At 45.2% G+C, this 132,655-nt stretch overlaps 11 protein-coding genes across 14 annotated transcripts in view; 6 read left to right on the top strand and 5 right to left on the bottom strand.

The window, feature by feature from the left end:
* shank3a (SH3 and multiple ankyrin repeat domains 3a) overlaps window positions 1-22,521 on the bottom strand; it is a 66,697-nt gene extending 44,176 nt beyond the window's left edge. Inside the window, 3 exon segments of the mRNA XM_067234178.1 lie at window positions 5,003-5,074; window positions 7,406-7,609; window positions 22,222-22,521. Coding sequence (XP_067090279.1) covers window positions 5,003-5,074; window positions 7,406-7,609; window positions 22,222-22,521 — 576 coding nt within the window.
* Window positions 22,522-63,446: 40,925 nt separating this feature from the next.
* arsa (arylsulfatase A) lies at window positions 63,447-67,208 on the top strand. The gene is made up of 8 exons (XM_067235080.1): window positions 63,447-63,667; window positions 63,870-64,110; window positions 64,395-64,613; window positions 64,924-65,093; window positions 65,428-65,552; window positions 65,749-65,876; window positions 65,972-66,074; window positions 66,236-67,208. Exons 1-8 carry the CDS (start codon window positions 63,447-63,449, stop codon window positions 66,532-66,534), a joined length of 1,506 nt encoding a protein of 501 aa, XP_067091181.1. The 3' UTR covers window positions 66,535-67,208.
* Window positions 67,209-68,141: 933 nt separating this feature from the next.
* On the bottom strand, window positions 68,142-92,056 carry mapk8ip2 (mitogen-activated protein kinase 8 interacting protein 2). Its single transcript, XM_067235081.1, has 14 exons — window positions 91,682-92,056; window positions 81,239-81,344; window positions 76,098-76,334; window positions 75,899-75,977; window positions 75,565-75,768; window positions 72,899-75,140; window positions 72,551-72,756; window positions 71,802-71,877; window positions 70,845-71,017; window positions 70,629-70,738; window positions 70,386-70,508; window positions 70,203-70,273; window positions 70,012-70,110; window positions 68,142-69,636 (listed from the first exon to the last, which is right to left on the bottom strand). Exons 1-14 carry the CDS (start codon window positions 91,744-91,746, stop codon window positions 69,564-69,566), a joined length of 3,864 nt encoding a protein of 1,287 aa, XP_067091182.1. The 5' UTR covers window positions 91,747-92,056; the 3' UTR covers window positions 68,142-69,563.
* LOC136942043 (gastricsin-like) lies at window positions 83,066-86,363 on the top strand. The gene is made up of 9 exons (XM_067234785.1): window positions 83,066-83,121; window positions 83,298-83,442; window positions 83,565-83,682; window positions 83,992-84,110; window positions 84,526-84,725; window positions 84,978-85,094; window positions 85,326-85,473; window positions 85,688-85,786; window positions 85,930-86,363. Exons 1-9 carry the CDS (start codon window positions 83,066-83,068, stop codon window positions 86,080-86,082), a joined length of 1,155 nt encoding a protein of 384 aa, XP_067090886.1. The 3' UTR covers window positions 86,083-86,363.
* Window positions 92,057-93,055: 999 nt separating the features above from the next.
* LOC136941905 (zona pellucida sperm-binding protein 3-like) lies at window positions 93,056-95,141 on the bottom strand. The gene is made up of 8 exons (XM_067234559.1): window positions 94,755-95,141; window positions 94,500-94,618; window positions 94,310-94,413; window positions 94,034-94,211; window positions 93,660-93,831; window positions 93,479-93,564; window positions 93,306-93,397; window positions 93,056-93,184 (listed from the first exon to the last, which is right to left on the bottom strand). Exons 1-8 carry the CDS (start codon window positions 95,139-95,141, stop codon window positions 93,123-93,125), a joined length of 1,200 nt encoding a protein of 399 aa, XP_067090660.1. The 3' UTR covers window positions 93,056-93,122.
* Window positions 95,142-97,477: 2,336 nt separating this feature from the next.
* chkb (choline kinase beta) lies at window positions 97,478-102,989 on the top strand. Of its 2 annotated transcripts, none has more exons than XM_067234635.1 (11): window positions 97,478-98,017; window positions 98,184-98,292; window positions 98,486-98,599; window positions 98,747-98,880; window positions 99,015-99,119; window positions 99,865-99,923; window positions 100,532-100,619; window positions 100,720-100,828; window positions 101,414-101,517; window positions 101,606-101,687; window positions 101,772-102,989. In XM_067234635.1, exons 1-11 carry the CDS (start codon window positions 97,560-97,562, stop codon window positions 101,826-101,828), a joined length of 1,419 nt encoding a protein of 472 aa, XP_067090736.1. In that variant the 5' UTR covers window positions 97,478-97,559; the 3' UTR covers window positions 101,829-102,989. The 2 variants fall into 2 exon arrangements, with proteins under 2 accessions (XP_067090736.1, XP_067090737.1); XM_067234636.1 differs by having other exon boundaries at window positions 97,554-98,017; window positions 98,217-98,292.
* Window positions 102,990-103,332: 343 nt separating this feature from the next.
* On the top strand, window positions 103,333-107,023 carry LOC136942183 (kelch-like protein 42). Of its 2 annotated transcripts, none has more exons than XM_067235009.1 (8): window positions 103,333-104,055; window positions 104,155-104,343; window positions 104,405-104,589; window positions 104,675-105,026; window positions 105,158-105,303; window positions 105,727-105,806; window positions 106,170-106,327; window positions 106,501-107,023. In XM_067235009.1, the coding sequence occupies exons 1-8, from the start codon at window positions 103,798-103,800 to the stop codon at window positions 106,681-106,683; spliced, it is 1,551 nt and encodes a 516-aa protein (XP_067091110.1). In that variant the 5' UTR covers window positions 103,333-103,797; the 3' UTR covers window positions 106,684-107,023. The 2 variants fall into 2 exon arrangements, with proteins under 2 accessions (XP_067091110.1, XP_067091109.1); XM_067235008.1 differs by having other exon boundaries at window positions 105,652-105,806.
* A 188-nt stretch (window positions 107,024-107,211) lies between these two features.
* On the top strand, window positions 107,212-113,721 carry cpt1b (carnitine palmitoyltransferase 1B (muscle)). Its single transcript, XM_067235505.1, has 19 exons — window positions 107,212-107,349; window positions 108,224-108,384; window positions 108,630-108,769; window positions 108,873-109,044; window positions 109,169-109,270; window positions 109,374-109,511; window positions 109,613-109,690; window positions 109,799-109,906; window positions 110,047-110,131; window positions 110,425-110,620; window positions 110,707-110,892; window positions 110,980-111,085; window positions 111,187-111,303; window positions 111,464-111,628; window positions 111,986-112,120; window positions 112,390-112,542; window positions 112,644-112,757; window positions 112,855-112,947; window positions 113,086-113,721. The coding sequence occupies exons 2-19, from the start codon at window positions 108,244-108,246 to the stop codon at window positions 113,182-113,184; spliced, it is 2,328 nt and encodes a 775-aa protein (XP_067091606.1). The 5' UTR covers window positions 107,212-107,349; window positions 108,224-108,243; the 3' UTR covers window positions 113,185-113,721.
* A 166-nt stretch (window positions 113,722-113,887) lies between these two features.
* On the bottom strand, window positions 113,888-118,340 carry sephs1 (selenophosphate synthetase 1). Its single transcript, XM_067235507.1, has 9 exons — window positions 117,520-118,340; window positions 117,284-117,380; window positions 117,061-117,164; window positions 116,711-116,818; window positions 116,225-116,379; window positions 116,032-116,122; window positions 115,835-115,934; window positions 115,460-115,672; window positions 113,888-115,307 (listed from the first exon to the last, which is right to left on the bottom strand). Exons 1-9 carry the CDS (start codon window positions 117,613-117,615, stop codon window positions 115,093-115,095), a joined length of 1,179 nt encoding a protein of 392 aa, XP_067091608.1. The 5' UTR covers window positions 117,616-118,340; the 3' UTR covers window positions 113,888-115,092.
* Window positions 118,341-119,909: 1,569 nt separating this feature from the next.
* On the bottom strand, window positions 119,910-123,785 carry bend7 (BEN domain containing 7). Its single transcript, XM_067234110.1, has 11 exons — window positions 123,722-123,785; window positions 123,047-123,124; window positions 122,580-122,921; window positions 122,011-122,124; window positions 121,734-121,924; window positions 121,373-121,480; window positions 121,095-121,212; window positions 120,881-120,994; window positions 120,553-120,597; window positions 120,083-120,130; window positions 119,910-119,990 (listed from the first exon to the last, which is right to left on the bottom strand). The coding sequence occupies exons 1-11, from the start codon at window positions 123,783-123,785 to the stop codon at window positions 119,932-119,934; spliced, it is 1,281 nt and encodes a 426-aa protein (XP_067090211.1). The 3' UTR covers window positions 119,910-119,931.
* Window positions 123,786-124,547: 762 nt separating this feature from the next.
* prpf18 (PRP18 pre-mRNA processing factor 18 homolog (yeast)) lies at window positions 124,548-129,157 on the top strand. Of its 2 annotated transcripts, XM_067234390.1 has the most exons (11): window positions 124,548-124,696; window positions 124,956-125,033; window positions 125,345-125,371; window positions 126,433-126,537; window positions 126,659-126,772; window positions 127,105-127,251; window positions 127,399-127,467; window positions 127,725-127,865; window positions 127,964-128,035; window positions 128,131-128,286; window positions 128,680-129,157. In XM_067234390.1, exons 1-11 carry the CDS (start codon window positions 124,631-124,633, stop codon window positions 128,758-128,760), a joined length of 1,056 nt encoding a protein of 351 aa, XP_067090491.1. In that variant the 5' UTR covers window positions 124,548-124,630; the 3' UTR covers window positions 128,761-129,157. The 2 variants fall into 2 exon arrangements, with proteins under 2 accessions (XP_067090491.1, XP_067090492.1); XM_067234391.1 differs by lacking the exon at window positions 125,345-125,371.
* Window positions 129,158-132,655: the final 3,498 nt, after the last annotated feature.

The following is a 132,655-nucleotide window of genomic DNA, read 5'->3' as shown; positions in this document are numbered from 1 at the left end:
AGTAAGTGTGGAGCAGGACCAGGAGAGTGGTCCAGGACAGTGGCTGCCCTCAGGCAGGCTCTGAGACAGCGTGACACCTGCTCGGTGCTGGGAGACAGCTGGATGAGTGACAGCTCTCCACACAGTCCTCCCCTGAGACTGGAACAAACTGGTCTGAAACGGTGGCATCAGGGGCCCGCACCCCTGCGTACCGCTCTATCAAGCACTGGTGACCGAGAGGTTTGTACAGGAGGACGGAAGATATCCTGTGTGGCCCTCACACCTCCAGGAAGTCTCCTTGGTCGAGAAGCTTGACAAGCCAGAGTTTCTCTTCACAAGTGTACAAGCACACCACAAATATACACCCCACACACACCAATAACACAGAGATAGTGGATAAGCCAACATTGTCAGAGCAGTGCCCAGGCCTGGCCGCCAGCCCCCAGCCCTAGGCATCAATACTGGGGTTGTGACAGGAATGTGGCAGGAGCAAAGAATTATGATAATAGACACAAGCACCACAAGGCTGTTATTGTCCTGGGAGCACCCACTGACAGATCGTCACACACACACACACACTCTGACACAGACACACACACTCTGTCTATCTCACGTACACATTGACATGGAAAACAAGACAGGCAGAGTGCAGAGAGAAACATTAGCATGCTGGAGGAGTAGGGAGACAGGACTGCACCAGCCTTCACACAACTAACATGCAGCAGAGCAGAACGACAAGACAGAGAGAGAGAGAGAGAGAGAGAGAGAGAGAGAGAGAGAGAGAGAGAGAGAGAGAGAGAGAGAGAGAGGAGAGAGAGAGGAGAGAGAGAGAGAGAGAGAGAGAAAGACAGGCGCATCAGAGGAAAGAAGAGAGAGAGAGAGAGGTAGAGAGAAGAGCCGAGCGCCGGTAAATAGGATGAGAAAGGGGGAGAGGGGGATAGAGCGAAAGAAAGGCAGAAAGGAAGAGATCAAACACTGATAGACAGGCAGGGATGAAGATAATGTTAGAGCGAGTGGGATACCTTACTATTGAGTTTGGACTTCCTGGCTTCTTTAGCCTTCTGCTCTTTTCTCTCCATGGCCTCTCTTCTTCCAAAGCGGACCCCATCTCACACACACACACACACACACTCACTCACACACACACGCTCGCACCCTCACAAACCACCCCTGCCAAAGATCAGCTACAGTCCCGGCGTCAAAACATCCACATGGCCTCATCCAGTCCCCCTCCCTCTCTCCTCTTCTCCTCTCCTCTCCGTGCCGTTCTTCTGTCTATCCTCACTCTCCCCGGCTTGCTCACGTCTTGCCAGGCAGCACATGCACACTCGCTCGCACACACTCGTTGACACGCACTCCCTCGCACACGTTCAGTCAAGCTCACTCGCGCATGCACAGACAGACGGAGAGATGGAGGGGGTGATTTTTGCAGGATTCAGACGAGAACAGGGAGAGGGAAAAGAGAGAGGGAGAGGAGGGAGAGAGCGAGAGAGCGAGAGAGAAAGAGGGAGGGAGAGAGAGAGAGAGAGAGAGAGAGAGAGAGAGAGGGGGGGGGAGGGAGAGAGAGAGCGAGGGAGGAAATTGAAAACGGGGAGAGAGAAAAGATAGAGGGAGAGAAGGAGGGAGGGAGGGAACGAGAACAGGGGGAGGGAAGAGGGGAGAGAGATGAGATGAGAGAGGGAGGTAGAGGATGGGCAGGGGAAAAGACAGAGAGGGGAGGGGGCAACATAAATGGTTCTCACAGGGTTGTGTGACTTCAACTTTCCCCGAATTTGAAAACAGAAATTCCTACAGCAGCATTGTAAGCCCACTTATGTCGGTGTGTGTGTTCATGTGTGTGTGCACGTGTGTGTGGGGCGTGTACAAATGTGTAGGGGGGGGGGGGGGGGGGGGGGGAGTCCCCACTGGCAATGTCCTCTCATCCACTGCCATACAAATGTGTGTGTGTGTGTGTGTGTACGCATGTATCTGTGTTTGTGTGAGTTTGTGATACCTATTTCATATTCCATCCAAAGCATCATGTGAGGCGCAGTGTTCCAGTCGATCCGACCTATAATGGCTTTCCTGCTCAATTGAAACCAATGTGCATGCAGCATTTTTCATTCACACACCTACTGTGAAAACCGGCTGCTGCTTTACACTCTGTGGAGTGGAGGGTGAGATCCTCAGCTCATAATGAAGCGTGGAGCCGGGTCTCTCTCCTCTGTGATGTCAGTGACCACATTACCAAACTAGTGCGTTACTAAGTACCCTCTCTCCTGCCTGCCTGCCTCTGTGCCCTGCCTCTCCTGTGACAGAGCGCCCCTGGGGGGTGGAGGGGCCTACAATGGTGCGCGCACGTGCACACAAGCGTGCGTTTGTGGTTCACGTGAGTGTTTGAGAGAAAAAGGCAGAGGCAGAGACATGACCTGTCCAGAAGCCACTCTCGTCTCCCTGTCCCTGTGTCCTTTCCCCAGGGGGAGTCCCCAGTGGCCCAGCTGAGCCACAGGAGCGGGACTGACGCTTCCCCTTCAGCTGATGTGCCCTGCGGTGGCAGTCAGGCCAGGTCACAGGCCACACAGAGAGAGAGGCGCGGGGCTGAGCTCCCGCACAGCGGGGGGCCGGTAACCAGGGTCACGGTAGGCCTGAGTGGTATCATAAGATGGGCTGGCCCTGTCCCTATAAACCCGCTGTCATCCCTCCTCACACAGACTGCTGTGTGTGGCTCTTAATTACATTCAGAGAGTCCCATACAGCAGTCTCTGTGGACCTACTGTGGAGGACGAGCTGGTGGAAAGACCGGGAGAGGACCAGGCTGCGTGGAGGGAGCACCCTGCAGGATTGAAGGCCAGCCCAGGGTTGGGGCGCCGTCCATCGGCCGCGAGTCAGGACTTCAGACGGCTCTCGCACAGGGCCGTCTTTGTCCCACTGGAAGAAAGGAGGCTTTCTACGTGCCCGTCCATCACATGGTAAACCCTCCTACACACACACGTAAGCGCATGCATATGCACACATCACTTTTGTTCGTGGCAATCTGGGAAGGTCTCTAGGCTGATTCCTTAAATACATTGGCAGCGAGGAAGAGGTCAAAGAGAGAGGACGAGCAGAGGGAGAGAGAGAGAGAGAGAAGGAGGGAGGGAGGGAGAGAGAGAGAGAGAGAGAGAGAGAGAGAGGAGAGGAGAGAGAGGAGAGAGAGAGAGAGAGAGAGAGAGAGAGAGAGAGAGAGGAGAGAGAGAGAGAGAGAGAGAGAGAGAGAGAGAGAGAGAGAGAGAGAGAGAGAGAGAGAGAGAGAGAGAGAGAGAGAGAAAGAAAGAAAAGAAAGAAAGAAAGAAAGAAAAGTCAATTGTCCCTGCGGCGTTTAACAAGCAAGTTTAAGCCTGTTAAGTAGGCTAATGCTTGTCTACTGCCAGCCAGCTGGCCAGGCAGAGTAAAACAGAATATGCTTTAGGCTAGGCATGCTACAGAACAAAATAAAGACAAGCCGCCCAGTCAGTAGGGAGGACACCTATAGCTTCGAATCATCTACAGGACCAGGAAGGCAAGACCAGAAGGAGAGCAGCCAATCAGGGCAGGGTATATTCGAATACTATGTGGAGGCACTAGCTTGTGAAGAGTAGTCTGCTTGTCTACAGCAGGTTGGTCCACACAGTCTCTCCATCCCCCCACCAGACACAGACAGACACGTTGTGGAAGCTGGAGGCGTTCACAACTCGTTCACACCCTCGGTTGACATGGTTCAGTGAGACAAGGTGATTGTGAAGCATGTGTGATTGGGCTAGCTTTGCTTGGCAGATGTCACCACACCTGCTGTAGGGGGGAACTGGGAAAAATTCCTTGAATACAACTTGAATAAAACGGTTTTGGCAGCAGCACTGAGGCATGCTCTAGTCCAACTTGTGAGCTGAACCCAAACAAGTGCTGCCCACACCTGTGAGAGAGAAGTGGCCATTAGGAGCTCACAGTGGACTCTGAGAGCCATATCAGGAAACACCATCCAGACTGAGTAGGCTAGCGTTAGTCTGTGAGGATAGGACTCATGCTTACTCAACTTTCTCTATCGAGCCATCTCTCCCTCCACTGACTCTCCCTCCCACTGACTCTCCCTCCCACTGCCTCTCCCTCCCACTGCCTCTCCCTCCCTCCCTCCTCTCCCTCTCTCCCCTCTCTCTCTCTCTCTCTCCCTCTCTCTCTCTCCCTCCCTCTCTACCATTGTGTCTGCCTCTCTGCTTCTCTCTCTCCCTCTGTGAACAGGACTCCACCCTCTGTCAGCGTTGCCTATTTAGCTATCTTTCTCTCTTTCCCTTCCTCTCTGAATTTTTCTCTCTCTCCCTCCCTCTCTTGTCACACTCCCTCTCAGTCTGATTCTCTCTCTCTCTCACACTCCCTCTCAGTCTGATTTTCTCCCTCCCTCTCTCTCTCAGTCTTATTCTCTCCCTCCCTCCCTTCCCTCTCTCTCTCTCTCTCTCTCTCTCTCTCTCTCTCTCTCTCTCTCTCTCTCTCTCTCTCACACACACACACACACTCCTCTCAGTCTGATTCTCTCCCTCTCTCCCTCTCAGTCGGAGTCACTCACTCATCATCGCAGTGTTTCACTGCCTCTCTCTCTCCCACATGGTGGATTTTACACCACTGATGTATTTATAGGACAGGAATCTGCCATTTTTACTTGGCTGTGTCATTGATAAGTCAGTCATGCAGCAGGAATTCATGACCTTGGAACATTTAAATAAACACAACAGAAAACAGCCCAGGAATCATGGTCATATCTCAGGAATCACACACACACACACACACACACACACACAGGGAAATGTGTAAATACTCCACAGATCCTGCCCCGCACTGGGAATTATGCAAATGCATGTGGTTCCCCCTGGTGTCGGTTCCCCTGCCTAGCACACACAAGCCTCCCGCTCGACCACAGAGCCTGGAGCCCACAACTCAGCCTTCCTCTTCTCTTCAGGTATAAACCAGGTGCCATTCTTTGGAACCACACTGTGCCAGAGACACGTGTTGGTGGGGGATTGCGAAGGCGTGGACTTACCTTGGTGTGGAGTTTAGACAGCTGCTTGTCATCCAGGTGGCTCTGTGTGTAGATACGCCTCTTATAGCGGAACTGAAACACAACCAGGAGACACAACACTGAGTGAGCTGCTGGTCCACACATGACTAGACACACAGCCAGCTGATGACAGATTAAGATCGGGAATGTTTTGTCTTTGAGAAATCCGTTCATACTAATATTGTGTAGAGTCACTGTCCTGGTGTTCAATTGTGTCAGGAAGTCAATCAGGGATTGGTCAGATCTGGTCAGTCATAGAGTCAATCTCCATTTCTATCAATGTCAAAATTCCACTGGCTTTATTAACTCAAACCACTGGTTTGATGGACAGGTCTGACCGAACACTGTTATAGAAGCAGTAAGCCACCAAGCCACAAAGTCTCTCTTTCTCTCTGTTTCTCTGTGAAATTGAGCTGAGTGACCCTAATCGAACCATAATAAAAAACATGTCACTCATATCCACATACAGGTCCTGAGGGAGAGGAGTGTGTGTGTGTGTGTGTGGGGGGGGGGGGGGGCTGGTGGTGTTGAGGGTGGATGACAACAGACAACAGTGCACACATAAGAATAATGTGCAAACACAGATAGACATACACACCCGCACACACATTTTCTATCATGGTAATGATAGCATCTGACAAAGTGTCCAAACAGCAGGCTTGCTGTCCTAGAAAGCTTCCGGAACAGCACACAGAAGCAACCCTTCCCTCAACGCTAACCACAGTACATTCAGAGTACACAGCACGTTAGTTCCATTAGCCCTCCAGCCATTCCCAAACTCACCACAGAGGTTGAGGTAGTTGTGGAGCATTCAGGATATGGAGATTGTCCCAGAGACACACGCCAGCGAGATGAGATTCGTAAGCGCAGCACCACACGAACCCACACCCTCATCCACCTGTTGACCATTTTACCTCCGAGTCTCCGGCCTCGGCCTCAGTCTCCGCTGGGGCCTGTGAGGCTAGCCTCCCCCTACAGCGGCAAACACCTGCAGTTTGTTTGTGTCTCTACTTTAATGTGTACAGTACAGCGTGGAAATATCCCCTCACAGTGAAAACGAGAGAAAACGTCCATACGGCTCGTTGTGAGAGCTGAAATAGCACAACAGAGCGTAGCCCTTGGCTTACACATTCAGTTAGCTTGGCTGGGAATGTGCAGAACCGCACACGTGGCTTCAACACATAGGAGGTACAAAAGGGATATTTGATCCAATATTAACTGACATGAAGCTACCCCCCCCCTCAACCCCCTCCCCTCCCCCCCCCCCCTCCCCCGGGTTGTGGCAGTAGAGGTCTATGGACTATTCCACTACAATTAACCAGCAGTTTCTTTGGCCAGTCTGTGCATGGACCACTATGATCCTCATCAAGGTCACAGTCTCCATGTGATTGAACGGGGGGCTCTTTTGTGCTACGATCTCCATCACAGTGACAGCATGGAAAGTGGACTGATAAAACATAAACCCTTTGCATAAAATCCCGTCATAAAAGCCGGCTAAATGGAGGGGACGAGCCGGCGAGCCCAGCTGGTTCCATCTGCCTCTGACTTTCCCTGCCTCTGCTACGAGCTCCACTCATAATAGGAACAGTAAATCAAGCCAGGTAATAACAATCAGGGAGAGGGGGCTCCCATAGGAATACAACGACTCCCCTATTAATGATCACCACAGTGCGTCGACGTGCATCAAGGCCACAGGACAACCCTGTAGCTGTATTGTGATGAACATGCTTTTGCTCGTAGAAATGAGCTCTTAATCTCCCCGCGGGTCTGGAGAGTACAAGCCCGATCGGGAGAGAGCTCCTGAGAAACATCAGAAGATGTTGATCCAGTCACTCGGAGAGCTTGTGTGTGTGTGTGTGTGTGTGTGTGTGTGTGTGTGTGTGTGTGAAAGACAAGTTCTGCAATTAACTTTGAAGGCAGACAGCTGCTGTTGACAACACTGTCACCGGTGTGTTATTGTTCCTGCTGCTGGGTTTGAGTGACACTCCAGCCCAGCGGAAGCCCAGATAGATAAGCACGCGTGCACACGCACCCTTTTTGAAGATGGAGGCGAAGGAGTTGAATCGCGGACTGGAGTAGACGTGAGTAAATGAAGATTGACAGGTGACAATAGGCTCCCCTGGTGAGCTCCCTCCGGGAGGTGGGAGAGTGTGTGTTGAGAGTGTGTCGAGTCGCACGCTGTACACACCATCCAACACAGTCTCCACATTCAACACGCTGTACACACACTCACGCAAGGTACACACTCTCACACACGGTACACACTCTCGTATGAAACTTGTGGGCTCTCAGTGTTGCATAATGTGGACCTTACTTTGTGTGCACACCACACACACACACACACAAAGACACAAACATCTCCAGCCTCCTTCCTCGGGTGCTTACCTCCAGGTAGGGTACAGGGGTGATGGAGGGGAGGGGGTAGTCTCTCAGCTGACGCTCTTCATCCAGGAATTTGCCGGCCTTGCCGTTGTGGGCTGGCTGGAACAGGCCGTAGTTCAGGACGTCCTTCAGGCTCTGGTTGAGAGTGCAGAGGATCCTCTGCTTGGACAGCCAGATAGGAGCGTCCGCGTCGAACTTCATACATTTCTGTGGAGACGAGAGGAGGCTTCTTTAAACGCTGTTTTCTATTTGTTCAGCGACAAACGGATGAAACTACCATTTCATATTTATCAGGAATGAAGCCAGAAAGAATGGCATTTTTATTTTCCATTGATTTCCTTAATACGGTGTGAGGATTCAGTCCTCTAATGCAGCGAAATATTCATGACCGTGCGAGTATGGTCAGAAGAAAAGAGACAGAGAGAGAGGTCTACTAATTCACTCCATCAGTTACAGTACAAACTCATTTAATCCTCAATCAATTATTACCTACAGAGTTCTAAATGGTCATTATCAAATAAGTTCCACTCAACGTCCAGGGGCCATAGATTAAGCTCTGTATCTCAAACAGTGGCCTTCATCCCTAAGGCCAAATGTCTGATCAGGGTCAGATGGCTGAGCGGTTAGGGAGTCGGGGCTATTAATCACAAGGTTGTTGGTTCGATTCTGGCCGTGCTATGACGTGGTGTCCTTGAGCAAGGCACTTCACCCTACTTGCCTCGGGAGAATGTCCCTGTACTTACTGTAAGTCGCTCTGGATAAAGAGCGTCTGCTAAACGACTAAACGTAAATGTAAATGTAAGTAGACTTCCCTCTCCATGTGTATCCTCCCTGCAGTGGATGGTACAGTACCAGTAGAGAAGAGAGCTGGACTGCACTGGAGATGAACAGGTTACCCAGGGGCTGTTCAAGCTCCAAGGAGATCTTGATCACATAATGTAGTAAAGTGGTTCCCAACCCTGGTCCTCAGGAAATACTTGTACTGCATGTTTTAGATGATTCCCTGCTCCAACACACCTCATTCAAATGAATGGTCATAAGCACGCTTCTGCAGAGCTGGATAACGACCCATTCATTTGAATCCGGTGTGTTGGAGCAGGGAAACATCTAAAACATGCAGGACAGGTGTTCCCTGAGGAGCAGGGTTGGGAACCACTGATGTAGTATATGCTTTCAAGAACAAAGATTACACCCATACCACTATTGTGACTCATCATGACTGTGGCCCTCAGTGTATCTAGGCCGGGGGAGGGGGGGTGGGGTCTACTTTATTATCCTAGATACCACGGCCATTCGATACCTGAACAGTTCTGCTCTATCGCTGGTGGTGTGCATTAAGCACTTCAACTGAACAGATACATTATGGGATTTGAGCTGCAAATAGAGGCAGAGAGCAGTCAAAGACAGAGAGAGTTACTGGTGATGGAATGACAGAGAGAGAGAGAGAGAGAGAGGGGGGGGGGGGGGGGAGAGGGGGTAGAGAGAGAGTGGGGGGGGAGAGAGGGGTGGGGAGAGAGAGAGAGAAAGAGAGAGAGAGAGAGAGAAGGGGGGGGGGAGAGGAGGGTGGGAGTGGGGGAAGTGATATGTTCAGTCCACCAGCATTAAATCAATTCAACACCCGTTCTGCAACATCAATTCACAAACGCATAAACAAAACATCTCACACCCAAACCCTTTCCTATCGCCACCCCTGTGCCATCTGCAACAAACAGCTGTCCCCTGTCACAGGCCACAGAGCCCACAAGCCACAGCTGAGGAAACACCCGTGATGACAAGAGAAGGATCCAGTCTGATTATCCAACTGACACTTTGTTGAAAGTGCACACTGGGTAATGGAAGTCCCTCTGCAGGGAGCCTCAGTGGGCCTTGCTGGCCTCATCTGGCTACACACTGATACTGCAGGGCGTTTGTTTTCTCCAAACTGAACAAAACTCACATCAAGCATGGCTTTGAAAGTTCTCCCTTCACTTGAGACTGAGAAGGATTCTTGTCATTAAAGAGGAGACATACAGGGAACCACAGAGGGAGAAAGGGAGATCTGTGGGATGGGGAGCCCTCGAAGGATGCTGTTGGAGAAAAGCAAACTTTGTTGTCAATACTCAACAACAAAAAAAGGCGCACAAACACATGGCAAACTTTTTTTGTCAAACGGTCTATTACTTTTGACTTTCATGCCAAATAAACAGTGGATTGCATTTTTGTCGAGCCAGTTTATTTACTCATAATTCAATTTTAAATATGATAAATGGTTTTTCTCTTCATCTTCTCTCCTACCGACATCCGAAGTGGAACGAATCCTGATATACCACGGCACAGAAAAGTGATAACATAGCATGTCCAAGAGATAGCAGCTTTTCAGGAGCCTGTGTTTGTGCCTGTGTGTTTGTGAAGGGCACAGAACTGTACTATACTGTACTGTGTGTGTGTGTGTGTGTGTGTGTGTGTGTGTGTGTGTGTGTGTGTGTGTGTGTGTGTGTGTGTGCGGTTTGTGTGCACGTGCGTCGGTGCAAGAGAAAGCCCGGAGGAGCTGCTCTATCGCTCACGGCCCTCTGGCTAACCTCTCACCCCTCCATTCATCCAACTAATGAAACTGCCCCGCATTGGAACAGACGACAGACAAGCGTGTCCTTGTAGGACAGTGCTATCATAAATGATTACAACAATAGAACCATGCTATGGCCGTTTGCTTCAGTTGCTTCAATTGGAAGCCCGACCAAAGTGAATGTAAAGTCATTAGGTAATTGGTGACTGGGGAGGCATGGACTGATGCTATAAGGGGAAGAATGGAGAGTGAGGTTTGAGTTGAGACGATAAGATGTGCTTCAGTAAATTCATCAGTCTAGAAGACAGAGGCAGGGACTAACCCTGGTTACCCATACAGTACAGCATTAACACGGTGTTTCAGGCAGAGATACTGTGAGCCACTACAGAATACAACACAATACAATACAACAGAATATAATTAACAATGTCACACAGCCCAGCTGAGAGTAATTAAAGAAAAATCGAAAATGATTCATTACACCCTTTAAGCTCATTTAAGGAGCCACCAGGCCAGATGCGTGGAAAAAAAACCTTATTGGAGTGTGCAGGTCTGTAAAGTATAAAGTGTGTATTTGTGTGTGTATTGTGGGAACATGTGTTCAAGAAACGGAAGAGGTTGTCTTTCATCAGCCACCAAATCTGTTTGTTCACTGAAATTACCGTAGTTTTGGTTTTCCGGGTTATTGCACAGATGTGTGTGTGTGTGTGTATATGTGTGTGGATGCGTGTGAATGTGTGTGTGTGTGTGTTCATTCTTCCCTGGTATCCAGTCAGTTTGCTCAGTAATGAAGCTTCCTCACTGAAGCGTACTGTTCCCTCCCACCGCTCTCCACTATCATCTCTCTCTTCCTCCTCATTCCTCCCTCTCTCCCTGTCTCGCTCTCCAGTATCTCCCTCCTGTCTCTCTCTGTCTTCCTGCTTCAGTATCTCCCTCTGTAATGCCCTGGACTTTCTCCAACACCGTTTTTATTGAACCCCATACATCTGTGATAGTCTTATAGCTACTGTTTAAGTCTGTCTCCCCTTGGTTAGAGCTGTTTCCTCCCCCTTTCCCCGTCTGTCTCTCTGCTCTTGTCTTCTTTTAAATCACGTCTATGAATGTAAGTGGAATATAATCCTACTGGTCCGTGGAAAGGCTGTGCAATTTACTGCATAGTTGCGAGTCAGTTGTAAAGAGAGCTGCTGTTGAGCTGAATAACGGCACTGCTCCTGAACACGTCTCCCCTTTTCATACTTCATTATTCATCAAGGTTGTAATTACAACCATGATAGCGACTGCCCGCCTCTCCGCCCTGTTCTGTCTCGCTTTTAAACGTTGCAACAACGCTGACTTCACCAGCAGTATGGCATGTACCATGCAGGGCAGACAGGGAGAGAGATAAAGAGAGAGAAGGGTGGGAGGGAGGGGGGGGTTGAGGGGTTCTGGAGGATGTAATGAAAAGTTAGAGGTCAGACAGGTAAGAGCAGAGTGGGGTAATGTTTGAGCTGCGGGTAAGTGATCTTGTTTGCGTCCGCCTCGCACACTCGAGCCAGTGTGTAAATGTGTGCGTAAGGGAATGAGCGTGTTAGCGGGTGAGCGTGACCTCAGAGGGATGCCCAATAGTGCGCGGCCGTCCACTCGGGTCTGGTGCTCAGTCATGTGTGAGCACCAGAGTCCGATGCCAAGCCAGCGTTATGTAGAGCACGTCATTCCCACCACACACATCCTACGCACGGCACACTTCCGTGACACGAGCACCAACGCGGCCTATGCGTGTAATCATGCCTTCCAAGTTGGGAGACGAATGTGCCGCCCTGCGACGGCGCGCCTTGAAAAAAAAAAAACGCCGAAAAAACGTCTCAAAGTGCACGTGTGGTTCCGAAAGTTTGTTTCGAAGGATTGCGGGTCGTTTGTCTGCGTTCAGATGTGGCGTTCGGCCGCGAGGAGGAGGAGGATGATTGAGGAAGGCTGGGGGGTGGAGACCGAAGCACCTTTCTAAAGGTTCCTCCATGCATCAGCTGTCCACAGCAGGCCCAGACGAGTCACGCTGGTTATCTCTATGGGCCCACATGGCCTCCAGCTCCACCAGACACAATGGAGCACACGTCATCCGGGCTGATGTCTTTACACAGAGGAGATGGAGTGTTGGGGAGGAGTGCAGGAAGAGGGATGGCCGAGGGAGGAGACCGAGGAAAAAAACAATAGAGGAAAGAGAAAAGAAGAGTGGAGAGATGATGGAGAGCAGTTATTTCTTGCAGCCCGTCTTGATCTCCGAGGACCTCTGGCAGTCCGGCTCAGATGACTTATACACTAATTAACAACTCTGGCTGCTTCCATATTAGATATTTAATGAGTTAACCCTGTGTTTGTGTGTGTCTGTGTTTGAGTGTTTGTATGAGTATGTTGTCCCATACTGATCAAGGAATTAAGACGATGAAAGCAAAATCAATAACAAACCTCAACCCACTCTTTCCGTGTGTCATTGTCTCTTCCTCTCTCCTCCCTTCCTTCTGCTCTCTCTCTCTCTCTCTCTCTCTCTCTCTCTCTCTCTCTCTCTCTCTCTCTCTCTCTCTCTCTCTCTCTCTCTCTCTCTCTCTCTCTCACTCTCTCTCTTTGTGTCTCTATCTCTCTGTGTCTGTCTGTCTGTCTCTCTCGCTCTCTCTCTCTCTCTCTGTGTGTGTGTCCTCTCTCTCTCTCTCTCTCTCTCTCTCTCTGTGTCTCTCTCTCTCTCTGTGTGTGTGTGTCTCCCTCTCTCTCTCTCTCTCTCTCTCTGTGTCTTGCCAGCTTCCTTGGTGATAACAGTTGAGTCTCTGTCTTAATCAGAGGGTCCTGCCGGAGCACATGCCGCCACAGGGAGATACTCTACAGTCTGGTCTAGTAGCCGTCCATATTTCATAGCACAGTTAAAGCAGCCATTCATAATGAATGAGCAAGAATGAATAGGAACGAAAAGCAGTATGTGTTTGTGTCAGATTTATACAAGACTACCTTACAGTGTTCGTGTGTGGGTTTTGGCGTGCCTGTGTCTGCATCTGTTTCACATGCCTGGTTGACCTCAACTGCTTGACCTCGATGGGAGTAAACAGGAGTGTGCGGTCTGGGAGTCCTCAGGGCCAGTACTGAAGCAGGACCAGGGTTGAGGAACAGTAGGCCAGCCTCCACAGCTCCAGAGGGGCCGTTTTGTGGTCCTGAAGGGACCCACTCTAAATCCTGCCCAGCTCTGACACCAATGGCTCTCCGGGATACCAAAGACTTTAGACCCAGCATCGATCACTGTGACGGGCCTCCAAACTTTTAACCAAGGAGATGATGCAGCCTCCTTGACACGGGACTGCCAAGCGTAGCAGGAGACAAACCCTCAGTGATATTCAAGCTGACATCAGTGGCGTCACACTGCACGCTGGAGTTACTGGAGCATCAGAGCCTGACATGCAATTTCACCCTACTGGAAGGATGCTCCAATCTACATTTTATTAACTAGTGTATCACAAAAACACATCATCAAACACTCACACAAACATGATTTTTCCATCACATAAGTCAAGCAACTCATCCTCAAGATATCATTCTGCTACAAGACGTCTAAATTGCAGTACTTATCCATCTAGCCTAGTTGCCCATTGTGACCCAAATTCAAGCCTTATTTAATAGTCAATTACTTTCTTGTTCAATTCAAGTGAACAAAAGTCCCTAATTCAGAGTTAGTAAAAGACACTTATGTGGCAGAGACCATTATCCCTGCGAGGACCCTCTCCAGTGCACTAATGATTACCACCAGTCTGGAATGAGGTCACATTGCTGTGGCAACCATTACTGTTACCTACGTGACCTACCCTTAATAAGTACACTGTCAAAAAGCACAAACATGGTTTAAAGCCCCTGGCCATTATGACATACAAAACTTTTCAAGAAAATGCTCCTTGTGATGTTAGTTGTTTAAGGAAATCAACTTTCCTGAACCATACACATGGTTGTGGAGTCCTTTTCTCAGCCTATTTATCTCAATATACCTCCACTTAGTGGATATACCTCAATCTACCTTCAGTAGGTGTATCTACCTCAATGTACTTTCACTTAGGGTATTTACCTCAATGTCATCAATGAAAAGGTTGTTCTGTTTAGCGATGAAGCATGCAAGCTCTGACGAAACTTTGACAGGATGCTAATGACATTTTAATGACAAGTATGTGGAAGGAGAAAACAATAACTGTCTCTCTAAGTAAGTTAGAGTGAGAAGACAAATTAGAATCAGGAATCAGTCACAGTGCAGTGCAGTGTAATTAAAAGTTACACAGAGGGGAAAGCTTGTTAGGCGTTTACGGGGGTGTGGAGAGCACGCACGCTTGGACTAGGGTGTGTTGATTGCTTACTAAACCTTTTCCTTTATCCAAGTGACATCATACCAACGAGAATGGTTTGTGGAGTGGAACCAAACTGTGCCTTTAAAACGAGATCTTCTTTCTTGTCGTCCTTCTCCGCTCCTCCCGGTCTCTCCATTGTCCCGTTTCTTTGCTCCTTCCCATTCAGACACATCTGGTGCTATCCAACCTTTTGGCCTCCAGGCCTTTTCCTCCTGACGTCTCTGACTACGCTCCGTATCTCATGTTCCCCCGGAGGGGCCTTGGGGTTCTGAGCGGACCCATCTGGCTGAGACCCTGGTGTCACACAGACACAGCTCCTCTCCGCTCTTGCCCGTGTTCCAGTCATTATCCAGGTCCACCTGGGCCCCACAGAGAGGAGGCCGGGACAGCGGGAGACAGCCTGTCCAAACGGAACGAACGACACCGCGCAACACAGATGGGGAGCTTTTAACCTCCAACTCTGCGACAGGGAAAAATGTAAATATGTGCCCACAGTGGGGTATTTTAGGGGGGTTTGTGGTAAAAGCCTTCCGTAACGAGGACATTATTTACATTTACATTTAGTCATTTAGCAGACGCTCTTATCCAGAGCGACTTACAGTAAGTACAGGGACATTCCCCCGAGGCAAGTAGGGTGAAGTGCCTTGCCTAAGGACACAACGTCAGTTGGCATGACCGGGAATCGAACTGGCAACCTTCGGATTACTAGCCCAATTCCCTAACCACTCAGCCATCTGACTCCCATATTATTTGAGTGGTGACCCATTCGATCCGGAGGGGGAGTGCACAGGGTGGCAGTGCTGCTGGCTCAGCCTGTTCCTTGGTCCTAGCACACCCAGGAGGCCGACCACACTCTGTTAAACAGGCTCGCCTCTCGAGACACAGACACAGAAAAAGACCCACTGATTCAATTAACTCAGGTTAATGGGCTACAATCAAGACTCGGATAGCTTGAAAAACCCACACAGCACTGACGCTCACTCTGCCAGACACACTCACACAGAAAATGCTGGGCCTGGACTTTCCCCGGGTATGAACAATGATGCGTGATTTATGCTGCCAATTTGACACAACTAGTTGGTTTCATCAGTGTTCGAATGGCATGGAAGCAAGGTAGGCCAAAAATCTGATTAAACTCACAGGGAGAGGGGTGGCTTGCCAGTCTCATTGGGCCCTATTTAGGTAGAATGTGATAAACAACATGAATTGTTTTAGAAATGAATTGTTGAACATGAATTGTTCCCCAAATAACAGATCATTTCCATCATCATAAGATCATAAGGGGTTCACACCCACACACACTCATACTTTCCAGCAAAACACTGTCTTGTTGTTCTTGCTGTATACTGTAGATGATGGGTCGCAAAAAAGTTATCATCTATTAATGTCTCAGTCCATTGATTTCGGGAAACAGACCCAGCAGCATCCTAAATGTTGGAAACATCTCGCTCACTGCAAGGACCCCTGGGCCTGCATCCTTAAATACCCTCCACACACACTCACACACATACATACAGTATATACAGCATATATATGAACAGTCCACACATACACGCTCATACGATGACATGCACGTATACACACACACAAACACAGACGCGCACACACAAGTGCACACAACTCCCCTGCATTGTGAAGCAGCCTCTTATCTCTACCTGAGGCCCAGGCAGACTGCACAGTGGACGACCTCCGAATATTAAAGGCTACAGTAGGCTGGCAAAGCGCAAAGACATGGTCTGTATTTCTAAACACACTCCAAACGTTACAATAGAGGAAGCTCTGTCTTCCAGCCTCTATGCCTCACGTCACCTCAGCACGCCCCAGAGTTCTGCACACTGCCTCAGCGCTGGTCGATAAAAATATAAGACAAAAAAGTGAAGACATGCTTTTATTTTTAACTGATTACACCTCACTGGGAACTGAAAAGCAGGGATGAGTAAACGTTTTGGGTAAAAGGGTTGAGAAAACACTTTCTTTTTTGATGGTAACTCATGCATCACACATGAACAGACCAGTTTAAACACCCTCCCACCATTGATTTAAACAGTTCAACCATGTGGCAAAGCAATCACACGGCGTCTCCAACAACTTCACTCACAAACCCTCGCACACACAATCACACCACACACAGACACACACACACACACACACAGGCATTAGACACAGTAATTAAACAATACTGAACAGAACATGTTGCACACATTCAACGTTAGTTTGGATGAAATGGATTAAAGAGGTGTGAGAGCTTAGGGAGGTTCTGTCATTCCCTCCCTAAAACTGCCACCACATCCTAATGCCCAACTATACTGACAGTGTAAACACACACAAACACATGCACACACACCTTTCAAACATCAATTCAACTCCTCTTCTTTATTGCTGCTGACAGGCACGACAGCACATGCCACCCAAACCTACACTTACCATTAGACAGCTGGGAGACATAAACCCATATCAACAAACAGACATCCTCAAACAGACCCCTTATGTTTTTCACACACACACAACTTACAACAAAAACTAATCAATTTAAGAGATGTCTCAACGATCCAAAGATCTCAATAGTAGCACCAAACAACCGAGCATGTTAAAGGTGGCTCTAACTCCGCACCAAGGGGGATCAGCGACCTTTGAAACACTGTGATGGAAAGGCAGAACGATGGGGGAAAATTGACAACGTAAAACGGGGGGGGGGGGGGGGGGTCAAAGAGCTCGAGGGAGGGAGATGAGGAAGGAGAGTACGACTGTGGAAGAGGACGGGAGAGAGGCTGAGGACGTGAGAGGCCTGCGAGGCAGGGAGAGAGAGACAGCATGAGAGAGCCTGGCACTGCAGATGTAGCTGAGGAAGGCTGCTAGCACGCCTGCTCCCCGAACCCCTGCCGCTTGGCGGGCTGCAGTCTGGTTTTGGCTGCAGCGCTGCTCATCGACAAAGGAGATAGTACAAATTGCCTGGAGAGCTCTCGTCCCATTGGCAACAAGGTGGAGAATTACTTTATTGACTGCGAGGCGATGGTGAGCAAAGCATCTTAGGAGGGGATGAACTATTCGAGACTGATACAAAGCTATTCCATACACGCTTCACTTTCTCTCTCTATGTGAGAGCGCCTTCCCATGTGAGCGCAGCAATCCCTATTACAGCCTCTGTTCTACAGTGTCACCTATACCACAGATCACTCCATTACTGTATCTGATAGAACAGTACAATGCCTGTATCCGACTGGTGCGTCAAATGATAATGGCGTGCAGCCAGGCTTCCTTTCTGTGCAGGAGTGGTCCAGTTTGATCCGAGTGGGTTCAGTGCTGCTGACTACGAGGCAGCTTAGGCCACCTGCACCAGACCTAGAACAAAAGCTGAAATCGGATTGGTTCTAATGCCTGCATCAATCCCCGGCTTCATTAAGACCAGGCTAAGCTAATTTACCTCCTGCTCTGTAAAATGTCCCTGTGGCTCACTCACTCACCTTTCCTTTTCTTTCTCTCTCTCGCTCTCTCGCTCTTTGTGTCTGTATGTTGTTTTGTTCTTTTTCATTGCTGCCTCTATCTTGTTGACCTTAGACTCACACACACAGCTAGCTATGCCAAGTCAACCTAATGCCTGGTTCTGGTGAACCTGGTAATGGCAGGAGACTGAGTAATCCCAAAGGTGCATGGAGGTGATCAATGCAGTAATCAGTAAGAATGTTTTTCAGCCTGTATATCACTGTGGTCTCTTCAATATTGTGTGGGTGATCAATGTCATATCACACCGATAGCAATTGGCTCCTGTGTACATTATCACTCAAAATGTGGCACATAATTATAATTACATTTTGCAACTTCATTACTTTGAGAGGATTATTACGACCATCATCATTTTTGATGTTTGGCTTGTGCAGACTTATCATTCATTCATTCATTCTGTAACTCACACCTCAGTCTGAGACTTGGGCTTGGCCAGTGAAGAGAGCGACGATGGTCCTGTCTCTCTGTCTTGATGGGTCACTGCTCTAAACTTGGCTCTCTGCCTACCCGGCTGTCTCACTGGGTCAACACTATCTCTTTGGACTGGACTGGGATTGCCAGGACAGACAATGGACAATTGTTCAGACCACTCTGTCTGTCTCTCTGTCTCTTTCTCTGTCTCTCTCTCTCTCTCTCCCTCAACCCATCCACCTCTCTGTCTCTCTCTCTCCCTCAATCCATCCACCTCTCTGTCTCTCTCTCTCCCTCAATCCATCCACCTCTCTGTCTCTCTCTCTCCCTCAATCCATCCACCTCTCTGTCTCTCTCTCTCCCTCTGTCTCTCTCTCTCCCTCAATCCATCTCCCTCTTTCTGGGTGGCTGATGGAGGGTGAGCCTGGGAGGGGGGTTATGGGGAAATGGATGCTGGGCCAGGGGGTGCTCTGGACAGATGGTGAGGGAGATGGGTAGCCGCTAGTCCTGTCTCGTGCCATTGCTGCTGTGAATGAACTAAAAATAGCAAGCGGCGGACGTGAGGTGCTTTCCAGAGAGACGGGACGCAGCGCATGTGTGGGTGTGTGATACGTGAGTAGCCTGGGGAGGAGGCGAGACAGACCGTCAGAAGAAGCGATCCTTGACGAGGGGAAACTGAGGCATGGAAGAGACTTCCGAGCCAGAAGAGGGGACAAGACGGGCTCATAAACAGCCAGAATTGGATAAAAGACTTGAATAGCGAGAGGGGTAACGGTGAAAGAGTGTCAGAAGGAGAATGAGAGCAGAAGAACAAAGAACAGGATAAAGTGTGTGAATGGTGGTGTTACACTGAGCCTGGTGTGACATTCATCCATCATATCCACTATTATCACTGAAGACTAAGAGAGGAAGAGAGAGGCAGACTGAGATCTATTGGAGGCTGAGTAAAGAAGTAAATAATAGTTTTGAAAACAAAGTAAATGTGTCGGGAAGACATCAATAACCTGGAATTCATAGAGAGGAAAATATCTTGTTTGCCTTTTCTTGTTACCTGATCATCCACACAGGTTGTATACAACAGGTGAGCAGGCTGGCTCATAGAGTAGGTGTGTGGATGTACATACAGTAGGCCTACCCACACTGTACAACATGCCTGCCTATCTTTATCGTCACACAGTGTAGCATAGAAACAGATATGGACGATGCTGTTATGATCTCCAATGCAAAGCCCTGGGAATGCAATGACATCACCTACTTGCTTTGTTATTCTCAAGCCTCTGGGAGAAATGGTCTAAGAAACGGGGTGATGTAATTTCTCTCTAGATTCAGTCTTTAAACACAGCAGGGGATGTGTAATCTCCCAGCACACTAGGCTGGTGGCTAATTGGCTCAGTCTGTCTATCTTTCACAGTGTCAAGTTTAGGTACGAGTTGAGTCTTGGGTTTCTCCTGATTCTACATCTGTCTGTTCCTCCTCTATGTATAATTGGTGTTTCTGTAAGTGTGTTGTTTCTCCTCTTTACCCTGTGTAAGCACATTAAGAGGTGTCCCTTGGCATACTGTGTGATGGGATTAAGGTTTTAAGTTTGTGTGTGTGTGTGCGTGCGTGCGTGCGTGTAGAATAAAGCTTTGTTCACAGCCAGAGATTCTGCAGCGTCCGTTGGGAATTTCCTCCTTTCATCTCAATGCTCTCCTCTTCTTTTCCTTTCGACTTCTCTTTTCCCTCACGATTCTGACCACACAGCACGAAATGCTTGTCCTTGGATACATCACACCACACAAACTAGGAATGCTGCAGTTAGAGGTACTAAATAACCCACAAATGACAGGAATACCGTGAGAGGTGAGAATGTAGGAGAAGGTAACTCGGTGGTTGATGTGGGACTACCCAAATGACACTCTGTTTATGGGAATTCTCAAGGCCAACTTTGCAGAGAGGACACAGTCCTACAGACAGTTGAAATAGCAGCTTGATGTTGTTGCTATGCAAACTCCTTCAACGGTGCTCTACTGCCTGCACGTGAGGGTATGTGTTCGTGAGAGAGGGGGTTTATCTGGGATTACATGTTTTGGAGCTGGACATGGCCTTGCAACTCCATCGATCACTCAATACTCAAGCCTTCATTCTCTCTGGACACAGTGCTTTCTCCTTATTACTGTAAGCAAGACAAAGGTCCCTCTTTGTACATAACCTGCATGGAATCAACGGACAGAGGTCCTGTTGGGAGAAGTATAGGTAAGTGCTTCTGGCCATTAGCCCTGAAGCTGCACCTCAGGACCAATCCTCTCCTGTTTCACTTCTAATATCCGGACGTTCCTGGGAACCATCCTGCTGCTCAGATCCTCAGCTCGTCATTCAGTCTCCTGCCCCCCAGCCTTGGACTTCTGTTTGGGGTTCGAGGCCACCACCCCTGGTTCTGTCACACAATCCATCACGGTGGTTTGACTACATGTGCCAAGGGAGTGAGATTTGTCAGACAGTCACATGTGCAATACCGTCATCGGTGTGTTAAATATGAATGAGAGCCAGTGCATAGTACTGTACAAATCAAAGTACGGGGTACTTTGATTTGTCAAATTTGATTTGACAGGGTAGACAAATTTGATTTGACAGGGTACACTGCAAGAAACCCAAGACTTTATCGCCACAGGATAGAGATGAGAACTTTGTGGTTAATTTAACATCAGTTTTAATGCAAGAGCTGACCATGAGGGAATGCCCCCTCACTTTTTTCATTTTTTTCCCTTTATCTCTCTCTCTCTCTCTCTTTCTGTATTTCTGCCTCTCTTTAACCTTTATCTCACTCTTTCACTCATTAGTCTGTAACTCTGGTACGGGGTCTATGCCACAGAATCCGTCTGTCATGGGGGGGGGGGGGTGGGGGGGGGGGGACTTGAATGAGTCTTGGTATGATCTAGACATCTGCTCTGTCCCCTGCCACCTTCTGCCATGCACACACGCAAACACAAGAAACCCATGACACACACACACAGTATGTCCAGATATATTCATAACTGAGAGAGAAAGAGAAAAAAGAGAGAGAGAGAGACAGAGAGAAACAGAGACAGAGAGAGAAAGAGAGAAAGAAAGAGAGACAGAGACAGTGACAGACAGAGAGAGGAAGAGAGAGACAGAGAGAGAAACAGAGAGAGACAGAGAAAAAGTGAGGGAGAGGCAAAGAGGAAGAAGGTAAGAGCCTGACTAACATTTGCAGTGGTTGACCACTGGCTCAGCTGACCCAGCAGGTGCAAGGTATTGCTACAGTTCCCAGCTGCCAGGATACACAGCAGCAGACCCAAAACGCCAACACACACAACACCGCACATTCCTGTACGCACACTGGGAGAAAGACTGGGGGTAAGGGTAGGGAAAGACAGACTGACTGACTGGCGTAAAAAGAGGATGTTTGACAGTTCAGAGAGAACTCCCCTTCAGCCTTCCTGTGAATGAACCAAGGGATCTCGGAGTGCCTTTGCGTCATCTCCTCTCTTTTGTTCTACCTTTTTGCTCCCCATCCTTCTTCACCTCTACCTCTCCCTCCTCTCTCCCACTCCAAATGGTCACTTGTCAAAGTCAGCTGCAGCCGGGTTAATGAAGAGATTTATGAGGCAGACAGAGGGAGAGAGAGGGGAGAGAGATTTTTTTTTTAAACGAGGGAGTGAGTGAGTCAGTGATCAAACAGAGCCGGCAAGTGTGCATACCGGAGAGAGAGAGAAAGTGAGGGAGGGAGAAAAGGGCAGAAAGACAAGAGAGAAAGTGGCAAGGAGAAAGATGACAACGAATCCAACAATTGACAACAGCAAATCCATTGAATTCCAAATGGAGGGTAAGAGAGCGAACGCTCCGGTCCCTTTCCCTCCCCCCTCCTGCTCCCCATCTCTTTCCCTCTTTCTTTCCCTCTCTCTCTCTCTCTCTCTCTCTCTCTCTCTCTCTCTCTCTCTCTCTCACTCTCTCTCTCTCTCTCTCTCTCTCTCTCTCTCTCTCTCTCTCTCTCTCTCTCTCTCTCTCTCTCTCTCACTCACCGTCTGTTGCAGGTCTGGGATTCCTATGCGGACGACCAGCGTGTGTCCCTGCGGTTCCTCCATGGGTCCTCCTGAACTAGAGCTCCGCTCCGGAGCCGGTCGGAAAGCCGGAACGTAAACGGAAGCGGGAACACCGCTGCCCTCTTCCTGGGAGCTGCCGCTGTCAGACCTGGCCCCCTGGCTGCCGTTGGCTGTGTGTGTGTAGGGGTGTGCGTGTGAGTGTGTGTGTGTGTGCTGCTGCTGGTCCTGCCGTGGAGGGCTGGGTGGCTCATGTTTGCCGGCTGCCGGACGCAGAGGCATGCTCCGTTTGAGGGGCTCTGTCTGTGTCTCTCTCTCTCTCTCTCTCTCTCTCTCTCTCTCTCTCTGCACACACACACACACACCGTTTTCTCTCTCACTCTTGCTGCACACACACACACGCTTGCAGCATGCATCACTCGCCTGGGAAAGGAAAAGAGAGTGAGAGGGAGGGAGGGAGGGAGGAGGGAGGGAGGGAGGAGGGAGGGAGGGAGGGAGGGAGGGAGGGAGGGAGGGAGGGAGGGAGGGAGGGAGGGAGGGAGGGGAGCAGGGGAAGAGAGGGGGGGGGCAACAGGAGGGGGGAAGGAAAGATGAGAGGATTATTAGAGTCACAAGGAAATGTATACCCCAGACTGAGAAAAGATGAGAGGGATTACCACATAGAGGGGGAGATTACAATCAGTGCATGGCATAAAATCATTTAACTCTAATATGTGATTTATGAGAAGATAATCAAACTTAACAAAAAAGGCACACACTGTAATTCAGACCTATAAATGAATAGTTAAAGCGGGATATATGGAAGAGAATTAATTATTATTTGACGAATGAAGTGAGGGTTATTATTCGGAATGAGGCTGGTCTGTCGCAAACCGCCAGACCAGCCTCCCTGTCCCGTTGTCTGCTCATCTGCTGCAGCATGTGAACTCCTCTCAGAGGACCTGGTGTTACAGGACCACGCTGTCTAACAGCCCCTCACAGCCAGCATGGAGCGGGTGCCCTGTGATGTGCAGCTATGATGATGATGATGATGTCAGAGCACGGCGAGAGCAGCTCAGGGTCAGACCGCTGGCCCCGCCCACTGGGTATAAACCTGCTCCTGTCGGATTGGCTGGGCAGCTGCTGCTGCTGGAAGAACGAGTCCCACACACGTCCTGCAGCCTGACCAAGACACCTGGGGGCTCGTCATCCAAGCTAACTGTGATCCCAACAGTATAACACAGTAGATCGTGTGTGACGCTAGGGATGCATATACTTTACGAAGGAGGTGTTATGATCACGGCGAGCCATGTTAGCGTTTACTACTCTACATTTACATTTAGTCATTTAGCAGACGCTCTTATCCAGAGCGACTTACAGTAAGTACAGGGACATTCCCCCCGAGGCAAGTAGGGTGAAGTGCCTTGCCCAAGGACACAACGTCAGTTGGCATGACCGGGAATCGAACTGGCAACCTTCGGATTACTAGCCCAACTCCCTCACCGCTCAACCAACTGACTCCCCTACTCTGAACGTGGCTGTTCACCAGAACGTTTGTATTGACTTTACATCGAAACTGTTCCCGCCCCAGGAGGGTTGGTGGTAATCACACAACAACACGCCCCCCCCCTTGCGCCCACTCTTCAGGGGGCTGATGAGGACCAGGCAGGCCTCCCATGGCTCCATCAAGGGGCCTCCGCACCCCCCCCCCAGCAGTCCTGCACTATGCTAATCACACCTCCATCCACAGCCCTGTTATCAGAGCTCTGCACAAGGGTGCACGATTTCAGTGCCTTGCCTGAAGATGGGAGGAGGCATGTGGTAGGAGAAAAACTGCACATTTAAGTTGAAGAAAATAAAAGGAAACGTGGCCGAAGTCTAATGGGGTGGAGGACTTTTTCTGTCGACCCCGCTCACTCTTGCCAGGGAGTTTTGCTAAGTAGTATTAGTATTAAATGATCAAAGAAGATATGTGCGCCTGTCGTTTCATCTCGTGCAGAGTTCTCTTTGCGTGGAAACGTGCGTTGGCAAGTGTGTGTGTGTGTGTGGGACTGGCGTGCGCGTGTGTGTGTGTGTGTGTGTGCCTGCTTGAGTGTGTGTGAAAGTTCTCAGTGAATCCCTCCCTTTGGATAGATGTCTGAGGGAATCACAGTGTGTCTCCTGAGATTCAAACATTGCAGGAAAAATCACCTCATTATTTCACATAAGCGTTTGAATCCTACAGAGTACCTCGGAGGGACAGGTTTAAAGGTGACCCTGCTGTGATTATACACGTAATGTATGGCTTCCCATTAAGTTTCGAGTTGATTTTAAGATCCTTATGTTTGTTTATAAGGCGTTGTCTGGCTATGCACCAAGGTATATTTGTACATTTAATACATTTAGTAATTTAGCAGATGCTCTTATCGAGATCGACTTACAGTAAGTACAGGGACATTCTCCCCGATGCAAGTACGGTGGAGTGCCTTGCCCAAGGACATCATTTTGCACGGCCGGGAATCGAACCAACAACCTTCTGATTAATAGCCCGACTCCCTAACCGCTCAGCCACCTGACCCCCATTTGTGATCTCATTGTGCCATACTGTCCTACTAGGGCACTCAGATCTTAAATTACTTGCTTTTAAATGTGTCACGATGTTGCTACAAATTAAAGGGGGATCAGACTTTTTCTGTGGCCGGGCCAAAGCTTTGGAATGCTCTCCCTTATCATGTGAGGTCTGCTCCTTCATTGGATTCTTTTTAAATCTACTCTAAAAACAAATTTTTATTCTTTAGCTTTTGGAAACTTCTAATTGTTGTTTTATAGCGTAGTTCTGCTATGCACTATGTACAGCACTTTGGATCAATTTGTATTATGTTAAATATGCTTTATAAATAAAGGTTGTTGCTGTTGTATGGTACGCTACAGTATGTAGCCCTATAGCTAGGTGTATTAGACATGGCAGCTACAGAAAAAAAAACTTTAACTGGGTTGGAAGAACTGCTTATACATAAAGAAAATATTTAACAAATAACTGTTTAGAACACTTAATAACAACATGTGACCAAACCATGAAAATCTGCATGGTTGAACACTGACGTCACAACCTGACTGCATGACAGCATGCTGTGTTTATGATTTTATCAAGAGGCCTCTTGACATTTCTCAATTCACTAGGCACCCAGATGGATTTCAAAAGTGTTTCTTCCCAAAAGTTCTCAGAGTTCTCACAACAAACCTTTCCTATCTTAAGAGGTTTAGTGTGGTTGAGTGGTCTCTACAGGAGCAGCAAAGTGACTCTGTCCTGGATTCCCTAACCAGGAGTCTCTGTAATCCAGTAAATGTTGGAGGTGTGGGTATTACACCAGGGAAAATGTCTCCTCACACACTATCATCCTCCATCCACACAGCAGACTTGCACAACACATTTACATTTAGTCATTTAGCAGACGCTCTTATCTAGAGCGACTTACAGTGAGTACAGGGACATTCCCCCCGAGGCAAGTAGGGTGAAGTGCCTTGCCCAAGGACACAACGTCATTTGGAATGGCCGGGAATCGAACTGGCAACCATCAGATTACTAGCCCGATTCCCTAACCGCTCAGCCACCTGACTCCCCTTACAACACGGACATCATAGACCGCCTCTCCCACGTACTGTATGTCCAACACCATGCCATGAAATGGTTCCCATTCAAGAGCTTCCTACAGTTCACATTCTATGTCCAACAAATGTGTTAAACCTCTACGGTTCTCCCTGGAGAACGCTTTCCAGCGTTCTGGGTGAAGAAGAGTAGGATATCCTGGAAGTTGAAACCAGAATATAATTCTATATTATGGATAGCTGGGAAAACTTGAATTTCACCCATCTTGCATCATACTAGCTTCCCATCACCCTGGGAATAAAGTAGTCAATGTTGCGAGGTATCGTACTCTACAAAGAGTTGGTGGGTTGAATGAGACCTAAGCAGAGGTAAGCACTGTAGTAGACACGTCTTACTGTCTGTAAAAATCAAATTTTGACATTATCTAGCATGTTTGCCAAAATACTTCGACCCTCAATGGTTCCAGGATTTGATGAGATTGGATTAGAATTGCGAGCAGACCAACTCCCTCGACGCAACTAAGAACCACTGCCTTGCCTTCAACTTGCCTTTTCTTCAGAGCTCTCTCTCTCTCCCCACCTCACTCCCCTCAGACCCTCACTCTTTCGCCAGCACTATGAAAACAAAGTGAATTATTCATAACCTTATAGGGCCGTGTAAGGAACCAGTGCAATGTATGCGCATTTCTAAAATGGCCGTTTGGCTTTGGAGGTTCTCTCCACAGAGATGTACACGGAGAGTCAAAGACCCTACAACTGTCACTGCGCTGCCAACAGCAGGTACCCACCCACCCTTCCCTGACACACTCAGAATAATGAGTGTCCCGTGTGTGTAAAGGTCCATGAGGAGACCAACAGAACACCAAGTTGTGTGCCTACATTATAGACACGTAATGAGAAATATATCAAGAAAGAGATCATTGATTACTGTCGAGTGGATATAAAAAAAAAACGGACAAAGAGAGAGAAAGGAACTGGAGGAGGAAGCATGAGAGACATTGGAGAAAGGTCGTCAGGTTAGCCTGTGGAGCTCTGATGAATGTGATCATGGCTCCCACAAGAGATTGGCTGCAACTTACACAACCCTGCCTCCTGTTCAACATGTGCATCAGCCCATCAGACAGGGGCAGGTCAGGGAGGCGCCATCACCCACCCCATCTTCCCTTGACCTCAGGACCTCTGGATCATGTTCATCTCGCCCCGGGGCCACCAGAGCAGGCCACGTGACACAGCTCTCGGAGCATGTCTACAGCAGCACACTGCATTTGCTACTGTATGTCCAGATGGGGATGATGAGAATCTTCGCACTCGATCAAATTCCAGAAGCCTGCTTTCTTGAACGGGAACGTTTCATTGGTGAATGTGTTTCATAGGTGTTTGTGCGAGGACAGGCTGAATTATTTCCTAAACGGACCCTCATATGCGTGTGTGTGCTGCCCGTGTGACCTTGCTTTGCTGAATAAACGTAGCCAGGGGAAGGGCATTCTTGGTGGAAAGCTGAGTGGTATAGCTATGGAGGTGGAGTCAGGTGGCTGAGTGGTGAGGGAATCGGGCTAGTAATCAGAAGGTTGCTAGTTCGATTCCCGGCTATGCCAACCAAATGACGTTGTGTCCTTGGGCAAGGCACTTCACCCTACTTGCCTCGGGGGAATGTCCCTGGAAGTATCGCAGGGAAGTATCGCTCTGGATAAGAGCGTCTGCTAAATGACTAAATGTAAATGTAGCTATGGTATAAACTACAACACTGCCCCCTATCAAGATACACCTTCAGAATGACCATTATGGAAATGTGGATAATGGCTATCCTTGACAGGGTAGACGTAACAAGTGGAATATAGAGTGGCTACAGTCCTTCGAATTATTGTTTCATGGCACAGACACACACCCCCCACAGGCGCACAAACAAAGATCACACAGTGTGTGCTTGATGCTATGCTGATGAAGCTCAGGCTATCCCGTTAGATCCCGTTGAGGACCCCAGTTTGATGTTAAGCCCGGCCAATTGACTTAACGATCTCTCCCTAAGACATGGCACTGGAGAACAATAAGCTAGCTCACCAACACACACCCCCGCGAGCAAACACACTGGTACTGTACACTGCAACCTGCACACGCTTCACTCGCTTTCCCTTTCTCTCTCTCGGTCTCTCTCTCTCTCTCTCTCGGTCTCTCTCTCTCTCTCTCTCTCTCTCTCTCTCTCTCTCGGTCTCTCTCTCTCACTCTCGGTCTCTCTCTCTCGGTCTCTCTCTCACTCTCTCTCTGTCTCTCTGTCTCCCTCTCCGTTCCCCTCTCCTGGCCATACTTACGCACATGTTCACTAAACTAGCTCATCGGGATTAGCCTTTCTGTCTTAACAAAAGGCTGGTGAGCCCATCCCCAACCCTGGGGCCACACACTGAGGCCCCATATGGAAAATTAGCCATGCGCTAAAAGCCTGCATAATCAATACACTACAGTAGCTGCACAGCATCCCAATGCTGGAGCCCTCACCCCAGCCGTCTCTCTCTCTCTTTCTATTTATGTCTCTCTCTCTCTCTCTCTCTTCTCTCTCTCTTTCTCTCTCTCTCTCTCTCTCTCTCTTTCTCTCTCTATCTCTCTCTTTTAAAAATACTCACAACATCACAAATGTAAAGTGAAACACGCACAATCAACACACCATACTCTCCAAACCAACGAGAGATTCCTCACAGTGTCATCATAAAGTCACAATGTTGAATGGTTAGGATATTAATACCCTGGCAGGCTGGATCCCACTGATCCAGGTTAAAGGGAAAGTCTGCTTGGCGAGCACATTTTCAGGAATTTACACTGGAGGGAAACTTTAAAGGTTTGAAACGCATTCTAACAAGTCAAAGGGTAATTCATTGTCTGATGTAATCAGAAACCTATGGCGTTATATTCTAGTGGTGTGCCTTGGTGTGGAGGGGATTGTTTTTGAAGGATGGGCAGTTTCAATGATGTGTCAGGGAGATTTTACCCTGGCAAGCTAGACTGGACTGAACTAATGACATGACATATTCTCAACGCAGATATCTGGTACCATATTGCCCCACAGGCAAATCCATAGTCGATGCTAAAACACACACACACACAAACACACAAAGACAAGCAAAATGAGAGGACTGAGTAACAGCACTGAAGGTTTTTTTTTTTGACAGCCCACATCAATCTGGTATTAAGTACACAGTTGACTAGGCTACTTAATAGGAATGTTTCCTGGCTATCTATATTCTCAGAGATGACCATGCTACTTGACATTATTGAAAATGGTACATGACCTTTTATGGGTAAACTTCTATAGTTTAATCATTAATGGCTTCCATAAAGTTTTCAATTAGCTGTAGCAAGTAGTAAAAATTAAGATATTTCTGGTTTGTGTATGTATCTCTCACTCTCTCTCTCTCTCTCTCTCTCTCTCTCTCTCTCTCTCTCTCTCTTCTGCTTGTTAATTTTCTCCGTCTGTTTGTCTGTCTCTCTCTCTGAGATACATGATTTCTCCCTCTCCCCCTTTTCCATACCTTGTGGTGTGTCTAGATGTGTTGGGCTGGAACTGGTATAGAAGAGGGCTCTTTGATGGAGCCAGCTATTAATAATCAATGGTCCTCCCATGGGAGTCCACCATAAATCCAGCCAGCCAATTTAGACCTGTTTCACACAACAGAGCACACCATCGCTAAACCATACTCTAGCTCTTAATGCTGAGAGGATCAGCCTCTCTACTATACAGCAAGCCCCAGTCTGCCTCAATCACCTCCCACCACATTGGGAAAGCCTTCTCAGCAGGGGCCACTGTGCTCCACCACCACTTGTAACAGCACAACAGAGAAATCAGTAAGGCCTCAATTTAACTGAAGAAATGACTGTGGATTGGCTAAAACAATAAATCAGCGAATGGAGGGTATAATTTCTTAATAAGACATGAGGTCCACAGTGGACGTTCTCTGTAAATGGCTTAATCAGTGGAAGCCGAAGAAACGCACAGGCGGACACACAAACAAATGTGAACACGTGAAGCATACATACACACACACACACACTCATACAGCACATAATCAAGTACATAATCAAAAAGGAGGCATGGTTCAATTAGTCATAAGCTAAGGAGCAGCTGATCCTTGGAGGAAACACACTGTGTATCGCCTGCGGGTCAGAAAAAAAAGTGAGGGGGGGGAGAAAGTGGGAGATAGCAAGTGAGAGGGAGAGAGATAGAGGAGAGAGAGTGAGGGAGAATATCAATAAGGTAAAAGTGAATATAAATGAAAGAGGCTAGCTATTGTATCAATCAACATACTGAGGAAATATTCCAAGTCAAGATAAACTGTGCTGCACAAGTGTTAAGAGTTGCAGCTGGGTGAACTTGGGAGTGGTTTCAACATGTGGATGTCGTGATCACAGCATAGAAAACAAGCACACACACACACCACAATGCTCCCACACGCCATCTGGACAGCATGCGGATTCAGGAGCATGTGCTTCAAGGAGCATGCTGTGCAGCCAGGCACCAGACCATTATCTTGTAATCAGAATCAGAATCAGAATGGGATTTATTCTGATTCTGATTACAAGATACCCACAATCTTCCAGACATGCAGGAGCCCTCCCCACCGTCAAAATGGTTCATGAATGGTTACGTTCTGTCCTTTTGTTGCCGTACCCTGTCTTTATGTGCTGTTATTAAATGACCAACAGGTTGACAGAGAGATGATTATGTAGTCAGGATACTAACGTTCTATATGAATTACATTATAGTCACTCACTGCATTCCTGAGGCTCAGATGGGATCCCATAACCATGCCATTATTACATTTAACCAAAATCCAATACTGTCTGTAGAACACTGAGGAAGGGAGTCAGGTGGCTGAGCGGTGAGGGAATTGGGCTAGTAAGCCGAAGGTTGCCAGTTCGATTCCCGGTCATGCAAAATGACGTTGTGTCCTTGGGCAAGGCACTTCACCCTACTTGCCTCGGGGAGAATGTCCCTGTACTTACTGTAAGTCGCTCTGGATAAGAGCGTCTGCTAAATGACTAAATGTAATGTAAATGTAAGGAACAGTGCAGTGTGAGTTGGAATAATATTCTTAAAGGCTTAAAACGAGAAGGGAAGGCTAACCGCTGGCTTACAGCTAAGTGATGCATTACAGATTCTCCAATTGCTTATCACAGGTTAGAGGAGGATAAGGGGACTTTGAGGGGTTAATATGAAAAATGTCTTTTACAGCTGTTAATATCCATGTCCAATTACCGAGTGGAGCTGTGGCCCTGCTGTTCTCTCTGTAGAGACATCAATATTTCACACTGTTTACTCCACTGCTGCCCTTAAACCCTCACCACACTATGAGCTCAGCAGAGTGTGTGTATGTGTGTGTGTGTGTGTGTGTGTGTGTGTGTGTGTGTGTGTGTGTGTGAGAGAGAGAGAGACACGGGCTGCGAGAGAGAGGGAGGAAGAGAGAGAGGGGGGGGCGAGAGAAAGAGAAAGAAAGAGGGGCAGAGAGACTGAGAGAGAGCAAGAGAGATGGGGGCAGAGAAAGAGAAAAAGAGAGAGGGTGGGGGAGAGAGAAAGAGGGGTAGGGAGAGTAAGAGAAAGACAGGGGGCATAGAGAGAAGGACTGAGAGAGAAATACAACAAAAAAAGCTAAGTGGATGAAGAAACGATGTGGCAAATTAATGTGCGTCGACCCACTTTTTGCATTTCAGTTGGGGAAATAAAAGCATGCACTAGGCAGTAGCAAGGCCTGACTATTGATCTCCATCAGGAGTTCTAGAACCATATCTGGGTCAGCCCCAGTCCCTTTCATCTGCTGCTGGATGTGTCAGCATGCAGCTCTGACACTAGCCTACACGCTGGGAAACACACACACACACAACCACACGCACACACATACGACGGATAAAGCCAGTCAGATTAACTAATTTATAAGGTGAAAGAGGGGCCCCATTGTAATTCAAGGTGATCTAAGAATCTCAAAGGAATCCAAGAAATCTTAGAAGACTTCCTCTCCTGGCCTCATCTAGTTTCCCGTGCTTGGTGTGCAGTGGCAGGCATGGTGCCAGCAGCGAGGAGGAGCAGGACCTGAAACTCGATCGAAAGGCTCGATCGGACTTTTCAGATAGGCTGGCTGTTCTCTAGGCATCAACCACCCGCTTGTATGTATGTTTGTGTATATGTGAGTGTACATGTCAGAAGTATTCAGAGGACCTTACACATGTGATTGGGCATGGAACAGTTGTGAAGAACACCTCCATCTCGGCTGAGTATCCCCCCACCTCCTCTTTCTTTGACTGTTTTCTTCTGCGCTCCTTTTTCCTGTCAGGTTGTCTTTTATCGATGCAGCATGTTTGTTGCATGTTCTCTGGCTCAAAGACACACTTACGTACCTGAACACGGAAACACGCGATACACCCTCTAGACACTCTGTGCTTCTCATTCAGACGAATACATACACACACATACACACAAACAGAGACAAGCACAGACAGGTACATACCTTGATGTATTGCCTATTACATTGCAGTGACAGGTTTGGCAGTGGGCCTAGAGCAGGGGATAGTTTATGATGGGAATAATATCAGCGGTTAAAAATAACTTTATTAGGAAATGAGCCTCTGAGACAGACTAGCCTATAGCTTCACTGACAGCAGACAGAGATAGGAACTGGCCAATGACAATCACTACACAACAATGTGCGTCTACAGAGGTAGCACCTGTAGCTAATGGGCTGTAGTGAACACGACAGGTCACATGCTTATGACCTGTTGAATGTAATGTAAATTCAAGTAGTATAGCTGGTTATTGATTCAAATATGATGGTTGGTGCATACAATTCGTGCATGGCCCCATTAATAAAATGTAGCTTACACATTGCCTGACATCTTTGTTTAAGTTTATGTTTGTCAGTTTATGTTTGTCAGTGCTCATAGAATTTTATTAGGTTCCCATAATTTGGAATCCTCACCTCCACAACCACACAAACATACAGGAACACACACACACACCTCAGCCATGCAGCTTAACCAATCAATAACCCCAGGAGACTGTTAGAGATGAAATGTCCATTTCTCGAAAGCTGCTATAATGACCTCATAAGTCTGCCTCTGGTCCTACTGTGAGTGTGTGTGGTGCGTGTGTGTATATGGCCCTGTGTGGACCTTTTATATGTGGGTTAAAAGGCTGTCTCTGTCACCTGGGTAACAAAAGAAAAAGACAATTTCCCCTTTCCAGTTCTTTTCAAGTATTGTAAATGCCATGACTCTTCCATGACACTTCTCCAAGACACAACAAAAATAACACAGATGTGTGTAATTTAGCAAAACAAGGCAATTCTCAATGCAATTTCAACCCCTGGGTTGATGGTTATACTTGCTTAGATATGTAACATATTTATAGGTGATGACAAACAGCAGCATCTTCAGCATTTTTCCCTGTGTCTTTTCACGAGTGGTCCTGGGAAACATCTCATTACATGAATTAAACCAAGTCTCTCACAACTACAGTACCAGTATCTCTTCATACTGGCACCTAACCACTGTACAGATGGTGTTTTATGTACAGTATAGGCTTATATTATATTGATATATTCACACAGTATATTGTACGGTGTTCTGTACTGTAAGATGAGGCAGCCAGCAGTAATTCTTATTCTAGAAATGCCAGATGTTAACAGAACAATGTGCATCTCTCCTCATACCCTGCACCTATACTCTCACATGTTACATTACAGTGAATAGGAATCACATAAGAGTCTCTTTCATCCTGCTTACATGCTATTGTGTGATGCAGTATAAAACAGACATGCACTACAAACATGAGGAGGGTTTGTCTGTCTGTGTGTGTGTGTGTGTGTGTGTGTGTGTGTGTGTGTGTGTGTGTGTGTGTGTGTGTGTGTGTGTGTGTGTGTGTACGCTTGATAGAAGTGCTATATGAAGTTGGTGCAGTATGAGGTGAGTTGTTAGTATGTATTTGAAATCTCTCATCGGGATAAATTCACTACAAATAACACGTTACACACACATTTACCCAACCCATGGCTCAGTAAACCAAAGGAATTGTGTGTATTGTAAGGAGATATCTAAATTTTCACTGTGAGAAGCAGCTGCAGTACTCCTATCTGTGGCAGAGCTCAACACACACATACACACACACGCACACACAGTTCCCATAGGTGTACGGGCAGATAGTAATTAGGGGGAATAATTCAATAGTGCCTTTTCTCTCTTTCCCTCAGTGATGTCATTAACCCTACCCAATGATAATGACTTGCTTCTCCCAGGGACTAAGGAAGATAAAATGTAAATGTGCGTGAATATTAGTGTGTGTGTGTGTGTGTGCACATATACATGTCTGTGTTTGTAGGTGTTGGTGTACATAGTGACACAGGGAGCACTGGGCTCCCGTTCCCTGTCCTTTCAGATCTACAGCCTTTCGCTGACACTTTAAGTTGATGCTCCTCCATTAAGTGGTCTGCTCAGTACAGTGGAAGCAGCCAATGTGTATTGATATAGAAAAGAAGTCCAGATCCATCTCCTAGCGATCCAGACTCCTCTGACCACAACACCATGTAGCTGCACTATACTGTAACAACCACTATTGGTAACCAATCAATTTGCAGCATGGAATAATGTGAACAATATAACTACATGTAGCCAGTTTGTCATTTTTGCGTGTGAACATGATCTTTATGTGCCAATATTTATTTGTGGTAATAAAAAGGCCCAGATTGAGCAGTTTGAGTTGGATGTGTTTGTGGAATTTGGGCAGTGATGCATCAGCAGGAGGAGAGAGAGAGAGAAAAAAAGAGAGAGAGAGAGATCGAGAGAGAGAGAGATCGAGAGAAAGAGAAAGAGAGACAGAGAGAGAGAGAGAGAGAGAGAGAGAGAGAGAGAGAGAGAGAGAGAGAGAGAGAGAAAGAAAGAAAGAGGGAGAGGGAAAGAAAGAGGGAGAGAAGGGGGGGAGGGTTCGGCTAAGTCAAGCTTCATTTCATAAAGCCAGGCTCTCTAGACTTAGAGACCAATAGAATGTGATTAAAAAGGAGATAAAAACACGTAACGAATGAAGATGGCTGCTTCATCAGAAGTCTTCTAGAAAGTTGTCACACATGACATCTGTAGATTTCTTGCCAATTTTTCTAGTTGTGAATCCCACTAAAGTGTGACTCAGGGCAGGTAGTGTGTAAAAAACATTGAAATACTAGGTTTATGTTTGTAAGACTAGACCACTGTCTCCATTGTACCATCAAACATAAATCCAACAGAGATATCTGTCCCATTTTAGTCCCAGAACTGAAATTAGAATTCACCTTTAAATTCTTGCATTCAGTCAGTCAAATTCAAATCGAATCAAATTTATTTGTATAGCCCTTTTTGCACGCAAGCATGTCACAGAGGGCTTCACATACGCCCATAGAACTGCCCCTCAACCAACCTAAACCCTCAAGGAAGACAAGGAAAAACTCCCAAAAACTCCCCCAGTCCTGGTTAAATGGAAATCTTCCATAGCAATGCACTGGAGGTGAATTTTGTTATTAAATCCTCCATAGCAATGTACTAAAGGTGAATTTTGTAATTAAATTTCTAGTTCTCCAGCTCCGACCTGTGAGACAGAAACATAAGGTCACCTTGATTCAGATCAAGGTACTGTGTGTGACATTGCTAAAATAATTCCTCAGAAAGAATCTACTGTTACAAGTTATCCTTACAGAACCTTGGGAAACTTATAAAATCAACAAACATGGATGTAACTTCTTCCTTAACATGCACACAAGCCTACTCCCAACTGGCATCCAAGATGTGCTAAGTGCTAAGGCATTTAGTTAATCATGTAAACATCTTTTCAGCCATATCTCATTAGTTGAAACCCAGAGGACAGAAGAAGGATGGAGAGCGGAAGGAAAATAAAGAGGGGAAAAAGAGAGAAAATGGAGATGGTGTTCTGTGTAGTCCAAAAGTTTCTTCACTAGTACTGTATGCTAGAATGGTCAATTCCCTGAAGAATAAAATTAGCATCTCAAAAGACCTGGAGATCTCAATGTCAAAGCCACAAAGATTTCCAGAGCTAATAACTGCAGTGTAATGCAGTGTGGTATGATATTATTGCTCAGCATGTGAGTGGTTATACAGCAACATGCTATGGTTTCATGTCCATGTTTGAGTGCTTCCAACTCTTTTATATGCAGTGCTGAACATTACACCACTGCATTAGTTGTGATCCACCAGGCAGAGAGTGTGCTTTCTAGACTAGGCAGACTGAGACAGATGGTTCCAGACAGATTAGAGGCTTGGGGGAAGAAGAACACCTTTTAGCATCCCAACTCAGCACATGACTTTGAACCCATCAACGGAGACGCGAGGAGAGAGATGGAGGAGAGGAGAGCAAAGGCTCTGGTCAGGTGATTATCAGGGAGACAAGGAAGAGAGCTTTCTTATCAATATGTTTTCAGGGTCTCTCTGCCGCCCATGCTTCATCTTTTTATCCATCTCCTCTCCTCTCTCTCTCTCTCTCCTCTCCTCTCTCTCTCTCTCTCTCTCTCTCTCTCTCTCTCTCTCTCTCTCTCTCTCTCTCTCTCTCTCTCTCTCTCTCTCTCTCTCTCTCATAACCATTCTACCTGGAACTACAGTTAATACCACCTGAACTAATCAATCCATCCATTTTCTTTATTACAAAGGATTACGGCGTAGAAGCAAACAAAAATAGAAAAATGTAGCCTTTGGCTGTAGTCCAGTATAACACTCAAGAGAAGCACATCTAATCTCTACGTTATCTCTGTGTTCTCTGCGCTGTATGTCGATCTTTTCATTTCTCGCACCCTCCCTCGTCCTGAACCCTCCCTTACTCTCACTTTCTCAAGCCTTTACACACTCTCTCTTCATACAACGAAAGTGACAACAGATAGAAGATAAAAAGATAATTATTGAATCTAAATGCCATGCTGTGCTTAGGAGCAAAGTTGAAGTAATAGTCATGATAATGAGACACATAATGACACAAGTCCTTAATCAGGAGGCTTAGGGCCTGGCTTGGCTGGATAGATGGGGGCTTTTATACAGACCACACACACAAACATTATCTATCTGAATGCACTCACTCATTATGCACACAAACATACACATATATACACACATACACACACGCACACTCTCTCTCTCTCTCTCCCCCTCAGACCACACTGGTCATTGTGTGAGTTTTAATTCTCTGTGACTCCGCAGATTAGTGAATATGAAGGGCATTGTGTGAGGAGAATACATCTCTTTTCCCACTAAGGACGAAGAGAAAAAGGCCCTTTCTGGTTAGCATTCAACCTTTGTAATGAAGTTCCACCACACTGGGCTTTTATCAGCATTCAACTTGAGGGGAAAGGAAATGATGTCGCTCAAGGTAAAACATCATCACCTAGTTATACATCGGTCTGAGTTCTGTCGTCTACCTGTCTGATTGTCTCAGATCCCAGTCTCGAGGTAGGGACAATGCATCTAATCCACAGTCAGTGGGCCACTGTGGAGGATATGGGTCTGAAATTAAAATGTACTCCCCTTCTAATAACAAATCACTAAATACAATCAGAGCACCGTCCACTGAAGTGCCCCTAAACGAGATCCATTCTCTTACAGTGTATCCAACCATCATCACTGACCACTAGCTATTCAATAATATTACTCTAGATTAAATATAGTGTCCTTTCGACCCACAATGCAACCAGGAGGATAAATCAACAAAGAACAAATATAATTAGGTAACAAGTGGAATAGGTCAGGTGTGTGAATCGGCTTTAATGCCTGTCAAAAAGGCCATGCAGATCACAAAGCTACATTTACAGTTTGGCTCTTATTTACACCTCCAGACAACATACAGGAAAACACAGGAAGTGGTCTGTACATATGAGCACCAATACAGTTTTGAATGCAGTCATCCAGCTGCAAGAATCTAGGAAACATTCGACAAACAAACAATCCAAACTAGTGAATGTTGGCATGCAAGCTACAAGTAGCAGACAAACCACAGGCTTGGCTGTGACATCACAGAGAGTGTAGAGTGGAGAGGAAGAACGGGAGACATACCGCAAAACAGGCCGCTCTCTTCCTCGTCCCCTCCTCTATGAATACAGAGTTAGACACACAGACAGGTGGAACCTGTCCAGGTGTATTGTGTGTGTGTGTGTGTGTGTGGCGGGCAGCGGACCTGTACCTATTCTCTGGGCAGCAGAAGCAGAGGTAATAGGATCATGGTCATCCATCTGTCTCAGCCTCAGCACACGCCAGGCTATAAATAATACCAGGCTAGCTAATGCTAATGCTAATGGGCTGTTCTAAAAGCCTAGCGTTGGATAATACGAAAGCCATGCTTCAGGCAGCTGCTCTGTGCAAGCATGGAAGTGGGTTGGACTATAGAGAGGTAGGCATACCCATAGGAACCCATACGAAGAGGTGCATGAGGACGACATTGGACAAATGAAGCCCTCGGTTAAGCCTGATCGATAATCCTCAATCAGGATTTTTACCCTCTGATCCACATTTGACTGAAAACAAACACCCGCCCAGGTCCTCCATGCTGCTAGCACACAGATGGAGGCTAATCACATTAGAATCAAATAAGGCTGAGTCTAGTGACAGCCCCCATGATAACCCGAGTTCATCAGTCTAAATCTTCAGAGAGTGAATGTGTGAGAAAGGAGGGAGAAAATTCGGGGGGGTGAGACAAAGATTGAAAGCAATATGGAGAGAGAGAGAGAGAGAGAGAGAGAGAGAGAGAGAGAGAGAGAGAGAGAGAGAGAGAGAGAGAGAAAAGGGAGAGGGCGGGGGGAGCGAAGGTGAGGTACAGTGGAAGCTTATCTTCCTGTGATGTGCTGCTGTCTGGCTGTTGGCACGTGTGTGACAATTGATGTACAACGCTGTTGGAGTCATCCATGTCTACATGTCAAACTCCAGCCCACTCCCAAGGAAGACGGTAACAAGCCTGTACTCACAGGGAATGCCAAATGAGACATCCATCAGTAGGGAGCGTGGTGAGAGGGGAGGGGAGGAAGAGAGGGAGAGAGGGAGAGAGAGAGAGAGAGAGAGAGAGAGAGAGAGAGAGAGAGAGAGAGAGAGAGAGAGAGAGAGAGAGAGAGAGAGAGAGAGAGAGAGAGAGAGAGAGAGAGGAGAGATGGAGAGATGGATAGATAGATAGATAGATAGATAGATAGATAGATAGATAGATAGATAGATAGATAGATAGATAGATAGATAAAGAAAAGGGGGGCGGTAAAGAGAGAGAGAGAGAATACAAGAGAGAGAGAGACAGAGAAAGAGACAGAGAGAGAGAGAAAGAGAGAGAGACAGAGAAAGAGACAGAGAGAGAGAGACAGAGAAGCATAGCACTGACCCATTTACAGGGAGAGAGAAAGACTCCCGCTGCTTCTAAATAATAAAAAAAGCTCACACCTCTCTATATCTCTTCCCCATTGATGTGCACTCAAGACAGGTTGGAGCAGGAATTGTTGGACCAAGTTGGACTGGAGTCCTAGTGGGCATCCATCCCCCCTCCACAAAGCCTTTCATCAGCTCATCTTCTTCCCATTAGTTCAGATGGAGAAAGAGAGACCTGCCAGTCTAGCAGCACAAGCAGAGCACCACTAAACAAGCACGCTGTTCACCGCAGGCACAGCAATAAGGCTCTGTCTCTCTCCATCCACTATCTCCACTCACTTATCCACTCATCTCCCCTCTCACTCTCCCACTTTTATGAGCAGAGAGACAGAGACAGACAGCGCCAATATCATTTTGTTTGTATGGTGAGGTGCTTACATTTGAGCATATATGGATGTGGGTGTTTCTGTGAAATGCATCTAAACACAAAATAAACACAGTTGGCAGCAGAGGTTTGTGCATTTTAAAGCTGACGACCTAAGTCACAAAGTACAAGCAATGAGTCATGTCATCAGCTGTTGAGAGGTGTTGTATGTCACAGTGTGTGTCCTGGCCAGCTCTATTGTCCACCCAGTGGGTAAGGCTAGTTCCTTTTACTGGGAACTGTAGTACTGGAAAGGCTCCAATAGTTTTCCATGGTTTAGGAAACTCTCTAAGGTTTACAACCATACTGTACTGTCACTTTGGATAAAAGTGTCTTCCGATTATGTCGCTGAGGATAAAACAGATTGATGAATGAATACAATGCTACTACTGACTACTGAATGTAGAAACTATGATAGGCTTCTGGCTAGCACATGACGTTTCTGAGTTAAGCTTTAAATGTGGAGAGAAGCAAGCTTGCCAGTGGCTAGCAGCTGATGGCAGGCGAGCCAGTGGGTGACAGTGTGGAAGCAGATGGCTGTTTGGCCCACTACTGCTGGCACCAGCAGTCGAGGGGGACTGTGTGGATGCAGAGGAAACTGGACTGGTGCTTGTCCGCCTAAACACATGGAAGCCCTCACAAACAAGCCTTCTCCTCTCTGTACCGATTGAGTGGGCCTCTGGCTGAGGCTGAAAGGCCTCAAGCTTCCTTATCCATCCCTCTCTCTCTCTTGTTCCCTGGAGTGCTGCTCAGAGGGCAGGGCTCAGCCAGGGCCCAAGCTTCAGCAGGGGGTGGAGAGGAGGCGGGGCTTCCAGACTGACTGAACAGTGTGGCGGTCCTTCAGTAGCTAATGTCGGGGCACAAAGGGCACGGGTTCTAGGGTAAGTAGCTCAGGGCTACTTAAGAACGTTTCCATAATGAACTGGGTATCCATTTATTAGAACCAAAAGTAAAAGCATGAGAGAAGAACACCTGTTATTAGGTCCTGAACTTTATTGCAAAACACACTATGGCTGCGAACAAGGAACTGAAAAGCTCAGCGGTACCAGCTGACACTCCAGGATACAGCTAAGGCACAGGTGTATCATCTTCCCCTATTGCCTAACGCTCACAAAATTGAAAGAATTTGGCATCTTTCTCAAGCAATTTACCCATGAGTCGTGAGAACGGCTCCACCATGTAGGTGGAATAATCAAAATTGAGTACGTGGCTGGTGCTCTAATGCGCCACTCTACATCCGACAGCTCGTCCTAATATGCCGGTAGCTTGCGACGCCTACTCTGTGGCAAAATGCTTCTTTGGTGGCAAATACCCACTGCCAGGAGAGTTGGCCATTTGAGAGCTGCCTTAGACAAGAGTGGGAGCCCGGTCTCACCCTCTGACTGTTCATGTGTGGTTTGGTTGGTAAACCAGTGTGCTGTGTTTACCCTACAATATATGACTTTAATGACAGTAGATCATGATACTGATTCAGTTGGCTCAGGTGTATTGATCTGTCAACATATATGTAGTCCGAGTGCCGCTGTGAATGATAAAACCCTGGTAGCTATTGATTAGCGGTGAGGGGGCCCTGTCAGACTAGTTCATTAGAATTGAACATGTGTGGTAACGAGAGGATTCCCGCGCATCCATCACAGTGAAGATGGAACCAGCATATTACATTACATTCCAGGGGGCCCCTCACTTAGCTCAATATTCACCCAACACCCTCTGGAAAGATAGATAGAGGAGGGAGGAGGAGTGGACAGGGGGAGTTAATTTAGAGGAAAGATGGCCAGTATGCAGATGTAGGGGAATTGGAGAGGAAAAGATGGAGGAAAGATCAAGGGATGGGAGTGGTGGGATCGAGAGAAATCGAGATGGGAAGATAGAGAAAACACTGTGATGAGGGGGGAAATATTTACATTTACATTTAGTCATTTAGCAGACGCTCTTATCCAGAGCGACTTACAGTAAGTACAGGGACATTCTCCCCGAGGCAAGTAGGGTGAAGTGCCTTGCCCAAGGACACAACGTCATTCTGCACAGCCGGGAATCGAACTGGCAACCTTCAGATTACTAGCCCGCTTCCCTAACCGCTCAGCCACCTGACTCCCTCTATAGATAAATATAGATGGAAAGCGTGAAGGAATAAGGGGGAGGGAGGGAGGTATACAGAGAAACAGATAGGGCTTGAGACAGTAGATGTAGATAGATGTGCAGACAAATGTGGAAGGTCACCTGTGAAAGACTAGGGGACATTACAGTCTGTGATAAAGTAGAGAGAGAGAATGAAAAATATAGAGGGAGGGAGAAACGCTTAGTCTATCTTCGGTCATCCATTGCACGTAAGTCACCTTTTGACTCAGACTAGATTTCTCTTCGCAATCTATCACTTGTTCTCTCAGACCTGGCCTAGACTAGACTTGTGTGCTGCTGGCTGAGGGGACAGCCTGATAAAATGAAGGTCGTGGTAGTGGAAAACAGAGGCTGTGCAACTTCTTGGTTTAGGTAAAAGTCAGTTCTTTAACCACCTAAAGCGGGCATGTCAGTTTAGTTATCGTATTTGGAGAATTATATTGATTAGTTTGGTGGTTGACTTAATGAATGCAAAGAAGGTCACACTGAGTGTCTCCTTTCTACTAACCTGCTTCACCTGTTTGTGACAGGATCCACATTTTGATTGGTGTGAACAGCTGGTGCAGTGAATAAATGGGACCTCATTTCGCCTCAAGCTGTGTGTGTGTGTGTATGTGTGTCTGTGTGTGTCTGTGCGTGCGTGCGTGCATTCGTGTGTGTGTGTGTCTGTGTGCTGCTTTGGTTCAACCACATCAGTGGTTTGGTCAGTGTGTGTGTCCATGCAAAACACTGTCTCCACAGAACACTAATCAAACAGAAAGATACAAAGAAAAGCCGTTGTGACAATCAAAGGCCCTGAGCCCTGGGAACACAAAATCAACAACTTTGTCCAGAGCCTACAAGCAGAGTCCTATTTATGGCTTGCAAATGACTTTACACATTATGTACACATTAAGACTATCCCATAATCACCTACAGAGAATTCACTTAAATGTGATCCTGGTTTCGCTTTTTCGGAGTCAGTTGGCTGAGCGGTGAGGGAGTCGGGTTAGTAATCCGAAGGTTGCCAGTTCGATTCCCGGTCATGCCAACTGACGTTGTGTCCTTGGGCAAGGCACTTCACCCTACTTGCCTCGGGGGAATGTCCCTGTACTTACTGTAAGTCGCTCTGGATAAGAGCGTCTGCTAAATGACTAAATGTAAATGTAAATGTAAATGTAGAGGCCAAAGAACAAAAAGCCACAGTTACCTCTTATTGTTTGAAGCTAGGATAACAATCCACTTCCTGGCTCTGCGTCCAGTTCTCTTTGCTGTCTGGAGCGAGCGGCCCATCAACAGCACTCAGATGAAAGAGAGTGGTCGGGCAGAGGAGGTGAGGCAGCTCAGGCCTCATACAGACAGGCCTTCATCCTGCCACTCAGTAGTCAGGGCATGTAAGCCTCTGCCTGGAGGTTCAGGTGAACGCTTATGACACCAAATTACCACCCAGAGCGAAAACAGCTATGCCGTTCTGACCAGAAGGCTGATGAGCAAGCACATATAAGTTACACAAACATCCGTTTACACAAACACAGGTGCACACCTGAAAGGTGTTTTATTTTCATTAGTGTGGTATCAGTGTGTGTTTGATTACACAGACCATGGAGAGAGAGAGAGAGAGAGAGAGAGAGAGAGAGAGAGAGAGAGAGAGAGAGAGAGAGAGAGAGAGAGAGAGAGAGAGAGAGATGATTGAATAATGAAAGGCAGATAGTTTCCTAATCATCAGCTATTTAACAGACTGTGATTAGGGTTACCATTTGTATGATTACTAAACCTGATTTACAATTCTACTAATCAGCTCTAAAGGTCTCAACTTCTTCAGTAATACATCATTAACTCACTTCAATCTTCAACTTCAATCTCACTCATTAATAATATTTTCTCGTCAAAATTAACTAAATGAAAAACACGCAGGGATCAACAGTAGGCATTCAAATCAATGTCACTGCAGAAAGAGACTTTATAAACTTTATAATTTGTTCCAACACATAATTCTTGATTAGCTGAGAGGACTTCTAAGTCTACATTAATATGGATACATTTGAAAACTGAGTTTTCGTTCAAAACGCACTTTTTCAAGCGTTCTGCAAAAGTTACTCATCCACATTGAAACGTCTGAAAACGAGTAGGTCTCTGTACTGCGCATGAGTAAAGTTTTTTGGGGGAGGATGAGGCAAACTGGAAGGTGACCAAAACAACTGCAATATGTCATCCACCATCTTGTTTTGGACTGAATGGGTCACATGACTGCGTCACCTGATTAAAAATGCGTAATCGATATCGAACAGCGTTTTCAAATGTATCCACTTTGGAGTGCGTTTTGAAAAAGTCTCAGTGTAGGTGGAAAGCCAAAACGGAGATAAAAAATTAAGCATTTATAAACAAATACGTATTAGTGTAGACAAGGCAAGGTTGGTTTTATGGAAACCAACCGGGGGTTTTAACGGAAATCCTTCACAAATTACTTTGATTTTCTCACTAGCTATCTGCCTATCGCAGTACGTACCTATATAGTGTGGTAAATATACAAATGATTTTGCTAGCAGTCAAGGTAACTACAATGTAGAGACTGATGTTCCGATGTAAGCCAGTGCTTTGATTTTATTGTAGGCCTACATTGACAGTGTGTGAGTGTGTTATTGTTGCTCCTCAAAGCAAAAGGACATGCAAATCCAAACGAAACAGTCCCTCATTAGCCTCATTAGACTGAACCCTTGTTTAGTTAATTAACACACACAAAAACACTCACCCTGGAAAACAATAGCTGCCAGTTATGCATTGTCCTCTGTAGTGTGTGTGCATGTGTGTGTGTGCATGTGTGTGTTTGTGTGTCTGTGCATGTGTGTGTGACTGGGGTTCTGCCAGGAGTGAGATGTTTCAAGGGTTTACAACATTTGTTTAATCCTCTTGGATTATTTATTTATCTCTCTCAGTTAAAGAGGTAAAATACCCATCCATGCTGTTTAGTGATATGCCTGCATTGTTGTTCACAATGCAAATACAGGCAAAGGTATTCCTACAGCCTCCCCCTGTGTGTCTGTGTGTTGTGGGTGTGGCCGCAACACCAAACATAAGTTTACAAAAGAAAGATGGTCCTACTGATGCACTAACTGGGAGTCAGGTGGCTGAGCGGTGAGGGAAGCGGGCTAGTAATCTGAAGGTTGCCAGTTCGATTCCCGGACGTGCAAAATGACGTTGTGTCCTTAGGCAAGGCACTTCACCCTATTTGCCTCAGGGGGAATGTCCCTGTACTTACTGTAAGTCGCTCTGGATAAGAGCGTCTGCTAAATGACTAAATGTAAATAAAACAGACCCAAGATATTTGGATTACCGTGTCATAAAATAAAGACTTTGTTTCCGCAGTGACCAGAGCCTAAACACCAAAAACCTAGCGCTGGGTCGACGCAATTCGAGAAGGATCGTATACATTTAGTCATTTAGCAGACACTCTTATCCAGAGCAACTCACAGTAAGTATACAGTATCTGTAGCATGAAGGATGGCTGGAGGACATGAATCAGTGTGCAGGCGAGGCTGCATATACATGGTGTACGTCAGTAAAGAAGTGTTTTGTTTACTTACCCTCTGAAGTAGATGTGGAGTTTTAGGGGGCACGGGAGAGAAAACCAAGACTTCTTGTTACCATGGAGACACAGCAGCATTTCTGAGGGGGGGGACGGGACGGAGAAAGAGCCGGAGATTGAGGGAGGGAACAGCACACAAGGACTGCTCTCACTATTGCACAGACACACGCACGCACACACACCACAACCCACTAGATCACATCACAAAGAGAGGTAGCCTACAGTGCATGCACAATCGCAGACCACTTTAAGCCGAGGGCAAGAAACACGCCAACCTCTTTCAGGAGAATGTCAACGCCACACACATGCTGACCCACAGTGGGCCTCTCAGACCAGCAGTGCATGACGTGTTACTATGGAAACCATAAAGTGTATAGGAGGCAAGGAGACAGTGGGGATTGGGAAACCATTCTTTCCCAGGCTGCCTGATGAAGACATGCACTTTACACATGTAAACACACTAACACTCTCACCCACACACATTTATAAACACACAAAATCCATGACATCAGTTGAAATGGTGTGAGTTGGAAAGGTAAAACACAAGATGAAGGTTTTTCTCCCCTCCAAACAAGAGAGTGTGACAGGGAAGGCTAATGGGGTCTCTCTTTCTATTCTGGTGGCAAACATGTAGGTCCAGAGAGAGTGAACTGTAGAGACAGATATTGAACCAACTGTCCTGCATCTCTCCCTTCCCCCGTGGTCCCTCGGTTTCTGTCTGAACAGACAGGGTCCCCCCAAAGCCCACACACCGTCACCACTGCGCCTACACATGATAACTTAATAACTGCTGGAGCCCACCTGGTCACAACAAATGAGTGTGTGGTCTGTACACAGACAGACAAGGCGGCAGACAGATAGAGGCACACAGGTGGATAGCAGATACGCCAAAACAAGTGTCCGTGCAGCGGTTGGGGAAAATAAATTGTCCATCCTCAGGCCCCATGACCCCACCCCCCACATACACACATACACACACACTCTGTGCAAATGAAAGGGTGTGCTTCAGGAGTGTTTGATTTGGCTTGACGTGTGTAAAGAGTCTACAGAGACAGCAACATCAAGGCTGGATAAGCCAAGCCAATCAGGAAAATAATTGGCTCCATTTGCCTATCAATGTCTTGGCTGCATTTCATACATGTTTTTATATATATGCCCTCCCATTGTAATACTGAATGTAACCCTCTTCCTAACAGTCAGGGAGGAAGGGTAAGAGAGGGAGAAAAGAAAAAGGAGGAGGGGAGTACAATTGAGAGAGCAAAGGAGAGAGATAAAGAAAGAGGGAGAAAGAGGGGCCATGGTTGCTTAGTAATCTCCTTTAGCTCGGCGTCCATCTTTCAGTCCTGCACTTCTGAGAGATGGACGCCTGGTTCGGAATAATCCCACTATGGGTTGTCACAGATGTAGACAAGCCCGTCTTCAGATAGTTTTTCAAAGCTTTGTGTGTGTGTGCGTGTGCACGTGGGTGAGTGCGTGTTTCTGCTTAGCCACCACTCCCCTGCAGTTGCAATGACACAACAGCGCTGTGTGAATCGCAATGCTGCTCTATAAACCCTAAATAAGCTAATTAAAGTCCACGGGCTCAGCAGCTCAATGCATCAAAGACTACCAATTACCAGACACATAACAAAGGCCATGCCTGTGGGGGAACTCTACTGTACATGTACATTAGGCCCAGATCTACATCACAGCAAGGTTGATTCTGGAAATCTTTCTATCATCATTAGATTCAACAACTAATATCAAGGCACTGTAGGCTGCACAAAATTGCAAGGCTTGTCCGCATCATTATTGATATTCTGTGCACTTGGGCAACATGATTGCTCCTGGTTCAGTTCACAACATTAAACCAAACACTGCACTCGAAAGAAGCGGGTTCCTTCAAGGTAGCCGACTGGGTAGGGATTCATTCACAACTCTTCCTTTATCATTCCCTCCACTCTCACTAGTATCTGTTCTCCCTTGGCACAGTTTCACCAGGTCGCTATGGTAACATAGGATTCCAGCCAAGATCACATCCAGAGAAGCAACAACAGATCCTCCGGTCTGACAGTCCTCCTGTCTGTACTACAACCCCCCCCCACCCCCCCCACCCCCCCCACCCCCCCCCCCCCCCCCCCCCGTCTGTCTGTCTGTTTCCTCTGAAATCTTCAAACACTTTTCTCTCTAAATAAGGGTTATAAGAAGACTCAAGCCATTAGGCTCCTCCAGATGGCTTGGCAAGAAGACTTTGTGATGGATTCCCAAAGCCTGTAAGCCTCTATTGGCATTAAAACAAGCAAATAAAACAATTTCTGAACTATTCACTACATGCAATCATACTGATGTCAACATACATAATTTCCATTGTCAATACTCATTAAACTTTTTAATAAATATTTGATGAGGTTTTTTGTAGATGCACACACGTCATAAACAGACACACACATGCGTGGTCTGTAGTATTTATCTGCCTGTGTTAATGAGTGTAATTGTGTTAGTTGTTTTCGGACTAAGATAAACAATTGTTGTGATTACTGAGGCATTTCCGGACTGGAGGCCATGGGTTGCATCACTACTGGGAATTGAATCTAAATCTGTGTCTCAAGAGCCACCCTCCATGTCACTGTGTACGTCTAGAGTCCGGACAACCGTTTCCACGTTTTACTCATGCAAACCAAGTTGAACTAGTTAAACTCACTCCTCTGCATTACCTGTCTGTACCATTGATTTGCTAGCTTTTCAACGTAGCTGGCTGAAGCGGTTGATCATGAGTGTCGGCCGGTTGCACACGTGACACGAGAACAAACCCTGGAGAGAGCAGGTGAGGGAGAAAACAGTCCTGACAAGCGAGGTGTCAGTGCAGTGGCCAGTGGAGGAGATTGGACTATGGTCACTAAATGCTGAGGACTCTGTCTGGGTCGAGCTGCTCCTAAACAGCTGCTGCATGGTAAGAGTGAAGAGACTGAAAGATCCATTTAAGTGTGTGCATGTGTGTGTGTGTGTGTGTGTTTGTGTGTGTGTGTGTGTGCTGAGCCATTGTCTGCCTCTCCCTTTGAATACTAAAAGTCCTGCTGCGGCCTAGACCAACCTAACCACTGCAGACAAACTAGGGGAAAGTCTCCTATTCCCATTGGCTGGTCATTATGCTGCAATATCTTATGGTTCGTTTTTCCTTGGCTCAGACTTGTCTGATCTGGATGTTGCACAAGGACCAAGAGACAACAGCCTCTCTCTTTCTTTCTTTCTTTCTTTCTCTCTCTCTCTCTCTCTCTCTCTCTCTCTCTCTCTCTCTCTCTCTCTCTCTCTCTCTCTCTCTCTCTCTCTCTCTCTCTCTCTCTCTCTCTCCCTCTCTCTCATTCTCTCTCTCTCTCTCTCTCTCACACAAACAAACACACACACACTGAACTGTGTCTCTTCTCCAGCTAACTGAGGTCATAAGATAGACAGAGAGGAAAACATCTGGAGAGGATAGGTGTTGGAGCTTGACATGTGCTAGACGGGATTAGGAAAACACAAACAGCATCACTTTAAATAAGATGAAAACACACACACACACACAGTCACACACACACACGCAGTCACAGAAAAGGCACACAGACACGCACGCATAGACACAAACACACACAGTTTCACTCCAGACCAGAGCATCGGCCAGATCCACCTTCTCTCAGAAGAGCACTCATTACTCCCCAGATTTTCTTGTAGTTGCAGCCACACAGACGCCTGTTAGACAGCTGGGCTGGGGCTTCACAGCAGTGCGGAGAGAGCTGTGGAGAGGACCGATCTGATGGAGGGAGGACACTGCCTAACCCTGACTAATGATCATGTTTACCAAATGGTGGGCACGCATACACATACAGGGCTTTGCATTGGACCATTGCATTGGATGGCCGAACACACATGAACACACACTGTATGACTGAAAAGGAAGAATGGCTGAGCTTTCTTCCTTTCTTTAGCTGACTTGGCCTCAAGATAAGTTGTTCTCTCTGCATTAAAATGTAATGATTTCCTTTGTTTTTTTCTGTTTTGAGGCCCAAAGCTGAATGTTTGCTTGGTAATGTGATACGAGTACTCATACTTGGGTAGGTTTTTTTTTCTTCTGCAAACAGAGCAAAACTTCAAAGAAGAGAACTTTGCTCTCTTTTTAAAAAATGTCTTCATATCCAAACAAAGCTATAATTTTATCAACCGTTTCATTAACTTTTTGAGTATTAGAGATAATCAAAAACACATTCAGTTTGTAATTATCTTCCATTTGAGATGGGTAAGCACTGTTGATATTGTTGATATTAAATCTGTAACAACCCTATCTGCCCGCCATGGTCTTGTAATCATTTTGAGATGACTTGCATCATAAATGGTTTTGGTTGTGCGAGTGCATTCTTATGTGTGCGTTCCTGTGTGTATGCAGGTATGTGTGTGTATGTGTTTGTGTAGGCTTCTATTGTATGTACTGTACCTATTTGAACGTGTCCACGTGCGTTTTGTTTGTTTGTTATTTTACAAACAAGCACCTTTTTGTGTTGTCCAAGGTAAGAGACACCAAGCAGTGAGCCTAACGTTTCCCTTGCAAGGAATCGCAGAGAAGCACAAGCTGTGAGTGTCACGGCCACAGCCCCCCCCCCCCCCCCCCCCCGGTTTCAGTTTTTTGCCCTGCCCTAGTGTTTCCCTGTCATTGTCTTCACCTGTTCTCGTTAGTGTTATTGTGTCCACCTGTGTGTCATTTGGTTCTGTGTATTTAGGTTTCTGTTTTGTGTCCAGTCTTGGTCTTGTCCTTACAATACCTGTCCCTGTGAGTGCCCTATCTGTTCCCCGTTTTTTGAGAATTAAAACCCTTGTTTCGACCATGCCTCGCATCTCTCGTGCATTTGGGTCCTACCCCTCCTCACACCCTGACAGTGAGTTTCTGAAAGAAACCCTTCGTTCTGTAGCGGCAGCCATGTCAACTGCAGCTCCTCAATCAATGTCTGACTGCGCCTTTCTGCTCGGAGTCCCACTGCGGCGTGGACGCTGTCGAGCTCTCGGTTCATGTCAACAACAGGTTAACCTGCCGTCTGGGCCCTGCCTGCTAAACAAGAATGTTTCAGTTCTTCCTGATTGTAATGGAAGCCAGGGTGATGAGAGTGGTCCCCTGTGGATGCCGAGGAGCTAGTAATAAAGGACCTGACTGCAAGGGGAAGGAGGGGGGGGGGGGGACATTACCTACATGAGAATATTGAGAGTCTCAGCTTGACAAGCTAGTTTAGCACATTAAAAAACAGTCAGCCTTCCACAGTGAGAGCTGTCGTCAATGTTACTGGCTTGTTGTATGATTTCAAACAGAATGTAATAAATATGCCTGTGGTTGGAGGCAGCATGGGTGCAAAGATAATTTGCAGGACTAAAGCTTGATTTAAATGACTCGGGAGCAGGGTAAACGTGCCCTGACGACAGCCCACACACCAGGCTCCTAAGCCTCTATTCTTTAAGTAAACTGTGTCATAACAACAAATTCCACAATGCAAAACTTTGCCTCTGCTCATACGTGTTCCATTTGGACACGGTTTTGCTATTGGCAGCAGTACCTCACATCTTTACCATGAATCAGTGGATACCACTCTCTTTACCAACTCTTCTCTCTCACTAATCACACTTCCCAGGTAGATCTTCTCCCTGTATGTAGGCTGTCAGTATCTCAATACAGCCAAGGTTATTTGGGACTCAAATTTATATTTGTATCTGACTGATTAATTTTTGCGAATTACATTTATTACATCATTACATCACAGCATGCCTATACAGGGTCCTGGAAAGGGACCTGATTCAATCTGAATCAATAAACAAGTAGGCAAATCAGAAAACAACTGTAATGCTTTGATTGGAAGCATTTGATACTATTGTTTCTGGAGTATTCACCAGAACAACAGCATGCAATCTCAAATGAACAGCCTTTTCCCCTCACCTCACATTCCCCTGGGTTAAATCTATGGAATCCATTTGAGACCAGAAAGGGTTGCACTAATTCACAAATGGACTTATGAAACACATTATAGGTGCTTGTTCCACATTGATCTACATGTATGCAATCTTTAGTTGTAAGCAATCAATGTTTTACTATTCAATTACACCCCATGATCATGAAATTGAGGTCAACATAAAAAGCATTGATTGAAATGACAACTGGAAACAATGCAGATGGTGTTAAAATATAATGTTCACAAGCTTTATATCATTAATATGCGAAGTAGCCTAGTTGATACAATTTATACTTACAGTACAGTTCTAGTTATGTGTGTGTAAGAGAGAGAACAAGAGTTAAAGCTTACTGTAGTCATAGTGTACAACTCCAGAATATGAAGGATGGACGGCTGAGAGAGGGACAAAGAAAGAGAGAAAGAAAGAAAGACGGGGAAAGGATAGAGACAAAGAGAGAGAGACGGAGGCCGTTGGCAAAGTCAACACTGTCGTTAACACAGCCATGATGACAGAAGGAGGGGTGAGCTGGAGAGCATTCAGGCGTCCCTCCTCTTGAGCTCAGGGCATCGAAAGCAAAAACCGCTTGTAAAGGTTGTACACTTGTCTGTGAATGTGTTGACTAACATCAGTATTGTTTGCCATATAAGGTTAAACCGCAGGAGAACATGTAACCTGTTGAATACAGAGGCCATAGTGTCAGTGTGGGGTGTCAAGGGCTGACTACGAATTCTGACCTCTAAATGCCAAATCCTGAACACAAATGTATGATGTGATCCAAAAACAAAGAGAAAAACATCTTCTATGTTAGACTCTAGGCATGCCTGAAAGTCTACCATGCCTGATGGTGTCTGATATGTGCTGGTGCATCATGAATCCACTATTCAGATGAGGATTCATTTGTGTGCCTGCCCTGAACACAGCAAACACAATGAAGGGCAAAACCAGAAGTGAGCCCAGAAAAACTCCTTTGTGCGTGAATTATGGTCTCTGTCGTATGACCCTCGTCGTATAGAAACAGGACGCCTCAGTCAATGTGCACACTCCATTGTTTAAATGGGTGAAATCAACACAACAGCACGCACTCTTGCAAATCGGAAGATATTACATGTTCTTATAGTGAGAAATACCTCAAGTAGCAAATTATCCAACTATGAGAAGAATCCCCATCCAGGTTTGAACTGTAGATTTGCCAATCTTCCACTGAGCCGCTGTGAACATACACACAGCACAAACCCCAGGGTGACTGACCACAAGTTGACTGACCCCACAGTGGAACAGCCTAATGTGACTTCCTCATTCGGGTTCCTGTTTCAGCCCCTGAGCAGCAGTGACTGACATGTGGAGGGGGGCAGGGGGTGCTGAGATTGACGGATGAGTTCGGCACTCACTTTAAAGTGCAGGACTTGTCCTTGATGGGCTGTTTCGGTCAGACAACCAATCATTCTTCACGTCTGTTTGCCCCCACTCCCCCAGGGACATCTCACCCAATGAGAGATAAAGGAGACACAGTGTTCTAGAATGTGCCTGAAGCTGATGTGTCACAAATCACCAGAAAAATAACATTACTAGTCTGATGAATCAACGACTAAATTGGGTCCCTCTGTAAATGTTTGTCTGTGGTTAATGATCAAAGTAGGCAAGGCTTCTTTTGTTGTTATTTGATTTGGATTCCGATTGAGCAAAGAACATAAAATCTATCAATCCATTTCAGCAGCATCTGAGGTGCCACTCTGTGCAGTGTCCTGTAAGTAAACACATCCTCTTAAAGCTATTGAAAGGAATTTCTAAAAAAATATGAACTAGACTACAGTTTTACAGTCACAAAACAAATCCCTGCTCAGCCATGATACAACAGCATGCGTGTTGTCCAGCTTCACTGATCTGTTTGTCTAAAAGTTCTCCTCCTCTGTTAAAGGGCTGTCATCTTAGACTCTAATTAATTCCTGACATGTTCTTTATGGGGTTGCCACTAAATATCCTGAATAACATCTTGTTTATATGCTGAGAGTTTTAACAAGCTGTCTGCTGGCATGTCTATGACCAAAAAAGAGTCATTAGTCTCTCTCTCTCTCTCTCTCTCTCTCTCTCTCTCTCTCTCTCTCTCTCTCTCTCTCTCTCTCATTTCCCGTTTCTGTCTCCCTCAGTCCGTACTAAAATCATTAGCATCTCAAGATGCAGACTGACGATGTCAAAAGAACTTCTACCACAGTTCACAGCCTCTGCCACTCATCCCCAGAGGCCGACAATGGGATTGTGCCATTGGATGACCTGGACGTCACTCGAGCTCATTAGGCCAATCACAAAGTGTTTGATTTCAGCAGCTGGGCAGAGAGGTCCCAGATAACTTGGTTTTGCTAGAAGGCTGTGAAACTAGCAATACATGTAAGGAACACAGATGAATAGCTCTGTCACTTTGATTACATCCCTGGGTACAGCCAGCAGCAAGCTGAGACTTTCATTAGGAACAGAAAAATGGATTCCAGAGCTGTTCTAGAATCCCCTGGTTCTGGTGTGGGCGGTGGTGAGCAAGCCAATCGGCTGATATAAGCTGGTGTGCAACATAGAATCAGCAACACATACAACAATTATCTCATTTTGAACCACCTGTAGCACGGTTTGTTTGCTCCTTCATCAACTGGCCTACACAATAATCTATCCAACCTCAAACAACGTTTCATCAACGAAACATCAGCGTAAAATCCATAATAGACTGATCTTACAATATCCTACTGCTATTACTGTGTTACTGGTTATCTTTTAACCCCCTCGCTGTCATTGGGGCAGGCAGAGACAGGAGTTACAGATTAACTAAAAGGTGATGTCACAGTATAGCTCATGCATGCCAACATCTCTCCTTAAACATCTAACTAATCAAAGTCAATGACAAAGCATTCACTAACTACTAACTAATTGCACACACCGTACATATCGCACTGTGGGGATTAGCACGCTGAACGATAACAAACAATGCAAGATGAAATAGTGATTTTTGTCAGTCTAATTCCAGAACACAAAACAAATCTTTGATCTGAGATCAAATAGATAGGCCTACGGGCACAACTAAAGAAGGAAACTCACCAGCAGATTGTCAGCGTTGTACTCCAGTGTTCACATCAGTGATGTTCTGTTCAGCTCGGAAGCCCTCCTCAATACTTATCCCAACACACGCAGCACGCTGATACCCAGGGGGAGAAAGGAAGCAGGGGATCTTTTGCAAGAGTGGGAGGGGGAAAGAGGAATGAGGTGTGAGAGTGAGCCCCAGCAGACAAACACACACGTACATAAAGTAAAATACTGCAGTCGGGCTGAAAATCATCAACACAGCCTGGCTTAGTCGTACGTCAGCTTGCGTCCATCCGTTTCCGAAAAAATCCGCCCAAAGAAACCTTTTGGCTATATTAAGATAGCCTACAGGTTATGGATAGCCTACTGGTGAGGCGTGTGTGCGACGCGGCCCACCTGTACGCTTGCCCACCAGACAGCTGCTGTGCCTGTTCAATGAGAGTGTAGTTTGACTGTGGGCTCCCACCTGCAGTTCTGCCCCGGTGTGACCAACCTCCTCAGCCCCCGACAGGCACTCCCGCTAATTAAAGCAGATGGAAGGGTTGAGAGGGGAAGAGACCTTGAGGTGGCAGTGATGAAAAAAAGAGGAGCATCACAGAGGATAAGTAACAGGTCACGGGGAGGGGGGGGGATAGAAGTACACATTCAAATACACGAGAGGTGTACACACACACACAAACAGCTTACCCCAAAACCAGTAGAAAACCAACTGGCTTACTGACAGATAGCCTGACAGAGGCGACAAAGGGCTAGGCCTACATGTGCGTACGGAAGAACTAAGCATTCGTTCAAAGTGTGCTCTCTCAGGCTGGCACACTTACCAGACTGTACATGCAGGAGCATGATGTGACTGTCAACTCCACCATGAAACAGCAAGATACGACACCGAGAGAGGACCAGGCCCCAGGAGGAACCTTGGCTTAAGTATACAACTGATGTGACTTGGGTAGAAGATGCCGTCTCCTGTAGACACTTAAAACCTAAACAGCAGACCAGACTCCACCCAGGAGGTTAAAACTAGCTGTACTTCTTTTCTCTTGCTGGAATGATGAGACAAGCACACAGACACACACACAGGTCTACCTGTTCTTTTGGGCGTGTGTGTTTGCGTGTGTTTGCGTATGTGTGTGAGGGAGGCATGGAAGCCTCTTTTTGTCCCCTGTGCCGACCCAGTAAGGTGATCCTAACTGGGTAAACAATACCTGTTCATTCAACCGGACCCAGCTGGAGGACTGATCTAAGCTTAGCCAGACAGGGACTAGCCAGCCAGACATAAGGGAAAAATACCCTCAGTATGTGGTCCATTCTCGGGGAGGCCTCCTTTCAGCAATACAGGGTGTCTCGTGACTGTATGTGTGTGTATGTGGGGGGGGGGGGGGGGGGGGGTCAGAGGATTTCTCAGACATAAAAGGTGGAACTGGAAATGGAGGCAGGTGGAGTAAAAAAGCTTCAGTCTTCACCTGTGTGTAAACTCTCTCTCTCCGGAGGTAATTCACACCAGCATTAATAATAGAGGAATGTGTGTGTGTGTGTGTGTGGTGTGTGGGTGTGTGTGCACTGCTACAGATACTGCAGCATTCAGCTTGTCCTTGCTCAGTTTCCGTGGCTCATCAGTTCATCATTATTTTGTTATTCCACATGCATCCTCTCACAGTCGGGATACAAACCATCTCTTTGGCCTGCCCAATCTGAGAATGCTCACACGTGCCTCCGATCAGATCAATAACCTGTTTGGCTCAGGCACACACAGTTGTGCACTCACACATGAATACACCGACACATACAGCCCAAGCATGTCCAAACGTATTATACAAATGCACACAGTTCAAATATTCTGCTCACATTCCATTCCATCATGACTGCCAGCTATGTCAATGAGATTCCTGGATATTTAGCAGTCAGCAAGTCAGTCCCATACAGCCTCAAACTGATCTGATCCCAAATTGAGCCAAAAGGTTATTTACATATTCATGATGGAGGACAAGACTGGCATAATCTGTTAAGGGTCACCTTTGAAAGAAAGAATAAGTCTAAGTAGATCTTTTTCCGATTGTAGTGTAAATGTAAGGCTCTGATGTGAATCTGTAGATCAAAATGTCATGTTAGTCTTTTAACAGTAATTGTATTTATATTGTATTTTTACCTTTAAGATGACTTGTTTTTACTCCTTGTAAATAAAGCCTCCATTACCACTTTTCACTTCAATGTTATACACTTGTGTCTTTCATCCCATTGGTACAAAAACAACTCTGAATTCTCCACCAGCTGCTTTCCTAATTCACAACTATTTCCCATTTCGCTGTTTCCTTTTTTTGGGCGATAAAAGCGTAAATTTGAGGAACATTTCATACCATTTCACAAGGGACTGAGTGACAGTGTGCTATCAGCAGCACATGTAGATATTACATTTTCTCAAAGAAAACACAGCTATTGCTTCAAGTCCCTATAGACAGAGAACTTTAGCACATCTGATGCTTGTCTGTCTGCCATCAGTACTGCTATGTCTGTCTGTGTGTGTGTGTGTGTGTGCGTGTGTGTGCGTGTGTGTGTGTGTGTGTGTGTGTGTGTGTCTGTGTGTGTGTGTGTGTGTGTGTGTGTGTCTGTGTGTGTGTGTGTGTGTGTCTGTCTGTGTGTGTGTGTGTGTGTGTGTGTCTGTCTGTGTGTGTGTGTGTGTGTGTGTGTGTGTCTGTATGTGTGTGTGTGTGTGTGTGTGTGTGTGTGTGTGTGTGTGTGTGTGTGTGTGTGAGGGTGTGTATATCTGTATGTCTGTGTTTTTGTGTGTATGTGTGTGTGAGTGTGTTAGTGGGAGCGCTGAGCCATGGCAGTCTCTGGCGACTGAAGCTGTTGTTCATCCTTGGTTGAAAATGGTCTGACTGTTGCACACCACTGAGCTCCAGCGGTGAGGTCACGTGACGTTAAAGCAGAAGAAGAAGAAGAAGAAGAAGAAGAAGAAAGACCGTTCCCGACTTCACACGACAGGAAAGGATGAGTCTCCACAGAAACACTCTGACAAAGCTGGGGAAAACATCATGTGGGCTGACTGCTCTCACGGTGGGTTTTCTGGTTTGCTCGATGGTTTGGTTCCATGGAGCTATGACCCTGATCATAAGGTTGTGTATCAGCTGATGGGGGTCATCGCTTAGGGGACGAAGGTCATCCCAGGTGGAGATGGGAGGTGTAAGAGAAGCACCTGTGTGACATCACACCAAAGTGGAAAGTGAAGTTTACTGGATCAGGGGCTGTGAGAATGGAAGCCCTGGACGGAGTATCGGAGTATCTATTGGACAAATGGACACAGACAGCAGTGAAAGACAGCAAGGAAAGAGAGAGAAAGAGGGAACAGCTTTCATTGAGCATGTCACTAAGAAATGGGATCTGAGTTTGTGGGCATTGGAGCGGTAATTGGTTCCAGGTTCCAGTCCCTGTGGGAGACGAACTCAAAGAACATTGGTGTATGGGAGCTGATATGCAGCTTGATAGCTTAAATACCCATCTGACGGGTGCAGAATACTGCAGCCCTATGCAGAGTGAGGACTAGATGAGTCTGATCAGGCCAGGGTAATAGATTGCCTTGGTAATTTACTGCTAGCAAGCTAATGAGACTCTTGGCATGGCTATACTTTCATTATTAAGCCTGCACTGGAGATGATATCCAGGAAGATGTGGCTCACTACGGCTGAAGCAGTTTTCACTTGTCTCTATAGTAGGTTTTCTCACACTAGAAGTGGGAGCAGGATTTTATGGTGGGAAATATTGCATTTTGTTCAGCTGCAGTTTGTCGAGTCGCTTTCAAGCCCGTGCGAGGCTGCAAGGTTGAAAGAGGGCATACTGTCGTCTCCCTGGCTTTTCCAACTAACATGGATGACAGGACAGTATTTAAATCAGAAAAATAACAATGATGATAAAAAATCTCATTAAGTTTGACACCTGCATTTCATGAATATGGAAATACACAGGACTGAGCATATTCTCTGCTTTTGAAAGTGTAGCCTGTTGGTTAACTAGATCATAATCAATTCAGGCAGAGTTGTTCGGAAAGCACCGGGCCTTTGCTGTCCCTAAGGGGAGCTGGAGGTCAGAACACGCCTCAAGGTGACTGCTTGAATGAGATGACACTGGGTCAATCTCAGTTGTCCTGAGAGTAATTGATCATATCGGTACTGTGATCCTTGCATATCAAACATATTCCTGTGACAGAAACTTCCCATCTAGCCATATTCTGCTTATGATCATATCAGACTTGTAATATAGCATGCACTGGCAATCTAGCGTGTTGATTTAAGTGAACTCCTTTTAAAGTAGCATGCTAATGAAATACATTAGTAATGCCCTGGTACACACACACACACGGAGTTCAACACAGATGCTCTTAAAGTAGCTTGTTAATGTGGCAAATGTGGTGTGTTGATGGGATTCATCTGATTGTAAATTCTGAGTTGACTCTAATGCACCATGTTAATGATACTTTATGGGATGCAGCTTCACTTTACAACACCTGTATACAATTATGAATCATTTATTCAATCTGCTTATGAAAAGGGAAGGTTTTGTTTTTACAAGCTGTTGATGTAGAGCACGCTTGTGTTCTCCAAATGATCTCAAACAATAAGTATTCCACAAGGCACTAACGCGACCAGCAAAACACGACAACGCCCATGAGAGTAATACTCAAAGATTCTTGAGGAATCCATTGGATATAGTATAGCCTATCTCTCCTGGCGTGGCTCTAGGTGTCCTGGCTCTGTCGGTCTTCAGGAGGAGGGCCGGGGTAAGGCAGGGGTCAGCTCTATAAAAGAACAAATCACTTGTGAAGAGCAGCTTTGTTCGACAATAACAGATGAGCAGGTCAGCTGGTGAGAAGAGGGAGAGAAAGCCTGAGGGGCACTCAGGATGGTTTATAAGATTACTTAGCAGCTCTGGACATCAGGGTGCAAGGGCGGACCTTGGTCACGGTCGCTAACAGATCATAACTCTCAGATCATAAGCCTCTAGGAACATAGGTAATGTATATCCATGAGGTGTTTGTATTTTGGGCGTTTGTATTTGCTTTGCTCTGAAACCTTCCTCGGGGTCCTAGAAGGGTACGTGTCCGCTACCAAAGTTGCATTTCAACATCATTGTGAGCAATAGTATGGACTGAGAGCTTCGCGTAACTGTAATGGTGCACGTTAGCCAAATGTGTCATTACATTTACATTTAGTCATTTAGCAGAAGCTCTTATCCAGAGCGACTTACAGTTAAGTACAGGGACATTCCCCGAGGCAAGTAGGGTGAAGTGCCCTGCCCAAGGACACAGCGTCATTTTTCATGGCAAGGAATCGAACCGGCAACCTTCTGATCAGTAGCCCGATTCCCTAACCGCTCAGCGATCTGACCCCCCTCGAATGTCCTCAAACATTCATGAGATCTCCAGCTCAAGTTTCTTCTGAGAGGTTCATTAGATTCCATTGCACATTTGTGCCGTATTTGAGCAAGACACAACTGCTACAATGACAGCACAGCACAGATGTTCGGCTTACACTAACAAATGCTGGTTTAGGTTAGTGTACACTGTTGCTGCACCACATCCTACAGCATTTTGTAAAATAGTACTGTTGACTGTGTTTCTAAATGTAGATTAGAGACCTTTACGGTCAGTGTAAATCAATGCAATGTACTCACATTGGAGTTTATCTTCTATAATTGGGCATTTGAGTACATGGTTACCAGTTCCCAGGCAGGCAAAGGGTTTAGAATGAAGTTCTATAAATCCCACTTTTCCTCCCAGTCTTTTCTGCAGTAGAGTTCTGACCAATGGCGGGGCAAGCTCAGACAGAAGAGAGTGACATTTGCTGTCCATGGTCCTGACTGTTCCAGAAAGATTCAGACCGGTGGTGCTGAACAGACAGCTGTGTGCATTCTCTCTCCCATCTCTCTCTCTGTCTTTTCTCTCTATTTGTTCCTCTCTCTCCCATCTCTCTCTCTCTCTTCTCTCTATTTGTACCTCTCTCTCCCTTCTCTCTCTCTCTTTTCTCTCTATTTGTACCTCTCTCTCCCATCTCTCTCTCTCTCTCTTTTCTCTCTATTTGTACCTCTGTCTCACATCTCTCTCTCTCTCTTTTCTCTTTATTTGTACCTCTCTCTCACATCTCTCTCTCTCTTTTCTCTCTATTTGTACTTCTCTCTCCCATCTCTCTCTCTTTTCTCTCTATTTGTATCTCTCTCTCCCTCTGTCCACCCCCAATTTTCAGGTTCTGCAACTAAGGCTAGTGTGCGTCTCCCTCACACAGGTGAGGGAGTAAGGTGTGAGGTCTCATCAAGGTAGAGAAAGTGTAAAAAAGGAAGGGAGAGAGAAGGAGAGAGGAAAATGGATTAAGACACTGGCACCATCCAAGAAGAGTAATATACAACTACTCTTTGTCTGTACAAACAAACAGTAACAGCAACACTGTACTCACATTCAGGAATTGTCCTAGAACAACAAATGGAGCTAAGTTATTCATAAAATAATACTTAAGACCAATAAGAAAGGAAGGCACCAGCTACAGACTACCTCATTCAGAAGAGGGCTCAGTTAGGAATCTCCTTAGGCTGTTAATCAGACATGACTTGATCAGATAGTGCCCTCTAGTGCTCAAACAGACAGCCCCAGTGCTGCCTGTAGAATTGCAGGCAGCACTGGGGCTGTCTTATCTCAATCAGGATGAAGACTCTAAAGTTTATGCCAAACTCAATTCATGGCTGACTGGCCTCAGTTTTTGTTGCTTCAACATAATCCATTAAAACAGACATAAGGTACGAAGCTCAACAGTAACATCTTGAATACTAATAATGAGAAAATAATGAGCCTTGGACAGTACAATTAACATGACGGGCGCTGTTTCAACTTCACAACTTAAAATCCACAATAGGAGGCGTAGAGAAATAGACAAAGCGCAGGGAATGGAAGGATGTGCTCCTGTGGGTATGAGCAGGTATCTGGAGGCAAACACTCACCTGTCTGCCCATTGTGATTAGCCTCTCTCGTCCCAGGGGACCAGGGTTAAAAGGAAGATGTATTTTCTCCACCTGTTGGCGTCAGCTGTTTTGGTCTATTCTTTTACAACCCCCTAAAGATGAAAAAACAAACATGCACATCACCCTCTTTAGGAATCAAGAACAAATACCTAAATACCTCAATGTCTAAATACCTCAAAACTCTTAGTTACATATTCAATGGTAGGCTACACAGACACACGTCTATAATATTTACACACACACACACACACTCACAAACACACCTATAGTACACACACATTCACACTCAAACACCTGCATACACTGACACACACACTTGCACACATAGGATCAGATCATTATTTGTAAGGTATGAGACTGGGAGTGTCATATGTGCAAGGGAAGGTGACACATGCTGTCTGTCAAAGCTGGTCTGTGCCATGGAGTGAAATGCCTGGGGTGTCCTTGTCAGGATTAAATGAAGTGGACTAAAACAGTGAAGTGACACTCCAAAGGATCTCTTCATCTACACACACTTGTGACAATGCCAGGCAAAGATGGACACACACATCAGTAAATACATCATTTATACCATGTCTCGTATTGTAGCGAAAAATGTGTGTAATATTGTCTAAATGACAATTTAGACAATTTAGTATTGCAGAGAACAGGAAAAGGAAACAGTGGTTAAACTGACACAAGCATATGCCTTGCCTTTTTCTCTACCCTTCTATGTTGCTCTCGCCCTATAAAACCAGTAAACACACACACGCTTTCTGTTTTGCGGCATGTAGGTCAACCCTGCAGAGATATGTTAAAGTGAATGGTAAATCAAAACAATCTATCAGCTGGAGCCAGAGCAACGGTTCCCTGAGGCTGAACACTGGTGCAGCTAGACATAAAAAATACACACACACATAAAACACTTCGATTTTCCAATTTGAGGGTTAGTAAAAACGAAGGTGGATCTCCAGCACAATGCAAAAAGATAAAGTAAGATATATATATATATATATTTTTTTTTTTTATAAACCATTTATTGTGTTCCAGCCTTTCTATTGCAGCTCAATATAAGACATTTGCATTCAGAATCATTAAGGTAAGATATGCTTGCTGAGTGGAATATAATATAGTCCAGGGCTCACAACTGTTTTTGCATGAGTACTCTGTTTTAGGCTTCTCTGTTCTCCTCTCCCACTCTCTCTTTCTTTTCAATTTTTGTGAAAAAATAGTTTAGAAAAAAATATTTGAAAGGTTGAAAAAAGTGGTTGGAGGTGGACCATATATTACACACTGGGGGGAACACTTTTCTCAGGCCTCCAAGAAAATCAGTTGCACCTGTGTTCTCAGTGTAAAAGACTTATGTAGCCTATAGATGAAAAATGTTATAAATTACATGATGGTCACAGTAACATACATCACCAGCATCACTGTATTGCTAAATGGCAAGACTGTAATATACAAGGAGGGGAACCACTTCCCTTAGACCTCCAGGGAAATCTGTTCCCCCTGTGTTCTCAGTGTAAAAGACTATGGTATAGATGAAACTTCTTATACATAATGATCACAGTAACATATATATCACCAGCATCACTGTATTGCTTTATAAATGGAATGCATTCCATTTCCACAGTGCTAAGAAAAATATATAGGCCTATTACAAGGCCGGGGACGTCTTTATTTTAGAAAATCAACCTTGGCATTTATTTCTCCCTGAACTCGAGCGGTCCCGCTCGAGCGGTCCTGCATCAGCACTCTATTACTCTTCCTGTTGAGTTAATTGGCTCGGTGTCAGGCTGAATCACTAGCAGAAGGGACACAGACACAGGTAGTGCGCCTATGCTGCAAGTGATAGGAGACATGATAACATTTGAAAGGATTCAACCCACCAAGATTCAAGGAAATAGAAATAATGGGATCTCTTGGTGGTAACGTGGACCATAAAACCCTCAGAAAATGTTATTAATGACATACAATAACTTTTACATCCACAAGATGGCTGCAGTGATAGGCTTCTTGAGTTTTCAGCAGCAAGTCGCCACAAGATACTACGTCATTTGTAAGCGACAGTAGAATTTGATTACATGACGATCATTTGACAAACATTTCACGTGACCACTATGGGCTATGTGTTATGATGAAAGCGAATGAATGGTTCGCAAAGTTTGTTAGCTTGCTATACTTTTGCCAACTATTCGTGTAATTGCAGAAAACCGGAATTGCAAAATGTTCTCTGTTTTTTTTGCAACGTTGATTCTCGTTCTGGCTGTGCGTTCCTTAGGTTCATCTCCAAATTTTATTCTTCTTTTCGCAGATGATTTGGGGTTTGGGGATTTGGGTTGCTATGGACATCCCAGTTCACTTACCCCCAACTTGGACCGACTGGCATCCGACGGTCTCCGATTTACTGACTTTTACTGTACCAGTCCTGTATGCAGCCCCTCGAGGTACGCGGTAGGCTACGACACAGACGTACCACACTGCTTCGTTGTGATTGATACATACTTGAGTAATCTACATAAAATTACAGAAGAGTCATTTATATTATTTTAACGGTGGCCGTATGTCGCCCTACTAAAACTCTTGGGATGTTTGTTTATTATAATGTAGTCGTATGTATGTATAGATATATCATTACTTCTCACTCAGGGCATCTTTGCTGACTGGGCGCTACCAGACCAGGTCGGGGGTGTATCCTGGAGTTCTCTATCCTGGCTCTCGTGGAGGTCTACCTCTCAACGAGACTACCATAGCTGAAGTGCTCAAACCGCTGGGCTATGCCACCGCTGCTATAGGGAAGTGGCACCTGGGTCTTGGGCTCAATGGTACATACCTGCCCACCCGACAGGGCTTTGACAGCTACCTTGGAGTCCCATACTCGCACGACATGGTAAGTCTGTCAGAAGGTCAGATGGCTGAGCGGTTAGGGAATCAGGCTACCAATGTTGCTGGTTCGATTCCCGGCCGTGCCAACATGACGTTGTGTCTCTGGGCAAGGCACTTCACCCTACTTGCCTCGGGGGGAATGTCCCTGTACTTACTGTAAATCGCTCTGGATAAGAGCGTCTGCTAAATGACCAAATGTAAATGTGTTAGTGGGTTCTTTGTTTGCTGTATTCAGTATGAAGATGTGATGTCCAACCTTCATGGATTGTACCCCTCTCATCGTTCCAGGGACCCTGTCAGAATCTGACATGTTTCCCTCCAGATGTTAAATGCTATGGGCGCTGTGATGTTGGTGTGGTAACCGTTCCCCTGATGAACAATGACGTTATCAAGCAGCAGCCTGTGAACTTCCTGGATCTAGAGAGGGCTTACAGTGATTTTGCTACAGATTTCATCACTTTGTCGGCCAGGAGACAGCAGCCATTCTTCCTCTACTACCCGTCCCATGTAAGCAGCTGTTCTTCTCCGTTCCCAGAAAAATACAGAGCTTTTGGTCCATTTACAAAAGCATATGTTTTTCCTAGTTAACTTCTACCCCTCCGACTCTGTATGGATGTGTCTCTCTGTCTCTCGCTTTCTCTCTCTTTCACATTTTGTATCAGTGACAAGTGTGTGCCATCAATTGATTTCTGTAATGTCCATTTTTGTTTAAAATGGCTGGCATCTGACAGATTGACTGCCTGACAAATGCTTCAAGACATTGAAATCTCTCCTTTACTTTTTTTCTTTCGTTCCCTCTCTTCCTCTATTCCTCTAGCACACTCACTACCCCCAGTATGCAGGTCCTGGGGCAGCAGGCCACTCGCTCCGGGGCCCATTTGGAGATGCACTTCTGGAGTTTGACACCACCGTGGGGAACCTCTTGTCAAGCCTCGAACAGAATGGGGTTCTCAACAACACACTTATATTCTTCACAGCCGATAATGGGTGTGTGTGTGTGTGTGTGTGAGAGAGAGAGAGAGAGAGAGAGAGAGAGAGAGAGAGAGAGAGAGAGAGAGAGAGAGAGAGAGAGAGAGAGAGAGAGAGAGAGAGAGAGAGAGAGAGAGAGAGAGAGAGAGAGAGAGAGAGAGAGAGAGAGAGAGAGAGAGAGAGAGAGAGAGAGAGAGAGAGAGAGAGAGACAGAGAGAGACAGAGAGAGACAGAGAGAGACAGAGAGAGACAGAGAGAGACAGAGAGAGACAGAGAGAGACATAGGAAAAGACACAGACAGTGTGTCAGTGTGTGTATAGCTATTTAGTAATTGCCCTTTCTCTGTCTCCAGACCGGAGCTGATGCGTATGTCACGGGGAGGAAACGCTGGCTCTCTAAAGTGTGGGAAGGGCACCACTTATGAGGGGGGCATGCGGGAGCCTGCCATAGCCTACTGGCCTGGGACCATCAGACCTGGTAGGAAAACAGTCACTACCAGTACAACCTTGGATGGATGTTTGAAGCTCCAACACCAAGGGCTGTAGACCTTAGAAATCTTCTGTTTTGGCACATTTGAGTGGCATATTCGACTACTACGAAATGGGTGTTCAAACCCAAGTAAGGTATCCTTTTGACTAGGGTAATGAAATGGGCTTTGATATTCATTTCCAAGGGGTCACACATGAGCTAGCCAGCACTTTGGACATCCTGCCCACCATCGCAGGATTTGCAGGTGCCAAATTACCCAGTGTCCAGTTGGATGGTGTGGATATGACTGATATTTTGGTCAACCATGGAAAGGTAAGAGAAACATTTTCACTTTTCTGGGAAGCTTTGAAATAGCATAGTGTCTCCATGTTAGTTTTCAACTGAGAGTCCTCCTGCCTGTCTTCTAGAGTAAGAGGGAGGCCATGATGTTCTACCCCACAGACCCCAGTGAGAAGTATGGCATTTTTGCTCTCAGGCTTGGGAAGTACAAGGCCCACTTCTATACACGAGGTGCGTTCTAATCTGAAGAGAAAATGTCCCGCATATCAAGCAGAAAAAAAGCTTTCTTGGTGTAGGACTTTTCTTTTTTTATTGAAGATTCAAGCATTATATAATCATAAAACAATACAATGTAATTGAAAACAACTTTATTCCCCTTGTCTCCCTCCCAGGGGCTACCCACAGTGAGACCACCCCGGACCAGGCTTGCCACATCACTGCCTTCCTGACGGCCCATGACCCCCCGCTGCTATTTAACCTGGAAGCTGACCCCTCAGAAAACTACCCCCTCTCCCTTCAGGAACACCCAGAACTCAAGTTACTGCTGGAGAAGATCCAGAGTTTAAAGACCCAGTTTGATGCCTCCATGGTGTTTGGAGAGAGCCAGATAGGGAAAGGAAGTGACCCTGAACTACAGCCCTGCTGCAATCCCCACTGCAGCCCTAAACCTAGCTGCTGCCAGTGTAGATGAGACACTGTACCTTTTAAGGTCCTGGGACTACAAATATCTGATGAGTGGGGCACACACATGCACTTTAATATCATCACCCAAAAACAACTAGGTTAAAAAGGGCAGACATGGCTTGGATTACCAGTACTGTACACACATGTTCAAAACCACAGGATACATGAGGTGAATAACTGTTGTTTTCATACTGCATTCCCTTCCTTAACTCATTAGATGTGTTTTTATCACTTTAACATTGTTCTAAATATTTCAAGCTAAATATTTCAAGCCTTCCTACTGAAAAGTTTACTGCCGATTTAATATTTGTGTTGTGAATCAATTGTTTCCTCTGTGATGACAGCTGATGTGAAATTCCTACAGATCAATTCTAAGAATTTAGAGGAAATGTTTTTTAGTTTTTTTTTACTACTTCCATTAAGTGTTGTAAGAGAAGAGGCAAGAAATACAAGCGGGCGTTGTTCGGACATCAAGCATATATTTTATTCATAAGACCAAACCCATGACAAGGCAGAGTGTTTTTCGTTTTTCATTTTTTCATTTTTTCTTCATTTAAATTTTCAGTTTTTACAAGTCCTTGTTTTTTTTTTAAAGATGATATATGTTTGTTCTCTCACATACCTGTACTGATTTCTAGTAATACAGGGAAGAATCTTGTTTATGTAATAAAGTCCAAAGTTTTGTTGAACTGATATTGTATGACTATACAGAACTAGGTCATCCTCAGGAATTGTGTTGTGGAGCTATAGGAAGGGAGGGTTTCAACTAGGCTGTCACAGGAGAAAACCAGAAACACTTCAATGTATAGGTCTGATAGTATAGGTCAGAGATGGGGCTTGTTTCTAGAGCTCAGAAGGATGGCCTAGCCTATATTATCAAGATGCAATATGTTTCTTTATGAAAGCCAACTGTGAAAGCTCTGTTTTAATAGTCCAGTCACTACTCAGCTCTAACAGGGATTGGTCATTGCTCAAGTGGGATGACACTGCCAAAGGGAACATAGAACATAATGCATGTCCCTCAATAATGATGTCACTTTTCACAAATACCCCTACAAGTTGTCAGCAAAAGCTTGTTTGTGTAGTGTTGCCGAGTTGGTGAGAGCTGAAAATGTCACCTAGTGTGATTAATGTTGGAATAACAATGTGTGTGGAAATTCAACAAAGAACACAAAGTCCATCGACGTCCATTTTCTTTTCCATCAGCGTTTTCATTTGGTTGTGATCTTTTGAAATTGTATTCATTTACATATTTAGTTTAAATAACATACTCAACATAAAGGACACAGCACTATCTTTTGGATTTGCTATCGTATTTACATAATCTAACTGACAGCGATACACATTAAGATTACATCTTCACAGCCTCCTACCTATAAAACGGTCACTAAGGATCTTGTCACCATGGAAAGACCTGTTGTGGCTCTACGATGCTCTGTTCTTCTTCCTCTGAGATTCTGATCATGAATACAGACAGCGGAAGAAAGTATAGTATTGGGACCTAATGCATCCCCTCTACTTCACCTGCTACTAGGGACAGTAATCTGAAGCCTTTCGTTTCAGGCACGAGTGGACTGTATGAAATGTATGATTCACCCCCAACCCCCCTCTTGACTCTACCCCCTTGGTCCTTGTGGTACTGCCAGCTACAGTATGCTAAAACAAGCCTTGAAGAGACTACTAAATGAAGTAAGCAACCCACATACTGATGAAGTAAACATACTCCCTGCCTGCCTGAAGACAAGGAGAGTTTGTGAAAACGTAGCCATTTCTCCAGGATTTTGCGGCGAGTACATAAAGCTACCTAATTAAACCTGCTGGCTGAAACGAGCCTTGCACGTACCAATAAATCGTTCCTCAGGGTCCAGTGGCCTTTTATGAACCTTACCAACTTACAAACTTACCAACATATTTTGTGTTTAGTGTCACTTGAAGAACCACCATTATATCCAGATCTGACAAAATAATGTCATTATTGAGAACCACTTGTTTAAGGCAGATCAATCTCATTCCTTTTCTCATCAAACTCAGCAACCAAAAAAACCTGATGGAAACTGAGGAACGTGTTGTGAGGGAGCAGTGTTGAACAGTCAAGACTGTGATATCATGGCTTTGTGTGAAGTGGCCCTCAGCTCACTTTGACCTGAAATTTGACTGACCATTACAGAGTAGTTTACAGTGTTTACTTATAGCTATGAGTTTGATGTTAAGTCACAACTCGGAGAGTACAGGCGACCCAGTTTATAGGTCCTCATCCTCAGTCCCCTAATATGGGGAAACCCCGTAACCCTGGGGGAACCCCTAACCCTGGGGAAACAGAAACACCTCTCTCCACTAGCTCCTTCTCTTTTCTCTCTTATTAGGTTATTGATTGTGTTTGAAACGTACATAAAGTGGATATGAGGCGTCTGTATGTATGTTTCTACTGTCTATACATATATTTACAGTACACACTACATCTTGTACGCAACACAGGAGTAAGCTCAGACCAAGGACAGTTCACTGGAATCTCTCTACCTTTCTCCAAATTCATTATCAATAGAAAATCTAATCAGCCGTTTGCCGATATTACACCAAATCTCAGCCCAAACAATTCACCTACATCACAGCTATTTTGCACCCTGCTGTGTCTTTTCAAATGTGTGTGCATGTGTGTGTGTTTGTGTGCATTACCCTACCAGCCATGCATTAAAACATGTGAAACCGCAGTAGTAGGAATATCCTTTTGAGACCTAAGAGGATGACTTTTTAAATTAACAGGTGCCCAGCCTCTTAGTTCTGCAACTGTATCATAGAAAAGTCAAAGAAACAGGCAACAAATCCATCAAGAAGATGGAAAATAAACAATTGGACAGACAAAGTAAAATATGTAGCATACTGTAGAACTGAAATGACAATCCCAGTTTTAGAGTTACACAGGGGTATTTTACAATGGACAGAAAAAGATCCACCACCTCCCTCTGGTGGTGAAGTTGATGAACATACACTGGCTATCGAAAGAGGGGGGTTGTCAAGGCAACACATCCTCTTTCCTGCCTACTCCAGGTAGATGTCTTCGGTCGGGCAGGCGTACTCCAGGTGCTCCTGGTAATACTCCTGGAAGGCCCGTCTGGAGAGAAGGACATACAGGAGTGTCACGTGAGGGACATACCATGGAACGGTCAAAGAAAAAAAGAGACAAATCTACAATGTAGAAAAGACTGTGTCCTCGTCTTAATAATGGTGAGATTCAGACTTTTCTCAGCCCTGTTCTGTAGACAGTGAATCATTAGTATGTTTAATAATTCAGACCCTGTGGGCCTGATTGCAACAAGATTAACAAATCACAGTTAGAAGTCATTATCAATCTTTCTCTCTTTCTCTCTTTCTCTCTTTCTCTCTTTCTCTCTTTCTCTCTTTCTCTCTCTCTCTCTCTCTCTCTGTGTGTGTGTCTCTCTTTGTGTGTCTCTCTCAGAGCCGATGTTTGGGCGAGCTGTGGACTCACCCGACACACTCGGCCACGCGCCTCATGGACTCCTGGGAGACGAACACGTGGCAGGCGAACCTGTTCAGCATGGGGTGCTTAGTGATGAAACCAAAGTAGCTGAGGGAACAGGGGAAAGGAAAAGGTGCATGTGACAACACTGTGGGAATCCGGTTCACTTCCTAACCAGAATGTGTGCACGGGGGACGCACCAGTTGTTCTTGGGATGGCACCCGCAGAAGGAGATGTTCTTCATCTGGAAGAAGTGACTGCACCTGTCGAACTGAGAACAATAGGGGGGGGGGAGGGGGGGGAGGTGTGTCAGACTCCTTCCCTTTTCCCTCTACATAACATCCAGGCCTTTCTATTCCTCCACCGTTCCACCCGTGCCTCACCTCATCCATGGTGTCGTATTCATCCTCCAGGCTCATGACCAGCTTGACCCCTTGCAGGCTGATCTCCAGCTCACACAGGGAGGGGGGCCGCACATGCACCGTCCGCTTCCGGGATACTGCAATCTGACAGGCAGAGAGAGAGAGAGATGCTTGCCTAGACAGGTGACATGCAATGGAGTCATGCACACATTGATTAGCGATAATAGTGCATGTGCCTTACTCATCACTTCCTGTTGGGCTTACCTTTTGCATGGCGGCACAGAGGATGCCGTTACCTTGGTGATAGGGTACCTCCACAGAACCCAGGAACTGGACGCTGAAGCTCTCCATCCACGCAGGGTTCCTCTTCAATCCTACAGGAAATACATAAACAGGTAGTGACATCACACGGGAGCACAAATTAACTATTTGAGAATACAAGTCTTCTTAAACACCAGTGACCTTGATGCCTCCACTTACCGACAATTTCCTTGGATTGTCCTATGACCTCATGAGCGTAGAAGGCCGGGAATATGCCCCTCTCTCCTGTGCGCATGTTATAACCTCTGTACCAGTAGTCATCCTCCTCCTCCTCTACGTAGAGAGGGTCGTCCACATCCAGCTCCAGCTCATCTGCATGTCTGGGGATGAACCTGCGGGGAGCAGGGAGGGCCAGGGGTTCAAGCACAGTTCAGGAACCAACAGTTGCTTTTTAAATACTGCATCCTACTGAGCCGAGATGATCATAGCAGAGAGATCCTTGTTAGTGTAATGGCAGGCCACTGGGTCTGGTGATGCTCTTGTTAATGTGCACAGGAAGAGCCTGCTGAGGGAACAGGTGACTCCCAGAGGACTGACTGTCAGCTGATGAAACAACAGATACATTGTGCCATGAGGAGAGAGAGAAGAAGAAAGAGAAGATATCTTATGAGGTAAGATTGAGGTTGACACAATCCAGAAAGTGTAACATAGAAGTATGCTTAACGGAGGAGAGATTTAACGGCAAATGTACACAATTGCCGTGTTATTGAACAAAGGGTGTGTGTGTGCACACATATTAGACATGTAGTGACAGGTGTGATTATCGCTGGTCCCTCTGTGGCAGGGCTGGGCCCAGCTGCAGCTAGGACACCTGGCTTCCCCTCTCCCTCTCTCTCTCTGTCTCTCTGTCTCTCTCTCTCTCTGTCTCTCTGTCTCTCTCTCTCTCTCTCTCTCTTCTCTGTACCCCCTCCCCCTCCCCCCCTCCCCCCTCTCCCTCTCCACCACTTGTGACTCACCAGCCACATCTCTCCTGCAGTGCTCCCCCATACCCCTGAGCTCTTCAGGGAATATCATATTTCACAGTGGATGATGTCTGCTCTTTCATTCGGATGCTGCATTTCTCTCATCCTAGTTCATACTGTACCTTGTCTTTTACTTGAGTCACGTCTCTCTCACCTGTACACAGCCCTGTGTGTCTGGTCCCTCTCCTCTCCGCTGATTGTACAGGAGAACAGCCCAAAAGACTCTGTACCTACAGAGATGAACACACACACACACCATAATGAGGTCACCGACACTGATGCTGCAAATGTTGTTCATATTCTATATTGCTGTTTCCAAACCTTCCCAAATGAAAAACTACAAACCTATTCTCGACGAGATACTTTTAATTGAACAAAATGATGATTCATCAGCTATGTGAATCACCAAGGGGAACATTGGTTGAGAATAGATCTACTAAGGAGCTCGGTCCTTCAACCTCCACAGTCTCATAAGGAGCTACAGCACAGTGAGATCATTCAGCTGACTTCACTAATGGAGAAACTCATTAGGGTTGATGATGCCTGCCAGCATCCTTCAGATGCCTGTCGATGATGTCATCTCATTGCAGGGAACTAGGGATATGTTAAGACTGGTACTGTACTTATAGCTCTTTTAATGACACGTGTTTTTACACCATACTGGTGACACGCAAAGCTTTATGTTCCAAAAGGAATTCTTGGGTTGGAACAGCTTTTATTGAAAGCCCCTTTGTTGGGAATAGTGTTATTCTAGGATGCTTTTTAGGGCAAAATGTTCTACATAACACCCAGAAGGACACACTCATGGTAACAAGCCAAATAACTGGCTCTACCGCACAATCCTGGCCCCCTCTTTACTTGCACAGTTGAAGCAACGGCACTCTTATTTTCCTGTTGACTTACTGGAGGAGCGCGAGGTGCTGTTGACAAACACGTTGAGGAACTTCTTGGAGAAGGGGATGTCTGCCTCGGGGGAGGAGTCCTCTGAGGAGCTGAGTTCCGGCCGCACGCCCACGTCACACTGCCCGTAGCCCACCTGCCCCGTGCCTAGGGGGTCGTCGTCGCACAGTGTGGAGAGCTCACTGTCGTCACTCAACACAGAGGTGCACCTGGGAAAGACCCGAACGCAAACCAAAGACATTACGTTTCAGAGATATTTCGTGTCATTCCTTCAGATGTGAAATCATTTGTATATAACTCATTCGTTCATTCGTGCGTTCACGTATAGACACGGATGCCTGCCCTGCATACCTCCTGAGGCTGACCAGCTCCAGTGTGGTGTTCTCATCCACCACCAGGGTGTACTTCATCGAGTCGTAGGCCAGGCCGTCGTCGTCCTGCTGCAGCCTCCCTACCTGCAGGGGGAGCTCCCGCTCGCATAGGGGGAGGTCCCGCACGCTCTCGTCAATGGGCGGGGAGCTGTCCAGATAGAGGTCGCTTCCTCCGTAGGGCGATTTCTTCCTCAAGCTTCCCGAGAAGGGCGAGTCGTTCTCCTCCTGCGCCCCCTCCTCCTCCTCCTCCTCGTTGTCCGTGGAGTAGGTGAGACTGAAACAGCGGTTGGTTTGGGCGGTGGGGATATCCAGGGTCAGACTGTGTTTGACCTCGGTGATGCGCTCCAGAGAGGCCGTGGAGCGGCCGGAGGGCTTGGTCTCGGTCTCCCGGCCCTCGTCCTTGTCGCTGGCCACACTTTCGGTCAGGCTGGGAGACTCCAGATCCTTCCTCCCCTCCAGCATCATCAGGTCGTTATCGGGCTCCCCGGCCTCCTTCTCCTCCCGTCTCTGGCTGTTTTTGGCGGCCTGAGCGCTGAGGCCCTTCTCAGGGTGGTGGGCTGTGTGGATGTAGCGCTCCACAATGACAGGGCTGAGGGTGTGGAATGTGGCGCTGCCCACGTGCATGGTGGGGCTGAGCTTCTCGTCGCTCCTCACGGACTGCCTTTTAGGAGGCTTGGCACTCTTCTCCCCCCCCTCCCTTTCCTCTCCTTCCCATCGTCGGCCTTTCCCCTGCTTCCCCTTCTCCTCGGATCCCTCCGTCTGGGTTGGCCGCCCCAGCTCTCGCTCTGGAGGCGCTTCAGCGAAGGCGTCCGTCTCGATGTCTGAGGATGGAGAGATGGTGTCGGTGATGGACACAGACCTCTTGAAGCACTCCTCAGGGCAGCTGATTGGATAAGAGCCTTCGGAGATCATCTTGTTGACCAGATTGCTCAGCAGCCACGGTGAGTCAGAGTTCTCGCTCAGCTCGTCCTCGCTCTCTGACTCAGACTCTCCCTCGCTGTTCCCGTCGTACTCGTCAGCTGTGGGCATGAGCCGCGGCCCCACGGGCAGGTAGAAGGAGCGCTTGAAGCTCTCCAGGCTGTGGTCAGGCTCGATCTGCAGGACCATCTGTCTGGAGTGGCTGTCCTCGCAGTGCTGGGCCGGGGGAAGAGTCTCATCCGGGTCGGCCAGGTGCTCGTAGGGGAGGTCATCGTCCACGCTGTGGAGGCCCATCAGAGCCAGCCCGTCGTCGTACATCTCCGGAGGGGGGATGGGGGAGTCGGCAGTGGAGGGAGTGGCCATGATGGGCGATGGGAGGGGGGATGGGGAGGGGAGGGGAGACCCATCTTTGATAGGGTCGCGCTGACCTAGGAGCAGGGAAGCCTTCAATCCCACGATGCCGCTGTCTTGCTCCAGCTCCGTGTCGGGGTCCAGTTCCTGGTCGGAGGTGGGCGAGCTGGCTTCCTCGATGGAGTTGGTGAGGTGGGAGGAGCGCCCGCTGCTGCTGTCGTCGCTGGTCAGGTCCAGCTCCGTCTCCGAGATGGACGAGATCATGTTGGAGACCAGAGGACCGCCGCAGGCGAACGCGGCCTCCAGCTCCCCCTCGATATCCGAGTCAGATCCTGGAGAGCTCAGGTCCTGGTCCGGGTCTGACATGGTGTAGCAACGCTTGGCGTTCATATCTGCTATACCCGGGTCTGACGATGGAGAGGTGGAGTCGTTGGCCGCCACTTCATTGGCTGGGCCATGGCGGTCGGAGCCATCCGATTGGTCAACAGCATTTGAACGGTTGGAGTAACTTTTAAACGAGGCGGACTCAGACGGCTCAATGGAAGGGAATTCCACATATTGGTTCTCTTTGCACACCATGTCGTATGTCTCCTTGCACATAAACTCCACCTCAATGTCCTTCTCCAGCTCCTCCTCAGACAGGGGCGTGTCGGAGCCGTCGTTCCCCCCAATGGGAGCCGTGGAGGACAGGCACCGGCTGGTCCCGTCGGGGTCTGGGTCATTCTCCAGCTCTCGGTCCAGGCCAGACTCGCTGGTGACTGTGTATGTGTCGTTGGCGCGTCGGGAGGACTGGCATGAGTGTTTGTGGTTGTGGTCGCTGTTGAGATCGTGGTCGACCTCTGTATCGGAACACTGGGAATGTTCGTCCACGGAGGGCACTCTGGAGGTCTGGAGAAGGGCCTGCTCAGGGAATTCTCCAGAGCAGGGTTGAGACTTATGCTGGCCAAAAGAACCTGAAGAGGAGAGGAAGGAGAGAGGAGGAGAGAGAGAAAGAAAGAAAGAAAGAAAGAAAGGGGAGAAGGTAAAGGAGGAGATGATTGTATGGAAGGATAAGATACACCAAGTATGTGAGCAGTCTGTGCATGGACAACAGTGTTTAACAGTCACCAGAGGGGAGATGTCAATGACTAGAAACATATAGTTAACACAGGAGGATTCCGAAAATCATCCTGCACGTTGGCACCAAATATTTCATCACAAGGAGATTCTTAAATACTTTGTCGAGCACTGTCTGCTGAACTCTGAATGTACAGATCTGAAAGTGACAACGGGACTTCACGGGGCACATCAAATCACGGCACGTCACGTCACGACACTCATGTTCATGGGATGAGTTTTGAACCCTGACTTCCAGCGTAACATCGGCCATTTTGTTACCGTATTCAGGCCTCTCTCGTCTGTTGCCCTCCATGTCGCAGAGAAGGGGCCTGCGAGGGGACTGGGGGTGCCCGCCCTCCCCTGCCTGTTTGGGGGGAGTACCTTTGCTCTGGGACCCTGGAACCTGGGAGGCTAGTGCGACTGGGCATTGGCCCGTCACATGGCTGCCGTCCTCAAGACATGAGTGAGTCGGAGACAGACGGCCTGCAAGGCAAACATGTGACAGGGAACCACCTTTACAACTGGAACGCCACAAGCCAAAAGCTATTATAAGCGAACAATACATTGAGGGAATTGAAGCAAATTGAGGGCTGCGTGGTATTGTTGTTCTCACCCTGTGAAGCTGGGTTGCGCAGAGAGTCTTGCCAGCTTCCCTTCTTTGGGGACAAACTGCTGTTGTTGTTCAGGGAATCCTGGGGGAAAACATGGCGAGTCTGAGTTTTGGTGTTGAATAACATCAATGGATCCGTGTCTGGATTGAAATTTGGACCTGTGTAAGCGTGCGTGTGTGCGTGCGTGCGTGTACTACAGACCTGTGAGACAGCGGTGGTGAGGTTGAGAGTGGTAGGCCGGCTCTTCAGTGTTCCCAGGGTAGGGGAGAGTGAGGGGGAGGTCAACGGGGAGGGAGGACCCTCAGGGTCGACCTCCTCGTCGTCCTCGTCCTCCTCCTCGTCCTCATCCTCATCGTCAATCATCTCAAACTCCTGGAAGTCGTCCTGGAAGGAGCACATCTGGTGGTGCATCTCACTCTTCTCCAGGATCAGACAGTCCTGAAGATAAAGAGAGAAATTATTAATGAACATAGGCTTCCGAGAAGAGAGAGAACGCTCTCTCCGATTTGAGTCTTTTGCCAGATTGCTGGGGCTCACCACAGATCTGTCATCCTTACCTCTGACAGGAGAGAAGGAACAGTTCAGCGACTCCTCTGTCTAGCACACATCTGATTCCAGAATAACCCAGAATATTGCCACTTTCAGAGGGACAAAACACTAGGAAGCTGACTGCACACACAATCACACACCCTCCCTTGACCACACACAATGCTGAGGATCCCACACACATCCAAATACCACGGTAGGGGTGGGGCTCAGGTGACTGGTCCACTCCACAACAGAGTGCACATTAACAGTCATGGAAATCTGCTAATGTCCTTTTTATTTGTGGAAGTGTGTCTGTGTGTTTGCGTGTACGTTTGTGTGTGTGTGTGTGCGTGTACGCGCGTGTGTGTGTGTGTGTGTGTGTGTGTGTGTGTGTGTGTGTGTGTGTGTGTGTGTGTGTGTGTGTAGTATGCTAGTGTGTTTTTATTATACCAGACAAGGTGGATAAAACCACATTAAGGTGATGCTTTAATCCACCCCCAAAGCACTTACTATTGATTAGAAGTAGCATTACACTGTACAGTATCCCAGTACCAGTTGTGCCACGGAATATACAGTAAATAATCTAGAGCCTTCCCGCACAGTGTCAGTCTGTCTTGCTGTGTGTCCCATTTGAGGGAAACCCTCTCATGGAATCTCTATTAATCTCTGTTTTCAAGAATGTGAACCAACACCAGTAGTTTCATTCCTCTGCACACTTCCCCTGAACCCTATATTGGGTTTGACAGTGAAAGCACTTGGTTGAATCTGTTCTATCCACTTTGCATTTGGCCAGCGCAGCAGTTTCCTATCTCCTTCTCAAAAGGATGTAATGGGAGGCATCAAAGCAAGGCCTCTCATCTCCTGCGCCTCACAGGACTGCTGACGCCCCGTAAACCCCTCACATTACCACAGGAACATGAGTCAACAACCCATACACCGCCAAGAAGTTACAGTGCATTCTCAGTCAGATCCACAGAAAGATGTGTTTTTTATATGAAGGTTGGATTGCACATCACTCACCCCACAGACGTTCGCGTTGAATCAATCATACTCTGGTGACAGCAATATATCTCAATTTAACAACATTGCGATCACATATATCTTTATGGTGTAAACATCACAAGGTCAATAGCTGTACTGATGAAGGTTTGCGTGTGTCACAAGACATCTTGCAGCAGGCCACCCTGGGAGAGAGTTAGCAGCCATAAATATGAGGTGCCTCTGAGAGAGGATCGATCCTTGGGTCTCAGGTTCCCAAGGACACCCCCTCCTGCCTGGCCCGCCCTGACACACGCGCCTCCCCTTCTGCTGACTTGGAGGCCAAGCTGGGCCGTGTTGTGAATGAGCTTACCCCACGCCCGCTGTCATGAAGATGAGAGTTTGTGGCAGCAGCTCTACGTTTTTAACTTGTGAAGATGCCAGCAAACATCCACCCAATAACCCCGTCGAAGTTCTTAAAGTCATCCGGCTCATCTGTTTCTGAGCCAAAGTGCTTACTCAGCAGTCCACTGACCCTGAACACTGAAGCGCCGATGGGACGGGTTGAAAGAGGAGGACTGAAGTATCTTAGGGAGTCAGGTGGCTGAGCGGTGAGAGAATCGGGCTAGTAATCCGAAGGTTGCCAGTTCGATTCCCGGTCATGCCAACTGACGTTGTGTCCTTGGGCAAGACACTTCACTCTACTTGCCTCGGGGGAATGTCCCTGTACTTACTGTAAGTCGCTCTGGATAAGAGCGTCTGCTAAATGACTAAATGTAAATGTAAATGTAAATCTTTGATGTGTAATTAAAGGACTGGAGGCTGGTTGGGCCTCACTAACGCTCTAGCAGGCTAGCTCTTTGAGAGAATAGCAGGCTAGCTCTTTGAGAGACTAGCAGGCTAGCTCTTTGAGAGACTAGCAGGCTCAGCGTGCTGCACAGCAAGAGGACGGAGACGGCAGCTCATCAATGATTCACACGCCTCGGCAGAGAGACAGGAGCAGAGATGGGGGGGGGGGGGGGGGGGGGGAGCAGAGCACAGTCCAGGACAGGGGGGGGGGGGGGGGAGCAGAGCACAGTCCAGGACAGGATGGCTGACCGAGAAAGACCAAGGAGACCAGAATGTAGCTGCCGTGGTGGAAGTGCTAAGGGTGAGGGCCAGCCTGACGACAGTCCACGTCATCTAAGATCAAATACTTCCGAAGGTTGAGAGAAAAACACAGAGAGATTGACAGAGCGAGAGAGTTAGAGGAGAGGACAGCATCAGGACTAACAGGCGATGACAGACAGCAGTCCACTGACATGAGTTTGAACCCAGACAAGCTAAGGCTTCACCCATTTAAAGGACATACAGAAAGCCCAACTAGATATCTTACCTGCCACTACACAGAGAAATGTCTCACTGTATCCCCATGAATCATAATATGCACCATAGACGTTTACAGTATGAAGGAGGCGACCAAAGGAACTGCACCAGTGTGTCTCTGTGGTATTGGCCTGCAGGTCGGGGCTAACAGGCCGCTGGATGCCTGCAGATTGGAGCAAGCCCTTGTGTCATTGCAAGCATGACTAGACACATAATGCTCACTGGTGCATTTCAGAGTCCGTTTGAACTCCAATCCATAGGGAATGGATGGCCTGTTCCTGATCTTATCGACTGCTGCTAGGTACTGTATGTTTCTCTCTTACAGTGATCAATATTTGAAAGCAGGAGATAAGAAACTGGGATTTGTCTTTTTTCTTTTTTTTTTTTTGGGTTATAATTTGTGAATGGCAAGGATATCTAACACAGCTTATATGCAGGCCTATTACGTCAATCAACAGTGTCTGTGATTTGCGAACAAAGGCGACATCCTGCTGATGGTGATTGATAGCCTGGGGTATTTATTGGTGATGTCATTCCCATCCTGTAAATCTGCACACGTTTAACTCCCAGCAAGCACCATGACTGAGGCACTGCCTATCAATGTGCGTCAGCCTGAATAATACATGTGTGGATGCCGCTCAATCAGTGTTGGGTAGGAGGAGAGACCGACTTGGCTAGAAGAGAGAGAGGGAAAGGAGGAAAGAGAAAGTGAAAAGCACAAGAGGGCTGGGAGACAAATGTAGAGGGGCTGGCAGAGAGAATAAGTGAGGAGTGGCAGAGATGTAAGGGAACTCCTTGTATTTGACAGGATAGTGTGCACAGCGAGATTCAGTGATTGTATGCTTGCTAACTATAGACTGGTCAAACAAAACAAAAAAGCAAGCAATTGACATACAATCTGTGTTTTTCTGCAAACTCCCTTTTATACACTCACAGAGGGTACTCTGTGAGTGCCGCCTTTTAATCCAGTGTGCCTGCATCGTGTCAATGATGGGGAATGTGAGCTGGAAGCAACCTAATTTAAGAGTGGCACCATCTCTGGGGGGTCTATGTGGGGCAGGAATATACTGTATGGAATCGAAAACTTTTGATTCACACACACCCAGATAGCTATGATATCTGCAGTGGAGGCCGTTTATTTTGGATTCATTTTGCAGATCAACACCAGGATGCTAACTCCCCTACCATCCCAATCCCCCCCCCCCCCCCCCCCCGGCCCTTCCCCGACAACAACATTCTCTCTGCGAACAGAGAGCACAAGAGAGATGGGGAAACCTGAGCTCACTCTGCAGGACGGGGGAGGGAAGAAGGGAGACCGAATGAGGAGAGAGACCGAACGAGGAGAGAGCGAAAGACAGAACGAGCAAGAGAGTAAGAGAGAGGGGAGGGGAAGGGAAGGGAATAAGGCAGGAGGGAGGGACATTGACTCTGCATAGCAGCAAACTGCACTGGTCACCCCCCTCCCCCCCCCCTCTCTGCTGCAGCCATGGCCCTGAGCCACAACCATAAAACATTCACATCCCACAGGAGAGACAGAGAGACAAAAAGACAGGGGGGAGAGAGACAGAAAGACAGGGGAGAGAGAGACAGAAAGACAGGGGGAGAGAGACAGAAAGACAGGGGGGAGAGAGACAGAAAGACAGGGGGGAGAGAGACAGAAAGACAGGGGGAGAGAGACAGAAAGACAGAGAGTTAACAGAGCAAAGAGAGAAGGAAAATATAGGAGATTGACAGGCAAGACGAGTTACGGGTTACTGTACATGGAGAATAAACATGGCGATTATGTGAGAGTTGCTGTGCATGTTTGATCTGTATTTTGCTGTGTTGTGAAGGTCTGCTTGATTTCACTTCAGCTGACTAAATGGGAATATCAAAGCAGCTTCACCTGTCCCATCTGCAAGAGCGAATCTAAGTAACCCAATTAAACACAGCTTAGTGATGGGGGCTCCATTTTATCCGTCGTATATTGTGGAGCTGGTGTTAATCAGGCTGGAGGGCAGGTTACAGTCCTGGCCAATAATGTAATGACTCCATCCCTGGCCAGCCTGGTAGAGACAAAGGCTGCAAGGTTACACAGATACAGCTTACATAACAGCCACATGCAAATTGGCACTTTTTTAAGGCTCCAGAGGGGGTGCACCAAAATATTCTCTCTCTCTTCGGCATTTTTATTTCTCTCTCTCTAATTCGCTCTTTCTCTCGATCTCTGTCGCTCGCTCTCTGTCGCTTGCTCTCTCAATCTCTCTATCTTCCTCTCATTCTCACTCTCTTGCTCTCTTTGACCCTGTCTCTCGCTTCTTTTCAACCTGCTTCAACAAGCTGCCATTTGGCAACTGTCAGTCAACAGCAGCCTGGGTTACTGCTTATTAATAATAAAGTAGAAGTGATGACTCTGTAGATAAATAATGATGACAAACCGGATGTAGATACATTGCAGTCAATATGGTTGTTGTAATAATAGTGAGTCTCACCTTCTCATAAGGGTCTGAGTCATAGTTGAGTCCAATACCACAGTCATCTGTGATTTCAGAGAGATCTTCATCATCAAACTCCTCCAGACTGATATCATGGGATGGCCTGAAAACATGAACACACACAATGTAAATGCACTATACTGTATTCAGTGTTCCATACACGGTCATACATATAAATAAAGGTTTGCACCGGGCGTCCACCCTCCAGAAGGGTGATTTTCTCGGACTCATCGTGCCCACACAGTGTGCTCCAGCCCTGGGGACGACTACTCTGAGCTACAGCCTGTCACTATCTCTCTGGGTCTCCAGTGGACACAAGGCCACCCGCTCTTCTGCTGTAGGGGTGTGAGTTTCAGACTGCTCCAGAGGCATGCAGGAGAGGGGCCGAACATGACCGGCTCTGACCTCTCTAGACGAACACCTGCCTCACACACACACACAACGCTGAGGCAGTCTTTAATCCAATACTGCAGCATATCTCTCAAAGGGAGGGCGACGCCATACGAAGAGGCCCTGTTTAGAACCACAGCACATGCGAGAAACAGAGGCCGTTTTCATTAGCCCGGAACGTCCCATTTTCCTTTATCTCGTCTGCGGTACGTTTGTTTCAGCAGGGTCTCTTTACTGCTGCTTCTCACATGGTGTGAAGCTCAGAGGGAAATGCTGCATTGCAGGTTTTCTAGTGAGGACAGGACACCCAGATTCTAGTATACAGTAGATGGTATAAAGACAAGGAGGGAGAACGAGAGAGAGAGAGACAGACAGAGAGAGAGAGAGAGAGAGAGAGAGAGAGAGAGAGAGAGAGAGAGAGAGAGAGAGAGAGAGAGAGAGAGAGAGAGAGAGAGAGAGAGAGAGAGAGAGAGAGAGAGAGAGAGAGAGAGAGAGAGAGAGAGAGAGAAAGAAAGAGAGATTACACCACATTAAACCAACATTCATTCTGCCACTGTACATCTACACAGAATCAGTTACCAGATCACATTTATGAATAAGATACAGAGTGCAAAATCAAGTACAAATGTTTTATGTGAAAGGCTTAAATCTAGTGTGTATTGACGTGTTCTCAAAGCATGAACATACATTAGTTACCTGAAAGCATAGTCATAGAGATTCCCAATCTACTGTAAACACCATGTAAAAGTGCTTTTATGTGGCTGAGCTGATAGCAATGTGGATTTTAGATAGCTCTATCCAAATTCGGAAAGTTCCAGCACACTGATAGCCTTGACCTTTGTATGAGGTTGAAAGCACAAACAACTTTGTTTCCTATCAACACAACTTAACAGAGAATGTCTGTAAATCCATTCCAGTGGCATTTACAGAATGGAAATATCTTTACTCTATGACTTTATTCTGACAAGTCCTAGATTTTGTAAGTGTGTTTCTTGTTTTCACTCCTGACCGGAACATTTGAATGTCACTCTTTGCTGGTGGTTGCCAGAAAAATGGACTGAGGTCTAGCCAAGATCAGTAAAAAAAAAAAAAAAAAAAACAGCTTTCAAGCTGCAAAAAAAACACAATCATGTTATAGCACAATTGCTTGATTACAAAAAGTGTCTTGGAGGTGTTTAGTGAGCCCTATCTGGACAGATCATATAGGAGGGTGGATAGGGGTGGGAACCGGTGTCCTCAGTCTGCCTGGAGGATGGAGAGAGTGGAGGAGAGAAGCTGAGGGTGACCTCCAATGGGCTGATACGATCCTGTTGATATGATAATCAAAATGATACGACATGATAAGGGTGTCTGGCCCGTTGTAGCCTATATAAGACCGGAGTAACTGTAGCCAACTTGTATCCAGTATACAGCGTAGTGTGTTGAGCAGCGATCATGAAGTTCCTCATCGTTGTCCTGGCGTGTGCCGTTGTCGCCGAGGGAATAGTCAGGTACGCTGCCCTCCTCTATCCACGTCTCTTCTCTCTCTCTCACTCGATTCCCAAACTCTCTAGGAGAAGCTTGCCGGTTATACCAGGAGCTCGCGTCGACGAAAGCCTGCTCGGTATTTTCAGTTACATGAAGACCAGCCACTGTGAGTGTGTTTGTGTGTGACCTATTTTTTCAGGGTCCCTCTGGTGAAGCACAAGTCCATCCGTCAGGCTCTAAGGGAGAAGGGCGTCCACCTGCCTTACCAGGACCCTGCCCTGAAATACCAACCTACTGAGTTTGCAGGCGGCTCCACTGCAATGTACATCAACAACTATGCTGATGTAAGGCCAACTCAACTCATTCAAATATGGACTAGCCTTGCACTGAGTGACCAGGTTCTATGCTAACTATACCATTCTGCAGGGAATATAACTATACCCTTCCTGGTAACTGTGTCCTCTAGACCACCTACTATGGAGCAATTACCATTGGCACACCACCCCAGTCCTTCCAGGTGTTGTTTGACACTGGCTCTGCAAACCTGTGGGTAGATTCCATCTACTGCAACACCCAGGCCTGCAGTGAGTCCATCTCTAGTGGCTATACAACTTCAAAATTAACAAGCTTTCCAATGATGGCTCAAGCCGTTCAGATCACATTTTCATGATAGTGTTTTCCATTTCATACCTGTCTCCTTTGAAGTGTAAAGTGAAGAATGCACAGAAACTCTATTGAAAATGACAACAATGACAATGCTGCTCTTGCGATGCAAGGAATTTCGATTTAATATATGTCACTGAGGCCCCCTTTTTATATGATGCATTCATTCGATCTAAAGCAGTCAAATGCTCTGCCACTGAACTACACTTATCGTTTTTGATCATTTCTAGATGCACACACAAAGTTCAATCCCCAGGCCTCTTCCACTTACTCTGCCAAGGGACAGACCTTCTACCTGCCCTACGGAGCCGGGAGCCTCTACGGGGTGTTTGGATATGACACTGTCAATGTAAGTCCGACTGTTGTTAGGATATCTCACTGTCAATGTCAGTCCGACTGTTGTTAGGATATCTCACTGTCAATGTAAGTCCGACTGTTGTTAGGATATCTCACTGTCAATGTAAGTCCGACTGTTGTTAGGATATCTCACTGTCAATGTCAGTCCGACTGTTGTTAGGATATCTCACTGTCAATGTAAGTCCGACTGTTGTTAGGATATCTCACTGTCAATGTCAGTCTGACTGTTGTTAGGATATCTCACTGTCAATGTAAGTCCGACTGTTGTTAGGATATCTCACTGTCAATGTAAGTCTGACTGTTGTTAGGATATCCCACTGTCAATGTAAGTAAGACTGTTGTTAGGATATCTCACTGTCAATGTAAGTCTGACTGTTGTAACCCTTTTGGTAATATGAACTCTGTAGGTTGGTGGGATTGTCATCAACAACCAGGAGATTGGACTAAGCACTAATGAGCCAGGTCAGAACTTTGTTGTGGCTAAGTTTGACGGCATCTTGGGTCTATCCTACCCTACCATCTCTGCTGGAGGGGAGACCCCCGTCATGGACAACATGATGTCCAAGCGTCTCCTGCAGGCAGACATCTTTGCCTTCTACATGACCGGGTATGACTACCTCTGACCTACATAAACCAACACTACTAGTACAACACTAGCCTACTCTACAAGAACAATGCTAACTTACTCAAGCACACCATCTGAAAAACAGCTTAAATTCTTTTTTTTGACACAAGCCAATGCCAGACTAGTAAATTACTAGTACAATACCATTCCAACAGCATGTAGTCTATCGGTACGCACAGTGGCATAGTGTCCAGATTCGGTTGGGTATTAGCTGTGCTGTGTTTAATATTGCAGTGGCGGGCAGCAGGGCAGTGAGCTGTCATTCGGAGGAGTAGACAACACCAAGTATTCAGGCCAGATCTACTGGACTCCCGTTACCTCCCAGACCTACTGGCAGATTGGTGTTTCTGGGTAAGAGCCAAAACCCTACAAAACGCAAACAACAGACTATGCACATGATTCACACGAAAGGTGTCTCAATGTTACATGATAACTTGAGCTACGGTATCTCAAAAGTCAATGTTATTTGGAATAATAAGTCATAGACAAGACACATTGCTGTGGTGAGTTGTCTATTCAGTCCGTTTTGGATGAGAATCTGGCCCCGGGGCTTATGAGTCATCCGTGTGTGTTCTCTGTTAGGTTCGGGATTAACGGCCAGGAGACGGGCTGGTGCAGTCAGGGCTGCCAGGCCATTGTGGACACAGGCACCTCCATGCTCACCGCCCCTAGTTCTCTCATAGGAGGCATCATGCAGTCCATCGGAGCCCAGAGGAACCAGTATGGACAGGTGAGCCGCACAGCTGCAGACAGGGCGCAATGCTCCAGTCTATACCAGCAGGATGTGGCGAAAGACTAATGTAGGGGTAAACTAAACCAGTCTCTCTTTACCACCAAAACAGAGGGACTGGAAGTGCAGGAAATACTTTCAGGACCATGTAAAAAGATAAATCAAGCAATTACAAAGTTAAACTACGTATTATGCAATGTTTTTGTTGCTCCAGTACGTTGTGGACTGCAGCCAGGCCAGCAACCTTCCAACCTTTTCCTTCACTCTGAGCGGGGTTCCCTTCCCTCTGCCTCCCTCTGCCTACATTCAACAGGTAGGTCAGTGTGTGTGTGTGTGTGTGTGTTTGTGTGTGGGTATGAAAGCGTGTGTATGGGAATAGGATCTTGTCAGAGCATTAGAACGTGGCGCCATAATATCATGTGTGTGTCTAGCAACAACATCTGTTTGTCCATGCAGGAAAACCAGGAGTGCGTGGTGGCCATCACCCCCACCTACCTGCCCTCTCAGAACGGACAGCCTCTGTGGATCTTTGGAGACGTGTTCCTCAGGTCATACTACTCCGTCTACGACCGCGCCTACAACCGCGTGGGCTTTGCCACCGCTGCCTAAACCTGGCACATGTAACGTGACCGGAGACAACAGGATGATGACCGCTAATTGCTGCAATGCTCCAGTGTTCCATACAGAGTTGCTTGTCCTGTGTACGGTACATGGCTTTGAATGGTGTCTAACACTACTCACACGTTAAACTGCTATTCATTGAGAACCTCTGCATGATAACCACCACAGGGGATCTGGTCTTGGGCTTGCTTAAACATGGGTGAGAGGGATAATGTAGACTTTTTCATTATCAATTTGTTGTTTCCTGTCATATCAACATACCACTAAGTTTTCTCATGGAAACAACTGAATCATAAAAAAACTATTCTTTAATTAAAGGTTCAATCTTCTAAGGATGTCGTTCTTAGATTCTGCTTCTACAGCAATGGTGATTAGAAGATTTGCTCTTTTCAAATAAATTCTCAACAAATACAAAGAGTTATATCTGTGTGTGTCTATTTGCGTGTTCCTAACTGCACAATTACACAGTTCTAGGAGTGAGAGTATGTTTGCAAATACGTTTGTGTCTGTCTGTCTGTCTGTGCATGTGTCTGAGTGCGTGTGTTTGTCTGATTAGAGCAACAGCTCATTAGTGAAATGGATTGTTGGGAGTGATACATTTTTGCTACAACATAGTATTAGCGCTCTGCTCCCTAAGCTTATTAAAGTGCTGCACACAAACACATACACACACACATTAACAAAACAAAAGTTACTCATAACCCAACCATAGATCATGGCATTTAAACCTAATAAGCAGTCAAGCATAAAGCTGTCACACCATCAAGCATCTCTCTTGTATTAATTTTCCTGCTCTGCATGTATGGGATTTGATGGTTGAATCAAAACTAATTAAATAAAGTGTCCGAGAAATCATGTACTAGACATGGATAGGCTTGATTTATTCACCCCCAGACAGGCTGTACGAATGTATCTGGGGATTCTATAATACAAAACTCAATAACGTGAAGAGCAGTATTGGGTTACAGTAGTCAATACTGAGGAGAGTGGAGAGCCATATGGGGCATTTCAGGGAAGGATGGAGTAGGAAGAATGAGGTCACACATGGACTCACCCCCCCCCACCCCATCTCTAAGCTATCGCTGGAGTGAATGTGTGTGTGTGTGTGTGTGTGTGTGTGTGCATGCGTGCGTGTGTGTGTGTGTGTGTGTGTGTGTGTGTGTGTGTGTGTGTGTGTGTGCAAAATCACCACAGCTGGCTCTCCATGGTCATCTCCATGGCAGCTGTCAACACAACAGGGGAATAAAGACTAGCTAACAGAAAAAGCATGCTTAAGCACCCCCAGTCTTTCTCTGAAGGTGTTTCCTCTGGAGGTTGCCTCTGTGTCTACAGGCTCCATTTTGTTGCTCTGCTTGTCTGCACCGTTTGCTGTAGCCTGGCTATTGTGGCATACTATAATCTGTCCCCATTTTCCCTAAACGGCAAGACCTGCAAAATGTGTCACAGTAAAAACTCAAAAGCCACCCCCCCTTCTCTCCCCCCCTCCCCCTCCCCGTCCCCCTCTCCCTCTCCCTCTCCGTCTCCCTCTCCCTCTCCGTCTCTCTCTCCCTCTCTCCCTCTCTCTCTCCCTCTCTCTCTCTCTCAGCGTTGTTGTGACTAGCCCATGTGTGGCATGTGTCCACCTCCCTGCTCAGCCAATGGAACGGTGACAGGGCCTGCATCTGCAGTCATCCACTGCATGTGATCCTGCATAAATAATGAAAGCTAAGACAAAGCTGAGGTCTTATTAGGACAGAGAAGGAAGTGGAGTTGCTGTTTCAATTAACACCAGGTTTCACACCAAACTCGTAGGCAGTGGCACAGCTGAGTTTCCTGGTAGTGTGCTTTCACTACCCATAATAGGCACATAAATAAGGATGGAAACCCCAGCCCAAATGTTGGCCTGGTTTCCATTAACAAGTTAGGTTTTGCATTTTGCATTGTCGTGTTCCATTACTACTTTTCCACTAGTCACTGAGAAATGTTAGGACAATAAAACAATCAAAAAGTTGCTCTTAGGTCCCAAAATTACTACTGCTGCTCATACTGTTCCATCCGTTTTATTGTGGCCAGATCTGATTTGGCCTGTGGCACAGAGGCCTGTTTATCAAATCTCTGTCAGAGCTCTACAGCCATCGCTTGAGTCAGTATCGACAGAGCACAGCCATCTGCCTCTCTTTTTTGACTTCTCTTTATTTCCATCAGTCTGTTCTCCCTCGCTCTTTATTCTCCCTTTCTCTCTCCCCGATTTCTCTCTTTATCTGTTTCTCACTCCTGTCATTTTCCTGTTTACCCTTCCTCACTCTCTCTCTCTCTCCCCCCCCCCCCCCTTCCAGTCTTTTTCTCTTTTGGGCAAACTCCTGTACCAGACCTTAGCATCATCCTAGTCATCATCTGCGGTGCCTGATGAGGTCAGTCAGGCCCAGAGAAAAGCTAACTCCTCAATGATGTCATCTTGGTCTCATTTCTCCTAATTCAGCCTGCCTGAGTAAACTGCACTGGGCTGAGAGAACTGCTGGCCTGAGAGGAGCTCTTTCTCAATTCTCGCTTCCGTTTTCTTTAGGCCCAAGTAAAAGCTCTTTCCCCATACACACACGTACACACACACACACGTACACACACACTAACCAAACCTGATGCTGCCACTGATAACTATCAATGTCGCTCCTCTATTCCACCCACTCCGTAGTTAGTGAGCTTAGGCTGTGACAACCACCTGAACCAGTCACCCTTCATCCCATCTCCACCCTCTCTCTTCAGCCTTCACTTCACACACACACACACACAAGCAGAACACACACACGAGCACACACTGACCCCTTTGCAGTCACACACACAAATGAGAACATGAGTCACCAATCATAGTGCTTGTGTCTCCCTTACAGAAACAGGTTCAAAGCATGTTTGAATGATCCTGTGTTTGTGGGGGAAACGTTGTGTTCAGCAGTTCAATCAGCAGATCAGAATCATGTTGGTTTGAGAGAGAGAGAAATAGAGATGGGTCCTTAAAGCTAAAATGAATTTGTGTTTGATTTAAGCCTCTTACTCAATAGTACTGCCCCCCCCCCCCCCCCGCCCCCGCCCCTCCATCCCCAGCTTCAAAGGAACATAATGTAAACTGGAGCATCAATATAGAAATAGTCCCCAAGGGGAGGGGTGGAGTCAGAAACAGCCTGCTGCCAAATCACTCTGTCCAATCAGTAACAAATACCACTATGCCAAATGAGAAGACTGAGAGAGAGAGAAATATAGACAGAGAGAAATTCGACTATAAACAATAAATAACAATAAAAACACCAGTGTGGACAAATACAGTTTTTCTATTCTATTTCACGCAAAGGCAAAACGTTCCCGAGAGACAATCAACCACGCAAATCATATTCAGTCCTCACCTATTTAGGAACATTTCCACAGGTGTTTCACATGCATCTGTGAAAATATAGTCCCATGTAGGCTCTATTCAAGATCAGTGAGCAGGTATGGTGAGCCAGGTTCCTACTCCTAACCCAAGTGAGTATGTTCACTCCAGCTACTAGGAGTGTTCTGTCACCATGCTGAGCCTGCAGCTCCATTCTGAACCTATTCCGGGGACCCAGACACTGTGAACGTGAAGCACGAGCTCCCCAGAGGCTTATATTTATGCCAAGGGGAACCATTTTGAGGTTATGTAAAGCAGATTACCGCACAAACACACCACTGGCATACAGCTGTTCAGTCCCACAGACAGACACACAGGACAACACACTTAAGAATTTATTATGAGCGGATATAATAACGCGGACACAAGTTTCTGCTGATTTCCTATCAATTTATATGGGTGTTTTAGTGTTTAATTCACCCATGCATTTACTCTCATTCACTCACTCACACCGTCACTCACTCACCAACTTACTCATCTGCATGGAATTAAAGTACTATGAGTGGAACCACATACCTTGCGACTCCTTAGAGAGCAGGTACATACAGTATACTTCTGCAAGAGCAGGATTATAATTCCTGCAAGACAATGTCACTCACAGTGGATCAGCTACCCAAGATGGAATGCACTGCCATGGGTTGTTGACAGTTTAATACTATATGGATCTGAAATAACAACACACATGTATTTCTGAAATGTAATGTTTCTTGTCTCAAATCTGTTTACACTGGATATTTCCTTTTGAAGTACAGTAGACTATAATGGTGTTTATAGAAGGTATATGTGTGACACAGAATATACACAATAAGAAATGCCAGGTCTTTATTTCTGCTTCTTTATCCCCTTGCCTCCCTTATTCCTTTGTTTATCCTTTTCAAGGTCATTCTGAATGTTACCGTGCTTGCCATTAAGACTAATAGAGAAAAGAGCGGTCTGGGCTTGGCTATACCTCACTGGTAATGAGATGTACTGTCTCTAGCATTCAGCAGTTCTGCTGGGGACTGGGTTTAAGGGCCACAGGAAGCACTAGATTGGGCCTTGGGAGAGAAAAGCTCCTCTTCCCGGGGCTCCAGTCGTCACTCGTTTCTTCCGGAAACAAATGGGACACTCAGTTCCTTCCACTTACCCTGACCTTCTCAGAACCCCATACCTTTCTTTGTATAATTTGGAATGTATCATTAATATACACATGGTGCGGTGAAGTGTATTAAAATAATTATAGTCACGTGTCTTAGGACATTGATAAGTACCGTACTTCTGTGGAGGCTTTCATGACAAATCAGATGCATACATTTCTTAACTTTAGATATACTGTATTTATGATACTATACTATGTCGAAATATACGTATATCAACTATCTTTAAAACAGTTTGAAGCATGTCTGTCAGTCATTTAACAAAAGATTATTCACTCACATAGATAATCCAATGAATAGAGACGAGCCAATGTAATATTACCTAGAATAGAATAGTCTGCCTTTCAACCTTTTAGCAAACATGCAGGAATCATGTATCATAATGGAAGTTGTAGTAATCAACACATACTATTTAAATGATTCGAATAAAGTGATGCCTTAGGACCAGTAAGCTTAGTCACCTGCATCCGACTGTTTTAGCATATCAAACAGTGAAACCGGCTAAAATATCAACGTGTGTCTGTTTGGATTTAGGATCTGCGTTTAGGTATGCAATACACGCTTTTGACAGCTACAGCTCAGGAACCAGCTCTGGTTTGTGTTTGTCTCAACAGGGCGTGGGCCTTGCTCCCTCTACTTCTCTGGGGTAATTGAATCGGGGAAAATGCGGCAAGCAGGCAAACAGCGTGACAGTAAAAATCAATTGCTTGTCCCTCCAGTGAACATTTGTCTTCTTATTTTAAAAGGTAACGCACTTCAAGGGTAAATATTTTGACGAGCATAGAGGCCTACAGACCTAGACAAAAACAAAACACAAGCTTCCTCAGAATCAATCGGTGCTTGCGCACTGCGCGTTGTGGCCGAAACGTAGTAGCAAACAAGATGTTGTAACAGTATGTATATGGCTTTTAAAACTGTGTAAAAAAATGATAACAATTAAGCAGTTGCCCCATTCAGTTTGATGCGTGCTTTGTCCACTTATCTCCAATATCAACGCTGAATCAACCCCGTTCTCGCGGCTCCCATCATATGTGGTGACGAGGTGTAATCTTACCTGCAACCGGGAGGAGAGAGTGAATGGAACGTGGAAAGGGAAAACATCTCAGCCCTGTCCGCCATCTTCTTCCAGAAACGACTCAATGTGACTGCGGAGAAATACTAAAGGAGTGCAGTCCATTCACGGCCGCGTAGGGAAACAGACGGACGCAATCACGGACAGATTCTCTCTTCCTCCCCCTATCCTACGGGCAGATGCGCCTGGCCACAACCTATTGGCAAGTCAGATAAGCGTGATCAGCACCATCAAATCTGTAGAGCAATCCAATCTAGGGGGAAAATGTAACCGACCAGACGGAGAAAACAGTGCGGTAAAAAATAAAACAAAAATCTCTACAGATACATCCAGGATAGTAGGCCTATACACCCGCAGTCCGACAGCTGCCTCGCCAAATGCCTTCTGCTGATGCTGCCTATGACACGAAGCGGCGACGGGCCAGCGGTGCAAAGTGGGCGGGTGGGTGGGTGGAGGGGGTGGGGGGGTGGAGGGAGGGAGCATACGTAGAGTTAGTGACAGGGGCGCACTTGCTAACCTCGCAAACCATAACTAAAAGTTTTCAAATGCATTGTCGTGATATTTGTCAACTCGTATGAAGATTACAGATAACCAGTTCCACTACAGCAACTAAGTCAAGGAGTGCGATTAGAGAAATTTGTTGTCTTGACAATCTTAGAATTTCCTAAATGTAACTTCCACATCATGGGGGTATATATGATCACAGCTGAACTGAATGAATCGCAGTATGTTTCAACATTGTCATATTTCAAATGTTCAGGTGGCCTACATATCTCAAGGAAGAATCTTATGTTAACTTCCAGGTTTCGGTAATGGGCTACGAAAGAGTACGCTAAAAAATACGATACAGTTCGTCAATAGATTTTAATCAGCTCAACAAGCCAAAGCAGTATCTGAACTGCGGAGCTGTCCAGTAACCTGGTGCTGAATCTGATGAGAATGGGTGTCTCCACACGCGATACAAGCATTAACAATACCCACTTCTCACCACAGGAGGGCGTCAATACCACAACTCTCTTGTGATTCACTCCAGTCATGGAGGACCATTAAAATTTAAATGTGTATCCATCATATTTAATCAGCATATCAGCGTGCAATCAAATGCACGCTACATTTTATTTAATTTGCCAGCTATTTGCTTGTTTTCATATTGAAATTAACAACAACCTTTGCCTTGTTAATATTTGGGATTGAGAGGTCTTGCAGAAAAAGGTTCTACAGGCTGCTAGGGATAATAACAGATATTGTATAAGACACTATCATGCCAAACTTCAAGTATTGGTAAGTGCTTAACACAGAGCAATATAATACATTGATGTATGATAGGACCATAAAAGAGAGAACATACAGGGATATACCATTCCAAATGTTTATTTAAATGGTCAAGCTATTGTACAAGCTATTGTTAAGAATGTGGATGGAGTTAACCCATCTGTTCCTCTCCAACAGTGATAGCGATGCTGGCTGTAGCTTCCCATTCGTGATCTGAAAGGCAGAGGCACAAGGGTAGAGTGTAAATTCATTTTGTTGACATAAGCCATTCAATGTAAAAAAAAATAATTAAAAAACGAAACATCTGTTTGTCTTCATTTTACACAATACAGACCTGCATCTATGGTCACTTCGCGAACCTTTCTCCCACCACAGTCAGAGTCACAGCAGGCACAAGCTGCATGATTTCCATTGGACTCATTCCATCTGTGGAAAATGACAGACAGTTATTCACACCATGTCAGAGATTAGAAATCCTACAATAACAGTCTCACATACTTAACTTACCCATTGGCAAAGGAGCAGGCTTTGTAGGTACTGTCAATAGGCCGGGCAGCAGTGGATGCCTTCAAGTAGCAGGTAATGTAGATTTTCTGGGAAGTGCCAAGAGAAAGGTTTCAAATGGGAGAATAAGACATATGGGAGGATCTGAAAGAATATGAGAGGATCTTTAAGAGAGCTTGCTCACCATTGACCTTGCTGGAGATGTCTTGCCAGGTATCTTGCCATGTTGGATTATGTTCTGGCCCAGGTTCTGGCCCACGAACATAAAGGATTCAAGCTGGAACTGAAGCTTAGTGTCATCTACCCGTTGAAAGAATGTGGAGGCAGACCCAGTTGCCCGACCATCAAGCATACAACTGAAGAACACAGACATAGGCTCTAGTTAGAGTCCCATCTACAAATGTATCCTTTCTTTTGCAGCCGACTTGGTTTGACACCCACAGCACAGTGTGCGTCTAACAAAAGACAAGTACTCAGCCCAAAACTTGAAGAACCTCCACAGATATTGCTCATTGAGGTGCTGTTCAGTGTCACCTGCTCCCCTCTCCCTGTACTTACCCGTTGTTGCCGATGAAAACATATCTGGGTGAGGAGTTTACTTCAGGTTGAAGGGTGGCCACACAGTTGTCCACGTAGACACGCAGGGGAACGTGCATGTATCTTTTGACAGAGGCCTCCATTCTAATCAAATCGCTTTGTATGTAATTGTTGTTTATCCTCTCAAACCTCCCATCATCTGAAAAAAGACATTTAGGTTCGACAGTGTTACTGATTAATTATTGATATTACCGATCCCTCTCGAAAACAATTGTCGAACAATTTCTACAAACTCACCAGTCATGAGTTTCAAAGAAAAGTAAAGTAATTCTTCTGCCACCCTAGTAGTAGAGAATGGGATCCACCGTGGATTCACAGCTAAACTGCTCACATTGTGTTTCCTGGAACAGACAAACTAACTGCATCACATTCCAGAACACAAATGTTGCATTTGTGGTAAGTTGTGAAACATGGATCATTTACATACCTTTGGTAGTGGCACTCCACTCTAATTTCAGCTTTGCCAGTCCTCACAATAGGGACATTTGGCAAAGAGGTGGGTGTATAGGTCACAAGGTAGGAGTATACCAACGATTCCTCATTCATCTGGAAAATGCATCACTTAACAATGTCAATGTGCACATAATCACGTCACATAATCACAAGTCACGACACGCACTCCTAAAAGACGTGATTGCACATGTGAAATGAATGTCAGTTAGTTATCACTGTTTATATTTACCGTGACGTGGCTGCCACATGACGCCAGATCAGACTGAAAGAGCAAATCTGTCGGTATCTCTTGCGAGACAGCACAACTTCCCAACATCAGATCAGAACTTTTGATTAACTGACCAGTACCAAACATGTCCCTCTTCACCATGACATTGACCTGGCTTTCTAGGCACGAAACAGAAACAGAGTTGGTAACAGGAGGTAAGGGCACATCAACAACCACCCCTGTCGAGGAATCTGGCGCAGGATCTCTAGGAAATTCCCAGGTGATTGGTGGCTCAGGAATAACCTGTCCTTGAGGATTAGGTTTTTGAGGCTTCTGAGGGGCACCATCACATGCATAACCAAGCACGGCCACTACCACAAGACAATTTGTGATCCACTTCATCGCCATGGCTTCACAAGAAGAAGTAGTCCACACAGTTCACTAGATGCTGTGAGGACGTGGGGAAGTTGATGCTGCTTTTATAAGGGATGGGTCATGTTTACTTTGCTGACACAGCACCCTATTTACTGACCGTTCCAAATGAATTTTAGGGAAATGAATTAGCTGGGGAATTGGTATTCCAGTATGCTATTCAAAACAAGTAGCTCTCGCAGAATCCAACACACATATTTCCCCAAAACAGATGTGGGTGTACTTTACATACATGCATTGGAATATTAGCTTGTTCTTCAATTACATATTCCTATTTACAAGTTTATTTTTTATTTTTTATTATTGATTCAATGGCCTCCTTTGGCTTTTGGTGTTCAATTCTATATCATGAGATGCAACTGGGCAGCTATGTTAGGTTATTTATGTTGTACTAAGAATCAACACAACTCTAATATTGCGATTGCTTGCCCTTGGATAAGATCTTTGTGACCCAAATGTTCCAGGTCAAAACTTTTCAAGCCAGGATGAACACTGTGCAGAGATACATCCAGTCTTTTGGATGATGTAAGTGGCCTGATGTCATCAAGCAAAAACCTACACTCATATCAAAACAATTCAAAGAAGTTAGCTCTACATCTTCTTATTCTTCTCCGGGTAACTAGCTTCCTGGTGCATTAGATGATGATACTTGTGTAAACAATCCTATCGTTAGTCAAATCTAATTCCACTATACATAGAGAGAGATAAACTATAATTGTCAATCTTTAAAAGCAGAACATGATCTAGGATATTTTAAGGCCCCTCACAGTCCCTGATAAGCAACAAATAATGATTGGATTGGATTACTGCAAAAACGGCTGTTAAATCCTTTAACAAACCATTGCTTTGCACTTGTGCTCAGACAAAATCAACATTCGTTGACAAACAGTCACATTGACCTCAATATTTAGATGTTCAAACTGAACTTTGAAATGTATTTAAGGACTGAGTGACCTCAGTGCATGTCAATCAGTGGAGTATGTGGCTCATTTGCTTATTACATTGTTCAGCTTGCACATACATTTATTAATGATTTGACACACATGTATGCATTATATACAAAAGTATTTACTATATAAGGTATAACATTTTTACTTCATCATCTTTCGTGCCCCTAAACAACACTACAACAGCATCCAAACTAAAAGGCAATTTATGAAAATAAGAATTTGGTTCACAAAGATGTTCTACAAAATATTGTAACAATCTATATCACACCTGTTAACCATAGTGTTTGGTTGGTGGTCAAGGAGTGTGTATGTGTGTTAGTGTGTGCGGTTGTTAGCACTAGATGTTACTCCCTGATGTTGCACGTTAGACTTGAATATTGGCACATCAATTGCTATTGTTTTTACATTTACATTTTACATTTAGCAGACGCTCTTATCCAGAGCGACTTACAGTAAGTACAAGGACATTCCCCCCGAGGCAAGTAGGGTGAAGTGCCTTGCCCAAGGACACAACGTCATTTGGCACAGCCGTGAATCGAACCGGTAACCTTCAGATTACTAGCCCGACTCCCTTACCGCTCAGCCACCTGACTCCCACAGTTTTTACTGTTGTTCTCCTAGAATCTTTGTTTTATATGTTTTGTCTTGCAGCCCTTTCCCCTCAGCTAGCTTTTGCCACTACAAAGGCTGCCATTGAAAATAAGAATTTCTTCTTAATTACTTTCCTGGTTGAATAACCGTTAAATACAAATTAAGGGAGGGGGCTGGCCAATAAGTCCACCCATTCTAAAAGTAAGCAGGTCTTTGCCAGGTTGTTCACAGTTAATGGGGAACTGTTTGGTTCACTTGGTGTGAAGTCCTGAAAAATAAATTAAGAATAGCATATCCTGTGACTGTGGCCATGTTTGGTTGTTTATCTAATGCCATAAATAAATGGTTTTAAATGAATTCCATGTCTACAGAGAGACCTTTACTACATAATCATGTTCTACCTGTAGAATGCATAATGTAAGGCCACTGTTTTGGAATTATCCCTCTTGTTCACAAATGACCCTCCACAGTTGCTTACTTACCTATCATTTACAAACCAGTGTGTATTGACTGTTCAACCGTACATTCATTACTGTTTAATACACACATTCATTTATGCTCAATACCATATAGTTTCAGATACAAATTAAATCTACACTTTCTTACTCTGTAAAATTACTTTTTTTTACGTTCCGTAAGTGTTTGGTGTGAATACATGTTGCAGGGAAAGAAATATACTGTCCTGTAGTGACTTTCCACACACCCCTGCACAGTAGGTGGCGATGTGTGCACCTTTAAGTTAGATACAATACGCCAATCAAATTCAAAGAAGAAGAAAAACGCAGACACTCACAATCAACGGTTTATCACAATCCAGTTCTATGCGATTAAGATCGAGTATGTCAGACTGTTCATGATAGCCATCTTTAAATGGAAATCTACGGCAATTGAGAAACACATTCCATCTGAATTTGCATCCTTAACCTTTAGTTCAGTTGCTAACGCAAAACAGATTACAATGCAGTCGGGGCAAAATACGATTACATGCCACGGCGAAGGTGCTTTGGACAAATCCGAAAAGACACAGGCTTTTAGAAACATTCCTACTCTTACAACAGAAGACACTGATCCCTCCCTGGAAAGGAGAAGAGTGGGAGACAGTATTTCCGTCGCTAACGAGACTAGTTTAAGGACACCGAGCCCTGGGGGTGCCAATGGTGATGATGACTCTGAAGCAGAGTCGTATCGGGATGGACGAAGCGAGGAAGTGGACAGGGACACTAAAGGCAGGGCGTTTGCTTGGTGTCGAGACTTTCTGTCTGGCTCATGGAAGACCATTCCAGAAGCGGATTTTCAGATCAGCATTGTGAGGTTAGTAGCAGCTACCACACTTAAACACAAACACAGATCTTACGGCTACATATACAACAACTGGCGTTATATTATATAACTTCCCACTTACAACTTTTCTTGCCACGTGTGCACAGCTTTGATAATTTGTGTCCAATGTCCAATATTTTTTGCCCTGTGTTTGCAGTGGTGGACTGAGTAATCTTTTGTACATGTGCAGTTTACCTGACAATGTAAATCGCATGGGCGACGAGCCGCTCAGGGTACTGCTCCGAATCTATGGAGCCATTCTGCAGGTCTGTACTATCAATCCCTTCAAGTAAAATGTTTACTTTTGCAAGTGTCTGCTTATTAACTTTTAGATGAAAGGGAAAGGGTAGAGAGTCATGACATTGTGACAATTAGGCTAGAAGGGTTAGGGTTAGATGAGAAATGCTCAGACTAGTTATTTTTCTTAGACATAATGACTAACTTGGATGTGTGTGGCAGGGGGTTGATTCTTTGGTCCTAGAGAGTGTGATGTTTGCCATCCTTGCAGAGCGAACACTGGGGCCACAGCTGTATGGCATCTTCCCAGAGGGACGCCTCGAACAGTACCTACCAGTATGATGACTTACACACACACACACAGTAACCCTTTCCCCCACACTCAATGGAATACTGAGTAAAAAACAAAATATACTTTTATAATTACGTTCTAGTATCAACCACAAATAATACATTTGATATAACATTTCTGTACCCAACCAGAATACCCGTATGAAGACAGAGCAGCTGTCAGATCCAGAAATCTCAGCTAAGATTGCCTCCAAACTGGCATGCTTCCACAGAATGGCGATGCCATTCAACAAGGAGCCCAAGTGGTTGTTTGGGACAATTGACAAGTGAGAATACGACAATACTTTGTCTGATCAGAACCTGCTCAACAAATATGTGGTTTCTCAGTTTGCACGTAGAAGAACAAAGCATGATTAATCCCAGCACATACTGACACACATTTTCTGTTTGTGTTTTGCAGGTACATGAATCAAGTGATGAATCTGAAATTTGTCAGAGAAGCTCACGTGAAGAAATACAACAAGCTAATGAAATTAGATCTTCCTTCTGAGCTGGAGAAACTCCGGTGAGTGAGGATTGGCATTAAAGCATTGGCATTAAAATTGGCATCCATTCAATAGTATTCCCTTGGATATAGGGACAAGAGGCACTCACTATCTGACATTTCTTCTTCAATCATGTGGCAGAGAGAGACAGAAAGAGGACTATAATGTTCTCAGTGTAGCGAGATAGGTTGACCTCTCCCCCAGTTGGGTTAGGACCTATTTGAACACTCACCAGCATCAGAGCTTTCCTGTACTCTGACCGTTCACCATGTAGTGCTACATCTTGAGATGGGAATAAATGACTGTGTCACTGTTGCAGTCCACCTGGTTGCTTAACATCTCATTTGTCTAATATTCACTCTGAAAAATTGGGTTTTGGTCTAGGCTTGTCTAATATAACTACAGTTAGGTAGTTGCTCCAACCAACAATGTACTGTGCAATGGCTTCAGAATCTATTCTGACCCCCCACATTCCTTCCACTGTTCGTGGAAGGAATGTGTTCTGTAATCCTGCAGTGTTTCTGCATGCCTGATAAACACCACCGGACGTAAGCTGACAGGTGTGTGGCTCCCACGCCCAACAGCAATGCACCGTGATTGCTGTTGTGATGTTTACTATGAGATGTAACAATTACTGTTTTGTTAAACCCAAGAGACCATTGTTTTCTCTCTCTCTCTCTCTTTCTCTCTCATCTCTCTCTCTCTCTCTCTCTCAATCGTCTTCCCGTCTTTCACCTTCCCACTCAATCTCTTCCTCCTGATTAGAAAGCTGCTAACAGCAACCCCATCTCCTGTGGTGTTCTGCCATAATGACGTTCAGGAAGGTAAGAGTCATCTTGTCCCCCCACAATGATCCGCTGCCTGACTCCGCTGTCAGACCCTTCCTAGCAGAACATGATGTTACCAAACGTAAGAGGAAGCCTGGTGAGGCTATGTTTAGGTAGGAGTTCAGGCATGTGTATCACTGACAACCAATAGGTACATAATTGGAATAATAACAGACTAAACCAAGCATCTTATATCCTCATTCAGTTTCTATACACAAACCCATTATGTTTGGGTGAGATCAGACATGATCATGACCTAAAACTGTTTTGACTGGTTTGTCAAAGTAATCAAGATTAAGGCTATTTGTGAGTCTGCCCTGTCACAAACCAGCACAAATGATTGAGACCTTTGCTAATGTTTTGCGTTGGGTGGAGGGCCAACTTCAGGCAGTGTGTACGTGAGAAGCATAATACAAGCTGTAGAAGTCTTCTGTCTACTCCTTATTTTTATATATATATTTTACATTGTTTAGTTCTTAGAATTAGCCAGACTATTGTTTTTTTATTTAAGATCCAAATATGTTTATTGTATGCACCTTCCTGCCACAATACATTCTGTAAACCTACATGGCGAATAAACCAGATTCTGTTTCTGATATGACTAGGTAACATCCTGATTCTGAGGGGCAAAGATCAGTCCTCGACACTGAAACTTATGCTCATCGACTTTGAATACAGCAGTTACAATTACAGGTACAGGTTTTGTTGTTTACCGTGTCAACAAATGGGTGAAATGATGCTGAAACTGGAATACAGTTTTCTTTAATGTCTTCTTTGTTGTCATTCTCATTAGGGGCTTTGACTTTGGTAACCATTTCTGTGAATGGATGTACGACTACACATACAGCCAGTGGCCTTTCTACAAGGCTACAGCAGAGAACTATCCCAGTAGGGAGCAGCAGGTGAGGTCATCCACTAACTATAATCACAGATGCTCACCCCAATCTAAGTCATCCTTTATCATCTATTTCACTATGCTTATGCATTACATCATCATACCATAATGCCAGGATTATAACTAGCATTATTTCACAAATCGGGCACTGTATAAAGTTTAAATGTGGTAGGTGTGTGGCTCAAAACCCAAGGATGTGCAGTGAAGCACCTGAAGTTGTTTGGATGCCACAAATAAATAGAAGTATATTAAGGTGACCTATAAGGCGCAGCTGTTAAGGCCAGGCCAGGCAGGGCATAGTCCTTTAGGGGTCACCAAGGTCTAACAAACTGCTGCTTTAATATTAGCAGCTAACTGCATTTCTTTTGGCCACATGGCACCACCTAGAGGCAAATGGGTATGTGTGTTTAAGGGATCCATCGGGAGAGCACACATTCAAAATAAAATGTAATAAAATAAAAACATACCTTTTGAAATTCAGTGTACAGGCGGGGTTTAACTCCAGTTTTAATACATTATATTATATATGCAACATCTTGCTCATTATATAATTGTATGTATTCAGTTCTCCATTCACCTGTGTCTCCTGCAGCTCCACTTCATCCACAACTATCTGTTGGAGATAGGGGGCAGCTCGGAGACACCCTTGCATGAGGATGAGGGCTACATAGAGGCCATGCTTCTAGAAGCCAACAGGTATCAAAGTCTCCTATAAAACTATTGCAATCCTATCATTAATTGTTATACTTCTCTCATATATCAATGTTGTTGTTGGTTTTTTTAGGTTTGCATTGGCCTCCCACTTTCTCTGGGGCCTGTGGTCCATCATCCAAGCAAGGATATCAAAGATTGAGTTTGGCTATATGGTAAGAAGCATCATCTCCCCTAAGGGAAAACAATTACCTGTGTGTAAAGGTACATCACATTATAATTTCGATCTCTCATTCCAGGACTATGCCCAGTCACGGTTTGATGCCTACTTCAAGCAAAAAAAGCTTGTCTCCTAACTTTGACATTTCCTACAAAGTACAATGATCTCATTGATCAGATCAACCGTCCTATATTTCATTTTTCATCCCTTAGTCCTTTTTCATAGTGGTGTGGCAGGGTCCAAAGATTTCCGACACTGTAGGTGTGTTTATATCCGAGACCAATACAAGAGGATTGGGGGTGTCATCCACCCTTTAGTTTATAGCTGGCTATTTATTTGCCTCAGTAGCACATACTCTGCTTTGCATTAATAAGTGCTATACTGTGTCAGCACTATTTTATTCTAACTGCAGTCTAAATCAATGCACTTATCCTCATCCTCACAATGTGAATGCTGTAAAACGGTCTTGTTTAATTGAAGGACATCCAGTTGTTCCAGACAGTTGTGCTTTTCACCTGTCATCTTGCACTTACATGTGATTTGTCAAAATCTTCTGTTCAAAGATTCTTTGCATTTTGTGTTGTCACCGTAGTCAGGTTTACTGTGCATGTTGTAGAATGTTGGCTTTGCAGCATGGCACCAAACTGTGAATGTAAATCTCTCAACTCAACAGTTATCATCACTTTTCTTTGTCTTTAAAACAGGTAACTAGTTGGCAATGATGTAATTGCTTTTACTTTAGCAGTCTTTGTGAATCATGAGTCATTCTACCTCATTGAATTCAGTGATTTTCTTTGTAATTGATAATCAACATGTCAAATTGTGACATGCATTAATGTCAATTATGACCATACAGTAAAGTTGTACTGTACAAGATTTAAAACCAGATCAAGATGAATTGCTTCAAAAGTGCAATCCGTTTTGTTTTTTAAAGCTAATCAAAATTCCAACTCTACTTCTGCATTTCCTTTTAGTATAACCTACAAACGGTTTGTGTATGAGGTGTTTTCATTTCAGTCCACATTTGTGACCGTCATATTTGTTTAAAATCAAGATTAAAAGCATGCTTCTGTGATACAATAAAACAATTATTACAAATGGGATCAGGTTGAAAAGCAAGGCTGGGGTTTCAGTGCTTTGAATGATTATACATTTCAAAATGTATTCCTGTTTTATTTCTTAATCATTTTAGCTGATGCTGCCTTAATGAGAAACCTTATAAAGAACTTCTGATGTAAATAATAATTTCCCTTTTGGCACTGCTTTGAGTGTTGCCATTGAACTGCTAATAAATATACTTGATACCTGAGGATGTTCTGGATAATTCTGTTGGACCCATTGAGGGTAGATATTTGACACTCACAAACTTAATTTGCAATCGCTATAAACCCAAAATAAAACATTTGGGTCTGGGTAACCATGTAAAATAAATTACACTGTACATGTTGTACCGAACAGTATGACCTATTGATGATAGAAACTTGAGTGTGTTCTATGGTGTGTCCTGTTATAGCAATTGGAGGCTCACATTTCAGTCCCCTATCCCCACCTCTCTCATTTTCAAATGGCTTTAAATAGACCAGCTGGGCACAACTCTGTCCTGCTCATAAGTCTGTATGTATCCAGTCTGGGTGATACAAGTACAGGCTTCCTGACAGAGATTCACACCTGGATTTGTAGTTTAGAATCTGTCCACTACTGTGTTTTGACAGTATTTTAGACACCTGATGCTGTCCTTACTTCTACTTCATTTTGGACTGTATGTTTAGCTTATCAGGCACGTGGTTTGGAGAGCTTTTGTGGATCAAGGAAAGAAACAGACTCTCAGGCAGGAACCAGTTTTCCATTACAAATGGGGTTTGTGAAAAAAGTGAAGGGCAGTACTGTTGCTTCACCTTGAGATACAATTTGTTTTAAAGATGAAATGTTTCCACAAACCTTTGGTCGTGATGTGCACCTGCTGTGTTTTTAGTACAGCATGAAATAAACAGCAAATCTGTCTCAGTAAAAAATGCTCAATCGGTTATGTTGACTGTAACTGAACCTGTGTGAGACTAAACAGATGAAATTCCCTCTTCATTGGATAAACTGTTCCCCCGGATATAATGTCTGGTCTCAGGCCATATTTGACATTTATTTTTCAGTGGTTAAGCTTGTGGTTGAAGCATTGTTTTACAAGGTTGTGGAAGGCGGTTTCAGCAGCACACCCCTGGATGACTGCTTCATCTGGTGGAACAATGGACAGAGCATGTACAGGGGGAGTTCATGAGGAATGGAAGACTGATATGGGATACCGCACATATCTCCATGGAGATGGCAGTCATACCATGGTTACAATCCAGACCAGCACTCATGTTTTCCATGTAAATCAATGCACTGTGGATACTGAAAACATTCAAAACTATGGTGTTCCATGAATCATCCATACATAGTATATGCTATGATCTTTCTCCATGTGTCAGGTGGATCTGGGAAGGCTTTCAGCCTGCAGTGAGTACTTCAGAGCCTTGTCTGAATCCAGTATGAGAGAGACCTCAGAGAGCCTCATCCATCTGGAATACATTCCATCCTCTGTGCTTCACAGTCTTCTGGAATTCACTTTTTGGAACAGCTTTAATGTTCCTAAAGAAGAGCTGGGGATTCACATACAGGTGGGCTCTCTTATTAAGGTTATTAAGGTTCAGACTCAAACTAAACTAAATGCTTCCTAAGGTGGGTAGCTACCTCCTGGCTGAGGATTTCCTGTCACGGTGCCTGTCAGCCCTGGACAGTGTGCTTACCCCAGATACCTGCCTGTTCTACCTGGGTCTGGCCCAGGACATCTGCTGCACTGAATTGCGGACAACAGTGTTCACCTACCTGAGCAGAAACCTGCTGGAGCTGCCTCACCTCACCAGGTGTGTTCAGTACACAATGTTACTGTTTGTAGTCTGGAAGCACGCAGGCACACAGAGAACACGATGCTTGTGGTTCTGTTCTCAGGAGGGAGGATCCTCAGGAGAGGGCGGAGCTGCTTTGGCTGAGGTCGCAGGGTGACCTCCAGCTGTGTAGCCTCAGAAAAGAGAACCTGACCTCTTGGAATGACCCAGAGACAGAAGCTGCCCGTCACATTTTCAGATTCGAGGGTTCAGAGGTCAACGGAGAATGGCATCCAATCGCAGAGCTCCCCTTCTTGGCTGATAAGTGGTGTTTCACCACAGTGGTCCTGTATAACTACCTGTTTTTCATAGGTGGTTACAGGCAGCGACTGAAAAGAGGGTTGGAGTTCAAAATGGCCTCTTTTAGATACAATCCCTTTACTAATACCTGGGTCTCAACTGCCCCTCTGATCAAGGTAGGTTTCAGTCACCTGCCACCTGGAAATCTAACATTTCTGCCTTTGTTATAATGAAACAACGCATGTATGCAGTGTTTGTAAAAACAGCACAATTGAAGACAAATAACTTACAATCTCGGTTTCTGCAGCACAGAAGGCATTTCAGTGCAGTGGCATGTGATGGCTGTATCTATGCTGTTGGAGGCTGGTACTTGGACTCTCTGGTGACCCCAGACTTCAGCACCACCCTCTACACTGCGGTGGAGTGCTACAACCCCTGGGAGGATACATGGAGGTTGGTCAACAAACCATGTGTTGCAGACAACCACAGAAGACTAAGCCTCCTTAGTACATGTTGAAAACACAATTCCCATTTGAATTAATTGTGCTATCCCTATTATCATTTGTGTTTGGGATTGGCAATCATTTGGGATGATACATTTATAATGGCTGAGTGGTTGGGGAATCAGGTTACCAATCAGAAGGTTGCCGGTTCGTCATGCAAAATGACATTGTGTCCTTGGGCAAGGCACTTCACCCTACTTGCCTCGGGGGAATGTCCCTGTACTTACTGTAAGTTGCTCTGGATAAGAGCGTCTGCTAAATGTAAATGTAAATAATCAGTCATCCCCCCTCTTTTTAGATTTGTTTCCTCGTTGCCCATGACTGACTTCTTGTTCAGTATGTCCATGTCCCATGATGTCCCTTTGACCAGCAGTCTGGGACACTTCCTCTATGTCCTGGGAAACATACAGAGGACTGCAGAGAAACTGGTCCTACAGTACAACACCAGAAAAGGTACCTTATTTCGAGTAACGTACAGTCAACTCCGGAATTAATAGCGCCCCTGGCAAGGGTGAGCAAAAAATGTCCCTTTTCTGAAATTTAGCAATCCAACCTTCAACTGAAGTACATTTATTTTGAGGAAACTGAAACTGAAGCATTTTTCCTATTTATAGTTGACTTTAATTTGACTTCAGTTGACCAGTGTGTTTAGGAACATTAGGAGGACAAGAGAACACACAAATCCAATGAGGGTGTGTTGAGCTTCTTAAGTTAGCAAATGGTTATAAATCCGGTCCAATAATTCCAGAGTTGACTGTATTATTAACCACATATCTAGGCTATCTATTGATCAATCTATTTATCTATCTTTCATAGACACTTGGTGTGAGCTGCTCCCTACTCTTACCAGGACTGATGCAGACATACCTAGTGTTTACTTTCTGGGGGCCACAGACAAGCTGTTTGTAATTGGAGGGAACAACTCAGAAAACCTAGTGGCATCATTCTCTGTGGAGTTTCAGCAGTGGGGGAAGGTGACTGCAGGAATCTATTGTTTCTATCAATTTCGGCCCTATTAATGATTCATTATTAAATTGCATAATTATAATATCATATACTATATTATCTTTACATTCGGTAGCCTAATGTAAAGATAATATCTTACACAAGGTAGCCTGGATGATCAATGCCTTTTGTCTCGTTCTAGGTACAAGTGGCTGAGAAGGTGGCATTAGCCGGGCAGGGAGCGGTGCTAGGTAACCAGGTCTATATGCCTGGAATCGAACACAATGCTATCGTCAGACTGGATCTCAACACACTCTCCCTTAGTGTCCTCCCTCCTCTTCCCATCTCAACCAACTACGAGGCACTCTTTCACCTTCATTTTTAATAGACCCATATTCTGCAGCCTGGTCTTGTCATTACTCCTCATAAGTGTACGGTCGACCTTATAACAGTGTAACAGGAAATGGAACATAAAGTTATTTGGCAAAATGTTGCTACATAAACAAACAATTCCATTGAACAGAGAAACCTTACACAAACATACAGTATATCTGTCCCGCAGCCAGTAAAGCAATAATACTGTAATATAGTACTGTAGGCCTATATTGTTGTTGAGACCCTGCAAGCAAGTATTTGGACTACTTTCCTTGTTCTGTGTATAGGCTACTGTACATGTATGCCAGTTCATATGACAATAAACTACAGTAGTGCTAACCAACTAAGAACCAGAGTGAAGATCATTGGTTCTAAAAGTACAGCACACAGGGTGTCCAGTTACAGAGAGAGAGAGAGAGAGAGAGAGAGAGAGAGAGAGAGAGAGAGAGAGAGAGAGAGAGAGAGAGAGAGAGAGAGAGAGAGAGAGAGAGAGAGAGAGAGAGAGAGAGAGAGAGAGAGAGGGTGGGAAAAAACACCAGATACACTACTCTCAAACCGTAGGAAAGCTGCTCCAAGGGTATTGAAGTCACACCAGAGGACAAACTGAAGCCAAGTCCAGAGGAATTACAGTTTAACACGGAAAACTCCCTTACCTGAAAAATCTGGTTGTAAAAAGGTATGCCAATATTGTGATTTTTTTGGTTAGGGTAGAATGCTATTCGTTACTTTTCATTGCTGTTGGAGTAAAAATAACGTTTGTTCTTATTCCGGCAACCTCACAACGGACAACAATGACAACGGATTACAAATAGGCTACAACCTCTTCGATTCCAAACGGTCAACGGCTTGTAATGTTTTTAGGGCCTTTTTAAGTCACGATGAAAATAGGTTATGGCTTTATAGACTGAATTGGATAAAACATTTGCATGAATTGATCAATTAAAGAACATATATTTCAAACACTCATTTTCAGAGAGAATATGTATCTTAAAACATCGTATAGTAAATGTAACGGCCAACCTCACGTGATCTTCCACGTTTGCAGTGTTTATATTTTTAAATCCTACGTAGCAGCACATGCATCATCGCTATAGCTATATTTGGCATTTCAACTTTGCCCCACTTGGCTGTTCTCCTGTCTTATGACATGGAAAAAGAAATTCAAGCTTGAGTTGTCACTAAAGCCAAAGGCCCGGACTTGTGACCTCCAAACATTAGCCATGGAAACCAAGAGCAATTATCAACTACGTTGCACGACTTTAAATGCGATGCTGGAATATAGTTGATGCATGTTAGCTTCACTACGTTTTCATATATGATTATGATCAGTGACCTATGCACTTTGTAAAGCTCTCTCTTGGAAGTTGCTTTGGATAAAAGCGTCTGCTAAATGAATAAATGTAAATATAGCCAATAGGTATAACGGTCAATACTCTACCGGTCTCACCTGTTCTTCCACATGTGTGTGTTGCTTTACCGAATTTAGCCTACCGAACGAGATAAACGATCATTTGATCTTGCCTTTATTGTCTCACTTTTTGTTTTTGTAGTTACCGTCAAACTTTACAGGATGGCGGAGGCGCATCAGGCGGTGGGATTCCAGTTCACTGTGACACCTGATGGTATCGACCTCCACTTAAGCCGTGAAGTCCTCAAACATATTTACCTGTCGGGTGTGACATCATGGAGAAAGCGCGCTATTAGGTTCAAGGTAGGCTTGGCTCTTTCACTGATGCCAAGTGTTTGATATGGTCAGGCCTCAAAGGATAGATTTACTGTAGTTCCAACATTGTTAGATTACCAATCTAAGGTCTTTGTGTAAGGCCAGAATGTAAAATGTGAACCCAAAGCATATCCATGTCTAGGGTGGGCTATGAGTGACATTGATCATTTCTTTTCTAGAAGAGGGAAACATTGGTCCATAGGAAACCACTAACTTGTCTTCATTATTCCCAGAATGGAGTTTTAACAGGTGTGTACCCTGCCAGTCCATCCAGCTGGCTGATTGTTGTGATTGCCATAATGAGCACCCTGTATACCCGGATAGACCCCTCCCTGGGCATGATAGACAGCATCAAGAGGACCTTGCCTGTCAGGTCAGATTTATTTGTATAGATTCTGTTTACTGCTGACACATAAATAATGATATTGTTGAATGGAAAACCAGAAGGCTGCTTTGTGTGTTCCCTGGTCCTGCAGTGACTACATGACGGTGCAGACCCAGACAGTGTTGAGTGCCATCCTGTTTGCCACGGGTCTGTGGCTGTCACTTATCTACCTACTGAGGTACTCTCTCAAAATCCTGCTGTCCTACCATGGATGGATCTTCGAGTCCCATGGAAAGATGAGCTTGACCACCAAATTGTGGCTTGTGAGTCTGTTTGGGTGTTTTGCACTGTGGAGAAAGGAAATCACACTACCTTATGCATGTCATGCATGTTATGCATCCATAACAGGTCATTGTGAACACATACAAGTCATTTCTCTTTCCTCAGAGCTTAGTAAAGATGTTCTCAGGGCGCAGGCCTCTTCTCTACAGCTTCCAGGCCTCCTTACCTAGACTTCCAGTGCCCAGTGTAGATGATACCATCAGCAGGGTGAGAGTGGACGGGCAGCGTGGTCTGGGGAGGTGGTGGTTCTTAGTGTGTCATCATCATTCAACATCATTCATGTGTGTCATTCACCTCTGTGTCCCTCCAGTATTTGGAGTCAGTTCGCCCCCTGCTGGATGATGGGCAGTACAACCAAATGGAGATCCTGGCAAATGACTTTAAAAAGGACCAAGCACCCAAACTACAGAAATACCTTGTACTCAAATCCTGGTGGGCCACTAATTATGTAGGTATTCCCAAGAATGGGATTATATTATTTATGTATTACGTCAGATTATGTTTTGATGCCAGAGGAGGGTGGTGATGTATCTGATGTATCTGTGCTAGGTGAGTGACTGGTGGGAGGAGTACATCTATCTTAGAGGCAGAAGTCCCATCATGGTCAACAGTAACTTCTATGCCATGGTAACAAGTCATTTCACTTCCTGCAGGTCTTGCACTTTAAACTGTCAATCAACCCAACGGATCCTAACTGTCGGTGTTGTTTCTGTGTGTGTGTTGTGTTGTGTTTAGGACCTCCTGTACATCACACCCACACACAGGCAAGCAGCAAGGGCAGGCAACGTGGTTCACGCTATGCTGCAATACCGACGCAAACTAGAGCGAGGAGAACATGCACCAGTAATGAGAAATCACTCCGGTGTCCCTTTCTCTAAATCCTCTCCTCTTCCTGCTCCCCCTTTCTCCGTTTTCTGTTTGAAAACATTGATAGACTCACCTTTGAGATATACAAATTATAATGCGAGTTCTCTCTGCTCCAGTTAAGGGCTCTCGGTATTGTGCCCATGTGTTCCTATCAATCGGAGAGAATGTTTAACACCACGCGCATCCCAGGCATTGAAACAGGTGAGACATTTGTGAGAGAACAGGGTGTGTGTTGTGGCAACTACGGAGAGACATGGGTTTGAGACGCATACGTAGCACTGCCATTTGTTTAATGAACTAAAGAAATAACAGATGAAGTGTTAGGACAAAGAGTCCTGCTCTTACCTCTGGCTTGTGGTGTCTCCCTCTTTGAACCCTGTTGGGGTGCTGAGGTGGACGGAGAGGCTCTGTCTCTCTGGGATGCCACAGTGTCCATAGCCTCTCGTACTGGGCCTCCCTTGAACCACCCTCCACCCTTTCCCTCCTTCGTTCAGACTTTGTCCAGCATCTGAGCGACCGGAAGCATCTGGTGGTGTACCACAAGGGCCGCTTCTTCAAGGTGTGGCTGTACCACGGGGGCCGGCACCTCTGGCCCAGTGAGCTGGAGACCCAGTTTCAGAAGATCCTCAATGATCCCACTGAACCACAGCCAGGGGAGCTCAAACTGGGAGCCCTCACAGCAGGAAACAGGTAGGCACACGCACGGATACACACACACACGCATGGACAAATTCACACACACAAGCATCCCCCCCCCCTATGCTCTCTATTCCCAGAGTTCCTTGGGCACGTGCACGTCTAAAGTACTTCGGGCAGGGTGTGAACAAAGCCTCGCTGGACGCCATTGAGACGTCTGCCTTCTTTCTGACGCTTGACGACGAAGCGCATGGTTACGACCCGGAAAAGTTGAAGTCTTTGGACTTGTATGCCAAATCCCTGCTGCATGGGAAGTGCTACGACAGGTAGAAGAATAGGGAAACACTGAGGAAAGCTCTTGTGCCCGACTTGGGAGCTTCCAATCCATGTACAATCTGAATGCTTTCTCCCAGGTGGTTTGACAAATCTTTTACCTTGGTCGCCTATAAGAATGGCAAACTAGGTGTGAACGCAGAACATTCTTGGGCTGATGCACCGATTGTAGGACACATGTGGGAGGTTAGTTTAATGTACTGTATGTTGTACCTATATTTAAGCATTGTCTTGTGACTGTTAAAGTGAGTATGTCGAGCCCTTTAACTGTATCTCTGCGTATACAGTATGTCTTAGCAACGGACTGCTTCCATCTGGGCTACACAGAGGAGGGACACTGCAAGGGCGATGTCAACAAGGGCCTGTCACCCCCAACCAAATTACAGTGGGAAATTCCACAAGAGGTATAGTAAGACCTATGGCTGGTTCCAAATGCAAATGCAAAGTTTCAGCTTTCAGCAGACAAAGTGAGGAGACCATTGCATGTCAATGATCTCTTATAATGCTAACATTTCAGGTCTGCCATTGGTCTTCTTGTGACACTTGTGGAGTTTCCTTCCTCAGTGCCAGGAGATCATTGAAGGCTCATACATGGTGGCCAAGGAGATTGCTGACGATGTGGACTTCCATGGCTGTCTGTTTGATGAGTTTGGCAAAGGCCTGATTAAGAAATGCAGGACCAGTCCTGATGCCTTCATCCAGCTAGCTCTGCAGCTGGCACAGTTCAGGGTAATGACAAGTTACATTTCTTAATATGTAGTTTCAGGCATAGGCAAGAGGTCCGACAGTGGTTTCTGTCATAGGGGTGGGAATCTTTTGGTACCTCACGATTCGATTCAAAATCGATTCTTGGGGTCACGATTCGATTCAAAATAGATTCCCTTTTTTTCCAAGATTAAAAAAATAATATATTATAAAAAAATTAAAAAAGGAAATTTGTGAATTGCTATAAGACTGAATCGCGATTCGAATGTGTATCGATTTTTTCCACCACCCCTATTCTGTCATATATGTATAGTTGCCACATTGTAACACTGCTAGAACAACACTTAGGACACGTTTGTTGTGTGTTTGCCTGGGCTGCAGGATAAGGGGCGGTTCTGTCTGACATACGAGGCCTCGATGACTCGGATGTTCCGAGAGGGTCGTACTGAGACAGTGCGTTCCTGTACCTCGGAGTCCACAACCTTTGTCAGAGCCATGGATGACAAGAGTGCCACGGTGAGCTGTCATTGTAAAAGTGATTGTACTTGCATAATAGTTCATTAGACCCATTGGAGTGGTATGGCAACTCTGCCCAGTAAGCATGAGGTCACACTGCCATGGATGAGTGGGTGACCAGAACATGTCAGTTCTTGTACTCTGACCACTGTTATTCGGCATCATTGATTGGCTCCATCCTACTGTCCCCACTGTCCCTGCATAGTCTGTTTGCTACTATAGCTTGACTTAAGTGGCTTGAATAAGGCAAATTGTTTTCTTATAACCAGAGTACCAAGAGACTAGAACTGTTCCAGAAGGCAGCAGAAAAGCACCAAAACATGTACCGTCTGGCCATGACAGGATCTGGTATCGACCGGCACCTCTTCTGTCTGTACATCATGTCCAAGTATCTAAGCATTGACTCACCGTTCCTCAAACAGGTCTGTTTGTCCTTCTTGGTGTTTGTGTTTGGTTGGACGCATGTGTCCAAGTCCAATGTTTAATAAGTGAGATTGTAATACAAGAGCAAAACTCTCTCTAGGTTCTGTCAGAGCCATGGAGGTTATCCACCAGTCAGACCCCTCAACAGCAGCTCAATCTGGTTGACATCAACAAGTTCCCAAGATATGTGGGTGCTGGAGGGGGTTTCGGCCCTGTGAGTGAATCACACTTGATGGCAGAATGCACTGACACGCACCCCTCAATTCCCCCATGTCAGAGATACTATTATACTGTCTTTTCCTCTGCCACAGGTCGCCGATGATGGATATGGTGTGTCTTATATCATAGTGGGAGAAAACCTTGTCACATTCCACATCTCCAGCAAGTTGTCAAGCACTGAGACGGTAGGAATCCCCCACATACTCTACACCTACTTTTCTGTTTCCAGTTTCTTTAAGTTGGACTATTTATTCTCTTTCAACTTGTTTATTTTTATTTTTTTATATTGCGTTCTCCCTCCACTTCTGCCTGTTGACATGTAGGACTCGTATCGCTTTGGACAGAACATTCGACAGGCCATGCTAGATATCCGTGCACTTTTTGACCAAAATGACAAGAAGGCAAAGGAGAAGAAGATGTGAAGGCTGTAGAGGACTTACGGTCACGATAAAGGCCAGTGGGCACTCTGCTGATGGCCTCTCCGCCATGTTTTATGCCGCATTACTTGAGGATTATTCCCAAATGAGAGGAACTCGATTTCATTTGAACTAAGCTTGCTTTTCAGATATGCAAGAGAACTCTGGTGTTGCAGTGGTAATTGCAGTCTCTATGTATCAATTAAAACAGAAGGGATGAAATAGATGGCATTTTAAAAGGTAGTTATCACTGAAACTATTTATTTCAAGTGTGATAGTAAATGTAGTTAACCATTGTGTGTAGCAACTGTTAAGTAAAATTACATTTTGAAAGCTGTCTGATATTTCAGTGTGGAATGGAGTATAAGGATGAATCATCAACAGTTACAGTAAGTCATACAGATGCTGGTTACAGATCGTTTTTCTGTAACATGTCCAAACGTAAAACCTTTTTTAAAACAATGTTCAGCATTGTGGTGCTTAAAACTGTTGTTTTGCCTGTGTATTTATGTACTTTGTTCACAATAAAGTGTGTTCTATAAAGTGTGTACTCTAAGTATGCCATTCTGAAATTGTTAGTTGAAAAAATATCTACCTTATGCCCTCAACCTAACCAGCTTACTCTTCATGACCCTAACCCTTCATAGAGCAAACGGCTGGTCCCTGATGTAACACAAGAAGACAAATGACACACCAAACATGATTCAGTTAAGAGATAATCCAGTTTTATTTCTGCTATGGAAGTAGAGATACCACCAAAACCATGTGTGGTACCCAGACCAATTATAAAAGGCAATATATCTGGTGAATGACCAGTTGAAATGGCATAAGGCCCTCCCTCCAGTATACTGAGTGACAGATGAGAGACCTTTAAGGGGGGAGAGTTTGCCTATTTAAGCAAATAGCTGTGCTAATTGACACTTTAAGGGGAATACAATAACTGAGACCCTTTAGGCATACAAAATGAATCTATAAAGCCATATGAAAAAATATTCAATCAAATCAGAATTACTGTGGATGGCTGCCTACAAGTCTCCTTACATTTTTCTATGGCATTATCATGGAATACTTACATTATGTTTTATATTTTTTTTCACTTGACCATAAAAGAAGCTGAGAAAATCTACTCAACTCATCAGAAGGAATCCATTTCCACTGTTAACACAACATGCACGTCACGTGCTGTACATTCTTAGTAAATCATACACATTTTGAAAGTTAAACCCAATTTGTTTCATACAATCAATGTTATGATCCTATTGTAAAACAGTTGTCAGTGGAAGCTTCTACTTATATGATTTATTTGTTTTGGGGAACATACAAAAAGTGAATGTAAAAAGAAATCGGCCCACTTCTGTTCATACTTCTACGTAAGCCCACTTCTTTTCAAGGCATCAGTCATAGCTGGAACTAGGCTTTTCAACTGTACAAATAGTGAACACAAAAATGCTATCCCACAAGCCATCACTTACATGTGCTTGACGAGACCACCCTTTAAAAAGAGCTCAAGAGACGATAGACACCAGACTCCTTTAGATTCAAAATGAATCACCATTATTGGATATTCTCATCATCAGCAGAAAAGCACCTCTCCATCCTCAAGTCTAACCTGAACATGCCGATCAAGTGCGTCTTCGGTTAACGTAACAGAATGCAGCAGACACAAAAGGCAAATGGATTACTGTTGTTCTCTATTAAATGTGTATCGCCGGTATGGTGGGTCCACTGAGTGGTGCCCTGCCCCTAAGGCCACTGTCTGAAGCAGGATTATGTACACAACCACCCAGCAGATTCTGTTGACACGTGTTTATATTTACACACACGCGGATGGTTTCTAGAATATGTGTCTAAAAAAAACAACTCATCTGAGCTCTGAGGTTCCGTTTTGTGTTGCAGTGGAGGCGGTGGGAAGGATTACGAGGTGGCACCAGGAGTTGGGTTGACATTTTGGGTTGATGACTGAGGGGCCACCTCTATGATTCGTGGTTTGTCAATGATGCGAGCAGTGCGGTTTCCTTTCTCCACAATGCCAATAATCCATGCTTGGTGGCCCTCGCCGTATTTAGGTGACTTGATCTCGGCACAGAAACGGGCTGCCTGCTCCCGTGGCAGACAGATCAAGAGACCCCCTTCAGGCAAACAGACAAGAGAGACAGTCAGGTGAGCCTGTGTGTGTGTGTGGGCGCAGCATATCGTTTCTGTGGGTGGCATGTTTGGATTTCGGGGTAAGTATTGTGTGTGTGTGTGTGAGAAAAACAGAGATGGAGAGACACACACGCACCTGATGTCTCTGGGCAGGTGCCATGCATGAGTCCGAACATGTTACCGCAGGCCTTCGACACGGCCGCCATCTTGGCGAGAACGGGCAGATTGTGGATGACGAATGACACCTCGCTCCGCTGCTGGCGTGCCAACGTCTGGGCATGTCCCAGGATTCCGAATCCGGTGATGTCCGTGGCTGCATGGGCGTTGAACGTGTGCATCAGTCCAGCCGCTAGCGATAGACGGAGGAGACAGACATAGACAGAAGAGAGGAAAGGGATTATAGTTACTGTTTTTTTTTCATTTCTGATAGTGAATGTCTGATCAGACATTGTTCTTGAGTAAAATCAGTGATGGCAGAGTATTCTGGGACAGTGTGTGTGTGTGTGTGTACCTGTTCTGTTGAGCCTAGCCATGTTCATCATGGCCTCCTGGTAGGCCAACTCTACATCCTCCTGAGTTACCACTAATTTGATTTTGTTCCACTTTTCAGGCTGAAAAACAAGGACAAGAGTTGAGCGACGTCGGTGGGTTCATGCAGTGCATGTTTGGCTTTGGCCATAGAAGCCATTTGCATCCCATCAGCCTTACAATGTCCAGCCACTGGTGCACTGCCACAGCCACCTGAGTCCCCAGAGGCTTGGTCAACACCAACACGTCCCCTGGCACGGCATTGTCTGGCCTGGACAAACAGCAGCACGGGTTATCATCCTAACCATCACCACCGTATCATCATCATCATCGAGAAAAAAAACAAACAGGCAGGCAGAGAAGGCATTCTCACATGATGAACTCATTCGGCTGGCACACGGTCGTGGCCACTCCCCCCATGACGACCCACGGGTTGAGTACCGTCTGTCCCCCTGTTACTGATGTTCCTGCCTCCTCTGACGCGTCTTTGAACCCCTGGATGATTAATGGCATCACTTTGTCTCTCTCCTGTTATAGTAGGAGAAGGCAGGAGGGGGGGATATGGAAAAAAGGACAGCTTGAGATAGTTGGACATTTACAGCTCCAGCTATAGTATTGTCAACTACAATTACATTTAGCAGAGGCGCTTATCCAGAGCGACTTACAGTAAGTACAGTAGGGACATTCACCCCGAAGCAAGTAGGGTGAAGTGCCTTGCCCAAGGACACAACGTCATTTGACACGGCCGGAATCGAACCAGCAACCTTCTGATTAATAGCCCGATTCTCTAAACGCTCCGCCATCTGACCCCCACAATATATGATAAACTGCTGATATAAATTCTACCATGTGTCCTTACCTTTTCTGACATTTTGTTGCTGACCCCCAGCAGCATAAGCATGTTGTCACATTCCGTCACTCCCATGGCATATAAGTCACTTAAAACATTGGCACATGCAATTCGGCCCTAGAAGAGAATTTGTTTTGCAATAAACATACAGATTCACACATAAGTCAACACAACTGTATAGGGTGACATGAGGGAGTCAGAAGATTTCAGTCTGTGAGACATAGTATAATGGATTTACAGAAATAACCCGTTTATAAGATGTGAATTCATCTGTCACAGTAGTTTATTCTTAATGATATAACTAAGGACCAACAGGTGTAAACACAGGCATGCACAAGGATGTGAGAGGGAGTACACACCATCATGTACGGGTCATCCACTATGGGGTAGATATAGTCTGTCGTCTGAACCAGCGAAAGGCCCCCATGTCTGAGCGGGATCACACAGGTGTCCATACCAATGCCTGCAGACAAAACAGAGAACTATTTAAGACCAATTTCAAAACAACCCTGAGCAACACACTGGGGATATGACAGATGTAAGATAGGTTTATTAATGTTAATGTAAGTGGTTTCCTCATACCCAGCCTAGGCATAACTGCTCCGAGGAACTGTTCATCTTCCTGGTAGTGGTTTTCCTGTAAGGCTTCAAGAAGTTTCTGCAGTACTTCCTGGGGTACCTATAAGCTCAGAATGATATACAATTTAATTTTTCATGTCTGATCTTGGAACATCTGTATGTTCTACAGGTTTTCATCATTCACTACTAAAGTGATAGATGAATATGTCTGTATGTTGCGTAGTGTAGCCCTGACCCACCTTGCAGCCTGTACCCTTGAGCTCAGCAAAGCGTGTGAGCCTGAAATTCTTGTCCAGCTCATAGCTCTCTGGGTTAAATGACTCCCTCACCGACATGGCTGGCACAATGTTAGGCCTTTACCACTGACCAGACCACTTTTCCAGGGAAAACAACAGTCAATAATCTAGACAAAAGGTGGGAAGACCAGAATATTGTTAGAAATGTAGGAAATATAACAAGCAAAGTGAGTTAACAGAAATGTTGTTTCAATGTTTGTTTATCCTCTGATGAGGGGCAACTGTGTGCAATACACTGACACTTCATGATGGACTGCAAAGATAGCTGGCGATATAAGTACATAATGGTAATAATACTAGCTAGTTGTAGCTACATTAAATCGATTTTAACAGGACTAGCAACAACACGTTTTGTCTGAATGAAATACACCAACTGATCTAATGGGTCCTAGTTGATGCTAGGGGGGCGTTGTGCATGAACACAAGAATGAATGCTTAAGTGAGCTTGCAGCGCGTGCTCAAAATATTTGCTAGATTTAACTACACATCGTGATAATCAACTGAAGGGGTGCATTAAACCAAACAGATAGACTATGTTGCAATTTCAGTGATGTTATTGCGGATAACTGACTAGATACATGCTTGCAGTCAAAGGGGCTGATAGCTAACAAGCTAATCATAGTAGCTAGCTCAGACTACAAGTGCAAACACATCAATGACTGAACTGAGCAATCAATACGAGCGAAAAACGCAGTTTCACGGTCCAAATTTGAGTTATACAGCCCCAGTCAATGCATAGGTTAATGATAACAAGTGGGTTTTTAACCGACTGTACAGTGTTTATATCATGTTATGCACAGAAATACTGTTAATAGGAATAGCAGAGCACAAAAATGTCGGCGGTGGAAAAAATTAACCCTTTAGTGTCCCACGCCATGCGAGATATGCAATCACAGGCTTACTATCAATCAAGTGACCTTACTGCTGCAGTTTACTTAAAGGATACTATCATATGCTTTCCTATACATATTTAAAGCAGGTCCGGTTGCAGTTATATGACTGAAGCAGAGTTATATTCGTGTAACGTTTCCCCTTTAATTGCTCTCACCAGTTTATCCTTACCAGCTTTGCGTTAGCGGAGCAGCCCGAAAGAAGAGCGGGGATAGTACCAGGATGCATTGGGAGTTATTCGGCCGCCCCTAAAGATTGCCTGACGAATAATGATTAACATTTAGTTTTTTGTTTCACAATGGAACAACTTGCATTTAAAATGCTATTATGTTTAATTAAGAAAAAAAGCAGCACATGCTCCTGAATCCAATACAAATTGAGAGAGAAAAGATCAATGGTGGAACAAATTGGGAATATATATGAGATCTCAAAGGGTCCTTCGCAAGTAGACGAGCGCCTTTATCCTCCCCTTTAAAGAACTGTAAAGTCTGGTAATAAAAACTCAACAATGGAGTATACCTTTAATTTTGTGTTTTCCCTCCAAATAGGTCCATGCAAACCCCAGTCACCTGAAAGGATTACCAGAACCTTGCTACAGCATGAATAACTTTATTAAATTTCAAATGTATCTTCAAATTCCTCGCGCATGTCACTAAATTAATCTTTGGCTCTTTGTATGCGTTAGTCATGGTATCTGTTCACTTTATAGTAAGACATGAATTACATATTGTGTACACATTTCTGTGTTGGTGTATTAGACACCGAAATGTGCAACGTTCAATAATAGTTTCAGGCACAATACAGTATCATCATGAGCTCAATATATTTATTGATGTACACAGTCATTTGAACAATGTTGAGGTCCACAAATCGGAAGTTTGAAAACAGAAATACAAAATGTTTATGCTGCACAATAATTAGCCTACATTTATAGCGGTTTATTGCTACAGCTGTAGTAAATATTAGGGTGCATAACAACACTACACCAATCAGAATCAAAACGTATAATATAAAGCCCCCATCCATACACCCATTTCTTTGTATTTTATTATTATAATTATTTGTTGTTGCTTCTAATAGAAGAAACAACCTTTTGTTGGAAGCCTGGGTCAATTTTAGAAATGACAAATTAGACAGAAGTGATATCTGTAATATCACACTGACGACTGGATAAAGTGAAGAATACGTTTGCATCTCTGGATCAAACTAAAGAGTAATTAAATGACACCAAAGGCAATGTGGGACTATAGGTATGCAGGACTGTGAAAAAGCAGTCCATGGAAGCTCATCAAATACGATTGATCTAGTAATTGAATTACTCTATTGTCTTCTTTTTTCTACAATCACAATTCAAAATCAGTCACAGGATTAAAAGAACATGTGTGGAAGTGGCACAAATTAGTAGAGCAATAGGACATTAAGGTGCAACATCGATGTTGCAAGGCTTTGGTGGCAGCACTTGCTTTAATCTGTCACATTCTTCCTCGCCTCGATCAAACTGGCTGAATTCCCATAGTTACAGCCTGGTAAAAGAGCGAATGATTTGTCTGAAAGAAGTACTTTTTGACATAGTTTATTTTCATTAATTATTCTTATTGTATGTTATTTATATTACCTGTTATAAGGGATTCTCCCTCCTTTTCTCCAAGTGGTTGAATGGTTTCTATTAAAATAAGACATACATTGCCACAAATCCACATCAATACCAAAAATGTAGTGGAATCTTTTTGTCTGTTCTGATAGAGCAGATTTACTGTCCAATACACATATCTTTTGGATACCTTCCCCACCCCACTGTACTGAGCTGACTATGACACTGTTGACTAGGATAGAAATCATGGTGTGAAGATAATTAGCTGACATTTTGGTAGCCTGCATGATAATGCCAGATGTCAGGGAGATAGTGTGACTGAGACAAATGTTGGATTGAGAGCCACTAACCCAAGGTGAATGCAGACAGAGGTAGGAAACAGAGGGTAGTGAGGTTTGGAGTTGGTAGAGAAGGAGGAAGACAACTGGAGGGTGAGGGATGACTGAAAAAAGAAGGATAGAAGGAGAGAGGGGGGGAGAATGATCAGATCAAACCTGTGCAAGGTCTGTTGATGGCTTCCTCTGGGTCTGCAGCCTCCGCTAATGATTTCAAAAGAAAACGCTTTGAGAAAGCTGCATGCAAACCAAACTCATACACTTAACTCTTGTGTTATCTTCGGGTCATTGTGACCCCCCCCCCCCCCCCCCCCCGCCCCCCACCCACGTGTTGCGACAATTGTACCTCATACAAAAATAAAGTGAAGCATTTTCTTTTAACCGTCGGGCTGTCTCACACCCCCCACAGTGCAAAGGGTCGTTGTGAACCTTCGGGTCATTGTGACCCGAAAGGCAGCACAAGGGTTAAACACACATACAAACACACCTCTCTTTAGCCGTCTTCTGGCTAGCTTGATTTGGTCCTGCAAGATCTGCACCCAGTCTCGAGGGCCAGGAAGTTTCTCTATTCTGTTAGCAGTGCAGTACTTCTCTGTAAACACTAGACACAGTTTGAAACAACAATTACCCATATTCACACATTTCAATTTATCACACAAGCTACCATACTGTATGAGCCACGATAAATGTCTGTCCCCTACCTTTGATGGCCCCCACTATGTTCTGGTCCAAGCCTTTGCGGTGGTCATTAAGTCCTCTCTTCCTCTTGCCATTGGGAAGTGAATTAGCCAAAGTAGCATCATCAAAAAAGGCACACACCTACGGAAGAACAAAAATTGTTCCCAAAATTAGTTTAGCCACAATATATTTTCTATGTTTCTGAGGTCATGACAGATAACACAACTTAAATGTTCAGTGAGTAAATAATTGAGTTAGTATAGTTAGTTAGTATAGTCAAACTGTATAGTTTGCAGCCCACCAACTTCCTGAAGAGCAGGCTGCCTGAGCGTGTGTAGTTCACCAGGATAGAGTCCAGCTGGGCCTTGGGGATGACAACATCATACTCCTCTGCCAAACGCACCTCAGACTGACAGAGACACACACACACGTATACATACATTAAAAATTAACAAGAATCAAGATGAACAAATGTCTCTCTACAAAATCAAACGACATACACAAAAGTGACTATACACCTCAGAGGACTGCTGTGCCCTGGGTTGCCCATAGTGAGGGCTGTGTGGACCATTGACAGCACTGGGCTTGTTCTGTGCTTGCACGGTTGTGACATCAGGTGGGACTGGTGAGGCTGGGGAGGAGAGTCTCTCTCTCTTTATTACCCTTGTTCCTCCGGGCTCGGGGGGTACAGTGACAGTTGAGGAGGGGGGCCGGAGGGGGGCAACACTTCTTTTACTGGGTGTACTCAAGGGTGCCACCTTGTGGACAGGTCTCCTCTTACGCGGTCTGCGACGCTGTGATGGCCCAGGGCAAGGGGGGCATGGAGATATTGACTGTTGTTGGTCTTGGGATCCTACAAAGCAAGATGTGATTCAGATTAGATTGTGTGTGTGTGTGTGTGTGTGTGTGTGTATGTGTGTGTGTGTGTCCACGACTGACCTCTCTGCATCTGCATTAGCCTTCTCATGCCATGTAGTTCTTGTAGAATAGCCTCTAAGGTGCTCTTACAGTTACACATGCAGCAAGGAGCTTCAACATCGACAGGGGGAACATCTGTGTGGAATACACATACAGACACATCCATCAACATTTGGGTTTTGTGATGGATATGGATCCTGCTTAACCAGCTTTGCAAACACTATGTTCCCTTTTTGTAGATGTCCTACAAGGAAAAACAGGTGGTTATTGTCTATGAATTATTCAGATGGTGTATGTCATATTGTGAGTGTGTGTGTTTGTGAGTGTGGTTGAGTGTGTTTTTTTTCTATTGGTGTTTATGTGTCCCCTCCATTCACAGTAGGTCAGACTGTCTGCCTGGCAGTGTGGCCTGTTGTTCCTTGAACCCTTGCCTTTCTGTTACAGCACTGTCTGAAGTTGCAATGCCTTGCAACAATGGCACGGACTATATCATGTCTGCTCTACACAATGATTCTCTTGTCGAACGTTGTCTCAAGCTAGAGGTTCCAAATACAGCAATGTGTTCTCTTATGCAATCCTTTGGACCTTACCATTAGTTTTGACTGCTCCTTTGGTGTTGTTGAGCATCCTCAGGGTTTTGGAACGTGTGCTGTACTGATTATAGCCTTGCCCGTTAGGTACTGAGGTGGTATTTGATGACAGAGCGGAAACTGGTTCCCCTGTCGAACTCCACACACATAGCTGGTGGTCCTCCGATACAAGAGGGAAGGTAACTGGCTGTGCCCAGCCCTGGTGCACCTCCTGGGGCTCCTGTTTTAGGCTGTCCCCCTCCGATCCAACACGTTGATAAATCCGACCAGCTTTGTCACTCAACAGCCTCATCATCCCTGTGATTTGTTTCTTGATCTCCATGCCCTCATCCTCCAGCCAGACTGAGAAAGAATGGGGTTAAATTGAATGTATGTATGAGTGACTATAAGCATACTATAGAGAATACTACAAGCAAAACCATGATGATGACATATTTTTCCATTTCATAAAAGCCTCATATGCCTACCCTCTGGCACAGCTGCATCCTTAGACTCTCCATTGACATCTCTATTGACAGAGCTGTCAAAATACATCGGATCAAATTCTTGAAAAGGCAAAAAGAACGTAAGGTTACACTCTTTATGGAACACCACTAAGAGGACACAGACACAAACTAAATCCTGTATGCAAATGAAATGCCTGCGGAATATGTTAATGAAAATCATCTAGACATGAGGGAGCACAGAATCATAGGCTATGTGACACCAGCTCTATGCAGTGTGGGCTTTGATGCCAATCAATGATTTTTCTACCATCCAGTTCACATTCCACCACCTGTGGGTGGCATGAAGTTACATTTCCCATTCTTAAACTACCTTTGATATAAAAAATGTAATGTAAACTATGACGAATATAAAGAGAACGTTTGTATGTGTTTATAATGTGTTTAATTAGCCTATAGTCTGTCATATTACACTTCACGATCTTCATAGTCTTTTAAAAAATACATAATTTGGGGCTGATGATCATGCTTTTTTCTTTTGTCATTACTTGGGAGGTGGGAGTTATATTGCACAGAAGGTTAATACCTATGTATTGACGTAGCCATCTCTTTTGTTTACAGTGTCGCCACAGCGCAGCGCCAGCCAAACACTCAGACACACACCGACGCACATATCACATTTTCCTCGCCCCACTGTACCTTGATCCTTCACCAATTTATAGCTTTGAGACTTCCTTCTCCTTTTCCTTTCTCCAAACTCCATCTTCAATAACTGTCGAGGATGCCTCCTCGGAATGCGAATCTAAAGGGCGCACCGTTATTTTGTACAGTCAATGGGGCGCACACGCACCAAATATCACTGTCCGTCTACACTAATAATCAGTTGAATGTCGTCTTCAATGTAAGATTCTAGTCAAATAAAACCTTACAGGCTGTTATAGGCTGTGAAAGTAAATAGCTGGGGTATAAGTTATTGTTTCTCATCTGTATCTGATGGATTTCCATGTTCATATCGTACACTCACGGGGATGGTCGTTTAGGCTATGTAAATAAATAAATGACTTAATACTTAAAAATTCGTCACATCTATTCCTCTGCGCCACCTGATGGTCACTAACAATTTCGGCTGGGGGTCAGAATTATCAATCTCTCTCTTTGTGAAATGAATAATAGGCTACTAATCAAAACATGTTAAAAGCATTTATAAAAGCAAAAGAAACGAATTGGATGTTGGCCAGGGAAGAATCTACCAAATCAATTAGCAGGCGACATTATGAACTGTAGAGAATGTAGGCTACAAGCCTAAAATACCTATAGATTCGATTTTCAGTTATTTAACATATATTTCAAACACTTGAAGATATGTTACACGTACTTGTAACGCACAAACTAGAATGTGGGTTACTGTGGAACAATGTGTGCGTGCACCTTGGCTTGGTTGTGCTTTTATTTTGAAAGGTTGAAGCTAACATCATCGAATGTCTTCCTGGTACTGGTAGTCACTGGTTAGACCCCCATTGCTTGTTTTTTTCACAGACAGATGTAGACCAGTTAAGCGGATTTCGCGTTGATAAGAAACAGTTGAGATAGGACGTAACTACAGACAATATGGATATTCTTAAAGCGGAGATTGCAAGGAAAAGAAAACTTATTGACGATAAGGATCTTATTGATGTGAGTGGTAGTGACAGCATTTTGTGTGTGCCTCATGCGTTAGCTAGCTAGCTACAAACATTCATTAGCTAGCGAGCTAGCCATCGTAGTAACTTGCTAGCGAGTTAGTGTGGACATACTGGGTTTCGTAAACATATGTATAAATAGGTGTAGCACTAGCTGTCCAACTGAAACTAAGCAAACTGCAATACTGCAACGGATATTTTGATGGACACTTTCTACTGATGAAACGAGCTGACAAACTCCATCTATTTCACAGGATTCGAAGAAATACTTCAAACGAGCGGATCTTGCGCGGAAAGAAGAGGAAGAATATTTCAAAAGATGTGGATACAAGGTAACCATAATGAGCATATCCATAGTCAAAATATGATGTTCCTGATGTTTCTTTTTTAATAATTAAAAGGGGATGTCGCACTATTTTTCTCTCTCCAGGCAGTCCCTTCATGTCTTCCCATTCTCTAAACATCACCAATAAACTCCCATACGACATTCACATTCTCTTGCTTAATAGACGGAAGTACAGTGTAGATGTTTTTTATTGACTGTATCTCACACACTGGGAAGAAGCTTATTCGTATTTGTCTGGTGATGCTTAGCCTTGATTGACTCTGCTGTCTCTCCCAACCTGCGAATGCCTTCACATAGGTTCAGAAAGAGATGCCTGACAGAAAGGTATGGGATTGAACCGTTAAAGTAGAAGATAAGTTGCATGTGAGGAGATGACTAAAGGCTGTGTTCCAAAAGTTGAGGAACCCCCTTCATCAACATATTAAAACTATTACAAACGGATAGCCTACTGAAAACAATGAGCTGGCAGACCAGTCTTTAGACACCCTGCTCTAAGCAAAATTGAAAAAGTAATGGGGTTACACAGCCCTCTGTTGTTTTAAATCTTTCCAGGTTCTTGAACTCCTAATCTCTTTAAAGGGAAAGGGAAAAGGCATGAGGTTGTCTACAGACAAGGGTCTGCTCTCCTTAAACTACCAGTTTCACAAATGACAGGGGGCCAAAAAAGAAGAGATTTAACAGAATTGGGACACAGCCGAAGTGTGGACATGAGCATGGGTCAAATATACAAAATCAATTTGAGCATTTGGCTTGTTTGGATTTGGGCTGTATTGCACATGCGCTATGTGAGGTTGATATTCAGTTCGGTATCGATTGTCATTTTTCCGTTGGTTGTGTCCAGGTTTTGCATCCGTGTGGAAAACTTCTCCTCAGCTTCAGAGGCAAGAGCCTCATGCCTTGTCTACCAAGCTTATAAGCAGTACCTTTTCCTGGCTTGGGTCTTTTGTGTATTTTTTTAAAACATTTGTCATATGCACATGTTTTTATTTTGCCTCCTTTTAGATTGTGCACCGTTCAGAAACAATCTAAGTGTGCAGAGATGCATGTGTGTCTGAAAGCATGATTTTGCAGCACTTTTGAAAGCAAAAATGTTCATCCTTGCTGTGAGTAATTTCCAACATGAACATGGATTACACGCAGGCAGGGTAAGTTTTGATGTGATTGCTGAATCTGAAAGTGCATTGCAATGCCGAGGGAAACTGTGGTTTGATTCTCCAGAAAATGTTAGCAATGAACTGCGAAGCCAAACTTACTATTATTCAAGATCTATGATCAATCAAGTGGTAAGGCAACGTTTTGAGAGTGGCAACCTGTATGGACTGTGCTCGTGTCTGTGGCTTGTCAAGGCACTATAAATGTCTCCCTTTCCTCTGCTTTCCTCCAAGACGGAGAAAAATGAGGAGAAGGCAGAAACCTCCTCTTCATCCAACCCAGTAATGGAACTGGAGCTCACAGAGGAGAAGCTGCCCATGACGCTCTCCCGGCAAGAGGTCAGCTAAACAATGATCTCCTGGTTTAACAATATAAGACTGTTAGCTTGGTGCTTTAGCTATTTAGACTGCAAAGTTGAATGTTACATATATTGGCTTTAATGTCGCTGTGTTGTTCCAGGTGATCCGACGACTGAGGGAGCGAGGGGAGCCGGTGAGGTTGTTTGGTGAGTCAGATTATGACGCCTTCCAGAGGCTCAGGAAGATCGAGTTTTTGGCCCCTGAAGTCAACAAGGTAAGACTTGTTTGCCGAAGGCCCTATTTTGTCTGTCATTTTCTTTGTTTTGTTGACTCATGCGGCTCAGAGAAAGGTGGGTTCAACACTTTTGGAACAGTGCTCTGCTAATGGGGGAGTCAGGTGGCTGAGCGGTGAGGGAATCGGGCTAGTAATCCGAAGGTTGCTAGTTCGATTCCCGGTCATGCCAACTGACGTTGTGTCCTTGGGCAAGGCACTTCACCCTACTTGCCTCGGGGGAATGTCCCTGTACTTACTGTAAGTCGCTCTGGATAAGAGCGTCTGCTAAATGACTAAATGTAAATGTAATGAGCTGTGCTCTCTGTGCTTAGGGGTTGAGGAACGACCTGAAAGCGGCTATGGACAAGATCGACCAGCAGTACCTGAATGAGGTTGTCGGGGGAACGGAGGCAGGAGGAGAAGACACACAACACGACCTGAAAGTGCACGAGGAGAACACCACCATTGAGGAACTGGAGGTACACAGAGAGGCCTTGGTCGCTTAAGGTCCATGGTTGAGCACTTGGTCTTAGCTGTAGAGATTGAAAACATTGTAGGTACCAGCCCCCTTCTCAACTCGCCTTCAGCTTTTTGACTTTCTGAGTGTTGATGTTGTTCTCCAACAGGCTCTGGGGAAATGGCTGGGTACAGGGGACGATCACGGAGACCAGGATGTCATTGCCAAAGTTCTGAGGGTAAGACTGATTGATTGACTAGCCTATATCTGAAAGGACTTGACTTTTTTCTCTGTATTGACCCATTGGAATACAGAACGGCATTCTGTTGTTCGGCGTTGCTACGGGACACTTTTCAGGAGTGAATTTTCTGATATTCTGATTATGTAACAGTGTAACAGACAGTGTAACAGCTATCTATTTCAGACCATTTTCTTGGTTTGTGCTGGGGACCTCTGAGGAAGGAGGTTGACTTTGTGTTTGTTTTGCCATCGTAGTTCCTGCTAGGTGTGTGGGCAAAAGACCTTAACCGACGAGAAGATCATGTGAAACGGAGCGTTCAGGGCAAGCTGGCCAGTGCCACTCACAAACAGACAGAATCATATCTGAAACCTCTCTTCAGGAAGCTACGCAAGAAGGTAGGACATTTTTTGTTTTTATTTACTACTCTACTGGTCAATTCTTGTGTTTTCAATGCATACATTTCAATGCATACATTTATCATTATCTATTTCAGAGTTTGCCAGCAGACATTAAAGAATCAATAACAGATATCATCAAGTTCATTATGGAGAGAGAATATGTAAAGGTATTTAGCTTCTTAGCTGTTTTTTGAATGCAGGATTCCTCTGCTGGCCTGTGATCTGGCGTTTTTGTCTCTAATCCTGTCACTGTTGCTTCCAGGCGAATGATGCCTACCTTCAGATGGCGATCGGGAATGCTCCCTGGCCCATTGGTGTGACCATGGTGGGGATCCATGCGCGTACTGGCCGTGAGAAGATCTTCTCCAAACACGTTGCCCACGTCCTCAACGATGAGACCCAGAGGAAGTACATTCAGGTGAGAGATCTGATTGTCAGTTCAGCGTGTATAACGTTATCTTTGATATGAAAGCTCATTCAGTTTCCCAGTTGTAGAACGTTTTTGTTATGGTAGCATCCATACATTCACATTGTATTCTACATACCTGCAAACTTGACGCTTTTTGGCGAAAATAGCCATTTTGAATAGGAAAATGGGGGGGGGGGGGGGGGGGGGGGGTACAATTTCCCATAAACGGGAGTTTCAAAAACCTACTGCGGTCGTCTTCACAATAAAACATATTTGGCGAGTCATTTGGCCAATCACGAAAACGGCAGCGTCTTCTTTGAAAACCCAATGTGTCATCTTTTTCAGCCCTTCTGAGTTTGCAGGTTCTAACATGTCTCTGTTCCTCACTGTGACCACCTTCAGGGACTGAAGAGGTTGATGACCATCTGCCAGAAGCACTTCTCCACTGACCCATCTAAGTGTGTGGAGTACAATGCCCTGTAACAGCTCTCTCACTCTGTACCTTTTGTGTATTGGTTGTGCTAGAGCTTCATTATGTACCCGTCAGGCAATACAGAGCCAGCTTGAAATGTTTATTTTGAGTATTTTCCATATTTCCAATATGTAAATATAGACATTTTAAACCTTTCTATTTCATTATTTCACTTGACACAATTTGCAAAAAGGGGTGACTTCACTTTGTCACACCAGCATACTAATATGTTATGCTGTAGGGTGATTGGGAAAGATCTTCCAGTTTTCAGCTAGCAACATTGTCTCTTTTTTTTTTATGCATGTGCTTGAGATTGTTGACAGAGATGATGTGTAAGTTTTATTATGCCTTAACTTTGAAACATTCATATTAAACAATAGTTGAAAACAACATTTCAATTTTCTGAAATGAGCGTATTTTATTTTTGTAAATACACTGTTAATTTATTTTTGGTACACTTAACTTCTGCTGCTATCTACAGGAGGCATCATCACTAGGAGCTGTAATGCAATCATTCTAGACAGTAGAGGGCGCCAATGGCTCAGGGAGGTTCAATGTCTGCTCCTCTCTGATTTGTCAATCATTAATTATGTACAGTCTCTATAGATAGTAATAGCACATTTTTAGGGGAAGATACTGCCATTCTATAGTATCATACTTCATTTAAATTTAATATCAGGTAAAACATGGGTATGGTGAGGATTCTTTACTTGGAAGTTGAACTCATCAGGGCCGGTGAACACAATGACCCCTGTTATGTTTAAGTAATGTCCCCCAGACAGGCTTAGGATAACTCATGTTATCCTACATTAGCCATTTATTTAACTGCTGAATACTGCATCTCCATCTATGAATAGTCTTACCAAGCTTTATTCTATGACTGTTTGATTCTTCTTACCATCTAAATGACTTATGCATTCATACCCAACTGTCACTTTATTAGATAGATAGATAGATACTTTATTGATGTGTTCAATACAGTCCACACTCAGGTGGAGCCATTGGATATTATCTTGGGTTCTCACTCTCAAGCTTTTCCATGGTTTAATAAGGTGATGTTATTGTATCTTGTAACCATGGTGACTGTCTGTTCTTTTCAGTTATTCGTGTTTTGTTCAGAGCGGCATGAGCCCCCATCAAAGTAGATTATTTGGTGTGTGTTAAGCTCAACACACATTTGTGACTCACACAATGACCTCCACAAGGGCTACTTTCTGGACCTTTTTATTCTTTGTGATGGCTGTGAAATAATATTCTTAAGTTGTATTTTTGGTACATAATTCAAGTTTACCAAGGACCATCCTTGCGCATGTTATCAAACCATGGGCAATATTTTGGAAATATTAGAACTATTATCTTACTGGAATACAAATAGTACATTTTCTGTAAGAACAGGAAAGTGCTTTGATGTACTGCAATTGATCATCTCGAGACATTTGATGAAGGACACTGAGGAAGATAAATTAATTCAAGGGTGACCGTTAATTTGCAACTGTTTTTCAAGCCATATGTTGATTGCTTCATGGTTTTAATAAACCATCATTAGCAGGGATGAGCCTCTCCTGTTTCCCTGGTACCAGCATTCCCATCGTGTGCTGAAGACCATGTGCAGGAGGCCTGGCACTACTGCCCCACCAAACTAGTCTAATGTGCCTAATGTGCATGGCGGAGGACAATAGTGGGGGCAGGGTAACATATGTTAATGAGGACTGGCAGAGGGCCACACATAGTCAGGGGGGTCAGATGTGTTGGCATGGACACTGGGTGCAGGAATTGTCTGTTGGATTATTAAGTCTAATGGAATGCATCTGTATTTGTGTGTGTGAGGGGGGTTACGTTGGGTTTCCTCCCAAATAAGGTACTGTGGGCAGATCATGTGAAAAATACAACATTCCCAATATGTTTATATATGTCTATTGATAGGGCTCCTCTGTGTTTCCAGCAGCTATGCATTCCTGCTCAGAGCACAGGCTGTTCTATTCCTCCTGCAGTGACCAATGTCAAGTTGTCAAGCTGTGTGTGGTTGGATCCACTATTCTGAAATGAATTCAGGGGTCACTTGTCACTGGACCAATGCCAAGTCTGTCTGCCATGGCCATCTCCCTCTTCTCTGTCGAGCCTAACAAGTATGTACAGCACAAGCACACTACCTGGCACTTAAAACATGGTCGGTCTACATTCATTTATTTTAGCTTAGCTAAAATACCATTTTGGCTACACTGGTCTAATGTACAGTGTTGTAGCATGTTTGCTCCCTGATTTACATTTAGCAGACGTTCTTATCCAGAGCGACTTACAGTAAGTACAGGGACATTCCCCCGAGGCAAGTAGGGTGAAGTGCCTTGCCCAAGGACACAACGTCAGTTGGCATGACCGGGAATCGAACTGGCAACCTTCGGATTACTAGTCCGACTCCCTCACTGCTCAGCCACCTGACTCCCTGATAGCCATGGTAGACTGAAGGCTTGCTTGCAATGAGGCCTGTCATATTTCTCTAACAATCTGTGGTTTGAACACATCTATTGGTGTCCATAAGATCTGGGCTAGGTTGTGAAAGACTCTTTTGTGCTTTGTTGCGGAGAAAGGTAGTGAGTGTATGTATGTATGTATGTATGTTTTTGTCTGTGCGAGGCTGTGTCAAACATCCTCTCAGTATCATGAGATTTAAATCCCAGTCCTCAAGGCTGAATTAGACTAATTCTTGCATAATTACATATATAAAGATGTTAATATGAAGCTTTAAACCAAGCAAGTTTCCATGTATCACAAGATGCTTTATCATGCTTGAAAGCACTTGGAGAGCATCTCTGATTAGCTGCTACTGTGCTTTTATTCATGTTCTTTCTGTTCTCTAAGACAAAGAGCAAGAAAGAAAGCGGGCGAGAGAGAGAGATGGACAGAGAGAAAGAAAGAGAGAAAATGCTTCTGGTTGAAAGAAAAATTGAAAGAAAAATCCAGTCATTACAGGTTTTCTCAGCCCATCATTGTGTACCTGGACGACCATCACAAATAACCAATGCTGTCTCTGTCCTTTTAATGGTCTGTCTTTAATTAGTGCCCTATTTCTCCACAAATCAGGACCTTTGACTGGCCACGTTGCCAGGCACCTGAGAAGCAGTGGAAACCAATTACCTGAGAAGGCTTAGTATTGCATTTGAGCTTTCTGTCTCTCTCTCTCTCTTTCTTTTTGTCTTTCTCTCTCTCTGTCTCCCTCTCTCTGTCTCTCTGTCTCTCTCCCTTTTCACAATCTTTCTATTTTTCTGTTATATTCAATTTCAATGCTATCGGCATTACAGAAATATACTAATTTTGCCAATGCAAACGGCATCAAACTATGAGATAATGTACGACAGTAAAAAGATCGATAGAAAAGTCAAATAAACAGTGTACCTGCCATAACAGTTTCTCAAGCTAGTACAGGTGTCCACTGTCCACATATACTTGATGATTGTTTGATTAATGTTGCTGTTACTGGATCAACATTCTGAAAAGAATACAATCTGAATTGCTTCACTCTGTACATAGTTTCTGATCAGACATAGTGGTCTAGGAGTCTGTCACCTTTCATTGTGTTACCCAAATACCTCGTTTTTTGTCTCTGTTTCTGTCTCTTTCTCTCTATGTCCCTCTGTCTCTGATACACTCATTAATAGTCATGCACTGCTCAAAAAATCCTCTGCATAATAACAGTGTGTATTATGACCGTTCTTTTTGAATCGTGTTGATTTATTGCTCACCAGCCTGCTCTCTCACCACCTTTCCACTGCCTGCACGATGACATCATCAGCCACAATGCCACATTCCTGTCAGTACCGCTCCCACCGATCTCATTATTCATTTGACTGGTCAGGCTCGGGTAGTCTCAAAGGTCAGAACATTTTCTGAATGCTAAATAGGACATTGCGT

Source organism: Osmerus mordax, chromosome 4, assembly GCF_038355195.1.
Source record: "Osmerus mordax isolate fOsmMor3 chromosome 4, fOsmMor3.pri, whole genome shotgun sequence".
Taxonomy (NCBI): Eukaryota; Metazoa; Chordata; class Actinopteri; order Osmeriformes; family Osmeridae; genus Osmerus; species Osmerus mordax.
The sequence above is the reverse complement of the archived record's forward strand: the minus strand, read 5'-3'. Positions and strand labels throughout refer to the sequence as shown.

Coding starts and splice junctions, on each gene's coding strand:
- chkb (XM_067234635.1), top strand. CDS start 97,560: ATGATAGCCATCTTTAAATGGAAATCTACGGCAATTGAGAAACACATT. Junction 100,620..100,719: donor TACAGCAGTTACAATTACAG/GTACAGGTTTTG, acceptor CATTCTCATTAG/GGGCTTTGACTTTGGTAACC. Junction 101,688..101,771: donor AGATTGAGTTTGGCTATATG/GTAAGAAGCATC, acceptor CTCTCATTCCAG/GACTATGCCCAGTCACGGTT.
- LOC136942183 (XM_067235008.1), top strand. CDS start 103,798: ATGTCTGGTCTCAGGCCATATTTGACATTTATTTTTCAGTGGTTAAGC. Junction 104,056..104,154: donor CCAGCACTCATGTTTTCCAT/GTAAATCAATGC, acceptor TCCATGTGTCAG/GTGGATCTGGGAAGGCTTTC. Junction 105,027..105,157: donor CAACTGCCCCTCTGATCAAG/GTAGGTTTCAGT, acceptor CGGTTTCTGCAG/CACAGAAGGCATTTCAGTGC.
- arsa (XM_067235080.1), top strand. CDS start 63,447: ATGTTCTCTGTTTTTTTTGCAACGTTGATTCTCGTTCTGGCTGTGCGT. Junction 63,668..63,869: donor CCTGTATGCAGCCCCTCGAG/GTACGCGGTAGG, acceptor CTTCTCACTCAG/GGCATCTTTGCTGACTGGGC. Junction 64,111..64,394: donor TCCCATACTCGCACGACATG/GTAAGTCTGTCA, acceptor TCATCGTTCCAG/GGACCCTGTCAGAATCTGAC.
- prpf18 (XM_067234390.1), top strand. CDS start 124,631: ATGGATATTCTTAAAGCGGAGATTGCAAGGAAAAGAAAACTTATTGAC. Junction 126,538..126,658: donor TGACGCTCTCCCGGCAAGAG/GTCAGCTAAACA, acceptor GTGTTGTTCCAG/GTGATCCGACGACTGAGGGA. Junction 126,773..127,104: donor TGGCCCCTGAAGTCAACAAG/GTAAGACTTGTT, acceptor CTCTGTGCTTAG/GGGTTGAGGAACGACCTGAA.
- mapk8ip2 (XM_067235081.1), bottom strand. CDS start 91,746: ATGGCGGACAGGGCTGAGATGTTTTCCCTTTCCACGTTCCATTCACTC. Junction 75,769..75,898: donor GCGCAACCCAGCTTCACAGG/GTGAGAACAACA, acceptor TTTGCCTTGCAG/GCCGTCTGTCTCCGACTCAC. Junction 70,274..70,385: donor AATACGACACCATGGATGAG/GTGAGGCACGGG, acceptor TATTGTTCTCAG/TTCGACAGGTGCAGTCACTT.
- cpt1b (XM_067235505.1), top strand. CDS start 108,244: ATGGCGGAGGCGCATCAGGCGGTGGGATTCCAGTTCACTGTGACACCT. Junction 110,893..110,979: donor CATGGGAAGTGCTACGACAG/GTAGAAGAATAG, acceptor GCTTTCTCCCAG/GTGGTTTGACAAATCTTTTA. Junction 112,758..112,854: donor CTGGAGGGGGTTTCGGCCCT/GTGAGTGAATCA, acceptor CCTCTGCCACAG/GTCGCCGATGATGGATATGG.
- LOC136942043 (XM_067234785.1), top strand. CDS start 83,066: ATGAAGTTCCTCATCGTTGTCCTGGCGTGTGCCGTTGTCGCCGAGGGA. Junction 84,726..84,977: donor TTTGCCTTCTACATGACCGG/GTATGACTACCT, acceptor TTAATATTGCAG/TGGCGGGCAGCAGGGCAGTG. Junction 85,787..85,929: donor CCTCTGCCTACATTCAACAG/GTAGGTCAGTGT, acceptor TTGTCCATGCAG/GAAAACCAGGAGTGCGTGGT.
- LOC136941905 (XM_067234559.1), bottom strand. CDS start 95,141: ATGGCGATGAAGTGGATCACAAATTGTCTTGTGGTAGTGGCCGTGCTT. Junction 94,619..94,754: donor CATGTGGCAGCCACGTCACG/GTAAATATAAAC, acceptor TGCATTTTCCAG/ATGAATGAGGAATCGTTGGT. Junction 94,414..94,499: donor GTGGAGTGCCACTACCAAAG/GTATGTAAATGA, acceptor TGTCTGTTCCAG/GAAACACAATGTGAGCAGTT.
- bend7 (XM_067234110.1), bottom strand. CDS start 123,785: ATGGAGTTTGGAGAAAGGAAAAGGAGAAGGAAGTCTCAAAGCTATAAA. Junction 122,922..123,046: donor GGATGCAGCTGTGCCAGAGG/GTAGGCATATGA, acceptor ATTCTTTCTCAG/TCTGGCTGGAGGATGAGGGC. Junction 120,598..120,880: donor CAGAAGACGGCTAAAGAGAG/GTGTGTTTGTAT, acceptor TGAAATCATTAG/CGGAGGCTGCAGACCCAGAG.
- sephs1 (XM_067235507.1), bottom strand. CDS start 117,615: ATGTCGGTGAGGGAGTCATTTAACCCAGAGAGCTATGAGCTGGACAAG. Junction 116,123..116,224: donor CAGCCGAATGAGTTCATCAT/GTGAGAATGCCT, acceptor CTGTTTGTCCAG/GCCAGACAATGCCGTGCCAG. Junction 115,673..115,834: donor GGCTAGGCTCAACAGAACAG/GTACACACACAC, acceptor GTCTATCGCTAG/CGGCTGGACTGATGCACACG.